The sequence below is a fragment of the Tachypleus tridentatus genome, chromosome 4 (assembly GCF_004210375.1).
Source record: "Tachypleus tridentatus isolate NWPU-2018 chromosome 4, ASM421037v1, whole genome shotgun sequence".
NCBI classification, from domain to species: domain Eukaryota; kingdom Metazoa; phylum Arthropoda; class Merostomata; order Xiphosura; family Limulidae; genus Tachypleus; species Tachypleus tridentatus.
Window position 1 is genome coordinate 12,689,406 of NC_134828.1, and position 137,246 is coordinate 12,826,651.

Here is a 137,246-nt window from a genome sequence, read left to right on the forward strand (position 1 = left end):
AATCAATTCTGTTATTTGGTCACGAATAGCGCTAAAGACAACGAGTGCTACAAGTTGTCAGCAGTTCTTAATTAGATAAAAAAAATATACTTAATTATGGAGTCTCCGACCTGACCGTTCAGCCAACGTTGCAAATACAGAGTAATTGTGAACTTTCAGTTATAAGAGTTTTATTTAAAAAAACAAACTGTGTTAAAAGATCATTCGGTTTTAAAACAGCCGATTGATTTTCTGTCACCCACAGTTTTCTCCCATCATATGACGTAATAATACAAATTCGCCAAAATAATTATATTGGTTGTATAGACATGCGACCAAAATAACAGGGAAACAGTTTGCGGCCATACTGGATGTAACCATTCGTGTAAACATGGCCTTTGCGACATAATTATACAGATCTCTGTTGTTTTTTTCCACGAATTTACTTCCAAATTACACAAAATACTTAAGTCAAAATATGTAACAAAATGTAAAAATGTTGGTCTTGACACGAAATATCGTATCTCGTCAGCAATGACAATAGTGCTAGATGTGACATTAGTCGGCATCGCAAAAGGACTTGAGTTAGGCCTACCAAAAACGTTAAAGTCCCACAGGTTGAGACTATAGACATCGTAAATTATTTAGTCCTGACAACGTCACTTTGTATCGAAATGCATCAGGACCTATAAAAGTCTTTATGGTTACAAGTATTTTGTGGTTGTGTAGGCCACTGGATACATTATGTCAGACTGTGGAAAGTACTATAAGACGTTCAACTACCCAGCTTACTCGAGGGTAAATCGAAGTCGTTTTTATTGACAAGGTCCATTGTTTATGTTCTATCAATGGCAAATTTCAAAATATCGATACACTATTTCACATTATATTACATTTTACGTCCTCCTGTCTTGTAATAACTTTTTTCACTACACATTACAATATATTTTACATAAATAAACCCTTTATTTTAAGACCACCTGTCTCGACAAGCCACATTTTCCATAAAACTATCACCCACTAAGCTTTACCGTTACTTGGATGAGCCTATATCATAGTATTTAGATTTACGGGTAGTATCAAATATTTCAAGCTAGAGATTTTGTCAAAACCTGTCCCAGAAAAATGTGGCAAGGTACGTTGTATATACAAGTTGTACTTACCACATATAAAGTGGGAATATTTAGTCTATAGTACAACAGTACAGGGTAGCCCGTAAGTCCCTACCCATCCATATATCTTTTGTATCCAGTGTATCTGTGTGTTGTCCCTCATTCTCGCTGCAAAATATTATGCGACGCCATGTTCTGTGAGACATGTTTCTCAACATAGAAGGAGTTATTGTTCCAACTGCCGCCTTCAAGTCATCATTAGTATTATAACGTTGTTTAGACACAATGAGAATGGGTAGGGACTTACAGGCAACCCCGTAGTTCCAAAGCTTTATCAATGTTTGGGTCTGCGCGTTCTACTGTCACATTTAACTTCACACACTGGATCATTTGGAAACCTACAAAACGATAACTCCAGATTCTTGTATGGTTATTTGTACAACTAAGTACCACACAATTGATTATAATTTTAAATATTTGATGCCAAATTACAATACAAGCAGTTAGTTACATTGTGACTACTAGATTGTCTCTGCTACGTCCAATATCTCGATGTTTTAGTTTAAGCTTGCCAGTAATATATACACGACGTCACGCGCCTAGAGTCTAAAGTAATAGTAGAAAAAGTTAACCATAATTAATTAAATATTTTATGTTACGTAACTATTACAGTACGTAACACAGGTCACTACAGATAAAGTTACGTTACACCATCCTACACTGCATATAACTTCACAATTAATATTATGTAGGCAAGTTTACCGATCTACTTTCTTCAACAGAACTGTTACAAACGTAGATAGCGCCTTCTACAAAAAAGTTCTCAGCTAATTCAAAAGTGGTAATCAGCAGTGAACGATTATTTATTTAATTCTATCACTAAAATCAGTGGAGTCCTATATATTTAAATTTTCTTGAACATGGTCTAAAAACCTGTATTAGTACCATAAATCTTTTATCCAACAAGTGTATACATTTATCAGTAAACGGCGTCTATAATTTATACGTTAATCTCACTTGTTGGCACTTTGCTGAATATGAAACCAACAGCGAAACTACGTTCTCAACCTATTGTTAGCAAAAGACTATTATAAACAAGGAGCAAACGAAACCGAAACCAAACACGATATGCAAATGATCGAGATTACTGCTGTTAGCAGAAAAGTTAACTTATATTTGTAGCAGTCAAAACTAGTTCGGGTTCTGTGTGATAGTAGTGAGCTACAGCTTGTGTGTTCTGGTTCTTTCATGAAATACGTACTGAAAAGTATTTATACAAAAATGTCGATATGTATATTTTAGGCTCTTTAGTCTCCCACTGGTGAAGACCACACAGAAATTAATTTATTTTGGTTTAAGGTTTGTTTTCCTGCAATCTTTAGTACCAATGTCAAAGTACATATGAAAATGTTTAAATTTCACTTTTGAAGCTCTTTCACAGTTCTACCTTTCTCTAAATAAGTCTGAATTTTTTAGATCAATTTCACAACTTAAAACATAAAAATAGTGAACTGTACCGTAAACTGATGTTTAAATTAAAAACTTGGACGCTCGATTCTGAAGTCTCTGTTAACATAATTAGCTGGGGAGTTTATGTAGTAAGAAACAGGTCTGGCAACACCCCAAGATACCCAACTGATATATACTTTCTCATTGGTCAATACATACTAAATCCTACCACCCTTCTCTGTCGGTTAAAATCAAATCGGAAATCATACGACTAATTACCATGCACTACCGATGCTTTACTGCCCTCTATAGCCAAAATATTACAGATATTTATTATTGAAGAAAAAGCAACGATCTAATGATAACCATCAACTAAATTACTATAATGTCACAATGAAAAATCCCACAGAATACCCATATAGGCACAAATCTATATAGGTCAAGTTTATTAGTTTAACATCCATTCATTAATCAACCAATTAACTAGTTATCTCACATTTTGACTGCTGAATCAGTTACCATATTCAGGGAAGTTCCTAGAACAACAATGTGGTGGTGGTGGGGCAGTCAGGATTCAATTGTATATCATTTTTATACATAATGGCATATTATTCAGTCACCTAGGGTGCACACCACACAAACCTCCATCAAGGAAACTAGAGATCAAACCACTACCATCACAGAAACATTCTTGGGACTTGCCTAAGTGTTACAACTGATTAGCAAGCAGAATGAAGAAAACTAGATGGTAATTAGTGTGTAGTTATATGAAAGTAATTAATAAACTTGTGATCCTTAAATCTAATATCCACAACGACTGAAACCAGTCAGTTCTTTAGTAATTGTGATTGATATGATCTTTTCAAACATAGATTTAGTCAAAATATATCTTAACTATTGTTTGCAACTATTTCTAAACGTTAGTTTCTCATGAGACGTAGTCTAAAAAATAGCTGCATCTTTTTGAAAGTTTCAGGTCATCCCATATGTAATGTTTTTTGGGATACGGTAAGTTTAAATGCATATTTCTTGGCTAAATAAAGTTATTATCAAAGTCATAAGTTATATGTGATAACTGATACATTTTGGTTTGCACTTAATACTATCTCAGGAGGGCTGGTATGGGTATTAAACACTTAATGCAAAAAACGTTTTGAGCTTCTTAGGTCATCTTTAGGTCGATACATTGTTTCCTGTTTCATTAGCAGGTATTAATATCCATACCAGCTATCCTGACATGCACCTTTACTTCAAGTAGGTTTCTCTTCATCACGAACAAGTTTCTTTATTAGTTTTTGTTTTAGAAGCCCCAATTATCATGCAGGTGTCAGAGGAACACATAAAACAATGCTTAAGAGTTCATAAAAGGGAAAAGTGGCACCGAAACTATGCAAAGCATTGAAGTGGTGTACAGCAGTGACATTAGAATGTGAGGAAGTGTCAAAGATGGTTCAATAAGTTTAGAACTGGTGACAGCTCACACTGGACACACTGTTGAGTGCTTGGCTGGGAGAAACTAACCATCTCCCCGATTCTTCAGGTTACCATCTTTTCAGAAGCTTGTAACATCATTTGAATGAAAACAGTTTACTTCCAGCAATTTTGAGAAGCATGGTGTTGAAAATCTAGAGACATTGGCAGACTTATTAAAAGTGATGGAAGATAGACAATTGATTAGAGTTGCTATTTGAGGTATGTTTTCTTTCAATTCTTAGGGTTACAATTGAGATTACTTATGGGATGGCTTGATAATTTAGTAATTTCACATGCTATATCAAAACAGTAAGTGTAGTATTGTTTCCATAATCTAATGATTACTAATTAAAAAAAACAACTATCATGCAGTACATATTTTCATCTCCAACTTTGTGTTGCAAGGGAAAAAATGAAATAATTATAAAAAATTGTCACCCCAGTGTCTTAGAGTCCACTTGAAGATACTTACAAAAGGTACTTAATATTCAGTTGCTATAAAACTATTTTAAATTTTATTCTAGAATGAAAATCAGAAGCACTTTAACTAGAAAGTTTTCATGTGTTCATGGAATAGTTATTTCATGATACAAGATAACATCAATGAATAAACAATTTCTTCCAATTAAATTACAGATAGTCTGTCCATCACAACAGACTGATTTAGAAAACCATGTTATACCTAAAACAAATTAGTATAAATTAATGTTTAAAATTAAGTTATCTTTTTCAGAAAAAAATAAAGATCTTTTAGTCAAAATCTGCAGTTCTACCACAGACTTGTGCTATCATACAAAATTAATAAAGTTGCTGATATTGGTAACTGCGGAGGTTTTCACTCGGACAAAATAACCAAACCACAACTGTTTTGGCTGCTTTTATATACTTTAATTTAACAACTGTATTCATAATTTTTAGTTTTAGAGCTTTTTTTATTATTTTAATAATACATTCTATGATATAAATAAAGTAACTCTGATGCGAACTTAACAGAATGAAAAAAAGCAAGTACCACATCCAATGGCAAACTGAGACACCGGCTAGCTACTGTTAGCATTCAGGAAAAAACAGGATTAACAGGTCACTAAAAAAAATTCAAAAAGCAGAGAGAGAGATAGAGAATATCTGAGGGAACTTGCCCCAATATTATACACAACCATAAGGTTACTATAGACTTTATATAACTTTATATATTCTTGTCAAGTAGTCTTCAGTGTCAAGGGTCTCAACTGATAACCATCTATAAATCTGGAAGAAAAACATACAATGAACTTCAGTGAGGTCACAGTTACACATACACATTTATATTTTTATTAAAATACTAACACTTTGCTGGTTTTCCAGTAAAACTTAACCCTAACCACAGAAAGCCACTACTATATTATACTTCTCAACTGTTTTAATAATCACTGCACACTGACCCAAGAATGAAATTTATAAATCACCTTTGAAACTTAAAAAAAATTCAACATAAAACAGTAAATTACAAAAGAAACAACCACAAACCCTAATAAGATGCAACAGATATAGTTGTTAACATTTATTAAACAAATTTTATTTAAAGCTGTTCCACTAATACCTCAATACAAGTAGGTAACATGCTGTAATTTTATAGCTGATTTAAATAATTTAGCAAATATTTAAAAAACACCCTCAGACTTGTATATAGAAGGGGTGATGGTATGTGTAAGCTTCAGGGTACAAATAAATAACAAAACTACAAAATCAGATAGTATTGAATGTTATAGGGAAACTTGGATACTAAGTAAATCTTTCCAGAAGTCACTAAGTACCCCTAACTACATCATAACAAAAACGTATGGTAAGCAACTATCAAACAACACAAGTTCAAAAGCTTTTGCCCCAATAACAATAATGTTAAACGTCAGTGGATTTCAGTTGTTTTTTTTATGCCATGGTCAAAGTTGCCAGTTTTCCATATTATTAATAGTTGTGCAATACTAAAAGTTACTTAATAGTTAAAATATCATGCAGACAGTCCTTTAAAATAACTACTAATGGACAACATTTAAAGAGAAGCCATTTATATAGGTAACCAATCTATAGGTAACCAAGTAGAAAACAATTTAAGAAACTAACCCCGGAAGATTTACACAAAGCAATAAAAAGAAAATATATCGTTGGTTAAAAGAAATACTAAAAGGTTATTTTGAGAAGCTTACTGATTATCAGAACATTTTATATACAAATTATATACTGATCTTGTCATAGAACTGTCCAAGGGCAAATTGGAACTAATTAGCTTTAAGTTCATTAAATCAGAAATCACCACGTCAACTTTAATACCAGGCTGATCAAATGTGTAAAATTTGTTTAATCATTAATTCTATGAGATTTTTAATATATCCAGATGGTCATGTTACTTATATCCCAGGAGTGTTATCAAAAGTCAAGCCTGAAACTTAACCATCTAGTTTCAATTAGTATGTTACAATGTTCAAACTAAAACTCAATTAAAACAAATGAAAAACGCAAAGTAAAAAATAATAATTTACGAGTTCAACCACAGTGATGCCAAACAGAATTCAAAACGTAGGTAGACTCACGTTCAGCAAGTGTCTGGGGTTCTGTTGATTTCAAAGAGGGCTGAAAGGGTGGACTGAAACCAGGTGGGGGAGACTGGGAATGCCTGGCCACTGTGTTGCTATACAACAGAATAATGTTCTCATGCAGTAACTGTCCTTCATTCTATACTGTCTTACAAATATTAGGTTAAGGTACAGGTTATAAAGATTAGGTCTAGTGAGAATTATTGTTATTGAAGCAAGAAAAAAACATACTACACTTTCAATGAAATATTACCAACAATCAGAGTGGAAGTAAAATCAGTGATCTAATAAACTTAACCAAGGAAGTATCTAATCACATTTTGAATAACCTTTCAAATTACCAAATTGTACAATATATACACCAATTATTAAACGTTTAGAAAATATTAAGCTACCTCTAGTAAAACATTGCTTCTATAGATTACATACCAATAGATGCTATTAAAGAGAAAAACAACAGTAACCACATATAACCAAAACAATTGTTTATACCAATCAGTCCCAAATATTTAGTTGTGAATGCATTGAAAAAAAAGTCGGTTATACTAAGTTGAATGTGTGGCATAGACTAAACTAATAAATAAAGGAACACCTTAAAAACTTCTGTTACAACCAGTTTTGTAATACAGCTCTTTAAAGATTTGTTGGATAAATATACAGATGTGTTACATGGGGCCAACAACAAACTAATTGAAAAAGCAAAGGTTTATTATCAGTACCTACCTCTGTATGCAAAGGGCATAGGGAACTGCATGTGATGGTTATAATTATTCATTGTTCCACCTTCTGTAGTTAGCTGATGAAGTGACTTTGTCCAATGTGAAGGGCTGTCGGAGCGACCTAAGAACAAGAAGGGGTTGACAATTTTTACCTTTCACTCACTGAACTTGCATATCCTAAATTTTTAATTTTGTCACTCTGTTGCTCTATTTACTGTAAAATATACCAACTAGGGGAAACTTGAGTTTAATATCCATTACCAATAATAATGTGTTCATGGTCACTTGGAAAACTTTTAATGGGCTTCCTTTGAAGATTGGCTACTGCAAGCGACATTCACACAGTTGAGTGCAACTTTCCTTTAACCATGATGACGCTGTACTTCAATGTTGACTAAGTTTGTCACAACTTGTGACTTTAAAACTAAAGATGTTTCAGTATATCCCAATTTGATGAAACTCAGTTTCAGTAGAGAAATTCAAAGTTTCTCTAAAGACAGTTTAAATTTATACCCAATCAGTTAAAGTTTGGGAAACAATTCAATTGTCAATATCTTTATTGAATGTCGCACACACACAATATCCCATTGAAGTCAAACTCAACGGGATGCAAGGAGTAGGTACGTGTTATTACAAATAAAATAATAAATGTCAAAAATTAGTAACTGATGAACAGAGCTCTTCCAAAGGGCCGTTACTGTGACACATGAATGAAGTCCAACCCAGAAGTACTACAGTCAATAAACTTGTATAGACCTCACTAATGTGACTCAAGATTAGGGATAACCCTCAAAGTTTATACAGAACCCACTACTGTGATTCAAGATTCATCCCAATAAGGGCTACACAATAACATTATTCATGTCAGTAATGACAGCAGAATGTTGAACAAAGATGTGGCTAAAAGAGTAACATCACAATTACATCATTAATTTTACTACTTCTCTATAACAGCTGTTTATGTTTACAACAAAAACAGAACTGCCAACAGACGCTTCCCCAACTACTAAGTAACAGATCATAAATTAAGCCTTCACTGTTATAACAACATGCAGTGTACAAAATATTAAATATTAAAATTGTCTTAACAGACATTATAACTTGTTAAATATTAAAACAATTTGTTTGACTGAAATCATACAAACCACACACACACACACACACAAACATACAAAAATAGTTGGTACTAAAATAAGCACAGCAGTGAATATCTGAACTTAAATTGGAGATCTTTATATACATTTGAAAAGTAAGCTAAGAACTGTTTTGTACAAGTAAATGAATATTTGATTTGTTTATATATAGACACACACGTTGGACAGTGTAAATCAAATGTCTACAATGCTGCAAGATTAAATATTCGTTTTTAGTTTTGAATAAACTGCCTTTTGGTTTGAACACTTATATCTGAAAAGTCTTATTTTTTCACCATACTTGACTTGTTTTAACATGTGGTTAATATTAACTAGTACATTTTTACAATTTCTGTTTGTTTAGAATTGATAAATCATTAAAAACATTTCATTTGTTCAGAGTCTTTTGAATTTGAGAAATGTAATTAAATTATACTTGTACTAAAAAAACCCCAAAGTTCACCCTTACTCTATCATCTGTGAAAACATTTACTGTTTAAGAAAAACAGTTCTAACTCGATAACAAACTAAATTGTAACTTTCTCACAATCATAAAGCAGTGGTTGTTTATGCAATAGTACTAAACCATTTATTCATATGATACAAACTGATACTTTGGAGCATCTGTAAGACAATTTTGTATTTTATTAACCCTTTCTACAGTGGAAGGTATCAGTAATAACCCCAATCTCTGATAATTTTGTAGTAGTATCAGTTTTAGCTCATTTTTTAATTTTTTTTATTTCTACAATGACTTCAAACTAACAAAACTACATTCATTTATCAAGTAGCTTAACTTCTAACAGTATACATCTATTTATGGTTAAGCCTTGTTTTATTACCCTGTGCCTAGGTGCTATTCATTACATGTCATAAATCAGTTGGGAAACATGCAGGTCACTTTAAGCACTAAAGAACAGACCAATAACATGCAAAAACGTAGTGTCCGTCAACTTTAACAATTTTTCTTGCTTTCCGACTATGTGAAAAGAGCTGTTACAAACTAATCTAAGCTAGTCAGTTTTCCCTGTGGGAACTAAACTTGTACTAACAGTCTAATCAACAATTCTACATTTAGAAAACATTACATAGCAAGTCATTTAATAGATGAAAAAGGTTTCATATTAAGTAAGAGAATTAAAATAAGAATTATTAACAAATTCAGAAAGAAAGAATGTAATATGTAGTTCTGACTTTCTACTTGAAAGCTGTCACCACATAAAATTAAAGGCTATAAAAGTTATGGCTTGTCTGAGCAATAACAATTTTATAGCGTGTAATTTAAGTTTGATTTTGTACTTAATGGAGTGGTGGTGGATAAAGTAGACAAGAAAAAAATATTGCTGTATAAAGTTAATAACTTGAAACTTGTATGCTAATAATATATGGATTATTAACCAAGGTTTTATGCTATACAAACTGATAACACATAAAAAGTATATTAATAAATTTCTGAATGCAAGTCACTAAAACCTTGCAACATGTGCAGTAAAGAATGTCTGTTGTTATAGGATTAAGTGTTATAACTTTTGTATTAGAATCCTCTGTTCACATCTACTAGATCTTAGATAAATATGTAGACAAAACCACATTAATGCCAAAATAGTTTTATTTTATATTCATACAGATTAGTCTCTTATCCAATCATTTTCACCTATTGGCTGTAGCTACTTTCAAGATTGAATTTCTTTAGCAATTATTCAGATCACATATGGCAACAAATGAGCATACTTGTAAGATCACAAACACAGAAGACAAAACACTTCTACGTTTGTTAGTTAATAAGAACACTTACAGTCTGCAATACTTCCTGAGGAAAGAATGGCTGGATCTTGAGTAACCCAGGATGGTCCATAAGGGTTCCACACATGGTGGACTGGATTTAAACATATTTTATATTATTAATACACATTTTCAAAACTAGTATCAATTGGAAATAGTGTTGATTTTAATTATGAAAAGTATATTATCAAATAAATCACTCCAATAAATGCAAAAATAATAAAGTATATTTTCAGTACCAAAATGTATAAGGAGGGGGACCATGTTAGCTACTGGATCTAAAAGACAAATTTTACTGTAAAATAAAAATATACATTAGTTCTATAGGAAGATGTTTATGAAAGAGTTCAAAGACATTTTTTAAGTTGGTTAATAATGGCTTAGTATTAGACAAGTGTATTTTAAACCAAACTGTTTCTGAAATCCTGAATTTTCCTGACAGTACTGTGAAATATCTTTGTATACACTGCCCACACCTCCATATCCAACCTTTGGTGTCCTTACTAGCACAACCTTCATTTGGTCATGTGGTGCGACCAGCACACACCTCCATATCCAACCTTTAGGTGTCCTTACAAGAACCTTCATTTGGTAATGTGGTGCAACCAGCACACACCTCCATATCCAACCTTTGGTGTCCTTACTAGCACAACCTTCATTTGGTCATGTGGTGCGACCAGCACACACCTCCATATCCAACCTTTAGGTGTCCTTACAAGAACCTTCATTTGGTCATGTGGTGCAACCAGCACACACCTCCATATCCAACCTTTGGTGTCCTTACTAACACAACCTTCATTTGGTCATGTGGTGCGACCAGCACACACCTCCATATCCAACCTTTAGGTGTCCTTACAAGAACCTTCATTTGGTCATGTGGTGCGACCAGCACACACCTCCATATCCAACCTTTAGGTGTCCTTACAAGAACCTTCATTTGGTCATGTGGTGCGACCAGCACACACCTCCATATCCAACCTTTAGGTATCCTTACAAGAACCTTCATTTGGTCATGTGGTGCAACCAGCACACACCTCCATATCAAACCTTTAGGTATCCTTACAAGAACCTTCATTTGGTAATGTGGTGCTACCAACATACACCTCCATATCCAACCTTTAGGTGTCCTTACAAGAACCTTCATTTGGTCATGTGGTGCACCAGCACACACCTCCATATCAACCTTTAGGTGTCCTTACAAGAACCTTCATTTGGTCATGTGGTGCGACCAGCACACACCTCCATATCCAACCTTTAGGTGTCCTTACAAGAACCTTCATTTGGTCATGTGGTGCAACCAGCACACACCTCCATATCAAACCTTTAGGTATCCTTACAAGAACCTTCATTTGGTAATGTGGTGCTACCAACATACACCTCTAAGTTTATTGCCACCACATTACTCTGCACTGCTTACAACTTTCTCAATTTGCAGTAAAGTGCTATCCTGACAAAACAAAGAAGCTTGCCACAGCTTCCTTTGCTTAGTGAGCAGTTTGATATTTCTTTAAGAAATTGAGGAAGTTTTAAATCATGGGTTGCCTACATCTAAATTGTATAAGAATTTTAACAAAATATTTTGCACCAGATTGAAAAATCACAATTCAAGTACAAACTATAGCCTTTGTCTTCAAAGTTCAAGATGTCAATTGCACTAGCCAAATGAACTTTATGTAGCGTGAAGAGTGGAGCTACAGCACTGGTAGTCCTGAATGTCTCATACTGCTTACATCTGTTCTATACTAATCAGAGGACAAATTTCCTGCATTCAGTATTTATACACTAAAGAATTTTGCAGTTTCAAAATGTATATTTTGTATATATGGTAAAGAATAAAGTAAAAAAAGATTTGGATTTTGTTTACAGGCAGTATCCCATGGAGCCGTGTAGAAATCAATGTTCTTATATAATTTTTCTGCCCACTCCAGGATATAGGTTTATATTTACTCAGAATATGTCATCTCTGAGAAACAGATTTATCCAGGATTTTTTTCCCCTCAAGACCTTCCTTATCTCCTAATTGTACACCAAAAACTCAATGCTAAGAAGCTTCTATGATGCACCAGTGAGTGGGTTGGACAATCTCTCATAAATCAGATAAAAGTGACCAGACAGAAAAGTGTAAAATAAGAGTGAAGTAGGCAGTAATTATGGTTTCTAAGAAAGCATCCAGCAAATATTCACATAGTAGGGAACATACGATTCTGACAAGTTTTCAAAACTTTAAACAAGATACAAAAATAGCTTTAAGTTTGAGTTATGTTTGAAAATTACAGGAACGTAGTTCACCGAGCAGTCATCATGCAAGAACATTTAGTATTAATAAGAACAGAGTTCCAAGACAAAAATATTCAGATAAGAAAAGCTGTTGTTTGTGCATTAAAATTATTGCTCAACACATACAAGAACACTTTAAAATTTTTTAAATACACAGATTTAGCTTGATCAGAAAAAAAACAAAAGATTTCCTATATCAGTGTAAGCCTACAGTACAAGTGAATGTTTAATAGTTTACTGTTTAGAAGTCTTTTATACTAGAGATGTTAAACTGTTTCAGTGAATAAAGATAAATAATTGATGAAAATAAACTAAGATGTATATATATAAAAAATGGCACTTTAAGTAAGAATGTTTACAAATCAGGTTTTATTTCACATTAACAATACATACAATAAAAATGTGCTTAAGGTGTTTAAAAACATCTTCCATAAAAACATTTCTGAAAATTTCAAAACCTAAAATATTATACAAATACTTAAGAAAATTAAACAAGTGTTTAAAAGTCCAAACTAGCTATTATGTAGAAAGTGTTTACCAAAATTTGTGCAATTAGCTTAAACATTTTAATTACAAGAACAAAACAAACAAGAATACCATACTGATACACAAATTTTGACCAAATTATATGCATATGCCAACAACAAAAAAAAGCAATAATGACCAAAATGTTATTTCTTATACCAATACAAATAATGCTAACTTCCAGAATGGTATCTTGGGTTTTGTAAAGGCAATATGACAACGATTTGAGAAAGTATGTAACCTATCCCTTCAAGTTATATCGAAAACTAATAAAAAGTTAAGTTTTCTTTAAACACAAGTTTTACTTCACAATTTTCCCACTCTTACAATTAATGTCATTAAAAAACTACATAAAATTTACTAAATGCATTTCTTCAATCTAAAGTTTACTGAAGGTTAGAAGCATTTTTCCAACTAAGCTTGTAAAGTGGATTTTTTTCACCACAGTGAGTTTCAAAGACACCACATGGCCAAATTTTTAAAATTTTATATTCTCACAAAGCCACTTAAACAATTTTTCATGGGGTTTTGGGGTCCTTTTTAACTCACTCATATAGTAACCTAAGTTAATACAGATGTATGAATAACAATCATTAATATTACTTATCAGCAACTTCATTGCAAATAAACAAAAACTTCCATAACTTCACCTTACCTTTGGGATTTTGGGGTGCACTGGGTGGAGGTACTGCCTGAGTGGTTGGGGGTCCAAAACTTATGTTGATATTTGGGAACAGGGAACGCAACCTTTCTTGCCACTCATTCATGTTCAAAGCATTACCTATCTGTTAATTTTAAACCTTAAGGTGAAACATCACAAAGAAGTTACTTTACACTTATGTACCACAAGTAATACAACATTAGATTTCCATTATGTACCACAAGTAATACTACATTAGATTTCTAGTAACTCCCATTATGTACCACAAGTAATACAACATTAGATTTCTAGTAACTCCTATTATGTACCACAAGTAATACAACATTAGAATTCTAGTAACTCCTATTATGTACCACAAGTAATACAACATTAGAATTCTAGTAACTCCAAGATTCCCTGTCTCCATTTTAATCAGACAGACAGTAGTACTGTTTGGAGAGATGACCCAGATTGTTCAAAATGTTTTAAATATCTCCTCAACAGGCCATCCAAACTTTAAAATAGCAGTGTTTCCCTTTTATAACAATGTCACAACAGTCAAGTTTTGAGAATGTACACAAGTGTCAGAGGAAGATGTATGAATTGCTTTGTTTTCTGATTTTAGTACATATTTCAACAACCAAAATAATGGTGTCAACCGATTTCACCGATGTGACAATCTCAAAAAATTACAATTCTAGAGTAAACAGTGTTATTTCTTACAGAAATGTGTTCTTTTAAGAACCCTAAGTATAGGGTGAAAAAGGAATTACCAATCAATAACAGAAAAATCAATAAATATTAATTAAGAACTCTTTACATTTAGAACTTTGTTATAAATATAACCTTTCCATGTCTGTTGAAACTGCATTATAGTAATAACAAAAAACAAGTAGCGAAACTTAAAAAAATTAAATAAATGCAGACAAGAATAGGAAAGATTAAACCTAATGTGTTTGAACAGTTTTATAAAACATTGTTATATATTCGTTCTTGTCTGTGTTATTATGTAGGGTTGATACAAAGCTACCCTATCTTATTAGCATTGTTCTTAAAGATTGATGTTAGCCATCTGCACATTGGTTATTTTGATTGAAAAAGTTTTACATGGTTTTAATAAATTCTTTCACTATAATAAACAATTATTATATCTTTTTTAGAGCAAATATTGTATAACATTCAATTTCCTTGCAAGAAAAGTATAAAGAAACAATGATTAAACTATTTATACCTAGACCAATGTCTTGTTTTTAAATACAGATTTTATTTGGTTATTACAAAAGAACAAATTCATAATATTTATCATTAAGTGTACTATAAAAATATTCATTGAAATAAGGTAGAATACATCACAAAATCAAACAGTACATATACAATAACAATTTTTTTTGGTACTGATATGAATAGTACATCCTATAACACTTTTGGCTACTGTATCTCATGTAATAGCACTTACAGAAATTTGTTTACTCTTTTTACCACAGAGGTTAGAATAAACTATACTCTTGTAATCCTGTTCTAATGTTCATGCATTTAAGTATCACTTCTCCATAGCTCTATCACTTTCAGACACATTAATCTCAACAAGTGCTTTAGCCATTAGTTAACAATTGTGCATCCACTTTCACTGACAACCACTAGATATATTATCCCCAAGCCTGTTATGTACCCTTAGGATTTCCCAGGGAATATTAGAGAAGAATCAACATTCAGCTTAGCCTCCATATATCCCTCACTGGTGTTCAAAAGGCACATCAAGTTACTTACTGATATTTGTGAAAGAAGAAATTATTGAACCATGTAGAACACATTTCCCTTTTAACAACCTGAATTAAACATTTCTATGTAATATTTTTACTTCTTGAAGTACGACAAATAAACCTAGAGATATATAAATGCTACTAGACCTACAAAATTAATCAACTAGTAAAAATTACTTACTTTTGGTCTAAGAGATTGCACACTATGTACAGGCACATGTTTGATGTGGTTGTTAAGCCCCTGTAAATGAAGGGGAACTTGCTCCTGAAATGAGTTATACCCATTCATAATATGGTGGTTTGGAGGCATGTTCATCAAGGACGTCATTTTGTTAGAGGGAGATTCTGTAGCAGAGAAACAGAATAATTGTTGTTAAGGTAATTTCAAAGCACATTTCCAAATTATGCTATCACAGTACAACTGTATTTAATCCTGGCTTTAAAGTCTTAAATAGAAGTTATTAAAATAAATGGTTAATTTCTCTGTGTGTAAAAGTGGTGGAAAGAATACCCATTTTAAATAGTGATATACTAATAAAAAAAACTGGTTTAATATACAGAATTAGTATTATTTTTTGTTATTTATCCAGTGTTTTAACTTGAATTTTCTAAAATATAATACAGAACACAGTACACTATATTTACCAACTACTGAAATGAATAAAAACAAAACTAAACATCCAGTGGAAATCATTCTAACACAAGCACAATGACATGCAAGTCTGTCAGAGTCTAAACTTGAACAAGCAAACCAACCAGTAAGGCTACAGAGTTACTACAAGCAAGAAAAGCAATATAAAAAGACTGAGTTACAGAATGATTTTCATAAAAGTTTGGTTAAACACAGCATAAAATATATTTTCAGAAAAAAACAAAAACTTCAAAACACTGAGTGAAAAACGTTTGCTTATGTCCAAGAAATAAATAATTCAAATTTATAAATTGAAAGAAGTTTTTTCTATCCTAACATGCAGATTTTAATTTCTTAATCAAATTATGGAAGGGTTCTTAGACAAAATAATCAACAACAAACATACTAGTATTTCAGACACTAGTCTCTATTAATTAATAACTGCCTAAAATAGTAATTCAAATGAGCATTAAACTGCTAACATTGGTGTAACTAGCAGAGGTTTTCAATATTTAAGTGTCTAGTTAACCAACTTACTTTTACACCTAACAATTTTAATAAATACCTGTTGTGTAGCTCATTCTTACCTGAAGAATATGCTGGTATGGGAATATTTACAAGCTTGTTGATATGGTTAGGACCAAAACCCGGGGGTGGAGGAGTAACCCGTGTTGGGAGTTGCTGGTTCTGTAGAAAATGGTTAGGATAACCCTTAACATTCATCAAATGGGAGTACGGATGTTGTACTGATGTTAGTCTGGGAGTTATTAGCACTGGTGGTTCTTCTGGTTTTTCTATAGCTTCTTTCTCTAGGAGATCAGCTAGTCCTTTGGCCGATTCATCCCAAGGGTCAAAACCTTAAAAAAACGTATATACTGTTCACAATCCTTGCCTATTTTTAATTACACTTAGTTTTAAATTTGTAATCAAAATGATTTTTAAAACATACCTAACTCATCATCGTGAAGTTTGTGATTAGATGGACTGAACCCAAAGGCTGCTTGCCAATCTGTGTTACTAGTTACTGGAATGCTCTCTGAATGAAAGGCCAAATCTGGATGATTTAACCAATCTTCTGAAAAGAGGATTACTATATTAGAAGACTTGATATTTTAGAATATACAGCACACAGAAGCAAATGTTAGTTTTATAATAGAAAACAAAAGCAATAACAACATGGATTCTACTCAATCTACTGCAAGATTTCTATGAACAGACCATGTCAAAAGGTAAAAAACTGGCAATCTACTAGATGCAAACTCCAGAACTTCAGCAATCAAAATTTAAGGTTCATGCTGATCTTAACAGTTTTCTCCAAAAAGGTACAGAAGCACAAACAACCGAGTTAACAATACAGAAAACTGAAGAATGTTGAAGAGAAAAAAATCAAATACAATAACAAACCTTTACTTTTCCTGCAAGTTTTAAAACCAGCAGCAGCTATCTGGCAAAATACCAAGGGATTCTAATCTTTAGCTAGTGACAATAAAGTAAAATTATTTTGTCCAGCTGTAAATGACAGTCAAAATGACAACCCTAAAATCAAGAGGTGATTGCACAGACATTAATGGTTATTTTTGTCATCACAGCATCCAGCAAATGATAAAAGCACCAAATAGCTAATACAAATTCATTGTTCAGAGCTTTTAAGTAAATCCTTTTTTCTCACAAGTCCACCTCTTGGAGAGGAAACCTCATTTAAAAATTACTTCTATCTCCCTTTCCCTTCATGTCCAGATCATGATGAAAGTCCATCTTTTGCAAAGTAATTTACCTCTGAATGATCCATTTTAAGTGTTAAACTATACAATATACATGGAAGTCATGTTCATCATTCTCTTAGCTACAAGTGCAAGGATGGTGTGCACATTTGTATGAAATGTAAATGATATTGATGAAGTTGCAATGGAATTCCTACAGAAGATAAAGCAATCAGAAACATGAATCATCTAAAAAGTGTCATGATTCAATTAAAGTAGAATAACAAAAACTGTAAAGTAGGTTTGTCTATTGTTATACATAAAACTACACTTGAAACCACAAGTATCAAAACCATGTTTTTGCTGGTGCCCAGCTTCCTACCGAGCCACTGGTAGGGATAAAGCAGTAGGAACAGTAAAAATATTTTGTTCTTATTGTAATTACTTTCACTGTCTTATAAAGTTAAAAGACTCAAATACAATTAATCAGACTGCAGCCAACAAAAGCCAAAGTTGAAAAACAATTGTTTCCATAAAGACCAGTGTCCTAAACATCAGAAACATGTTGCAATTCATTCTTATAGCACAAATCAAAGTGAGAACAGCTCCAAGAAAAAGTAGCCTTGCTTTGGAAGACTTTTCATTAACACAATCTTCGAGTTACGTTTTCAAACCAAGAGATCAAACACTTAACTCTTAAGTTCAATATCAGAAACAAGTCTTACCAATTTTGTTTTCCTCAAAGTTGCCACCAAAACATAGTAATTAACACAACTGACTTGCAATTGCAAGTTTAACAAAAAAACTGAAATATTGTCTGAAAGTATAACCTATCATAAAAACTAGTTTTATTGTATATCAGAATGAACAGCATTCAAGGCCTGCAACAGTAAACCATTTAGACACTCAATATTTCTTTTGTTGAATACACTGAGTTTTGTATATCCAAACAAAACTCAAACAAGAAATTATTTAAAAAAAAACTATTACATGTAGACTGATCTCAACCAAAAACACTCTTGCTAAAATAAGCAACGACAGTCAATAATGACACTGACACCATTTTGAATGATGATGTTATTCATCCCAAATAAATCTTTGACAATCTTATAGTTTAAGTACAATTTATAAAAAGAAATCCACCACTTCAAATGGCAAAATAAAAGTATTAAAATTAAAGAGTTAAATTTTGCTGGGTACATAAAATATTTTATAATGATTGTTAGAAAGAGTCCAAGACATTATCATCAAAACAATGTTTCATAAGAAAGCTTCAAAAATATTTATAACCTAAAATGTACACATACTAAGTTTTCACTGGAAAGAGCAGTGTTTGGAACTGGTCTTGAAGGGCATCTTTTTTGGTATACACATTAGATTCTATTGTACCCCTATATAACCTTATAATATACATATCCCCAAGCTAAACTACAGTCAAACATCGATATAAGGCGCTAGTTGGGGTCCAAAAAATTCGACCGCGTTGTATCTGATTGTGCCTTATACCGATTTAATTATATATTTTTTTGACCCTCGGGGTGAGCGATAATGCAAAATTTACGCTGCTTTTGTAGTGAAATAAAGAAAAACAAACAAAACTACTTACACCAATGATATAGCTTTTTTTTTATTATTTATTAAACTCAATTTTAAGACTGAAATTAAATGTAAAAAGCAGAATTCTAAAGAAATTTATCGAATTCATTACTTTGATGAGGGCTGATATTCTAAAAGTAGTTCCGTCAGAGCAATCATGTGATCATTTTTACGATTAGACACTGATTAAAATTAGTTCAATTTTAAAAGTTAATACATATAGTAATTAATTTTGATAATTTATTTACTAATTATTAAAATCTAAGTACAAACTGAAGTCAAATAATTACCAGATAAAAAAATGTCATGGCTAAGTTTAAAATACGAATTCAGTACTGAAACAAAAACGGATTTTTCAAAAAATTTAATAACAATAAAATATAGTTAGCACATAAAACAAGTTGAAATGCACAAATTTATAGTGGATTTGGTTTTTGATCACATTAACCGGCTGATTACATTAAGCAGTGGTAATATTAAGCGGCAGCCTCTGTAGAAACCCCAAAAAATTTGGGGCCTAAGACCCCATCGCGCCCAACTGATTATCGTGCTTTATCGATGCATTTTATATCGATGTTTACCTGTATTAACTTACAGCAAGAAAGCCTTTTTTCCATATGGCAACAAGTGTAATAAAGTTTAAAACCACATGCCACACCCCTCACAAAACATCCTGCTCTCAAAAATACTCAAATTCTGACATTTTGTATTATGTGAAATTATTAGAAAATCAACATTCTAGTTTACTGACAGCTGCAGGGCCTCAACTGTTCCAATATGGTGATTACCATTTGGACACTTTTTCTGTAGTTTTTTTTCACTGTTGGAGCTCTGAATACCAGGTATGCAAGTTAAGCCATTATTAGTTCAAATAGAAAGCCAGATAAATTATATTAGTTTCAGCACATCCTAATGTGAGGCAATATTTCATACTTTAAATTGCCTATCTGAATTTGAAACTTCAAGACCACAATACTGTTACCAAGAATCAAGCCTAGTGTTTGACACTTTAACACTAAAATTCTTGGATTTTATCCAAGTTTGTTATAAATAACTAAAATGTATTAATTAGAAAGTTCTTTAAATATGGAATTTTAAATGAAATAAAATACTCATGACCAGCAATATCACATGCCAAGCATGATCATGTAATGTGACATGTTTTTGCTAGTAAACAGATCTGTTGTTTACACAGAGCTGTCCAGTGTAATATAAAGAGTCTAAATGAAATTTTGGAAAAAATAGTGAAACATGTATTAACTTTGGTTTTCAAAATAACTTGTGTAATTTTCTGTTAAAATGTAAGTCATTCTAGACTAGCAAGAAAAATAAGATAATTTATATTTTGTACTTTTTGTGATGGTTACAAGGTCAGTCAAAACTACAGAGCTTATGTACAAAATCTTTATTTTTTCAGCTATATTTACTTTAGGGTATTTCTGAGAAATTAATAAAGGCTTCTAGTTAAAAGTAAACAATACAACAAATGCCCAGCACCTTGGGCAAACTAGCAAGTCCACAAACAATTTGTTTTTCCCCTTTTGCAGGCTAAGAAAATACCCTGCTATGGCATACATAGAATTGAAGGAAGAGGTGCTCGCTAAGTAACACAAACTGATCTAAAATGACAAAACAGGTTACCTATCAAGGATCCCAAAAGTAAGTAACACAAACACAAACTGATCTAAAATGAAAAAAACAGGTTACCTATCAAGGATCCCAAAAGTAAGTAACACAAACTGATCTAAAATGAAAAAAACAGGTTACCTATCAAGGATCCCAAAAGTAAGTAACACAAACACAAACTGATCTAAAATGAAAAAACAGGTTACCTATCAAGGATCCCAAAAGTAAGTAACACAAACACAAACTGATCTAAAATGAAAAAACAGGTTACCTATCAAGGATCCCAAAAGTAAGTAACACAAACACAAACTGATCTAAAATGACAAAAGGTTACAGGTTACCTAATCAAGGATCCCAAAAGTAACACGAACACAAACTGATCTAATATGACAAAACAGGTTACCTATCAAGGATCCCAAAAGTAACACGAACACAAACTGATCTAATATGACAAAACAGGTTACCTATCAAGGATCCCAAAAGTAAGTAACACAAACACAAACTGATCTAATATGACAAAACAGGTTACCTATCAAGGATCCCAAAAGTAACACAAACACAAACTGATCTAAAATGACAAAACAGGTTACCTATCAAGGATCCCAAAAGTAACACGAACACAAACTGATCTAATATGACAAAACAGGTTACCTATCAAGGATCCCAAAAGTAAGTAACACAACACAAACTGATCTAATATGACAAAACAGGTTACCTATCAAGGATCCCAAAAGATGAGGTGACCAAACCAAGAGTCTTAGAGCAACAAATGTGTTTGAAAAGCATTCTGACTGCTCAATTCACCTCAATTTTCCATAATTATGACTGACACCCAAGCTCTTTCCCAATTTTAGATACACCTTATGTTGGGTATTCAGCATACACTAATAAAACTGTAACAAAATGTTATCCTTTTATCCTGCCCACAACCAAGTATCATATTTAAGATACTTCTAATATTGAATGGATTGTTTATTTACTAGAAAATTAAACAACTGGGGAAAAGTTTTATAAAATTGGAGTTACTTGAACATTGAAATGAAAGCCAATGTTTCATCTGTTTCATAACTGAAGTTATGAAAAAGTTACTTATCCAAGTTTTTAAAACAACTGTTTCTGTTAGTTGAACATGTATAAATTCTACTTTATTAAATAACTGCTATAAAGTAATCTGGTTATGGTACAATATTATAATACACCAATATTTCAGTAAAATAAATCCTTGGTTGTGCATACATAATTTAATACCACATAAGTAGTTCAGTACACAATATTTAGATGTAAACTAGACTGTTCCCACAGCACATTTAACTATGAAAAGTTTTAACCCTCAATAACTTTCAAACGTTCATTCTAACAGATAAATTAATTTTTAGATATTCCAAAACATCTTTATTAATGCTCAATATTATGGGGTGATGAGCTGGTACCTTCTGTATTGTCTAGCTCTTTGTATGTAGACAATGAAGTAGGTTCATTCTGAAGAGGTGGATCAAGCTTTGGTTTTTCAGAAGTAGGAGGGGTCTGGTTCTCAACTCTGTTACAACATGCCTGCAAAGTTGAACTCTCTGCTTTACAATCTGATGGTTCAGGTGTCTGGTCATTTGTCCTTGAGCTGGAATCTGGTTCGTGATTCCACGACTGCTGGGGATAATTTGGTATTGGAGGAGTTGCTTGAGATCTAAAGGTGTGAAGAGACTCTCTACTGCTACTGTTACTATGACTACTGCTTCCCCTGGACAGACTTTCTTCTAGTGATCTCTCTCTCACTTTCCTGTAATTTCAATCATTTAAATGTCAACGTTTTTGTAATAACTATTTTAAATTAATATATTAAAATGAAATACGTTCCTTCCTGATATTAATACCAATTCTTGCTTTTCTAATACTTTACTATTGTAACACATTTACCACAATTAGGACTGTGTTTACAAAATAAAGTACACCAAGGAGTAAACTAAATAAAGTTAACCAGTTACTAATTCACCAGCCCAATTTACCAAGTCCAAGTATTTACTTGTTTTTACATTATATTTAGTTTAAGCTAATAATACAAAAAATAAGGAACATCAGATAACTGTATGCTTAATTAGACATAGGAAAACAATGTCCACTTTATAATTTTTCTAATTTTAAGCATGACAAATTTCTAAATTGTTATAGTTTTACATTCAGACCACTGAAAGTAGGTAACTTTTTAATGTTGTCAATCAAAACAAAGACTAGTAAATTATTTGTTGAACATGAAGTATTCACTAAGTTAAAAGTTAAAACTACAAACAACCCATAAAGTTAACATTATTAACGGACTTTATTCCAGACTACTTACCCCTTTCTTCCTTCTTCCCCCCCTGAGTCATGTTTTTTACCACTCTGACGACCACCTCCTGATGACTTCTGCCCCACTCCTTGGTGGGACAGAACAGCACTCTTTGTTAAACCATTAGCCCTATGATCAGTTTTGTGTTGTAATGTCGGCCAACCCTCTTTGTTGCCTGTTTGTCCACGACTTGTATTGTTTGTAGGAGAAGAAGCAAGCCTCCTATATGATATTTATTTATCAGTAAGAATACTAACATCAATTCTAGTCCTGTAGTACAGAAGTAATTAATATTCCTGTCATAATCATCAGAAGTAGGATTCTTTCTGCTGTTATTTTGTTCTACATTACATTTCAAATTCTTATACTTAGCCATAACCTATTATATAGTACTACAACACAGAAAAACTTGTCTTTAGATTTTAATTTATGAATAAACATCCTCAACAAAATTTTTCAAGTGGGTATTATCAGAATACAACTCCCATCTTACACATGTTGAACATATTCTGAAGATAGAAAACATTCCTTCATAGAAAACTACTTGTACTAGACTTAAAGAAAACAAAATGATCGGTACAAAGGCTGAACACACAATATTTTTAGATATTGGACACTAGTTCTCAGTAGAAGAATGGGGATTTATTACCTTAAAAAGTAGCATATTTCGATAAGTATTTGTTCATAAATACATGTTATTCCCCTATTTGGTGAAGAATATGCCAAAAGCCATTTAAAACATTGGAGAAAGCAAAGTTAAACTGAGTAGAGTTGAAAAAGAGTGCTTGAAAATACAGCATTATATCATGACAGTGCAACAGTTTTAAGCTTTGTTATTATCAAACTGAATGTAACAACAACTCAAGAGGTATTTCTAACTCAACACCAGGAACTGTCTTGTACTCTATATACAAGCACAGTTATTCAAGATGTAAAATTTGATATATTTAATTGCATCTCCAAATATGAAAAGCTCTCTATCTCAGTGTGTGAAAGATTAATGCCATGTTATATAACTGACAAACATTAAATACTTCAAATATTCACTCATAGTGACAGATGGAACTGCAATGTAATGTCAAGAAATGATGTCTTTCCAATACCTTACATCTTACACAAAACTACCCTGTTTTTTTAATCACCTTAAATTAAGAAGCATCTTTCATTTACATAGATTACAAAACTAGGTTATCATTACTCTTATTATAGCTAAGACTAATGGGTCAAGCTTATCAGTTGTACTATAGTCTTGATTTAGTTGTTTGGTTGTTCTAGATTTAAATATATTTTGCAATCTTACTACTGAATTTTATTTACAGAATTGTGCAAGTATTAGGACAAGAGAATATTTTGTCATTCTTTCTATTTTATGGGAGAAGTTCTTCCACACTATTACAGAATGTAAATTTAAATATAATGGTAATGCTTCCCTGATTTCCACTGAGTTAAATGAGCCAGGGTAAGAATGTTCATTCTTTAGAAATCCCACATATTTGTACCAAGGGCACATCATAAGGGTTCTGGTTGAATAAACACACTAATCAAATTTAGGGTCTGAAATAACTGTCATAATACAACATGTAGTGTTTTAACTGTACAGAAAGAAGCTAGCATATGGTACTGGTATTTGCTAGAAGCAAACAGTTTAATAGCGCGCCCCACAAATAAACCTTGATAAAAGTGTTTAACACTACTTAAAAAGTTTTGTTGTCATACCACAGCCACAAATAAGCATAGAGAATTGTTAGTATAGCAGAAGGTTTGCATAAAAGTTTTGTTATGCTGGATGGACTTTCTGACCAATTGTTGTAGGCTAAGCACTCCTCAAACACTGTCCAAGATCAGGAGACTCAAACAGGCAAGTTTGAGAATGGGAAACAGAACACCTAAACTCAATTATACTGATGCTAAACATACACAACCATGTACCAATTTTCAAATATTATAGAGACTGAAATCTATTAATAAAAAGTACAAAGCTGGGCTGTTGATGACTGGAAAAGATTGTTACGGACAGATGAGGCCAAGTTTGAAATATCTGCATAGGTTGCACCTACAGCAGAAGAAAGATACTTGCCTTAATGCCTAGCACCTACCATGAAGTTGGGGGCAGGCAGATGATTTGGAGATGTTTTTTTTCTGTTAAAGCAACAGGTGATAATTATTAAATAGATGGAATAATGGACAAGTAAAAATACCATCAGATATTGAACCATCATGGTATATGCAGTGGTTTGCATATTATTGGTAAAGGATTCTACCACCAAGAAGATAACAGCTCCAAACACTCATTCAACCTATACAGAAATTATTTATCTAAGAAAGATGCTGTTGAGTCATTCAAATGATACAGTGACCCCCAAAAAGCCCTAATCTCAACTGAACTGAGCAGATCTGGGATTTGATAGATCAAAAACTTAACTCAAAAGTTGCTTCCACAGAAACTCTATGCAAGTGTATTAAACACTGAGTAAAATCCCAAAGGACACTAAGTATGTTGCTACAATGCCTGAAAGACTGTTTTCAGTTATTAAAGCAAAAGAAAGACAATATTAACTGTTTGCTGAACCCAAGCATTTCCACCAAGTTTCTGTTGTACTAAGTATTAACAAAATTTTGATGTTTCAATCTGTGATTTACCTTCCACTGTTGTTTGAAAGTAGCCTCAAAACTAATTACACTACATAACAAATTTTGTTTGTGGATAGTATGTGTTATTTCTTAATTGCTTATGTTGTAAAGTACAGAAAATGGCCATTATTCCCTTCAAGCTTTGCTTCTGTTACCTGGATAATGAAATTTAGAAATTAACCTATTTTCTCTGTAAAAACAGACAAATTTGCACATTTTCATTCACATAAGGTCTGAATAAAACATATGAATCAAGATGTACATGTATTTATACTAAAGATATACAAAAATATACAAGTAGTTTTGAGGTTTGCAACTGTAATGTAAATCACTTTCACGTATCAGCCCCCAAATAAAGTCTCCCATTATGTTTTTGTTATATGCTCCCTGGTCACAAAAGCAAAGTTTAAAGAGAAAAATAGGTCTTTTCCATTTGGTCTTTTCCATTTACTTTAGGCATAAGCAATTGGGAAATAACACTTTCTGTCCAGAAACAAGAAAAAGTAAAAATTTTGTTAGTGTTATTGACTTTGTCCCAACACTTTTTTACATAGTGTTGACTTTATCCCAACACTTTTGCACAGTACTTTACGTGTTTATTACATTTCATTTATCCTAACAATTACAAGTGTTTGCTACTTTTATATTTCTGACCTGATCATCTTAAAAGTATAAACTTTGGTCCAATATACTCTTGTTTTATGTCCCTTTGATTTGTGTGTTCTAAAATGTACACTGGAAAGACAAGTTATTAAAAGTACTAAGAAAAACAAGGTTACTAAGGCTTATTTCAAAATGTCTTGAGGGTAAAGCAGGTGGTGAATTAGGGTTTTTATGTAAACATTTTTTATATTTCTTAAAAGGTAACTAAAATGTAAAATTAAACAAATTGTCAGGAAAAACAAATTTGAAAATTTGAGAAAACCACACATGCCGCTGTTATATGATGCAAATAAACAGCTTGTTTATAATAGCTCTCACAAGGTGACCCACTGCTATATTAAACTAGCTAGTTATGGTTCAAAGACAAAGTTAAATGAAAGATACAAGATGTGGTGGTAACCTCAGGTTGTTCAGGTTAAATATAGGTATTCTACAATCTGCAGTCATTTAAAGAAAAATGAATCACTTTTACTACATATTTTCCAACTTTTGCTAGAGATTATTTCATTACACTTACTACCAAGGTAAAGGATATAAAATTAAATATTTTTATCAAAAGAACTTCATTTAAGATCTCAGAAGTACTAAAAATAAAATATGAAAACTGTAGGGTGAAATAAGTATCTTTATTGTTAGCATGAAAATCACCTCTCATACTAACTCAGTGATGGTCTCAAAAAGTTAGTAAAACATGTGTTATATGATGTGTACTTGAAATTTACACGTGTTTTAAGAAGATAACTCAACTTTACTAATTACATGTTGAGTCTTCAAAATGACCAATCACACAAGTGATCACCCAGGTTCCACAGGTGGATGTACATCACTTACATTACAGGTTACCAGTAGTCAGCTTTTATAAAACAAGTGCTATACATTTTATAATCAATGTAATTTGCTTACATGCATATCCAAGATTTAAACAAATAAAAATATCTTTTAAATATACCATGGCAACTAGAATTTTTATAAAAAATACCTATATAAACATATGGTAACTAGAATTTTGTTTTTCAGATCTTTTTTTTTAAATAAAAAGGTACAAAATCACTGAAATACATACACAAAAACAGTTACCCAACCAGATTAGACTGCAAACAAACATACCCACATAGGTGAGAGAGACTCCAAAATAACTTACCTACTTAAATTATTACAACTTCCCAGCACTTGTTCATGTAGTATTCTTTCATACTCTTGGTGTTTTCTGATAAAAATAATTTTTTTAAAGCTCACACACACACTAAAAAAGAACAAATACTATCAATGCAGACTACTACTTCCATAGTTAAAGTTACACACAAGATAAAATGTGATAACACCAGTTAGCAGGAACATAGAAACAGAAGAATTTTAAATTTTCAAAAGTTACATCGCATCACAAGGTAATCGAATTCACTAAAATACAAGAATGACAAAAACATGAAACTCTACTGAGGTAACTAATTTGAGCAACAGTGAATAACAACAAAAACATTTAGTGAAATTAAGGTTAATCTCCTAATGCTCCATGTTGAACATTAAGGTATCTCATCAACAACTACAACTGTTAGTGAACCAAGATTAAATGCAGTGTATAACAAATTTCTTGAATACCCCAAGCTTGATAGTTAACAAATTTCTCATGCACAGTTCTCTGTACATAAGATACTATTGGTTTCTTCTAAAAATCAATGTTGGTAGATTCACACAAACACACCTATATTTTGAAAGTCAAGTTTTAAAATCCAGTTTTCGTATACATACCCTTGTTGCATTTCTTCTTTTGTAAAACTAGCTGCTTCATCTCCCAATTCATGTAAGTACATGCAATCCTGTCAAACAGAAATATACGATAAATTTCAAACCAACCTTTTTATAATTGTTGTCACGACTTATCAGTTAATTACATCCTGTGAAAAGGAGATTCTTACTTCATCAAAACAATATATACCAGCTTCTCAGAGTGCATTAAAAAGTTTAGTAACTACTACATATGTAGCACTGAAGTTGAGATGTAGTAAACTTCAGTAACTAATCTGTCTAAAAATAAATTTACAAGAATCCAGAATACCTGCCATGAACAAAGTCATTTCTGTAAGTGAAATGGCCGTGGAGCTGTTACAAGTTTTACCCCAAACACTAAATACAATGCTAATAAATCACTGAAGAATAAATAATTTTGGATAATTTGTCTGAACAGAATCAGAGATAAACAAGCCACAAAATGACATTTACTTTAACTATTAATTTATACTTGAAGTTAAAAATCTTTAAAATGTACCACTAAATTTTTCACGATTAGTCTAATTTTTACTTTTTCATCATTTATGTTTGAGACTTAAGTCCCAAAGCAGCATAAAAACTGAAATCAATTTTCATTTAACTATCAAACTGTTTGTCAGAGTTTCCCATTTTGATAAGGCTTAATTGTAATTTTGAATGTAGTGTTAGCATGAAACTTATTTCAGCACAAATAATAAGTGATAAACTAGTTAAGAAAGTACAGTAACAATGTAAACAAAATCTTCACTAAATGTTTTAACAAACATAAGATCAGATTCTTCTGTATCTAAATTCAATCTTCAATTTTCAGTGGAACTTCTGCACTTAGTCCTTCAGCAACAAGATTAGTGTAACATATACAAGTACTTATACTTGATGCAGAAGGTGCACCTTCACAAAATATGGTGGATTTCAGTAAGGATTGCAAGTCTTTTACATTATACGTTTTTAATAAAGTATTTTTACTAAAGATTTGTTTATAAAAAGTGTTTTGTTACTGGTCAGAACGCAAAGTGGTTTTCATGTTACAATTAAAAACTTCATCCCAAAAATCTCAAATATTGTGTAACCTCAAACAGAGGTTGGCAAACTCCTTCTACACAGGGGCCAGAAGCCATGTCTGCAAGTGGCTGGAGGGCCACATTAAGTTGCAAACTTGAATTCTTTTTTAGGACCACCCCTGGCCAGATGGATGTGATATTTTGTTTGAGGACTGTTGATGGTTTGTTATATAGTCAGATCCTGCCTGTAGGTGGCCAACCACTGCTCTAAAATTCCTGAATACAGTTCAAACATTTGTTTTCAGTACAACTTTATATTTTGTCCATTATTCCTTCTACTCTAACTATAAGGGAGTGGGGGTGGGTCTGTCATTTTGACTTTTTAACCACCACAAAATAGTATTAAATATAAATTATGCTTTTTTTCTTTTTAGAATGACTAAATTAACATGAAAATATTTGCTCTTAATAGTTTAAATCTCAAAATAAATGTTTATTTTTTTTTTTATATTAACTGTCCAGTCTATCTGGCTAACATCACAGAAATTGCACTGATGGTGCACACACACACACACACACACACACACACGTTACAATATCCAATAACAAAATTTCCCTTTATTCTTTACAAAATGACATCTTTGTTGTGTTTTAGTCATACCACGACATACAAAAATCAATATTTGTGTGTTCTTTTAATTTATTAATTTAAAAGTAATAATTAATTAAAGCAGAAACTTTAAAAACTTCATGCAAAGTTAAATATTTCACCACTTACAGCCTTAGGACATTGCTGGTTTTTCAGGAAGTGGCTACAATACTTGGTTGTCCCTAAAGACACTTTCAATGTTCTACCATCAACATGTATGTTATTTACGGCTTGAATAGCCCTGAGGGCATCTTCTGCTCGATAGTACATGACATATGCACTAGCACTTGGACCCTGCAAATGAAAGAGCACATAATTAAAATCAAAAATTTTTTTCTTTGGTATTACAATAAAATTTTGAACACTAATCTTCTTAAAAACAACACAAAAACCATAATCTTCATTCTATGGGTGAAGGTAAACCCTCATTACAATAGAATTTTGAACACTAATCTTCTTAAAACAACACAAAAACCATAATCTTCATTCTATGGGTGAAGGTAAACCCTCATTACAATAGAATTTTGAACACTAATCTTCTTAAAAACAACATAAAAACCATGATCTTCATTCTATGGGTGAAGGTAAACCCTCATTACAATAGAATTTTGAACACTAATCTTACTCTGAATTCTATGGGTGAAGGTAAACCCTCATTACAATAGAATTTTGAACACTAATCTTCTTAAAACAACATAAAACCATGATCTTCATTCTATGGGTGAAGGTAAACCCTCATTACAATAGAATTTTGAACACTAATCTTCTTAAAAACAACATAAAAACATGATCTTCATTCTATGGGTGAAGGTAAACCCTCATTACAATAGAATTTTGAACACTAATCTTCTTAAAACAACATAAAACCATGATCTTCATTCTATGGGTGAAGGTAAACCCTCATTACAATAGAATTTTGAACACTAATCTTCTTAAAACAACATAAAAGCCATGATCTTCATTCTATGGGTGAAGGTAAACCCTCATTACAATAGAATTTTGAACACTAATCTTCTTAAAAACAACATAAAAACCATGATCTTCATTCTATGGGTGAAGGTAAACCCTCATTACAATAGAATTTTGAACACTAATCTTCTTAAAAACAACATAAAAACCATGATCTTCATTCTATGGGTGAAGGTAAACCCTCATTACAATAGAATTTTGAACACTAATCTTCTTAAAAACAACATAAAAACCATGATCTTCATTCTATGGGTGAAGGTAAACCCTCATTACAATAGAATTTTGAACACTAATCTTCTTAAAACAACATAAAACCATGATCTTCATTCTATGGGTGAAGGTAAACCCTCATTACAATAGAATTTTGAACACTAATCTTCTTAAAATCAACATAAAACCATGATCTTCATTCTATGGGTGAAGGTAAACCCTCATTACAATAGAATTTTGAACACTAATCTTCTTAAAACAACATAAAACCATAAGGTAAACCCTCATTACAATAGAATTTTGAACACTAATCTTCTTAAAAACAACATAAAAACCATGATCTTCATTCTATGGGTGAAGGTAAACCCTCATTACAATAGAATTTTGAACACTAATCTTCTTAAAAACAACATAAAAACCATGATCTTCATTCTATGGGTGAAGGTAAACCCTCATTTCATAAAACTTAAGTTACCAGTAATTAACATTTCAGTAGCTAAATAAAAGTCAAGTGAGTCCACTTATCTTTGACTTACAATATTTTTATTTTCACTAAACTGCCACTGTTCAGCATATCAAAATATAGTCACTCCAACAAAGTACTGTTGTATCAATTAAACTCGGAGAAAACACAAAATTCTGATAGCTTGAGGGTAAGATTTTGTGGGTTCTTGCCAAGTTTCTTTTTAAACCTTTTCCTTAGCTAGTTAAGATGTTTATCATTACCATAACTGCTTTCTTTGGCATAATTACAATAAAGGAAACAAAGAATAATAAAAAATAACTAAGCATTTACCAATTCAGTTAGCCAATGATGTATGTATGACCTCTGTCAAAGAACTTAAAAACAAATGCAAATTAAGCACATACAAAACTAAACAGGTTCCCAGTATCAACAAAAAGATTGTAAATCAAACAAACCTGTGAACCTGCATATGATGTGCTGTGGTTGACAACAACTTTGTGTATCTTCCCAAACTTTCCAAAATAGTCATGTTTCTTTAGCACCTCTGCTTCTGCAAGTCTGGGAGGTAAGCCTACAACAAACACTAGATTTTTCTGTACAACCCTGCCAAAAGTAATTATCATACTTGAGATCCATGGTATTGCATTTTAAGTTAATCAAAACAGCTATAAACAACTCTCTCAGCAATTAATTACATTAAATGCACACATTGTAAATATGTAACAGACTGAAATTACTAAAATAAAATTATGGAACAATCCTTTTCTTAAAAACTATAATATACTGATATTAATATTGAACTGTTAGTTATAATTCTGTTATAACAGAACTAAAACAATTTATTTATCAATATGGTATCAAATTATTTCGTGCCATATTTGTTGGAAAACTGACATTTACAACATCTTTGAACATATGATCTTCATTCTTCAATATCCTAATTACTGACTTGTATCTGTTCCACTGTATACAAGCATAATACAAAATCAAATATCAAAACTGTACAATAACAAAGGATAATCAAAACCAGATATATACATACACACACACACACATGCATGTATAATTTAATTTTTAATGTTTTAAAAATTATTACTTGGATAAATCATTTACATTATAACTACAAGAATAGTCCATACTATAGATGGAAGAATCACGTTTATAATAACCATACTTAAGTGTTAGTGCAACAGAAAATAGGTTATGTTACTATAAAATCAATACTGTAGTCAAACAAGGTAACATTTATGATATTTAAATCACAACTTGCACAACAAAAGGTGTGGGTATAGTGCTGATAACTCAAGTTTTTGTTCATTACAATAAGATAACTATCTCACAGTATATTCTCTGTTGCACAAAAATTAATAAAAACATTTTTTCAAAATAACTGTACTCATTTCTTCAGTTTTCTTTATACAATACCCTTTTACTGCATACCTTAAATTAGCCAAGTGTTTCCTGTTTTCTGATAGTTTCTGCTTTCTTTGCAAATCCTTCTGTTTCTTTTCATTCTTTATTTTCTGCAACCTAAACAGTTAAACAATCTTTACAAAGTTGGTCCTACATGTACCAAACATACTACTTCCACACAAATGTACAGAAACGTATTAGTAGTTTGAATGCACCTACAAGATCAACTCATATCTTCCAGACTCTTTTACTAGGGATCAAACCATTTCTTACTACTGGCTGCAGAACTACATAGAAATGGCTGAACTTTTGACCATCCAAAATAACAATGAAAAAATTTACAGGGGGATTTAACCATGTTGCATTGTTAGTGTATTCCACCAACCTTGTGACAAAGTAACCCAGTTTCCATACACTATATTATATCACACTCAAAATGCATTGCTAAAAAACTTAACACTTAACACACCAGTTTATATACCTCAAATATTGAGTCACTTTTGAATATGTACATAATCATGTGACAACCTACCAATAGTATTGTCACAGATACTGGCAGAGCTAGTTCCCACCTACCAATAGTATTGTCACAGATACTGGCAGAACTAGCTCCCTCTGATGATCCCACTCAATTTGTACTTTCAAGAATTAGCAGTATCTAAAATGAGTGGAGGTAAGTACCTCTCAGAAATGTTAAGAAAATATTAACTTCCAATATGGTGTTAGCTTTAACAAAGCTATAATCCCACACTGAAAAGATAAAGACAGTGTAAGCATCTAACAAGTAAACGAACAGGTGTGATCTTCACCTTACAAAAAGAAAATGAACCTGATATGGACAAGAAAGATGGATGTGCACAATTGTAAACTTCTACTTCATACTTGGGAGGAAAACCTCCTAGGTCCATTACCCTAGTGACTGAAAACCAATAAGAACTCCCATCTTTCATGGTGTCAGAAAAACATAGGGGGAGGAGGTGGAATTTGGTGGGGACCCCAGAGGGACATCACACTGGAGAGTGCAATGAATGCTTGCAATACTCTATTTTAAAAAGCAGAATGTCTCAGATTTATGCAATGAAAGTGTTGGCAGGGATGGATAAAAATTCCTTTTGCTTTACTCAATACTCCATGAGCAACTGTTCACCTTTGAGTTAAAGTTACATGTAATAAACAGCAAATGCTAGTCACATGAAAAAAAAAGTTTAAACACTGCTATGCCAATCAAGAAAGAGGGAATTGAGCAAGAACATAAGAGGAAACTACTTGAACCAGTATCAGTGATACAATATTATAAGTGGAGGGTGAACATATGCAACATACACATTCAAATGAGAAACTAAGGGATATGTAGACTGGTACACCAAGTATTAAACATTTTCTGCAATGCTTTGGAGAGTAAGAAAGGTAAAGTTATGTGACAGAAGGTAATACCATATATCAGATAAATTATAGTTTTCATTAAACTTTAGATCTTTTGTACACAAAAAAAAACCTTACTTTCTAATCAAATATTTTTACTAAAGATCTGTCTTTGAATATATGGAGTGAAAGTTTTGCCTGCTGCACTTACCATATTAGCAGTAAAAAGGTTTCTTTTGAAAAATGCAAGTTTCATTTCTGTAAACTCAATTTCTTTCAGTTAAACTACATAGTATTTTCTCTATCTTAATTGTATGGACTTTGTTATCAACCTCGAAATTAAAAGAAAAATACTATCCTTTTTCCCCTTTCTTAAATGGCTGCAAATTACAATAAGGAAATACAATTATCATTATACATCTTACAGCTCATAACAGCTAATATCCATTTATATTTAATTTTGTGGTTTTATTACCATACAAACTGATGAATAACCCCACCACATAATTTAGAATCACAAACAACAAAGCTTGAATTATTATATTGAATGTACAAGCTGTTTTTGCAAGCATACTTTGTGAAGAATTAGATATTACTACCATTTTTACCTAGTCTAACTTAAGTTTCTAAATTCTCAACTGTAGTTACTAAACAGAGGAATCCTCAATAGCCACGTCACCTGAAATACGTTTTTCACAGAATACCTTTTTTTTTTTTTTTTTTTTTTATTAGCTTATATTTTGTTGCTCCAGTAACACCAAGTACCTGTGATGCACACACCCAATTTGATTACTCATTAGGATTTCTACTACTCTACCACTCAAATTGAAATTCTTTCAGGCAGGGTTAGAGTAAATTAATCTACAAGACCTTGGGCATTGTCAAATACATACTACTATAAGGGTTTGACATCCTGAGCCCAAAACAGTAATTAGATCAAGTCAGTTAAGAGATGGAGCTTTGAACTAAAAGTTTGTACCTAAAAAAAACACCAGCTCATCTATGAGCCTCTAAACCACAACTAACACGGATACACATACAAGACAATAAACAGGTGCTTGTCAGTATAATATTTTGGTATCAACTGTTAGCACATAAAAGTCTAGAACTATATGCTCAATGTCCTATAACTATCATAATTTAGATACGATTGTTGCTCTAAAAAATAAAAATAACTTTCAAACTGAAAATGAAATAGACAATACGGTGTAAAGAAAACAATGTTATTTAATATATTAAACTTTTGGCTTTACTGGTTTTAAAAAACTAGTTTAAAACAACCACTGGGAAACAGTGAAAGAGTGGGATATAGGCAGGTCTGATTTTCTAGTTTATGGCTCCATAAACATAACAAAGCTACAGTCATGATTTTCCTTTTAATAGATGTTAAAAATGTATCTCAAAATGACTGGTATGGGTAATAAAAATTAAGTAGAAAACAACATTTTGACCTTCTTAGGTCATCTTCAGATTATAAACTTCAACATCCATACCAGCAATCTTGAGATACATTTTTACTTCAAGTAACCATTTTCTTTTTTGTGGCACAAACATTACAACTGTTAATAAAAACACTCCATGTAAATACTTCAAATATACTTTGAGAATGATTTTTCTTGCATGATATAACATCTAAAGTTTAATACATCAAGTTGTATAATTTATGAACACGTGTACAAAAAAAACTTACTCTTCTTGTGTTAGAGGTTTGAAGTCTGCAGGGTCTTCTGGATATTGCTAGCAAATATTAGAGAACAAAATTATTGCCTGAATTAATATGTATTATTCCTACAAACATTAAGTTTGGGTTATGACCAAAAGTCATATGAATGTGTGGGTTAGTAAACAAACTTTGAAAATAATGGCTTATTTATCAGCAAGTCAGATGCTTCTGCAATAAAGCTAGTTAATAAGCTATGACCAATGTCCACAGATGGATAAGAAGCAGACAAATGTTGGAAACAACCAAGTTAGTCTTACAGTATCACCACACTTTAGTACATTCTTTAATATTAATATTAAAATACAAAATAATCTACAAAACCTATGATAGAACTACAAAAACAAACTAGATATTGTAATGTCTTGTTTATGCATTTATTAGCATAAATTACATTACTTCTAGATCATAACACTAACTTGAAACAAATAAATATGAAACTAATGAAATGTGATAACTACATACTAAGTTAGACCTCCTCTGGCATTGTAGTTTTATTAACCTTAACAACTACCTTTCGACACGCAGGACATAAACCATTTTCATCTGTTCTAATTCGGTGCCAGCAAAATCGACAAATCTAGAGTGTTAAAAAAAACAAAAAACATCTAAGTGAGAAAAAATATAATCTTTGTTGTTTAAATCTGGAAATAACTAAAAAGTGATGATTTACACTGCAAGTCTTCTTAACAAGGAAAAAAATACTTAAACCTAAGTCTTTAACTTTCAATTCCTTACTAAAAAAAGTGGATGAACAGTGTAGCTACGTGCTTTCAAAACAAATTTGAAGAATTTCTAAGCAAAGTAACATAGGTTTACAACTTGTGTATATTTATTACAATCTTCGTTTGTGCTAACACCACTTCAGTTTGTCATAGTTATAATGGTACTACAGAAAATAATCTTCACATCTTAGTATGTCCTTACCTGATACCCACAAGTGCAAGGAAAAAAATTTATGTCATCCAACTCCAAAGGTTCCATACACAAGGGACACTACAACAAATAAAATGCTAATTTTAATATTTGTACTTTACACACCAATGTATGATAGTAATAAGATCTGAACACTAGGTATGTTTATTTCTTAATGCAATACAAGTATTTTTTTCTAAGCAATCTTTCCAATAAACAGAATGACAAGTTAAAACTAGATAAATTTTATAGACAAAGTACAATGTTAAATACAAATAACTTTAGTTGTATACTTCAAAATAAATATGTAATTTATACTTTTCCCAGACAAGTGGCAAAGCAACTACTATACAATATTTACAAGAATGTATTGAAGATGTACATTCAAACACCAGAGTATGATGCAACCAATATTATATAATAAATTATCATATTCCGGAAAATAAAACTGCAGGTAACCAACTTAGATAATTAAACCCCAGTAATGGCATGAATCAACACACACTTGCTATACTACATAATAAAACTGGCATCAGTACAACATAACACTCACTCTAGCAACAGATTAATTAAAAAACCTAGAATTCTCAGCTTCAGTGTGGTGTTGATCAGATAGTAAAACTCCAAACAAAGTTTATCTTTTCATTCAAAAACTTCCTCAAAGAGCTGCTTGAAATTATATTTTTAAATAAATATTAATTGGTTTTTTCTCCATGTTAAACAAGACTGGGATTAACATAACACTATCTTTTTTCCCTGCATCACTCAATCTGATATCTATTACTTTATCATTTTCCCTAATAAGCAAAGATAAAAGCTGTGCAAAAAGTGAAAAATGGTGCCTTATGAACAAAGTTTTTAACCATGATTAGAATATTATTTGATACCAAAAACACTGAAGCATTTACAGTCAAAGTACTCTCTAATATTAAAGTTTTTAAACAATGAGAAGGAACAACAAACATGAGGAAAGGACAAAGATCTTCACTGTTGGTGTTATAGACACATTTTGGTTCTATGAAAGTGAATTTCATCTTAAAGTTTTTGCTCATGTTGATAGACAATTATTTGTTTATAAAAATGGGTGGAAAAGTTGCTGACTAAAACACCAGGCTGAAACAGATTGTAAGCCACACAGACAAACTGAGTTGACTTACTAAGAAAGTTGCTGATACACTACAATCACATTTGTAAAATTAACACAAGTGTCAAATGTGAAAGTTAGAAAAATAGTTTCACTTCAACAATTTCATCTTTTAAATTGAATAATAAAATCAGAATAATTAACCATCCTTCACCAGAAAACAAAACCTCGAATTCATCAACTCTACATCTAGTAGCACTGACTCAGCTTTCCAAGGTCCTTTGTGAACAAAGGGAGTGAGGACTTAAAATATCTGGAGATTAAGGGTTTGTTCACATAAAAGTGAACAGTTTTGGTATTCCTAGTCAGAATATTTACTGAAGTTTGAACAACTGTAGTAAACGTAGCAATTGCTTAATAAAATGGAATATCTCATGCACCTGAAACATTTACAACTGCAAATTCAGTTTATGCCAAAGACCAAGCACTATATGTATGACCAAATAAAAGCTACCTCGCCAACAAGAGTTTCTTTACAAAATTAAACAATGATTATTTAAAAACTAAAAAGTTACAAAATGTCACTATTTACATAATACCCAAGTAACATAAGAGCACATACCTCAGGATTTTGATCCTCAAATGAAGACATTTTGGCTTGAATTTTTACTTGGCAAAATCAGTACACCTTGATAGCTAAATTACTGGGAAAAGTTAATTGAGAAAAAATTAGTGCAACATTTTAAACAATTATGTAATAGGACCTACTTTGTAATAAAAGATACCAACCCTAAAATTTGTTTGTTTGGGTGGGAATGGAACAACTTTAATATACAGAAGGTTATTACTTACAAATGGCTGAGTTTTTAGTCATAGCTACATATTTTTTAAACATTTACTGTTCATACTCTTGATAAGATAAAGATATTAAAGGTTTGACTTGGATATTTAAATTGTCAAGGGCTTATATAAATCATATTTACAAACTTTCACATACACAGATGGCCTCAGTAACTTTGTGAAATTTTCTTAAGAAAAGCTATTTAACTTATCAAATTATTAGCCTAAATAATTCTACAGATGATGGTACTGATTGTTATAAGCTACTGTCAAGTGTGTGATAATGAAGTCTAGAGATTTCAATTCACAGACAGCCAATCTCCGAGCTCTACTATTGACTGAATATTCCAAGTTCAAAGTAGAAAGTTTCTTGACCACTACATCTGGCTATGTTTTTAAAACTTAAGTCACAACTGATGCACAAAACTTGGTCTCATTAAGCAATAAATTTGTACAGGCTCATGAAACACTTGGTATTCTTCATCTATTCAGTACTGTGGTGAATCAACTGATATTTAAACTATTTGATCATTTCCACAAAAACAGTTGCAGACTAGAAGAGGAAGCATTCCGGTTATCTGTAAATGACACTAGGTCTGATAAGGAAAGGTTAAAGTAGCTGATTTTAGAATTTAACTAAATTTAAAGACAGAAAGGGACTTGTTGATCAATCTAGACTATCTCATTCAAACTTAAAAAAACACTTAAGCCAGTCCTGAAAATTCAGATACTAATCAAGCCTTCCATTAAACTCCTCAATATTAACTGTATCCACATCTGAAGGCAGGCAACCCATTCAAAACACCAAACAACCTCTTAAAAAAAGCAGACTCTTTACAACAAGTATGAAAAAATCATAAAACCATCAACTCCCCTTATCTTAAACACCTCAATCAAATCCTCCCAAATCAGTTTGTAAAGTAGTAACAGCATCCTCAAAAATGCCAACACCCAAATCTTTAATATCACCAAAGCTACTGAACATTCCTTCACCTAGATCCTTGACGTAAACCACAAAATGCAAACTCCTTAATATCAAGCCCTGAGGTACATCACTTAACATTACTCCAGATAAAATTCCATTTATAACAATTCTGTTTCTTCCATTCAGCCACTTTTTATATCAAATGAGCCAATTAATTCTCTACATCTAGGGGTCATTTTACAAAAGCCTTTTATGTAGCATCTTGTAAAATATTTTCTGAAGATATAGATATGCTTAATCGACACTGTGCCCTCTTGTATATAAGCTGTAACCTCTTCAACATTGTCAAAGTATTAGGAAGTATTCCAAAATGTGTACAAAATCACTTTCATCTCACTGTTTTGGAATAGAGTTGTACACATACCCATTAAGTCCTGAAAAATATGCTTTAATAAGTACAATGCTACAAATCCTGGAAAAACAGCTGTTTTAAATAAAGGTCATGGAAAAGTTGTGACACCTTGCAAAATATTTTCTGAAGATCCATCTAGACCGAATCCTCATTCATATTCTAACCTACATAAGCATTAGTCCTTTCAAATAAGGTCAAAAGATTAGTAAATGATTTTTCACTAATGAAACCACAATGACTATCCCATAAACTTCACTGAATGAATTTCCAAAATAACCTTTTGTCACTTTTTAAGATTACCCACAACTGGTGCGAGACTGATAAAAGACTATTAATTACTGGGACAATTATTATCACGTCCATTCAGTTGTTAGAAGCTATTTTTCTAAATAACTGTCTTGTGGAACAAGTTGCCATCAGCAGTTTCAAGATTGGAACTACACAAGGTGTTTATGAACATGTGAGCTCTCACACACATACCACTATCAGCAGTAAAAAATCAATCATTTCACAACAATAGAAAAAAAATGTTTTCTGTAATATAAATTGGTTCAATCTTTCAGGAACAGGTGTCTGAATGCAACCTTGAAGGATCAGGTAGCCTGCTTTTGTCTGTTTGTTACAGTATTCCTTTCTGTGTTTACTATTACAGCATGTATTTAAGATATGCTGACACATTCATAAAGTTATATATAGTTTTAATGTATTAAATGGACAAAGCTCAAACAGTTTAACATGTACATATAAACAAAGCTATATTACCATAACTTTTAAAAGTAGATATTTAAATTTCTATAATGCTAAATTATCTAAATAGGAAGGCAATGTTCAATAGCCTTGAACAACATTTAAAATGTCAAACCAGAAAAAATACAAATAATGCTAAATGGTTTTGACTTAAAATTTAATCCATTAAATCTGATCCAATTCTGAGTAACTGTAAAACTGTCCTAAAACACTCATTAAAAAAAAAAATCACCGTTTCATCCATATACTATAAATGAACTAGTCTTTTCAGTTAGCAATGTTCTCTTTCACATTCACTATTTTTCCGTTACAGTGGAACAAAACAAAAGAAAAACTTAAAATTTCTAATACCCACAGAACTTTAATTTCTAACCCTTCTCAAAATTGGGATTAAGCTGTTAAAAAGTTAATTTAACGTCTAAAGACAAAGCCATGCACTCAAGTACAAATTAAAATAGTTTTACTTTATTACTTAGAATTTAGTAAATTCAAATTTTGTTAATTTCTTTAGCAACAACTGAACAATGGAAATATACCAAGTTTTTAATTTTAATTCTTAAGCCTAGTCTAGAAACTATAGTTAGCTAAATATTACAAATGAGTAATACTATGTATGTGCCAACAGCAGCCTTGTACCAGTAATGCACTATTCTATAAATTTCTTTTCAGAGCGATAACTTTGTGATACACAAAAGGAAGTTCAAACATTTTTTCTCAAAGATAAGTTGTTCTCAAGCATACACCATTTCCCACATTTTATGTCTACAATACTTACACAATACAAAATCAAGTATCAAATAAAAATATTCTACAACTCTTCATTCAATTTATACTCAACAGATTACTTTTGCCTACCTGTCAAGACACATTAAACTGCGCAATAATTTGCGCAACTAACCCGGATGCAAGAAATATTTCAAAGAAAAACAAAATTATATTTAAAATACGAATATGTTCAAAACAACGTAGATACAAGCTGCAAAATCAATGTTTTTATAAAACTTCCGTTAATATCAACCATAAATATTATGATAATTAATGATATAATATGTACGAAAGGGTTACAAAAAACTACCAATCAGTGCTTTGAAAAAATCACGTTTACTGAACATGTACGGGCATACGTACGTGGTGTTATAATAACAAACGTTGTAAAATGATAAAAACAATAACATGTAATTCTCTAAATATTGATATATTGATTACTATAACAAACTAAAAACAAAGTTAGGAATAAGAATAATGTCTTACTACATGATGCCATCCATGAGTTCTTGATATATTTAATCTAACTATAAAAGTTACAGGTAGGTAATTTCACTTTATTTTCATTTGTTTGTTTGTTTGTTTGTTTGTTTTGAATTAAGCACACAGCTACACAATGGGCTATCTGTGCTCTGCCCATCACGGGTATCGAAACCCGATTTTTAGCGCTGTAAGTCCGCAGACATACCGCTGATCCACTGGGGGCGCTTTATTTTAATACCAAACCCTGAAAAGTCTAGAATTAGAAAATTTATAAAGCACAGGAGAATAAAGTTAAGATATATTAACAGTTCCCTTCCTTACTTTCTCACGTTAGTGATATATTATTACTATATTACTTAAAACTAATATTCAGAAAACTATCGTATAAGTTTCATGGTTCAGGAGTAACGGCAACGCATTGCTTTGTTCGCAGTTGGCTGGTTAATAAAGGAGTAATTGTGTCAGTATAAAAATGTTTGTTTGATTTTGGTCTTGAATTTCGCGCAAAGCTGCACGAGGGCTATCTGCGCTATCCGTCCCTAATTTAGCAGTGTAAGACTAGAGGGAAGACAGCTAGTCATCACCACCCACCGCCAACTCTTGGACTATTAACGAATAGTGGGATTAACCGTCACATAATAATGCCCCCACGACCGAAAAGGCGAGCATGTTTGATGTGACGAGGATTCGAACCCGCGACCCTCGGATTACGAGTCGAATCCCTTTACCACCTGGTCATGCCGTGCCCAAAGTGTTTGAAAATAGTAACTTTTGTGATGTATTAGCTCAAAGCTACCTGATGGGTTATGGAAAATCGAACCCCCGAATTTTAGCATTGTAAAATTTCTGTATTCATAACATTGAATTATCAGGAAAAGCTAGTTATATATATCTTTTTTTAATACAGTCAAATACTTTAAAACTTTAAAGTTACTCGAGGACTATCTGTGCTAGCCGTCCCTAATTTAGCAGTGTAAGACTAGAGGAAAGGCAGCTAGTCATCACCACCCACCGCCAACTCTTGGGCTACTCTTTTACCAACGAATAGTGGGATTGACCGTCACATTATAACGCCCCCACGGCTGAAAGGGCGATCATGTTTGGTGCGACGGGGATGCGAACCCACGACCTTCAGATTACGAGTCGCACACTTGGCCACGCCAGGCCTAAAAGTATCTTGAACAATTTCCAAAAACCTATACCTTTTACTATAAGACTCGAAATTTTCCCAGTACTCTTGAAATTAAAATTTTCCATAATAATAACGTCTTTTTCAGCTACCATACTGACCTCGTTATACAGTTTCTTATTAACGTCAACATTCTGACATGGTGGTTTATAACATCCCAATTACAAGACTTTTTCCTTTTATATCCACTAACATTCACCCAAACTGACTCAGTCTCATTGCTATTTTTTAATACGCTCTAACTCAACAGGATACAATTCATTCCCCACATGCAAATTTAATCCATCCCATTTTTAAATACTCCACTTTGAGTAAATAATATGTATCCTGGTATTTCAAACATCTCCCTCGTCAAAATTGTTCAAATCCAACGAAATCTACGTGATGCCAATAATATCAAAATTTTCAGTCTCCAAAGCTGCTTTGAACTCCTCTGAATCACTCAAACTGTGGGTGGATCACTTTTTACAATTAACCATTTCTTCTCATGGACTATTTTGTGTGCAATGATTTATAGAAACACTGTCGGTGCTTCTGCTTGCTGGTTCCAAAACAAGTTCTAGATTTCGATGCTTTATAGTTCTAGTAATAAGTCACTAAGCTTTGATTGATTTGCATTGGCCAATGCACTGGATTTGACTTTCTCGCCTTTGTGAATCTTTTCCTCATGATTGGTTCTATAGTCTGAGTCAATTTCCTTTCCATATTTTTCACACATGGCATGCCAGGTAATGTCGTTTACACAGCTTTTTGGTATTGGACAATGACGACGTTTTGGGAAATTATGGCTTCTAAGGATCTGAAATTAAAAAGCAAGGTCTTTAGTAGACTGGTAATGAATGCTTGCAAAGTGAAATTCCTTGGAACATACAGGCAATATGCATATTTATCATCAATAGGGCATTATAACACTGAATATCGGTAGATCTGTTTTGCGTGTAATTTATGAATATTGCTAACTTTTCTCAACAATCATATATTTCATGACAATGACAGCTTTAAAGCACAATTTCTGTAAAAATATGATATTTAACACCTTTGAAATAGGAATAAATATTAAATTCAAGATAAAATATTTCCACCAGTTACACTATTAAGGACGCCCCCCGCTAGTACAGCTGTATGTCTACGTATTTACAACGCTAAAATCAGGGGTTCGATTCCCCTCGGTGAGCTCAGAAGATAGCCTATGTGGCTTTGCTATAAGAAAAACACACATACACTATTAAGCTTAACTTTCTACCTACACTGGTAAGGAAGTGCAGAGAATTCTTGATCTCAGAAAATAAAATTACTGTTTTCCTTGTTTGCCCAGATCTGAGGAAACAATCTGCCCAAATAATTCTCTTAACCAAGATTTGGGAGGCAATTTCCCCCTGGCCCTAAACCCATACACGTGCATGCTTACCTTTATCCAGGTTTCTTTTTATTTTGTATGCATGTTTTAACTGGTATTTCTGGCCTTCCTCAAAAATTTTGAGTGTTGGAAAAGGCCCACTTTGTTCAGTTTCAGTAAAATTTAGTCTGAGTCTTTATTTGCAATGTAAATACTGTAAAGTTTTTATTGTTTATTTCTGATTTTTGTTTGTTTGTTTCTAATCTCGCAAAAAGCTACTCAAGGGCTATCTGCACTAGCCGTCCCTAATTTAGCAGTGTAAGACAAGAGGGAAGGCAGCTAGTCATCACCATCCATTGCCAACTCTTGGGCTACTCTTTTATCAACAAATAGTGGGATTGACCATAACATTATAAGACCCCCACAGCTAAAGGGGCGAGCATGTTTGGCGTGACGGGGATGCAAACCCGCGACCCTCAGATTATGAGTCGCACGCCTTAACCCACCTGGCCATGCCGGGCCCTTATTTCTAAAATGAAAATATTGTAACAAAATGTAACAGTTGCAATGTGTTCTATCGTTTAGTAGGCTCTTTTGAATTGCTCAGTGAAAGTAATATGAAAACCACTCCACCTAACTATAACAAATTAACTAATTTTTACAATATTTTCTACAGGACATATCCATTTTGTTGCAAACTGTAGGCCAAAGTTCACAAACAATCTATTTTCACATAGACTCTGAAACTGCCGTAGGCTTAATACACTTTTAACTTTTAACAGAAGTTTCCTTTATTAATAGGAAATGATAAAAAATTACAGATTTAAACGATTAACTTACAGAAGCACTAACTCTCATTAAATAACTTTACGTGATCAGTTTTCTCTCATTTAACACTACTCTTCGTTCATGTACTGAATACTTCAATAATTTCTGAATCACTTTTCAATAATTGCTTAATAAATACTTCGATGACTTCTTATTTACTGATAACTCGTGTTTCTAGTCGAAGTTACCAGATCTTGACGTCATTACTACTATAAACTTTCCATGTATTTTAGGACTACTTTCATGAACTTACTTGAACATACCCTCTGGTCGACATCCACGTTAAAACGATGAAAATATAACTTAAAACACAACCAACTGCTTAGGTGAGGACGTAACTTTCAAGCTTCTCATTTACCATAATATCTTAATTACTATTAAGGTCAAGAAATATTATATTTATCATTATATTACGGAATCTTCTTTTTCGATAGCATAAGAATAAATTGCTCATTCTTAACATATATTAAAAAAAATATTAGTGAGACGAATACAGAGTTAAATGTATGACAGATTGCTTGTTTGCATTGAATTTTCGTGCAAAGCTACACAAGAGCTATCTGCGCTAACCATCCTAATTTAGGAATGTAACACCTCCTGGGCTACTCTTTTAACAACGAATAGTGGGACTAACCGTAGCATTATAATGCTTCCACGCCTGTAAGGTCCAGCTTGGCCAGGTGGTTAAGGCACTTGACTCCTAATCTGAGTGTCGCAGGTTCGAATCCCTGTCACACCAAACATGCTCGTTCTTTCAGCCGTGGGAGCGTTAAAATGTGACGGTCAATCCCACTATTTTTTGGTAAACGAGTAGCCCAAGAGTTGGCGATGAGTGGTGATAACTAGTTGCCTTTCCTCTAGTCTTACAATGTTAAATTAGAAACGTCTAGTGCAGATAGCCCTCGTGTAGCTTTGTGCGAAATTCAAAAGAAACCAAACAACGTCTGTAAAGGCGAGGATGTTTGATTTAACTGTATTCGAACCCTTGACCATCATATTAGAAGTCGAGCGACCGAATGACCTGATCGTGCCGGGATCGTGGGATAAATTAAAAGTATGGTATGTTTTAAAACAATTCAGTCGAACATTCGTTGTGAAACTACCACTGCTAAAAAAAAGCAAAGATGTTTTGAAAACACATAAGCATAAAAGGTTTAAATATTGTCATACAATTATGGCAGGTTGAGATACGGAGTTTAATTAAATATATAGTATACATGGATTAAGCCTAAGAAAAGAAACTTTTTCAGCTATTAACTGACAAAAATATCAATATATTTTTTATCGATGTTAAATTGATAACACGCCGACTATGTTTTGAAAACAGAAACCACACAGAAAATACTAGACAAATGAACGTTGGTAAATTTATGAGTAGACGAATTTTTCTTTAACTCTGAATAAGTGACAACTTTGTAGTATTGATGAAATGTTTTTAATAAATTGTCGTAAAGTCAATGTGCGATTTTCTTATAGCAAAAACACATCGGTGTCTCTGGTGAGATGCATTGTACGAGTAAATCCATAAACTTACCGCTTTACTAGCGGGAGACCTGATGTAAGTTACTATACAACACTATTAAACTTTTGCTTATACATTTTAAATTTAGGTTAAATAGTTAGCACATAGAATCACCTCCAAAAGTTGTAATATTTTTAAAACGATACCCAAAATCTGAGCGCTTTCGAATGGTTGACTATTCTTCTTCAGAAGAATAAATTTTAAATTACTGTTATGATTTACATTTTCAGTTAATTTTATTAATGACTAACAGATGGCGCAAGGGTGTAAAGTTTCGATTGATGCAAAATGGCGGCGTATCGTTGGGCATAGTGCGTACTGAACTGATGGGTACAAAATAGGGTGTGAAAATATAAGGATTATGTAGTGTTCTGTGTGATTTCCAAGGTCTTGTGTTAAGGAGAAAACATTATGACATCGGAGAGGTATGATAATATTTATTGTATTTCAATTTATTTTCAACTACTAAAAAAATATAAGTTTTCGGTGTAGGTCTTGAAATTGAAGAAGTCGAGCCTAGAACTAGAAGTTACGCCTGATGGGTGACTTATTATTAGTAAACTATATGGTTCTCTACAGCGTAGTAAAAGGCCCGTGTATTTGTATCCGAAAATTAGTATTTCATACTGAAGATACGTTTATAAGCTGTCGCTGAGTACTTAGTAAAAATATTTTTATTTTAACTAAGTAATCTGATTAATGTATATACTTGCTGAATCTGCAAAATGTATAATGTATAGGTATACTTACATTACCAGACATACAAATTAGTATTTCGACATATGCTTCCGATTTGAGTCACACTCACACTAATTATAGTAGCAGCTACTAATGGTTTTCTTGTCTTTAGTCTGCTGCAACATGCAGTGATTACCTATTGTATTTTTATCTGATGCTACAAAATTTATTGATAACCTAAGTATAAAAAATAGTAAAGCTACAAAACAGGAAATCTAATTTCAATTTTACATTTTTTTTATTTTATAGTGAAATGAAAAAAATTACAAGTAGATGTACAAGCCAGCTTATAGTAATGATGTGAACGTTTTGTGATAAAATACTTTTTTTTTATCATGGAATTTCAGAAACTTGATAAAGACGGAATAAATTCCACTTTATCAGTTCCATTCCAATACACAACAGTAAATTACTATAAGAACACTGATAAATATGGTGGTCTTGTGATTGGTCAGTATCATTTAGCTTGTCATTAAAAGTTAGAAATAGCAAAGTTAATAAAATTGACTTTGTTTCATCTCCTGAATATGTACTGGTTATTAGTTTTTGATGAATTGTGAAAAACTGACAGTTCTCCTCACGGGTTCTTTAATATCTTAGATAATTATGTTTTCTGCAAATATCTCTCTTTCTGAGTGGCAAAGCTTACTAAATCATTAAGTTTTTGGCAATAATTTCATATTATGCTCTTAGTTTTATATCATTATAGATTTATTTTTATTATTCCTTTTTAATTATTAGGGTTTGTGATATTTGTTATTTTGTGGGTGTTTTTTTATTCAGTCTCATTTTGTTTCAGTTTGCAAGGACTTCTTTCAAGTTTCAAGAGATTGAATTGCTGCATTGACCATGATTAAAAAACATTTGAAACTCCCAACTGTTAAATAAGTACTGTGTTTAAACATCTCCCATTGTAGCATAATAAATGGCCAGATTTGTTTGTTTTATTAAAATATACTAGCTGATGTACCTACTCACTGCATATGATGGTGTAGTGGGTGACATACAGGAATCAAAACACCAATATATCTCTGTTATTCCAGGTGGGGATTGGGGAGGTTTGGTGAAAATTGGTCCAGTGGTTTGCCATTTGTAATGGACACACACATATATACACATTTGTCAGTGGTTTAGGTATGTAGCCTAATGTGATCTGCTATAAACACAGATCTAATTATTATTCTTACTTGGTTTGGAGTATTTTGATGTTGTATACACTCTTGTGTTCCATCAGTAAGCTATTTATTAGGATACTCAAGCCCTTTGGCTGATACTTGTTACATCTTAAATGGCCCCCTCCTTTGGAAACTTGTTCAAAATGAAGGTTTAGTTTCAGAGATATTTTACAGACAATATGGCTGTGTATGGTGTTTTGAATAGGCTCTACATGTTTTCACTTGTTTAGCAAGATGGATATATCTTACTTTCCTGTTCATATTTATATCCTAGAAGGATAATAGATGGAATAATTGAAAAATTTATTAGCCACACACGTGCAAACACTGCTCATGGTTAGTGCAATTCATGCACATGCCTTCACATATTTCTTTATTTCCAATTATGAATAGCAAAAGAAGAATTAAAAAAAAACTCAGTAGTGTGGCTCAGAAGATCCCAGAACAATACAGAGGTGTGTGTGCCAAACAAAAACCAGAAAGAACTGATAGCATCATGATATGAGTGGAGTACAAGCAATAAGCCTGAGCAATCTTATTTTGAGTAACAGGTTTAAGTTCAAAGGTCTTACAACGTTATGTTCTAATAAATACTGTTTCTGGAACTTCTTGAATCATGATAATGTATTGTTTGTGACCTGAATTTTAATTCTTTTAAATTTTTTTTTTCATAATTAATTTATATGAAAAGCTATATTTAGCATGGTTTTAATTGATGTCAGGTCACCTAGAGAAAAATATAAGGTAAACAGTTACATAAGTTGACCTTTTAACCTCCAGAATACTCTTGTGTACATATAGATTTTCAACAGTATGAAGGTATATCTCATATAGGCTCATGCAGAGACTAGGCATGACCTAGTGGTCAGTTTGTTCCAGGTTCACATTCCATTACTGTGACAATAGACACTTGATTTGTTGACTTGACCTCTGTGTATTTCAGAAAGTAAACTGCATCCATTGTGGAAAACCATCACAACTGTTATTTCCTGTGACAATTCTTGACACACTATTGTGTTCACATATTATCAGCTTGAGAACTCTTTTTTTTTTTTTTTTTTAAGATTATTGTAAACTGATATATACTGGATGTCCAGTAATTATGTTAACTTTATTAAACCTTCTAATCTATGTTATACATCTTCACACTTATATATGGTGTGTGTTTTGCTACTGTGACATTCCATGTATGTGCCTCCATTGGTGTCCTAAAATTCTAGAAACAAAAAAATAGTAAATAGTTTTGTTGATGATGTTGCTAGACACCCTCTATATCAGTGGTTCCCAACCAAGGGTGCTTGTACCCTTTGGGGGTGTGAGATAACATTTGTTTTGGCCACCTTCACCTTTATTCTAAAATAAGTAATTACTGTGAGGGGTGCAAGAACATGTTAAAAATTTTTTAGGGGTGCAGGGCATAAAAAAGGTTGGGAACCACTGCTCTATATCATGTAAATACCTGCAGCCTAATACGTGTACATGTATGATGTAAATCCTGTAGACAAATATGTGTGTATCATATTAAGTTCTGCAGCCCTATAGTGTGAACTCCTGTTGGAAGATGCACATGTGCCATAAACTCGTGTAAATAGATGCATGTGTATCATTTAAATTCCTAGATGGACATATTTGTATCATGTAAACATCAAGAAACAAGTACACATGTATCATGTAAACAAGTACAGGTAGATAAATTTGAATGAGATAAACTCCTGCATGGGTGTCATGTAAACATCTACAGACTTACATCTATATGATACAAACCCCTACAGACAGGTACTTGTGTGTCATGTAAGCATCTACAGACTTACATCTATATGATATAAACCCCTACAGACAGGTACTTGTGTGTCATGTAAGCATCTACAGACTGTTACATCTATGTGATATAAACCCCTACAGACAGGTACTTGTGTGTCATGTAAACATCTACAGACTGTTACATCTATATGATATAAACCCCTACAGACAGGTACTTGTGTGTCATGTAAACATCTACAGACTGTTACATCTATATGATATAAACTCTTACGTGTGTGTCATGTAAACATCTACAGACTGTTACATCTATATGATATAAACCCCTATAGACAGGTACTTGTGTGTCATGTAAACATCTACAGACTGTTACATCTATATGATATAAACTCCTACGTGTGTGTCATGTAAACATCTACAGACTGTTACATCTATATGATATAAACTCCTACGTGTGTGTCATGTAAACATCTACAGACTGTTACATCTATATGATATAAACTCCTACGTGTGTGTCATGTAAACATCTACAGACTGTTACATCTATATGATATAAACTCCTACGTGTGTGTCATGTAAACATCTACAGACTGTTACATCTATATGATATAAACCCCTACAGACAGGTACTTGTGTCATGTAAACAGCTACAGATTAGTCTGTAGGAATTTATATCATATAGATGTAACAGTGTGTAAATGTGTGTGTGTCATGCAAGATCCTGTTGTAAAATATATATCGTACACCGTATGTAGATGTTAAACTATTAAAATTAACCTATAAACAAAGAAAACCTGGATTAATTTCACTGAAAAACCAGTTACTAGCAAGCTCAACGTTGCTGAAATAGTCAGTTATTAACCAGCTCACAGTTACTGTCTAGCTCAACGTTGCTGAAATAGTCAGTTATTAACTAACTCACAGTTACTGTCTAGCTCAGCGTTGCTGAAATAGTCAGTTTTTAACTAGTTCACAGTTACTGTCTAGCTCAACGTTGCTGAAATAGTCAGTTATTAACTAGCTCACAGTTACTGTCTAGCTCAACGTTGTTGAAATAGTCAGTTACTAACTAGCTCACAGTTACTGTCTAGCTCAACGTTGTTGAAATAGTCAGTTACTGTCTAGCTCAGTGTTGCTGAAATAGTCAGTTACTAACTAGGTCAACGTTGCTAAAATAACCAGTTAATAGCTAGGTCAGCATTACGCCTTCATTGGCTCACTCAAAGCCACATATTGGAGACACATTACAAGCTTTAATGGGGTAATAATATGTAAGTATATATGCTCAGCAGATGAGAACATCTCTAATGCACCTGTTGTTGAATTGACAGAATAGAAACCCTGTTGACTTCAAATTAAATGTGCAGAACTATTTTTAAAAAATTATTTAATATTTTTCTCACTATCACTCGTTTTCAGAGGTCTACGACGTGTAAAATTGGAAACACTTCCACGTCTATAAGAACTGTGGACGTTTTGTTTTCTTTATAAACTTTATTTATAGTGTGATGCATGAGTAGTATTTCGAACTGCGTAAGGGGAAATAAACATCAGTTGGTTTAGTGTTCACAAAAGCAACTTTTTTTGTTGTTTTTAGGCCTAACATTTAAACAGTTTATAAAAATTAAATAGAAACCCTCAACCCGAGCGCTTTCGAGAGGTGGACCTTTCTTCAGGGGGAAACTGGGACAGGTCCACCTTTCGAAAGCCCTCGGGTTGTAGGGTTTGTATTTCGTTTTTATCAGGACTTCTTGGACCTACAGGGTGGCCCGTAAGTCCCTACCCATCCATATATCTTATGGATGTATCCAGTATATCTATGTGCTGTCCCTCATTCTCGCTGCAAAATATTATGTGACGCCACGTTCTGTGAGACATTTTCCTCAACATAGAAAGGGTTATTGTTCCAAATGCCGCGGTAACAGCTGCCTTCAACTCATCATTAGTATTATAACGTTGTTTAGACACAATGTGGATGGGTAGGGACTTACGGGCCACCCTGTACATGTTTTTAGAACATCATGAATTTAAACAGTTATTTCACGACTGTTTGGTACCAAAACTATTCGTCTTATAAAACATATAACACAATAAATAAGGGGCCGGTCTGTGCAGTGGGCATAACACAAATGAAAAGCTTTTCGCTTGGCGACAAACAAACAAAACCAAAACGAGCGTGATTTGTTTTGATTATACACCTGAATCATACTCGTCTGGAACTCAACCATTCCAGCATCAGGAAGAAGATATTATGATGTTGGTCCAGTGTTTTTATAATGTCACGAATATTTCATGTGCCTTGTTCATTGCTAATAACACTTTGATTGTCAAAAGGGTAATAAAATCAGTTACTTTCAATATCTTTGAAACTTTCTAAACACTTGCTGAAAATCAACATTAGTATAATTTTATCATCAGGATGTCTTGTGACGAAACGAAGTAAAAAGATAAAAGATTATATTGTTGTCAGTCGACCATGTTTCTTATTACTTAACAATCCCACACGCCTGTGAGGTGTACATTTCTTCAAGGTAAGTGGGAGAAGGTTTGTTAGCTTACATGGGAAAGCGGAATTGTTAAAATATTGAACCGTGTAGATGGCATTCTCAGATAATACGTTGTAACAAAGGGGCGTTCACAACGGTTTGTGTATTACGTGACAATGTTAGTTGGGAAATAATAATAAGAAAGAAACGCATATTCGTTAATTGGGTGGGTGGTGGTGAGACCTTAAAAGTTACCTTCCGTCGTGGGATATTTTGTATCTACTAATAAAAAAAAAACAAACGCGTTTCGTTTCAGACCTAAAGTTAAGGATGTTAATTGTGCTATTTTGTTAAAAGTTAGGTAAGTATATCAAAGGTGGGGTCAAGTGGTAATAGCAGCAGCTGTGAACCGCTAGGTGGCTCACGTGCGCTTCGAGTCGTCGACGAAGTTGAGTGGCATACACTGTTTGCATAGAAGTAATCGAAAAAAATAAGGCTAAGATAATAAACGTATGTTAAAACAGGAAGTTACAAAACTTTAAACCTAGTAAAGAAACAGTTGTAAAACTTTTAAATATACATTTCTGTCGACTTCTGAACAAATGGTTTTTGTTAGGTAGTAGTACCATGAAAACCACAGGCGGTTTATGTTGTACAAAACTGGCCAGGTGGTTAAGGTACTCGACTAATAATCCGAGGGTCGTGGGTTCGAATCCACATCACACCAAACATGCTCGTCCTCTCAGCCGTGGGGACGTTATAATGTGACGGTGAATCCCACTATTTGTTGGTAAACGAGTAGCCCAAGACCCTGCGGTAAGTGGTGATGACTAGCTGCCTTCCCTAGTCTTACACTGCTAAATTAGGGACGGCGAGCGCAGATAGCCCTCGCGTAGCTTTGCGCGAAATTCAAACCAAACCAAACTACACGTGCGTGTGATGTTTAGGTTACCAGGAAACTAAGAAAACCATCAACCAGTAAATCGTTCTATGTATAAACAATTTAGAAACACAAATTGTTTAAGAACCCACCAGGTATTGGCCCCTTTGTTATTTCTTAGGTTAAACATCCATACAAGGCTAAAACGTATCTTAACTGAACAGATGCGGTTCAGTGTCCTATTCGCAGTCTTAGGGTCGAGGGTTCGAGTTACTATCACACCGAACATGATCGCTTTTTCAACCATAAGGATGTTATAATGTTACGATCAATTTCACTGTTTGTTGGTGAAAGAGTAGCCTGAAAGTTGGCGACTGGTGGTGTTGACCAGCTGCCTTCTCTCTGGTTTGTCATTACTAAAGTCTGGATGCATAATCCTCTGGAAGCTTTGCGCGAAATTCAAGGACCCATCTTTAGTTTAGTCACCCCAGAGAGCAGTGAAATGGGTCTTTTATGTACAACGCTCTCGCAGAAGTCACGTGAAACACAACTGTTCGCGATGTGTGATTTTTACTGAATAACAAACTAGGTGAAAGTGTGTATCGAATATTTTTCTGGGTTACCATACATGGTATTGAAAGGGGTCAGAGTGAATACAACTTTTGATATAAGTAAAAGAATATTCAGCTATAAACTAACAAACGCAGGGGGAGAAAAAAGCCCAAGTGAACCAGACCCTCCCAGGTCTACAAATCACGACACTCAATGCTGTCTAAGTGAACCAGACCCTCCCAGGTCTACAAATCACGACACCCACTGCTGTCCAAGTGAACCAGACTCTCCCAGGTCTACAAATCACGACACCCACTGCTGTCCAAGTGAACCAGACCCTCCCAGGTCTACAAATCACGACACTCACTGCTGTCTAAGTGAACCAGACCCTCCCAGGTCTACAAATCACGACACCCACTGCTGTCCAAGTGAACCAGACCCTCCCAGGTCTACAAATCAGGACACCCACTGCTGTCCAAGTGAACCAGACCCTCTCAGGTCTACAAATCACGACACCCACTGCTGTTCAAGTGAACCAGACTCTCCCAGGTCTACAAATCACGACACCCACTGCTGTACAAGTGAACCAGACCCTCCCAGGTCTACAAATCACGACACTCACTGCTGTCCAAGTGAACCAGACCCTCCCAGGTCTACAAATCACGACACCCACTGCTGTCCAAGTGAACCAGACTCTCCCAGGTCTACAAATCACGACACCCACTGCTGTCCAAGTGAACCAGACCCTCCCAGGTCTACAAATCACGACACCCACTGCTGTCCAAGTGAACCAGACCTTCCCAGGTCTACAAATCACGACACCCACTGCTGTCCAAGTGAACCAGACTCTGCCAGGTCTACAAATCACGACACCCACTGCTGTCCAAGTGAACCAGACTCTCCCAGGTCTACAAATCACGACACCCACTGCTGTCCAAGTGAACCAGACTCTCCCACCTACAAATCACGACACCCACTGCTGTCCAAGTGAACCAGACCCTCCCAGGTCTACAAATCACGACACCCACTGCTGTCCAAGTGAACCAGACCCTCCCAGGTCTACAAATCACGACACCCACTGCTGTCCAAGTGAACCAAACCCTCTCAGGTCTACAAATCACGACACCCACTGCTGTCCAAGTGAATCAGACCCTCTCAGGTCTACAAATCACGACACCCACTGCTGTACAATGAAAATTCAAATGCCCAGGAAAGACTGCCAAAAGCAACCTCTATACGTTCATAAAAAACACTGAGAGACAGTATCATACCGAAAATGGTACCCCCCCAAAAAAAACACTGAGAGACAGTATCATACCGAAAATGGTACCCCCCCAAAAAAAAACACTGAGAGACAGTATCATACCGAAAATGGTACCCCCAAAAAAAACACTGAGAGACAGTATCATACCGAAAATGGTGCCCCCCCAAAAAAACACACTGAGAGACAGTATCATACCGAAAATGGTACCCCCCAAAAAAAAAACACTGAGAGACAGTATCATACCGAAAATGGTACCCCCAAAAAAAAAAACACAACTCTCTCTTAGCTTTGTTAGTCAACAGGGCAATCAGGTGCCCTTCCTCATTCGAGTTGGCGAAACAACTTTTGTGTAAAACAACAGAGGTTAGTAAAATGAAAAACACCTTTATGTTTTAGAAAGGAGAGAAATAAACTTGACAGAATAACCATTGGATGTCCAACCAACAAAACATAGGACACCTGAATCAACAACTAAATATGAGGAGAAAATTAGGGGAAACTAAGCTGTTATGCTAAACATTTAAGACGAGTCAGGCACAAATGAAAATAAATGTTTAGCTAACAGTCGCATACATGTTGAACACGTCACAGTTTTTTCTGTTGTTTCGCAAGTTATAATCAAATACGTGTGACATTGAAGTCTTTTCAGCGTGTTTCTAATTTCCTTTTTTAAGCGATTTAATTAGCGTACAATTACATCACGTAATTACTGACCTTGACATGTTCACAAATGTTTCAGTTTTCGAACCCTTTGTTTTGTGTGTGTGTGTGTGTTTATATATATGTATTCTTCTTTGGAAGTCCCAAAATATTTCATAACGTCGCTCATCATTGATACCTTATATTTGTATGTCAAAGTTGCAGTATGAATATTGTATGAATACTTTTTGCCGGGTGACGTGAACATTGTTTAAACGTTATTGTGTCTGTTGCCATCCTGACGTCAGTAGTGCACCGTACGTTTTCACATCTGCCGCCTTAACAGTGGAGACATCGTGCAAGTGCTTTTGCCTTTATTTAGCGAATATTGTTCGGCAATTGTTGTAATTGCCGGCGTAGAGACACGGATAACGTACAGATTTTTTAATAGGTATATTTGTACCACCTGACATTTTGAGATGAAAAACACAGTTACGTATAAATACAATGTGATCATTAGTGTATTTCAGGATGACGGGTTTGTTTGTTTTTTTTTTTTTGGAATTTCGCACAAAGCTACTCGAGGGCTATCTGTGCTAGCCGTCCCTAATTTAGCAGTATAAGACTAGAGGGAAGGCAGCTAGTCATCACCACCCACCGCCAACTCTTGGGCTACTCTTTTACCAACGAATAGTGGGATTGACCGTCACATTATACGCCCCCACGGATGGGGGCGCGAACCCGCGACCCTCGGATTACGAGTCGCACGCCTTACGCGCTTGGCCATGCCAGGCCCAGGATGACGGGTATGGGTGTTATTAACTCTTTTATTAATAAAGCAGAGAACAACGTTTCGACCTTCTTAGGTCATCTTCAGGTTAATAGAGAGTAATAATATGTAAAAGTCGTGGCAGGTATTCCGATTTAACACTTAGCATCTTAAGAAGATATGCAAAGCAATCGATGGCGCCCTACTCGTGAAGTTGAATTTAACTGGGCTGGTGATTAATGGCTAAACCGACAAGATTTAACGAGATTATGCTGCAATCTGGTGACAAAGGTCCATTGGTGGTCCGCGAGAGGTAGAGTTTGCAACTGACTTTTATACAAATACTTGTTAATAACCTAACATCAAACTGCAACGCCCTCTACGATACCGTACCCGTTTACGCTGTCGTTCCGAAGACATGTGCCCGGCCATGGTCGGCTACAAACTCTCTCTTTGTTAACCCGAAGATGACCTAAGAAGGTCGAAACGTTATTATTTGGTTTATTAGTAAAAGTTTTAATATCCATACCAGCTGTCCCGAGATACCTTTTTACTTCATGTGGGTTTCTCATCATCACAATTATTTGATAATTAATAAGTACTGTATTCGCCAATGATACGTCAATAACGTGTGACAACTTGAAGAAACATGTAATGTGTTCACCAAACAAAGAATCAGTTCGGTCATTCTTCTAAAACATTGTCAACTTACTAACACATGTATACTGTCAACGGTGTGTCATGATAAGTTTACAATGTTTTATGAGAACGATGAAGTCATTCATCATTTGGTGAACACATGTTTCTTCAAGTTGTCATATGTTAATCTTGTTACAAGCTAATTTGTACCATTGTCATACAAGTTAGCTTGTACCGTATCGATGGGTTGGCACATACACTGCTGGCCAAAATTTTAAGGCCAATGAACGTAAAGAAAAAAAAATATGCATTTTGTGTTGTTAGACTGAACAACTTATTTGAGTTGAGCTTCGAAAGATAAAAATAAGAAAAGGGGGAAAAAACAAAAACTTTTTTAGCATTTAATAGGGAAAATGTGAACACTATGAAATTAGTCTAAATACTAGCTGGTCAAAAGTTTAAGACCATACCAAAATGAAGTCCTAAACAGGGTAGAAAATGCCCAACAAGAGGTCTCAGTAGTGAGTTGCACGGCTGTCACTGCAAACATTCGCTTTGGCATGGTCGATATAAGCGTTTGCAGAAGGCTGGCTGGAATGTTATTCCAAGTGGTGAAGATGGGTTCTCGAAGATCATGCACTGTTTGGAATTGACGTCCATTTCTCTATACTTCCCTTGCTATCCACCCCCAAACATTTTCAATGGGGTTTAGTTCAGGTGAACACGCTGGATGGTCCATGAGAATCACGTTATTCTCCATGAAAAAGTCCTTTGTCCTGTGGACATTGTGGATTGCAGCGTTGTCCTGCTGAAAGATCCAGTCATTTCCACACAAGCAAGGGCCTTCAGTCAATAAGGATGCTCTCTCCAACATGCCAATGTAGCCAGCTGCTGTTTGACGTCCCTGTATAACCTGAAGCTCCATTGTTCCATGGAAGGAGAAAACACCCCAGATCATGATGGAACCTCCTCCACTGTGTCGTGTAGAAAATGTCTCCGGTGGGATATCCTTATCGTGCCAGTAACGTTGGAAGTCATCTGGACCATTCAGGTTAATTTTTTTCTCATCAGAGAACAAAACCTTCTTCCATTTTCTATGTCCCATGTTTGGTGCTTCTCAGCAATGTTTAACCGAACTGTTTCTTGGTGTGGAAGGAGGCGTGGCCTTTGAAAACGTTTACGGTTTTTAAAGCCTTTCTCTCGTAAATGCCGTCTTATTGTTCTTGAGCTGCATTCTGCGTCCGTAAGGGCCTTAATCTTGTTCGACGATGGGCTGGTGTCTTGCCAGCTACACTGTAATGTATCAATGGGTTGGCACATGTTAAAGGAGTTGTTACTAGCTATCCCGTAACGTATCGATGTTTTTTTTTTGGATGTAATTATAACCATTATTGAGACCTGTTTATATTGCGAACTTTTCTTCGTGCTTTTAAACGAAATATTACCTGAAATTATTGAGTTTTTTAGTAGACTAATTTGCACAATGCTTTCTGAAAGTTATAAAGAACAGTATTGTAAAAACGGTTAATTTTCGCCTTATCAGGTTTAACTATTTTTCTGTGTATGTGGTTAATCTATATGTATGTACTGTAGTGTTTAGTTGCACATACGTGTGTATTTCAGTGTGATATTCGTTTAATCAATTTTTAAATTTTGTTGTACTTGTGCAGATCCTTACGTCGGTACACCACTTCGTGTTGCGATTGTTCTGTCTACCACCCCTCTTTTGTGATAATGAAACCTATATTAAGCTACTCATTATTGTTAGATTTTCTTCCACTATTCGGTTCCTGTGTTAGTTAACTTTCACGTTACAAAACGTGATAATAATTACAACTTAATCAGCATTTTATGTACAATATTGAGATTTATTATGGCTACCATGAGACCGTCTCCGGGCTTGTATTTTTAATAATTTTAATACAGCTGCGAGAGTCTTGTAATGTGATTATTTGTACCGTTTAATGTCATTTTCACAAACGCAGAAATATTTGCACTTCAGTTGTCTTACGTTTCTTATTTCCGCCTTCTATTCGTAACATTTCTGTTTGTCTGTGTGGTTTTGGACCTGGTAATTATGTATAATCAAAATATCTCGCATGGCCATAAGAAAAACGTACAAATATCTACACATTTTAAAGTTCCAAGAAACATAAAGAAAACTAATAAATAGACTAGAGCATCCTTGCTTATACGAGCAATTAACGTTGGAAGCAAAATAGATCTATGAGCATTGTTGGTACTTTTGAGTAGCACGTGCCTTGTCAAGTGTTTATTGCCTGAAGTGGACGTGATAAAAGCTATCAGACTCGCTGTATAGTGGAAGGAAAAACGAATAAGCTCAAAGTATATAGTCATTTTAAATATATACATACTCACGTGGTCGTAGCTGGGTGTGTATCTTGTACCATTACAAAACATATCCGTTTTAAGGTTTGCCAAATTACATGTTAGTTATTGCTCTGTATAATGCCACATTTTATGTTGTTTTCACCGATGTATTTTTTTTTAATCAGAGTATGACGGAGGGGTTCCTTTTAAGTCGGATATTAGTTAAACGACGCGTGTGTTGATTTGTGTTAGCGGCTCACCACTTTTGTGCATGTTTAAACGGTGATGACGTTTGTTGTGACATGAATCACGAGAGCCAATCATTGTCGGAGGCCACGACCGCTTTCTAGGTGTTGGTGTTTAAATTATTTTGCGGTGTATTATATATGTGAATTTAAGTATCACGTCGGTGTAGGTCAGCATCCTTCACAGATCTTCGCCTTGAAACAGAAGCCGTTTAAAATTACCCCCACCTACAGAAGTCAAGATATGCACACTGCTTTTCACAGATTCAGCCCAGCAAGCCCTATTCAGAGCTCCGAATTTTCCGAGTGGGGGACCATCGAACGCACGCTATTTTCAGCTGATTTTATGTGTCAGTTTCAAAGTCAGTATCTTCCATTAGTAATTATTTCTCCACTTACAGTCTTTTTTTCTAAAATCTCGTGAACAGACGGTTGTAAATGTATTACTTCTCCCAATAAATCTGTTTTTGTTTTTTCTTACCCTCGAAGCCTTTCTTTAGCACTGTGATAAGGTCGCTGGTTGTTAATAGTATGTCACGCCAGCTGTTTTCCGTGCAGGTAGGCTTGGCACGGTAACAATACGATTTCTTCGTGTGTGTGTTTTTTTTGTTTGTTTGTTTCTCCCACGAAATCACGCTGCTTTTAATAAAGAGATATAGACCAACTGATCTGATTGAAGCTAGAAATGACTTTTTTTCTTTGCTCGTATTATGAAAAAGCGAATCTTTCTTTCGCATAGTTTATATGTTTCATTGATGGTAGTAACGACTTGTTTACTCCACGCTGGTTGTGACGTACACGTCTTGGGGCCGCGCGTGACTTACTGGTTATCGTGCTAGGACTGAATCTGAAGGTACGTGGTTTCGCTCCCTTGCGTAAAAAAATTCACTTCGCATTCTGGGGTCGTAGGAGCATTATAAAATGTGAATGTCGAATCTCACTATTCTGCCAGACAAAAGTCGCCCAAGAGTTGGCGGTAGCTGTTGTTGGCGAGTTATTAACTGCAAACATTCAGTTCAAAATTAGGGACAACTATACACAGATAGCTCTTGTCTACTTTCAATTAAAATAAGAAAAAAAAAGTCTGATACAAAGTAACCATTCATAAGAGCGTTCGGTGAAGACGAATGCTTTGGAAGAATTCCAGGCATGCGCTTTCAGCAGTGTTAGGCTTATGTTTCACTGACAAATCAACGTGATGAAAGGGATAGTTACGTTGAAGTATATATATTGTTACGTTGGTAAAATATTGCTTTGTAAGTTGAAACAGAAATCGTGTACTGATAATAATAAATAAAATATCCCGTCTCCTGACGAGTTGTGTCGCAGAATGAGAAATGACAAAAATTGTTCCTAGTAATGGGAACTAGGAAAATTAATATAATGTTTCTTAGCATAAACAAATTTGAAACCTATATGAACAGTGCACAAACGTGTAAGTTGTTTGGCTTAAACAGTTTTTTTTTCTTCTTGTAATTGGTTTGCGACTCAAATTTGGGGCCGTATGTGAGCTAGAAGCGACGTTTAAATATCATTCAGTCGGACAAGGGTCAGAAGGATGATTGATAATGAGCTGACGTTCGACTCGTAATCTGAGGGTCGCGGGTTCGAATCCCCTCGCACCAAACATGCTCGCCCTTTCAGCTGTGTGGGTGTTATAATGTTACGGTCAATCCCACTGTTCGTTATTAAAGAGTAGCCCAAGAGTTGGCAGTGGGTGGTGGTGATTAGCTAGCTGCCTTCCCTCTAGTCTTACACTGCTAAATTAGGGACGGCTAGCGCAGAAAACCCTCGAGTAGCTTTGCGCGAAATTAAAAAAAACAAACAAACAATCTTACAACCTAATGTCAAAAGTTACCCAAAACAAGTCAGGGTGAAACAGTAATTACCAGTCAATAATAGACTAACGTTGGATGACTGTAAAATGTAGAATTCTAAATGCTTTGTATACTATACAGTCGGTGTCTTTTGGGAACCAATCCGTATATTATATATGAAATGGAGTGAAAACATAAATAATCAATGCACGTAATATTGAATTTTATTTCATACATTCGTAGAATACATTCAATTTCAGTTAGGATGAAGAATATCACAAAATACGCAGTAAAAATCCAATAGAATCCAAAGAATGATATAGGTATGATAGAACTGTACGTAGAGCAACTCTACATTATATGTAACACTGTAAAGTGTGTACTTGACTGTAATATGACCGAGTTATATATTCCTGATTATTGGTATGCAGTTTATCATGGTCATGTCAGGATTGGCATCAGTGTAATGTAACTAAGAGATTAGGACTTACGTACAAGAAAGACAAAATCGAATCAAAAACGTCTCGATTATTACAGATCAGTCGAATTGACTGACCTCGTAACCATTTTGTACTCGTGCATTTTAGAGGAAACATTAAATTTTATATTGAAATTCATGAAGAGATAATCCATACACAGCAGTATCATATTTATATTGTTATTTTCATTCTTTTGGCACTGCCACCCCTACATCGTTTTACATTTACAAAATGTTTTTATTATTTATTTTATACTTGTGTCTGTTGGAAACATTCTAAACCGATTCACGTGGTGGTTCTTTCTGGTAATGAAATATCTGTAAGGGCGAAGAAATGACAAAACAAAATACAATAGTGTTTTATAATAGCATTCCTAAAGTATTTTTATTTTTTATTCACTGATAAAAATGGTTAAATATTTTATCGGACAGTGGAAACTACAGGGTGGCCAGTAAGTCCCTACCTATCCATATGTTATTATGTTATATTCAATAACACTAATGATGAGTTGAAGGCAGCTGTTACCGCGGCATTTGGAACAATAACCCCTGCTATGTTGAGGAAAATGTCTCACAGAACATGGCGTCGCATAATATCATGCAGCGAGAATGAGGGACAGCACACAGATACACTGGATACATAAGATATATGGATGGGTAGGGACTTAAGGGCCACCCTGTAAATTCATGAAATTGCATTTATTTTTGTTTGTATTTTCTTAGGGTGGACTGGGTCGAGATTATTGAACCTCGCACCAAAGAACACATCTATGCCAATTTGACGACTGGCGAATGTGTATGGGATCCTCCACCTGGTGTGAAAATGTAAGTTTCATTTTTAGCTTTCGCACAAAACTACAATTTTTATAGGAATTTGTAGTGAATATTTAAACTGTTTAAATTAAGTTTTCTTTATTTGATTAATTCTAATTGTACTTTTTATAAAAGTTTGAGATATCGTGACGAACTAATGTGTCGTATTAACTGGACCTAAGGTTCAGTACGGCTAGTTAAGTTTCGTAGAATAATTTCAACCCACCTACGTGGCTATTTAGGGTATGCATCATGTAGCACGTGCTTTCCGTGTTACTAACTAGACTTCATCAACGGGAGCGTGACATTTAAACTACATGGTTTGTAGAATAAAGAACCGTGTCTATAGGTGTAAAATACTCGTTCTGTGCATCAATAAGAAAGTTAGGTAGAAATGAAAGAAGATATTCCTAGGACTATCTCCGTTTTGTTCAGAAAATGTAGAGTTTCTCTCACCACATTTTAGGGTTTATCTCACTATCTGTATGTCGAATTTCGCCCAGTGTATCGGGTTTCTCTCACTGTGTGTTTGGGTTTGACCCGCCTTGTGTGTGCGTGCGTTTTGTTGTTGTTTTTACTTTCTACATGTCAGTTCACCCACTGTAAGGGTTCCTTTCACTCGTGTTAAGTTTGACCGACTGTGTTGTTTTTACTACTCCTATGTCGAGTTTCATCCAATGTAACGAGTTTCTCTCACTGAATGTTGGGTTTGACCCATTGTGTTGTTTTTACTACCTGTATGTCGAGTTTCACCCACTGTAATGGGTTCCTCTCGCTATATGTTGTGTTTGACCCGCTGTATTCCAAACTTCGCTCACTAGCCATTGTATGTCGAAGTTCACTCACTGTAATGGGTTCCTCTCGCTATATGTTGTGTTTGACCCGCTGTATTCCAAACTTCGCTCACTCGCCATTGTATGTCGAAGTTCACACACTGTAATGGGTTCCTCTCGTTTTATGTTGTGTTTGACCCGCTGTATTCCAAACTTCGCTCACTAGCCATTATATGTCGAAGTTCACTCGATGTAATGGGTTCCTCTCGCTATATGTTGTGTTTGACCCGCTGTATTCCAAACTTCGCTCACTAGCCATTGTATGTCGAGTTTCACCCACTGTAATGGGTTCCTCTCGCTATATGTTGTGTTTGACCCGCTGTATTCCAAACTTCGCTCACTAGCCATTGTATGTCGAAGTTCACACACTGTAATGGGTTCCTCTCGCTATATGTTGTGTTTGACCCGCTGTATTCCAAACTTCGCTCACTAGCCATTGTATGTCGAGTTTCACCCACTGTAATGGGTTCCTCTCGCTATATGTTGTGTTTGACCCGCTGTATTCCAAACTTCGCTCACTAGCCATTATATGTCGAAGTTCACTCGATGTAATGGGTTCCTCTCGCTATATGTTGTGTTTGACCCGCTGTATTCCAAACTTCGCTCACTAGCCATTGTATGTCGAGTTTCACTCACTGTAATGGGTTCCTCTCATATATGTTGTGTTTGACCCGCTGTATTCCAAACTTCGCTCACTAGCCATTGTATGTCGAGTTTCACCCACTGTAATAGGTTCCTCTCGCTATATGTTGTGTTTGACCCGCTGTATTCCAAACTTCGCTCACTAGCCATTGTATGTCGAGTTTCACCCACTGTAATGGGTTCCTCCCGCTATATGTTGTGTTTGACCCTTTGTGTATTCCAAACTTCGCTCACTAGCCATTGTATGTCGAAGTTCACACACTGTAATGGGTTCCTCTCGCTATATGTTGTGTTTGACCCGCTGTATTCCAAACTTCGCTCACTAGCCATTGTATGTCGAAGTTCACACACTGTAATGGGTTCCTCTCGCTATATGTTGTGTTTGACCCGCTGTATTCCAAACTTCGCTCACTAGCCATTATATGTCGAAGTTCACTCGATGTAATGGGTTCCTCTCGCTATATGTTGTGTTTGACCCGCTGTATTCCAAACTTCGCTCACTAGCCATTGTATGTCGAGTTTCACCCACTGTAATGGGTTCCTCTCGCTATATGTTGTGTTTGACCCGCTGTATTCCAAACTTCGCTCACTAGCCATTGTATGTCGAAGTTCACTCACTGTAATGGGTTCCTCTCGCCATATGTTGTGTTTGACCCGCTGTATTCCAAACTTCGCTCACTAGCCATTGTATGTCGAAGTTCACTCACTGTATGCCAACGTTTTGAGTGAAACTAGACGATTTTCAAACAGCTCATATTTCGTACATCTTTCTGTAAAATTGCAGTAAGTTTCGAAACAGTTGTAGTTTACATTAGTTGACAACTAATTACTCTAGAGAGACACTCTTAAAGCTGAGTTGTAGTCCAAGTGGGTCCATATTTGTTATACTGTAGTAAGTTTTGTAACATTCACTGTTTTTCTAGTTTTGATATTAATGTAGATGAATGAAAACTTGTTGGCATGACATGTTTTCTCTCGTCTTTATGAGTCAATACAATATTGATATAATAAACCTTTATATAAGTACAGACACACTCGTCACATGCTGTTTCTGAGGAGAGAAGTTTTAAATGTTGAGAAACAGCCTCTACGGTCCGAGTGGGTTCATTCTACGCCTCCAGGTGTACACTAATACCGATTGCTTATTCATGGCCCAGATTAGAAAGCTATTGTGGATGGTGGGCGTCAGGAAGCGACAACGGACAGCAGCTAAGATGTGAGGCGAGCTTGAATAGTGAAATAACAAAAAGTTACAGTTTGTAGCACAAACCCTTGTTTTGTTAACACTTTAGTTTTTTCATGGATTACTGCTGTGTGAAGTTGGGTAAACTGTAAGGCTGCAGTGAAAAATCGTTTAGCAGTTTGACTACCTGTTGTATGTATTGTGTTTGTCTTTGCCTAACGTCCAAGTTTTCGGCTTTTCATATTGTAATATAAAGTCCAAGCTGTCTGCGTTTTGTGTCGTTGTAGAAAGCCCAAGCCGTCGGCGTTTTTTTTTTTTTTTTTTTTATAAGAGTGACATTTAAATACTACTATCAGATTAGAGTAATTCACGAGTTGGCGGAAGGTGATATTGGGTAGTTTACCTTCCCATTATCCTATCATTTCAAAACTGGACATCTGACGCAGATAGCCTCCGAGTAACTTTGGTTGAAATTCAGGAAACTAGCAGTTTATTTGAGCTGTAGTTTCGTAAATATAATGTAAAAAGATCCTCAGATCGTCTCGGATTTGGTGAGATAGTAGTATCCGCAGATTTCTGACCACGATGTTAGGGTTCCGTGGAATGTACATCTGAACACAGGAATCCCCTCCCCCCTTTGTCACAGTAGTTCGTAAACATGTCGTGCCTCCGGCACTGTTTTTTCTGTCTTGGAGATAAAGAATTAGGTCTGTTTCATACAAAGGCTATTTTTTAGTTTCCATATGGTACCTGCTTCTAGATGTCGTATGCCATCACGGAATCCTGGGTAATTATTCTGTCAAACAGGCACTTAACACAATTGAATAGAACAGCTATTAGGAATAAACAGTGTAGGCGTGTGTTGTTTGCGTCTAAAGAAAGATCACCTAAGACATTTCTTAAAGACCCTGTTAACAGAACAATAGACTGCTTGCTTCCAAAGAAGTCATTCAACTGTTTTAAGGTGGAATGTCCGATGTTGACCTTTCAGCGCCCTCTGGTTTTAATTGTGATACAGTTGAAGAAACTGTTAAACTGCCTTTTCACTAGGTTCTTCTTGTAGTTGATGCACAGGAAATACTATTGTTGTTATTGTTTTGAGTATTTCATGGAGTCAGAAAAACATGTGGGTTCAATAAATCGATTAGTGACAAATAATTGATAATTGATTATTTCAGATGGTATGTCGGAACATTTGCTGTTAGATCTATAACTTAACGCATGTTTGTTTGTTAATAGGAGACTTCCAAATCACTGTTGATCTTGTACATAAAGCACCTATGCTCGTAGATGGAGGTTACCAGAAGCACGCGTTTCCCAAAGTCTCCCTTCGAATGTGAAATAGAGACTCATTCTTTGTAAATGTTTCAGCTTTGAATTCAATGGTCGTAATCAACGTAGCAAATAAGGTTACCCCAATTGTCGGTCCTCCTCACCCCACAAACTAACATTCGTTGCGCCACCTTTACCAACCAATCAGTAATAAGTGTTTCACATGTTATTGTATTACCTGACAACCGTTTAATAAAACAAGTCACTCCACATCTATTTCCAGACAATATTTCATAACTTTTACCAAAGAATTTCAGTGTAAAGCTATGATGGAGAAGATTAATTTACCAAAGTATCTTAATGTAAAGCTATGATGGAGAAGATTGATCTACCAAAGTATCTTAATGTAAAGCTATGATGGAGAAGATTGATTTACCAAAGTATCTTAATGTAAAGCTATGATGGAGAAGATTGATTTACCAAAGTATCTTAATGTAAAGCTATGATGGAGAAGATTGATTTACCAAAGTATCTTAATGTAAAGCTATGACAGAGAAGATTGATTTACCAAAGTATCTTAATGTAAAGCTATGACAGAGAAGATTGATTTACCAAAGTATCTTAATGTAAAGCTATGATGGAGAAGATTGATTTACCAAAGTACCTTAATGTAAAGCTATGATGGAGAAGATTGATTTACCAAAGTATCTTAGTGTAAAGCTATGACGGAGAAGATTGATTTACAAAAGTATCTTAATGTAAAACTATGATGGAGAAGATTGATTTACCAAAGTATCTTAATGTAAAGCTATGACAGAGAAGATTGATTTACCAAAGTATCTTAATGTAAAGCTATGATGGAGAAGATTGATTTACCAAAGTATCTTAATGTAAAGCTATGACAGTAAAGATTGATTTACCAAAGTATCTTAATGTAAAGCTATGATGGAGAAGATTGATTTACCAAAGTATCTTAATGTAAAGCTATGATGGAGAAGATTGATTTACCAAAGTATCTTAATGTAAAGCTATGATGGAGAAGATTGATTTACAAAGTATCTTAATGTAAAGCTATGATGGAAGATTAATTTACTATCTTAATGTAAAGCTATGATGGAGAAGATTAATTTACCAAAGTATCTTAATGTAAAGCTATGATGGAGAAGATTGATTTACCAAAGTATCTTAATGTAAAGCTATGATGGAGAAGATTGATTTACAAAAGTATCTTAATGTAAAGCTATGATGGAGAAGATTGATTTACCAAAGTATCTTAATGTAAAGCTATGATGGAGAAGATTGATTTACCAAAGTATCTTAATGTAAAGCTATGACAGAGAAGATTGATTTACCAAAGTATCTTAATGTAAAGCTATGATGGAGAAGATTGATTTACCAAAGTATCTTAATGTAAAGCTATGATGGAGATTAATTTACCAAAGATTGATTTTGACCAAAGTATCTTAATGTAAAGCTATGATGGAGAAGATTGATTTACCAAAGTATCTTAATGTAAAGCTATGATGGAGAAGATTAATTTACCAAAGTATCTTAATGTAAAGCTATGATGGAGAAGATTGATTTACCAAAGTATCACTGTGTAAAGCTATGACAGAAAAGATTGATTTACCAAAGTATCTTAATGTAAAGCTATGATGGAGAAGATTGATTTACAAAGTATCTTAATGTAAAGCTATGACAGAGAAGATTGATTTACCAAAGTATCTTAATGTAAAGCTATGATGGAGAAGATTGATTTACAAAAGTATCTTAATGTAAAGCTATGATGGAGAAGATTGATTTACCAAAGTATCTTAATGTAAAGCTATGATGGAGAAGATTGATTTACAAAAGTATCTTAATGTAAAGCTATGATGGAGAAGATTGATTTACCAAAGTACCTTAATGTAAAGCTATGATGGAGAAAATTGATTTACCAAAGTATCTTAATGTAAAGCTATGATGGAGAAGATTGATTTACTAAAGTATCTTAATGTAAAGCTACGACAGAGAAGATTGATTTACCAAAGTATCTTAGTGTAAAGCTATGACGGAGAAGATTGATTTACAAAAGTATCTTAATGTGAAACTATGATGGAGAAGATTGATTTACCAAAGTATCACTGTGTAAAGCTATGATGGAGAAGATTGATTTACCAAAGTATCTTAATGTAAAGTTATGATGGAGAAGATTGATTTACCAAAGTATCTCTGTGTAAAGCTATGATGGAGAAGATTGATTTACAAAAGTATCTTAATGTAAAGCTATGATGGAGAAGATTGATTTACCAAAGTATCTTAATGTAAAGTTATGATGGAGAAGATTGATTTACCAAAGTATCACTATGTAAAGCTATGACGGAGAAGATTGATTTACCAAAGTATCACTGTGTAAAGCTGTGATGGAGAAGATTGATTTACCAAAGTATCTTAATGTAAAGTTATGATGGAGAAGATTGATTTACAAAAGTATCTTAATGTAAAGCTATGATGGAGAAGATTGATTTACCAAAGTATCACTGTGTGAAGCTATGATGGAGAAGATTGATTTACCAAAGTATCACTGTGTGAAGCTATGATGGAGAAGATTGATTTACCAAAGTATCTCTGTGTAAAGCTATGATGGAGAAGATTGAGTTATCAAAGTATCTCTGTGTAAAGCTATGATGGAGAAGATTGATTTACCAAAGTATCTTAATGTAAAGTTATGATGGAGAAGATTGATTTACCAAAGTATCTCTGTGTAAAGCTATGATGGAGAAAATTGATTTACAAAAGTATCTTAATGTAAAGCTATGATGGAGAAGATTGATTTACAAAAGTATCTTAATGTAAAGCTATGATAGAGAAGATTGATTTACCAAAGTATCACTGTGTAAAGCTATGACGGAGAAGATTGATTTACCAAAGTATCACTGTGTAAAGCTATGATGGAGAAGATTGATTTACCAAAGTATCTTAATGTAAAGTTATGATGGAGAAGATTGATTTACCAAAGTATCTCTGTGTAAAGCTATGATGGAGAAGATTGATTTACAAAAGTATCTTAATGTAAAGTTATGATGGAGAAGATTGATTTACAAAAGTATCTTAATGTAAAGTTATGATGGAGAAGATTGATTTACCAAAGTATCTCTGTGTAAAGCTATGATGGAGAAGATTGATTTACCAAAGTATCTCTGTGTAAAGTTATGATGGAGAAGATTGATTTACCAAAGTACCTTAATGTAAAGTTATGATGGAGAAGATTGATTTACCAAAGTATCTCTGTGTAAAGCTATGATGGAGAAGATTGATTTACCAAAGTATCTCTGTGTAAAGCTATGATGGAGAAGATTGATTTACCAAAGTATCTCTGTGTAAAGTTATGATGGAGAAGATTGATTTACCAAAGTATCTTAATGTAAAGCTATGATGGAGAAGATTGATTTACCAAAGTATCTCTGTGTAAAGTTATGATGGAGAAGATTGATTTACCAAAGTATCTTAATGTAAATTTATGATGGAGAAGATTGATTTACCAAAGTATCTTAATGTAAAGCTATGATGGAGAAGATTGATTTACCAAAGTATCTTAATGTAAAGTTATGATGGAGAAGATTGATTTACCAAAGTATCTCAGTGTAAAGCTATGACGGAGAAGATTGATTTACCAAAGTATCTTAATGTAAAGTTATGATGGAGAAGATTGATTTACCAAAGTATCTCGGTGTAAAGCTATGACAGAGAAGATTGATTTACCAAAGTATCTTAATGTAAAGCTATGATGGAGAAGATTGATTTACCAAAGAATCTTAATGTAAAGCTATGACGGAGAAGATTGATTTACCAAAGTATCTTAATGTAAAGCTATGATGGAGAAGATTAAACGTTCGATCAGCATTTCAGAACAAAACTATTTTAGCCTTAGAAATACTGACTCCAGTCGGGTTTTTTTTAAAACTATTTATACAGTATTTAACTTGGGGGTTCATTGTTGTGTTGTTTACAACGTCCCGAATAAGGGTTCATTATTGTGTTGTTTACAGCGTCCCGAATAATATACGAATCTCATATAAATATTTTTACAAAAGTATTATAATTCATATAATACTTGGTGAAAACATACACATCTGATATTTCATAGGGATGAAGTAAAATTTACTTGTGTGGGTTTTCTAACAACTTAAAAAGTTGCATATGGTATCCAGTTACTGCTATCCCAAACACATGCACCTTAGTATCTCATGTCACGGCCCGGCATGGCCAAGCGTGTTAAGGCGTGCGACTCGTAATCTGAAGGTCGCGGGTTCGCATTCCCGTCGCGCCAAACATGTTCGCCTTTTCAGCCGTGGGGGCGTTATAAAGTGACGGTCAATTCCACTATTCGTTGGTAAAAGAGTAGCCCAAGAGTTGGCGGTGGGTGGTGATGATTAGCTGCCTTCCCTCTAGTCTTACACTGCTAAATTCGGAACGGCTAGCGCAGACAGCCCTCGAGTAGCTTTGTGCGAAATTCAAAAACAAACAAACAAAACAATCTCATGTCACGCTATTTTATATACATACATGAGTATATCTTTAGAACTTAAACATGTTTATTTTATTACCACGAATAGCACCCTGGTATGTGATTAAAGCGTTCCTTTTTCCCCATGAGGATGGTATGGCAGTTTTTAATCGAGTAGAACAGGAAAGAAAAATTCCCGCTTTTTTTTAGTATCAACATTCCTCTTGCGTCACTTTGTGAGTCAGGCCTAATTTTTCCCATTTTAGCTAACTGGCCAGTTAGAGGTGTAGATTAATATTGACACAGACAACTGTAGCATCGGTAACACTTCTTCACTATTTGCATCACACGTTCTACGCCATGGACTGTAGAACACAGTATGCAAGTCTTCTGATGTGAGGTCACACTATTGTATTGTTAGTGACACCTTGTGTTTGGACTGAGAAACTAACAGGTTTAAAAAAAAAATACAGACCAATCGTATGTCACGCCTGTTTGTTTCTAACGTAAAGAATAATGTTACTGACTTGTGACACAAGCCTTTATTTTCCTTTAATAAAAAAACCGTGACACATTTTTTGGCATATTTATTATTAACAAGTAGAAACTTCATTATTTTTATTTTTACCCCGAAAAATTACGATTTTTTATCTTTAATAAAAAAACCGTGACACATTTTTTGGCATATTTATTATTAACAAATAGAAACTTCATTATTTTTATTTTTACCCCGAAAATTTACGATTTTTTATCAAGCTCGTTTTAAATCGTGAATTTCTTTGATCTTGACTAAAGGAGAAAAAAAGCAGCAAAAAACGGCATTGCGCATGTCTGATGTGGATTCTACTTCTCGTTTGTGGCACAGAATCGCATATCTGCAAAGAAAGCAGTGTTTTTATGAACATGTTTGTCGTATGATCTTTATGCTTTTATATTTTAACGATAATAAACATAATTGATATTTTAAAGGGAAATAATACATTTCCTGTTTATTTTATTGGGAGTTTTAAATAGGCTCACACGAACAGTTTTGGTTTTAACTCAGCGCTACTGTGAATACTATAAGTAGTTCAGTTTATTGTTTTAATAATAGTATTAGAATTAGTAACAATTAAAGCAATATGGTAACACTGGACAACAGTTAAAAAACTTTGAAACAACCGATTTATCTGTGATGTAAATTTTCGTATTTAGGCTACTGACAGTAGATATGATACACACGAGATAATATGATATCCCTCTATTCAGTAAATATTATTCCCCGATAGTACAGTGACACGTGTATGGAATTAGAACGCGGTGAATACAGAAAATAGCCAAATGTGACTTTGATCTGAAACAGCCAATCAACATTAACTTGTATATCCCCCCTCATAGTTTTAAGACTTCGAAACTTTAACGCTAGAAATTGGGTTCAGAAACCCTTTGTGGGTACAGCACAGATAACCCATCGTATAACTTTACGCTTGACTGCCTGCCTATACACTGTTCTTAATTAAAGTCTGATGTGCGCTCTTCGGGCGCCATCTTGTAGTAGTCGTTGCTGTTAGTTACTATATATAGTTGCTATATATGAATGTAACATAAATATAATGCCTGGCAGGGCCAGGTGGTTAGTGCGTTCGACTCCTAATTTGAGGGTCGCGTGTTAGAATTCCCATCATACCAAACATGCTCGTCCTTTCAGCCATGGCAGCGTTATAATGTTACGGTCAATCCCACTATTCGTTGGTAAAAGAGTAGCCCAAGAGTTGGCGGAAGGTGGTGATGACTAGCTGCCTTCCCTCTAGTCTCACACTGCTAAATTAGGGACGGCTAGCACAGATAGCCCTCGAGTAGCTTTGCGTGAAATTAAAAAACAAACAAAAACACCACTGTTTCCAGTTTGATTTAAAGTTAAACATACGTCGGTAATATAATATATTGCATGATAACACAGTGGTGCAGTTATCAAAGACGTCCACTGTTCTAATACCATTCCTTGTATTGCGTGAATGTTCTTGTGGTATCTGAATTTACTAATTTTGTGTAATGTTCTATATGTTACATATCGTATTTCTTTCTTAAGTGAAATCGTGAGCAGGAACCTTTATAAAATATACCAGAATTTTGTAAAATATGTTGTTTGGGATTCAGTAAATATTATAAAAGTAAGTTCAAGATATAACGCGAAAATACAATACCTTGTAACCCGATCGACAGTTTGCCCGTTGCGAAGACAGGTTCACAGCTGGAAAGCGGCTTGTTAGAATACAATATATTGGTCTATTTATTTAGACCAATTATTATTTAGACCTATTATTGGCATGGCCAAGCGTGTTAAGGCGTGCGACTCGTAATCTGAGGGTCGCGGGTTCGCATCCCCTTCGCGCCAAACATGCTCGCCCTTTCAGCCATGGGAGCGTTAGGATATTATAATGTGACAGTCAATCCCACTATTCAGTGTAAAAGAGTAGCCCAAGAGTTGGCGGTGGGTGATGATGACTAACTGCCTTCCCTCTAGTCTTACACTGCTAAATTAGGGACGGCTAGCACAGATAGCCCTCGAGTAGCTTTGTGCGAAATTCAAAAACAAACAAACAATTTATTTAGAGCGAAATAAGTTGCGTACGATAATGACACAAAATAACGTTAGAATAAAGTGAAATTAATTGAGAGGTAATAGAATAGGGTAAATTAGCTCAATAATTTGAAATACTTTTTAATGTGACAGTTAATAACCAAGCATTAAAAAATAAAAATCCAAATCTATATATAGAGAGACAGAATATATGAACTTTATAACCGAATACAAAAACAGAAGCCTACCAGTGGCACAGTGGTATGTATGTGGACTCCCACCGCTGAAAACCGGGTTTCGATACCTCTGGTTGGTAGAGCACAGATAGCCCAATGTGTGGCTTTGTGTTTAATTGTAAACTAACAAACGAAGACAGACGAATGTCCTCCACTGAAACAGCAGTAGATCTACGGATTTACAACGCTAAAATCAGAGGTTTGATTCCCCTCGGTGGACACGGCAGATAAAACACACACACAAAGAAGCGAATACAAGATAAAGCACCATGTCGAGAACAATAGGTTATATAGCATTAATTAGAAATAGTAAATCTATATATAATACAAAGTAAATAGAAATTAATTTCCAAGTTTTCTTGTATTCGAAGTTTTTAAAGAATTTATGTAAACTCCGTTATTAAATGTTGTAACCGAAGTCTTATACCACCTTATTTGCATTTATGAATAATAATATACAGAACATAATAACGTTCACGACACACTAAAGATTTGACCGAAATCAGATGACTAGAAAAAAATTGAAGATCTTTTTTTATGGCCAATCAAAGTCTCAGATGTTAGAAGCAATCTAAGATTGTTTTTGTGGACAGACACATCAACAATTGAGATATACAGTAAGAGAATGCGACCAAAACGTTGTATTTCCTTTTCGGAGACCCACTGACGTATCTGGTCTGTTATTTGTCTTATTTGTGTGTGTGTGTTTTCTTATAGCAAAACCACATCAGGCTATCTGCTGTGTCCACCGAGGAGAATCGAACGCCTGATTTTAGCGTTGTAAATCCGACGATTTACCGCTGTTCCAGCGAGGAACTAGTCTTATCTATGCTATTGATTATTAGAAAGTAAAGAAATTTTAAGGGCAATATTTTTGTTTACCTTATTTTCATATTATTTACACACGTAACTTGCTGTACCAGAATGTTCCAGAATAAGGGTGAATGTTATGTGTTTGTATTTAACCCGTGTTTCACTGCTACTAAAAGCTCTAAAGTTTCAAAATAAATAAGCCTCAACGCATTTCTGCGTGAAACTAAATATAAATATATGGTTTATTTTATCTTTTTTTATTTATTTAAACGGTTTTCCGCCGAATAACTTTTATAATGGTTACGTAAGCTCATAAATACAGATGTAGGTGGGCACGTGTTTTCAGACGTTGGCGTACATACACGGCAAAGGTAAGTAAGTAACTTGTATATGTAGAACATATAACTTTGTTTTTCTTTCTGTACTATAGCGTTTCATTGTCTTGAGATTACATGCTCTTTATCTGCTTACTTCTACCTAAAGGTAAGACGTTACTGCATTCAACGTACACTAATATACCAGATTTGTTAGTCGTAATAGGCCGGGCGTGGCTAAGTGGCTATCGTGCTCAGACTGTGAATCTTAGGGTTCACGGTTCATAGCTCACTGTCTCAAAAATGCACTCTCCACTTTCAGGGCCGTGGGTATGCTGTACGAGTGACGTTCAATCCAACTATTCTTTCGGATAAGGGTAGCCCAAGAGTTAGCGGTGGGTGCTGTTCATTAGCTGCCTTTCTTCAGCTCAGCGAATTCAAAAGTCAAGAATTGCCATTCGCAGTTAGCTCCTCTATGTTGTTTTGCGCGAACATTCTAAATAAAACAACAACAAAATCGTTTTGTGACCGGTTTATATGTAACTTAACATATCTGTAAAAAGTAGATTCCACAATGTGTCGCGGGTGATCTACTGTAGTCCCATCTTGTGACGGTGAAGTTAACCCTGACATCATCAAGTTGTGACGTGGTTTGGCAGTGGTCTTCGTGAAATCACGAATCCAACGAGAAACAGTGGTAACAAATCTTCACAGTCAGTGAGGGATTAGATAGGAGTTCTGACCGACAGAAAGAGGTTACTTATCCCTGCTAAGAAAGGGGCGTTTCCAGCCTTTACTGTCACAAAATACAGACTGATTGATGAATAGTGTTATTGCTACAAAAATAGTTTCGTTTTACATGTAAAAACTGGAGGCTACCTCACCAGGTGGAGTTTTTAATTGATTATCTCAATTTTGACTGTTTTTCGTGAGTATAAAAATTAATCAGAAAATTAGCTTGTGATTTTTTCAACCTTATTAGTGGGGAAAAAAAGGAAAATAACATCTGTTGGTTCTGTGTATTGCCGTTAGTCAAGCAAAGTTGCCTGAAATGTACACTACGTGGCACTGTAGTGAAACTTACCTAAGAAATACTGTTCTGGTATAAAAATAGGGAGATGGATCTTAAACCGTTCCATGTGACCATGGTTGGTCACATGGGGCCCGGCATGACCAGGTGGGTTAAGGCGTTCGACTCGTAATCTGAGGGAACGCGGGTTCGAATCCCCGTCGCATTAAATATGCTCGCCCTTTCAGCTGTGGGGGCATTTTAATGTTACGGTCAATCTCACTATTCATTGGTAAAAAGAGAAGCCCAAGAGTTGGCGGTGGGTGGTGATGACTAGCTGCCTTATTTGCAGTCTTACACTGCTAAATTAGGGACGGCTAGCGCAGATAGCTCTCGTGAAGCTTTACGCGAAATTAAAAACTATTTACATTGTGTTATATTTTTTTTACTTTATCTAATTAATATTAGGAGTTAACATTGTTCCTCCATACGTATGATTGTGCTTCTGTGCTGCAGTGTTTCTTGTGTGGGCAGTATGTTTAAATATTTGTAAATCATTGCATACTATTTTACGATATTATCAGCTGTTTTATATTATAGTGGAACGTTTGTCATTCTTTTATTATTAATTATGGCTGTGGACCTACTTTATATTATCTAATCTGAGAGTGCCATCTGCTGCCCACAGTCTCGTGTTTGGAGAAATATTGGGAATAAAATGCTGTGGTAGTTTTAATTTATTCGTTTTCGATGTATATTGTGCAGCTTGCAATGAATTCCCCGTCTCCCACTTGTCATTAATAACAGGATTCTATGGTAGTTCGCTAAGACAGCTTACAACGAACCCCCCCTTCTCCCACTTGTCTCTAATTATAGTGTTCAGTGGTAGTTCGCTAAGACACTTTGGTTCGGCATCCTGTCCGCTAGAATCAGTATAGGGGCTACAGGTACTAGTGTGGAATCTCTTTACAGTAGGTCCTCCTTGTTAATGACTTCTCCTGGGTGTTCTGTGTAGTAGTTTGGGTGGACCCCTGGTGATGGCGGGATTCGTCAAAGCTCAGCCCTTGATGTTGGCGCCACACCATCGTCTGATTGTGATGTTGAAAGTCGACCGGGTTCCTCTTTGAATTTATTTACATTTAGGTGTAAACCACCTGGCATTTTAAATTTTAAGTAATGCAAATTAATAACTATTTTGTTGTATGACTTAAGCGCCATCTAGTACTAGCTCTAGTAACTGATTATTTTTTTGCTTGTATCAAATTGTTTTTGTGTGCATTTGTAATTAAGCTCGGGATGGTGATAAGTCGGTAGAAACTGTAGTTAGAAACGTTATGAAGATTAAACCGATGACTTTAAATATTCATTTAAACATAGAATAGACGCACACAAAATTGTTTTTCAACTGGTTTTTGTTGTATATTATGCCTGTTCATTGTTTCAGTATTGAAGACAGTGAAACATGAATTAAAATAAGATTTTGTATCACATGTTATACGTTTGTAACAATATAACACTTTTACCTGGTGATAATTAACAATTATATGTACATGGGTGTAACATAAAGTCATCAGAGAAACTAGTTTTTATTCAGTAGTACTTGTTTCCATCTGGAAACACCCTGTAAATAACAAATAATATATGTCTGTTGATTTTGATCTGTAGCTTCTTAATGTTCTCCATTATTATTATTGAACTTTGAGTACTTTTGTGATTGTGAAAATTATAGAATTTTAAACCAAATTAAATGTTATTTTATTTCGAGGTGAAAATTTAAAAAAATGTAAAAAAATAATTAAAAAACCTAATTTGTTGACCGTATTTCGTGACAGCAGAGTTACAATTATTTGCTCATCACCAAAAATATAGTCCACATTGTTTTATTATAACTGTTAGATCTTTGTTATTGTACACCAACTTAAATTGTAGTCTATATTATTTTATTACAATAATGCCATTCAATTGTAATTGTCCTGCAGTAAAAAGACAGATGACAACCAGTGGTGGGAACTTTTTGACCAGAACACTTCCAGGTTTTACTACTACAATGCTACAAGCCAGAAGACAGTGTGGCATAGGCCACAGAACTGTGACATCATTCCCTTGGCAAAACTCCAGGTGACATCCTAGTTTATGTAATATTTATGTACACATTTGTTTGGAGACATCCACCTTCCATTTTCTTTAATAAGAAGAAAATGCTGTTTACTGTTTAGTTAAATACATCTGTTTATCACTGAGTGTTAATATATTTGTTAAAGTTGTAAACTTTTAGTACAATGATGGTCATTAGGTCACAACTGAAGGTCAGAAACACTGGACAAAGGGTAAGTAATGATTTGATACAAAAAATTCACTTTTTCCTTGAATTTCAGAGCCAGGATTAAGACATAAAATGCAGTTTAGTCTATAATATTTCAACACGGAAAAATCTCACTTGGACGTGATATTAGATGGGATGATGTTTTAATATGGTATGATAATAGTTATCTGAACTGTACAATATATTAAAAGAATTCATGAGTTCTTGTATTAATTACAGTACAGTTGTTCTGTGTGCCACAAAAGCAGTTAGTACTAATTTTGTAAAGGCTTTTAAGGATCTTAAAATTATCTTGTTATTATACTAAAATTGACGTGGATTAATATAATGCTAACTTAATTGTTACATTATTACTAGTAGCCTTTTATTTAGGAAGATAAACATGAAGAAAGATATGAGTGATGTTCCCTGCAGAAAACCTAATTTTTTTCTTTGCTCCATCTATCTGGTGATCAGTGTACAGTGCTGGTACTATAAAACTTCTGTTCCTTTTCTAACTAGTTCCTATGTCTGTATCAAATCTCTCAAACATTTTGAAGTACAGTACACCCTTTCATAAAACACTGTAGGTGTAATAAAACCCTGACCCTGGTAGACAATAATAATCAGTAAACACAGTGTAAGACCAGTACATCTTATGGTGACATCCCACTGAAGGTTCACTTTTACATGACATCTGTAACTAAGTTATGAAAAAAAAAACAACCCTCAAATCTTTAGCATCTAATGACTTACATGGCATGGTTATATTTATACAAGGCAGTTAATGTACTCACATTTCTTATTAGTTTCATACATATTATGAATATATCTACACTGCTAGATAATTGGCATATTGAAAGTAACCATGGCAGTTTGATACTATGTTTAATAGTTGTATTTTCCGTTATGGTGTTATTACCGGTAGAGTTGTAAGAATCAACTCCTTTCAGGCCTCTTTCATTACGGCTCAGATCAGTGAGTATTATTTGATATTTGTATGTGTTTCTTTAATTATTTAAAAAAAAATTGTAACCCGTGTTAAGCAGACCTTGGACAAACGTTTAAATGTTTATTGACTTAGTGGTCTTGGATTTCTAAAATAACATTATGACAAAATGTTTATGGAGAATGGAAAGGCTTGATGGATAATATAGTGATTTCTCTTTCTAATTCTAGGAGGTTATAAAATTGGAACTGAATAGAAAGCTGAAGTAGGTTTATATCAGTTTAGAAGAGAAGGAATTTTGTTCTAACAACAGAAACAAAAAATCTAATCTTAACTTATGAATCAACTGTGAAAGATGGCATTGAAATAATAATTGACATATACGTGATGAAAATATAAATATCATTTTTACTTTTTTAATCTGCTTCCTTTCTGTTCCTTGCTTCACAATTTCCTCATGTTTCCAGATTGTGAGTTATGACATTGTACTGATGATGTTGTGTAATGGATGGCATGATAAACATGATTGTTTTGAATTAATTTTAGCCTGATTTGAAACTTGTAAGTCTGACATCTTTTTTACTGAAGATATTGTGCATACACTTGAAAAGCACAATATGAACACTTGTGAATACATTTGTGTCACAGTTTACATTTTTTTAGCCATGAATGTTACCTTTATTTTGAGTCTCTCAAATTCTTAATTTATTGATAGATAACCTGTATTATTGGATGAACTTTATTTTGTAGTTTCATTCAGAAAGAACAAACATTGGGTGTTGTTATTAGCTTCATGTAGTAAAGAACATTGTTTGTTTTATTAAATTGTTATCATTATTATGATTCAGAAGATAACACATTGTATGTTGTTTTCAACTGTTTTAATTATTTAAATAAGACACTGAGCAATTTCCACAGCCAGTGATATTGCAAGTGTGACATAATAGCTAATAAAATTTTATCTAAGGTACTGTGCTCTGTGATGAAATTTCATCTCATTTTTCTTATTTTTTCAGACTCTTAAACAAAATACAGAAGTACTGGACGAAGAAAAAACAGGGGTCAAGAAGGAGTCGGTGGGCACACAGACCTCTACAAAAGGACTTGTAAGTTTTTACTTGAAAGGTAGCACTGCTATGTAAGAAACACTGTTGTCATTTAGTGGTATTAAGTTTTGATGCAGAATATAGGAGCTGGAGTCTTTCATATGTAGAATAAGAAGGCCTAAGAATGTTCTTATTATCTAGAACTAAACTTATTGAATCTCTTAATGAAGATATTTAAAATTGCCTTATCGTGGAAAGTATTAGCTTTAAGACTTGTCAGTGGGTAATAGTGACATATAATATTACCATCTGAAGTATTGTTTAGTTGTTACTAGTAGGTTGTACTGACATATAATATTACCATCTGAAGTATTGTTTAGTTGTTACTAGTAGGTTGTACTGACATATAATATTACCATCTGAAGTATTGTTTAGTTGTTACTAGTAGGATAATACTGACATATAATATTACCATCTGAAGTATTGTTTAGTTGTTACTAGTAGGTAATACTGACATATAATATTACCATCTGAAGTATTGTTTAGTTGTTACTAGTAGGTACTGACATACTGACATATAATATTACCATCTGAAGTATTGTTTAGTTGTTACTAGTAGGTAATACTGACATATAATATTACCATCTGAAGTATTGTTTAGTTGTTACTAGTAGGTAATACTGACATATAATATTACCATCTGAAGTATTGTTTAGTTGTTACTAGTAGGTAATACTGACATATAATATTACCATCTGAAGTATTGTTTAGTTGTTACTAGTAGGTTGTGTACTGACATATAATATTACCATCTGAAGTATTGTTTAGTTGTTACTAGTAGGTTGTACTGACATATAATATTACCATCTGAATTGTTTAGTATTGTTTAGTTGTTACTAGTAGGTTGTACTGACATATAATATTACCATCTGAAGTATTGTTTAGTTGTTACTAGTAGGTAATACTGACATATAATATTACCATCTGAAGTATTGTTTAGTTGTTACTAGTAGGTTGTACTGACATATAATATTACCATCTGAAGTGTTGTTTAGTTGTTACTAGTAGGTAATACTGACATATAATATTACCATCTGAAGTATTGTTTAGTTGTTACTAGTAGGTTGTACTGACATATAATATTACCATCTGAAGTATTGTTTAGTTGTTACTAGTAGGTTGTACTGACATATAATATTACCATCTGAAGTATTGTTTAGTTGTTACGGTTGTAGGCAATACTGACATATAATATTACCATCTGAAGTATTGTTTAGTTGTTACTAGTAGGTTGTACTGACATATAATATTACCATCTGAAGTATTGTTTAGTTGTTACTAGTAGGTTGTACTGACATATAATATTACCATCTGAAGTATTGTTTAGTTGTTACTAGTAGGTAATACTGACATATAATATTACCATCTGAAGTATTGTTTAGTTGTTACTAGTAGGTAATACTGACATATAATATTACCATCTGAAGTATTGTTTAGTTGTTACTAGTAGGTTGTACTGACATATAATATTACCATCTGAAGTATTGTTTAGTTGTTACTAGTAGGTAATACTGACATATAATATTACCATCTGAAGTATTGTTTAGTTGTTACTAGTAGGTTGTACTGACATATAATATTACCATCTGAAGTATTGTTTAGTTGTTACTAGTAGGTTGTACTGACATATAATATTACCATCTGAAGTATTGTTTAGTTGTTACTAGTAGGTTGTACTGACATAATATTACCATCTGAAGTTTTGTTTAGTTGTTACTAGTAGGTAATACTGACATATAATATTACCATCTGAAGTATTGTTTAGTTGTTACTAGTAGGTTGTACTGACATATAATATTACCATCTGAAGTATTGTTTAGTTGTTACTAGTAGGTAATACTGACATATAATATTACCATCTGAAGTATTGTTTAGTTGTTACTAGTAGGTTGTACTGACATATAATATTACCATCTGAAGTATTGTTTAGTTGTTACTAGTAGGTTGTACTGACATATAATATTACCATCTGAAGTATTGTTTAGTTGTTTAGTTGTTACTAGTAGGTAATACTGACATATAATATTACCATCTGAAGTATTGTTTAGTTGTTACTAGTAGGTAATACTGACATATAATATTACCATCTGAAGTATTGTTTAGTTGTTACTAGTAGGTTGTACTGACATATAATATTACCATCTGAAGTATTGTTTAGTTGTTACTAGTAGGTAATACTGACATATAATATTACCATCTGAAGTATTGTTTAGTTGTTACTAGTAGGTTGTACTGACATATAATATTACCATCTGAAGTATTGTTTAGTTGTTACTAGTAGGTTGTACTGACATATAATATTACCATCTGAAGTATTGTTTAGTTGTTACTAGTAGGTTGTACTGACATATAATATTACCATCTGAAGTATTGTTTAGTTGTTACTAGTAGGTTGTACTGACATATAATATTACCATCTGAAGTATTGTTTAGTTGTTACTAGTAGGTTGTACTGACATATAATATTACCATCTGAAGTATTGTTTAGTTGTTACTAGTAGGTAATACTGACATATAATATTACCATCTGAAGTATTGTTTAGTTGTTACTAGTAGTAGGTATGTACTGACATATAATATTACCATCTGAAGTATTGTTTAGTTGTTACGAGTAGGCAATACTGACATATAATATTACCATCTGAAGTATTGTTTAGTTGTTACGAGTAGGTTGTACTGACATATAATATTACCATCTGAAGTATTGTTTAGTTGTTATGAGTAGGTTGTACTGACATATAATATTACCATCTGAAGTATTGTTTAGTTGTTACCAGTAGGTAATACTGACATATAATATTACCATCTGAAGTATTGTTTAGTTGTTACTAGTAGGTAATACTGACATATAATATTACCATCTGAAGTATTGTTTAGTTGTTACTAGTAGGTAATACTGACATATAATATTACCATCTGAAGTATTGTTTAGTTGTTACTAGTAGGCTGTACTGACATATAATATTACCATCTGAAGTATTGTTTAGTTGTTACCAGTAGGTAATACTGACATATAATATTACCATTTAAAGTATTGTTTAGTTATTACTGGTAGGTAATACTGACATATAATATTACCATCTGAAGTATTGTTTAGTTGTTACTAGTAGGTTGTACTGACATAATATTACCATCTGAAGTATTGTTTAGTTGTTACTAGTAGGTTGTACTGACATATAATATTACCATCTGAAGTATTGTTTAGTTGTTACTAGTAGGTTGTACTGACATATAATATTACCATCTGAAGTATTGTTTAGTTGTTACTAGTAGGTTGTACTGACATATAATATTACCATCTGAAGTATTGTTTAGTTGTTACGAGTAGGCAATACTGACATATAATATTACCATCTGAAGTATTGTTTAGTTGTTACTAGTAGGTTGTACTGACATATAATATTACCATCTGAAGTATTGTTTAGTTGTTACTAGTAGGTTGTACTGACATATAATATTACCATCTGAAGTATTGTTTAGTTGTTACTAGTAGGTACTACTGACATATAATATTACCATCTGAAGTATTGTTTAGTTGTTACTAGTAGGTAATACTGACATATAATATTACCATTTGAAGTATTGTTTAGTTATTACTGGTAGGTAATACTGACATATAATATTACCATCTGAAGTATTGTTTAGTTGTTACTAGTAGGTAATACTGACATATAATATTACCATCTGAAGTATTGTTTAGTTGTTACTAGTAGGTAATACTGACATATAATATTACCATCTGAAGTATTGTTTAGTTGTTACTAGTAGGTAATACTGACATATAATATTACCATCTGAAGTATTGTTTAGTTGTTACTAGTAGGTAATACTGACATATAATATTACCATCTGAAGTATTGTTTAGTTGTTACTAGTAGGTTGTACTGACATATAATATTACCATCTGAAGTATTGTTTAGTTGTTACTAGTAGGTTGTACTGACATATAATATTACCATCTGAAGTGTTGTTTAGTTGTTACTAGTAGGTAATACTGACATATAATATTACCATCTGAAGTGTTGTTTAGTTGTTACTAGTAGGTAATACTGACATATAATATTACCATCTGAAGTATTGTTTAGTTGTTACTAGTAGGTAATACTGACATATAATATTACCATCTGAAGTATTGTTTAGTTGTTACTAGTAGGTAATACTGACATATAATATTACCATCTGAAGTATTGTTTAGTTGTTACTAGTAGGTTGTACTGACATATAATATTACCATCTGAAGTATTGTTTAGTTGTTACTAGTAGGTTGTACTGACATATAATATTACCATCTGAAGTATTGTTTAGTTGTTACTAGTAGGTAATACTGACATATAATATTACCATCTGAAGTATTGTTTAGTTGTTACTAGTAGGTAATACTGACATATAATATTACCATCTGAAGTATTGTTTAGTTGTTACTAGCAGGTAGTACTGACAATAATATTACCATCTGAGTATTGTTTAGTTGTTACTAGTAGGTAGTACTGACAAATAATACCATCTGAGTTGTTTAGTTGTTAAACTGACATGTAATAATATTATTATTGCTTAGTTGTTACTAGCAGGTAGTACTGTGCAATAATATTATTAGTTGTTGCTCGTAGGTAGTACAGTAAAATAATATTATTAGTTGTTGCTTGTAGGTAGTACAGTAAAATAATATTAGTTGTTGCTCGTAGGTAGTACTGTAAAATAATACTATTAGTTGTTGCTCGTAGGTAGTACTGTAAAATAATATTAGTTGTTGCTCGTAGGTAGTACTGTAAAATAATATTAGTTAGTTGCTCGTAGGTAGTACTGTATAATAATATTATTAGTTGTTGCTCGTAGGTAGTACTGTAAAATAATATTATTAGTTGTTGCTCGTAGGTAGTACTGTAAAATAATATTATTAGTTGTTGCTTGTAGGTAGTACTGTATGATAATATTATTAGTTGTTGCTCGTAGGTAGTACTGTATGATAATATTATTAGTTGTTGCTCGTAGGTAGTACTGTATGATAATATTATTAGTTGTTGTTCGTAGGTAGTACTGTATGATAATATTATTAGTTGTTGCTTGTAGGTAGTACTGTATGATAATATTATTAGTTGTTGCTCGTAGGTAGTACTGTATGATAATATTATTAGTTGTTGCTCGTAGGTAGTACTGTATGATAATATTATTAGTTGTTGCTCGTAGGTAGTACTGTATGATAATATTATTAGTTGTTGCTCGTAGGTAGTACTGTAAAATAATATTATTAGTTGTTGCTCGTAGGTAGTACTGTAAAATAATATTATTAGTTGTTGCTCGTAGGTAGTACTGTACTATAATATTATTAGTTGTTGCTCGTAGGTAGTACTGTACGATAATATTATTAGTTGTTGCTCGTAGGTAGTACTGTACGATAATATTATTAATTGTTGCTAGTAGATAGTACTGTGCAATAATATTATTATGAATATCCCATGTACCTGATGGTATTGGAAAATCAAAAAATGTTTATCAACAAGGAGAACAAGGACCATCTAGAAATAGGCTTGCAGTAATTCATGCCCCAGTCATGGTATGTAAAGTTTGGTATGATGAAACAGGTAAGGATCCACAATCACAAAGATCAGTGGCAAAAGCTGTCAGGCAACATGAAACATATCATTAGTGGCAATGTGCTTTGTAGTTACCATGAGAAAAACCTGTACACTAAATAGGTGAAGTGAAGAAAAAGTATTATTGGCCACTATTCAGTTCTTCATATTATATAGCCAAACAACAGAAGATACAAAAACTTGGTTTTCCATAAATTGTTAAATCTCAGAGTCTAAGTTCAAGGGAGGTCCAGTTTAATCTACATCTTTGACCAACATGTGTTATTAGGTTATATTAGTTTGGAACACAACCAAGAAAATTCTCTATTCAGAAGTGATGCTAAACGGTTGTGTGTGCACATGGTAAATATACTTTAAGCAGTTGGAAAATACAATCACTGTTCCATATGAAGACATACCGAGTAAGTTGTCAAAGGGAACACATTTGGATTTCTGTGCAATTGAAATAGTAATAAGTACATTGGGAAACTGTTGAATTCTAGACTATTTAGCCCATGGATGGCATGCAGGGAGGACTTTGTGATTTGGGCATGACAGCCTGATGATAAGATCTTTTGAAATGGAAACTATGATGCTGGTCTTTTATCAAGAAACACGCTTGGCAGACGTGGACTATAACGATGCAAAAGTAGGTTGTGTAATTTAACACTGTTTGTGGTGGAGAATAACACTGACGTATGGAGTAACGTCCTAAACTATCAACTGAAGTGAAGTTATATCATCTAACATTACTGGATACTGTGTAGTGTTGTCATATAATACTATCATTCAAGTGAAGTTTTATCATCTAACATTGCTGCATACTGTGTAGTGTTGTCATATAATACTATCATTCAAGTGAAGTTTTGTCATCTAACATTACTGCATACTGTGTAGTGTTGTCATATAATACTATCATTCAAGTGAAGTTTTATCATCTAACATTGCTGTATAATATGTAGTGTTGTCATATAATACTATCATCTGGAGTGAAGTTTTGTCATCTAACATTACTGGATACTGTGTAGTGTTGTCATATAATACTATCATTCAAGTGAAGTTTTATCATCTAACATTACTGTATAATATCTAGTGTTGTCATATAATACTATCAACTGAAGTGAAGTTTTATCATCTAACATTACTGTATAATATGTAGTGTTGTCATATAATACTATCATTCAAGTGAAGTTTTATCATCTAACATTACTGTATAATATCTAGTGTTGTCATATAATACTATCAACTGAAGTGAAGTTTTATCATCTAACATTACTGTATAATATGTAGTGTTGTCATATAATACTATCATTCAAGTGAAGTTTTATCATCTAACATTGCTGCATACTGTGTATTGTTGTCATATAATACTATCATTCAAGTGAAGTTATATCATCTAACATTGCTGCATACTGTGTTGTGTTGTCATATAATACTATCATTCAAGTGAAGTTTTGTCATCTAACATTGCTGCATACTGTGTAGTGTTGTCATATAATACTATCATTCAAGTGAAGTTATATCATCTAACATTGCTGTATAATATGTAGTGTTGTCATATAATACTATCATTCAAGTGAAGTTATATCATCTAACATTGCTGTATAATATGTAGTGTTGTCATATAATACTATCATTCAAGTGAAGTTTTATCATCTAACATTGCTGCATACTGTGTAGTGTTGTCATATAATACTATCATTCAAGTGAAGTTTTATCATCTAACATTGCTGTATAATATCTAGTGTTGTCATATAATACTATCATTCAATTGAAGTTTTATCATCTAACATTTCTGCATACTGTGTAGTGTTGTCATATAATACTATCATTCAAGTGAAGTTTTATCATCTAACATTGCTGTATAATGTGTAGTGTTGTCATATAATACTATCATTCAAGTGAAGTTTTATCATCTAACATTGCTGCATACTGTGTAGTGTTGTCATATAATACTATCATCTCAAGTGAAGTTATATCATCTAACATTGCTGCATACTGTGTAGTGTTGTCATATAATACTATCATTCAAGTGAAGTTTTGTCATCTAACATTGCTGCATACTGTGTAGTGTTGTCATATAATACTATCATCAAGTGAAGTTTTGTCATCTAACATTGCTGCATACTGTGTAGTGTTGTCATATAATACTATCATCTGGAGTGGAGTTTTGTCATCTAACATTGCTGCATACTGTGTAGTGTTGTCATATAATACTATCATCTGGAGGGAAGTTTTGTCATCTAACATTGCTGCATACTGTGTAGTGTTGTCATATAATACTATCATCTGAAGTGAAGTTTTGTCATCTAACATTACTGGATACTGTGTAGTGTTGTCATATACTACTATCATCTGGAGTGAAGTTTTGTCAAGTTTTGTCATCTATCATCTGCATCTAACATTGCTGCATACTGTGTAGTGTTGTCATATAATACTATCATCTGGAGTGAAGTTTATTCATCTTTAGTGCTGTATAGTTTGTACCATTGTCATATAAAGCTAAAACTGATGTGATGTTTTAGCATTATCTTTTTCAGTATGTATGTATGTATGTTTTCTTATAACAAAGCCACGTCAGTAAATAATTTTCAGTGCAGTGTTGTTAGAAGTCTTGCCTTTCTGCAGTAAGATATTGTGACAATTAAGAGAAGTGTCTTGTTTATATTTTTTTCCTTTTACTTCCATAATTTGTTGTATTACTTCATCAAAACTGTATATGTAAATGATTTATTTGTATTTTTAGTTCTTAATGATTTAATCCCAAGTTATTCCACTGACTAATAGTTATTGATTAAACGTGTATTTACTTCCAGTTTGTTGCACACCTCAAGCTCAGTGCTTAGAGGTTATTTATAGGATATTTAATTTAAATAAGGAAATCCAGAAATCTATTTCTATTATTTCTGTGAAAAGTAGGATTAACTCTTACTGCTTCCTTTATCACACTTCAAATCCCAAGGAAGAGATAATCAGGAAGATATGTTTATTTAAATTTTACGCAGCATACATTAAGATGGATTTAATAACAAAGAAAACGTTATCCATGAAGGTATGTGGTAATTGGCACATCATTAGTTTCCAATATTCTGTATAGATCAGTTTTGTATACTGGGTGAGTTATTCATGCCCCTTATAAAGTTAGAAATTTTAGCTTTACGAAGAGAGGAACTGTATATTTAATGTAAACTTCTGAATGCAGATGCGTGAAGACCTTCCTTGCTTCATCAGATCGTCAGCTGTATGTGTGTCAACACAAACTAGCCCTGTGTCTTCACCCCAACTACGACGTAAAGTAAGTACTTCAGCAAATGAAGTTGCTGTAGTGGACACTGGAGTATCGTTGTTGTGTCCATACCAAACATTACCTATTACTGGTGAGAAAATGTGAGATGCTATAATGTTTTTCTCACTGGTATGTTGTCACTTTCATTGCACGTAACTGGTTCAGAAACGGACAGATACTCAATCCCCTGTTCATTTGTTCTGCTAGCTTTCAGGAAGAACACTTGTTTACTCATTGTAGCAGTGGCTTTTGTACAAAAAAAACAAACTTGCATGAGCCTCACCTACTTTCCTTTTTGCTTGTAATAAGACTTGCATAATACTGCTCTATTTTATTATACATCTGTAACTAATGAGTCTTTAACTAAGACATCTGTTTTAATGACAGCTTAACTTCCATTTGAATTTGTAACTGTGTGCAGAATGCTGAAAAGTTTGATCTAGTTTTATTTTAGAAATGTTTAGATCATTCTTGCTTGTAGTTCAGTATTAGAAAGTGTTTTTGTTCTATAGTGTTTATTATTCATAAGTACTAGAGTGTATGATATCGGTTACATAACTAACTTTAACCTTTGCCTCTATTTCTGCTGCTTGTTGCCACATCCTTTGATTTAAACAACTTCAGACCATTTTCCTTCTGAAACATTGTTGCTTTTGCTAAGCTTGAATGGGCCTTTCAACCCTCTTTCTTTATCCAGTAGCAGTTTTGTAGGTTCAACTGCTATCCAATCATACTTTTCTTTCTACTTCTTTGGGAAAGTTTAAAACATTAACTATACTTAAAAAGACAACTCTGAGTAAATATTGTATCAGTGTACTTGAAACACATCAGTATCAGTGTACCTGAAACACATCAAAAAGACTCTAATGTAAAGAGAAATGAGAAGATTGCTCTAACTTCTAGTACACTTTTATTATGAGCACTTGATAAGTTATTAAGTAATTGTACTGACAACATACTGAACTGTGAAAACTGCATAACACTTTTGTATTCACTCATAGTGTTTAAATGTTCAAATGTACTCAGTGAGATCACTTGTTTTTCAAGTACATATATATATTTCTATATGGTGGTTTCTGTTTAAAACCAAAAGCAAGAAGTCAAACATTATTGTTCAGTCTTCAGGGTATTTGGTATATTTCTGGTTATATATATATAGGATGTTTTCTGTATAAAAGAAGCAAAAAAATTATTACATGTACCTAATTATTCTTCAGGGTATTTGCATTATGAATTTTTTTTCCCAACTATTTCTTTTGCTATATTTTAAGTAATTGGAGATCTGGTTTTAAAATAAAATGAGAATAAACCCATTTTCCATGTTTCATAAATATAATGTAGTTCATCTATTAGTTGTTGGGTTTTCATAAATATAATGTAGTTAATCTATTAGTTGGTTTTCCATAAATGTAATGTTCATCTATTAGTCCTTGGGTTTTCATAAATATAATGTAGTTCATCTATTAGTTGTTGGGTTTTTTGTTGCTGCTGTTATCCTACTTGAATATGTGATATTTGAAAATGATTAAATTGGAAGTGTTCCTTTTGGTACTAGTTAAAAATATAATTGTGATGAACAAAATTGAGAAAAGGTACAACAGGGTTTTGTAGTTTTGGGTTTTCAGTCTCTGTATCTGTTTAACTGTGTTTATGTGAAGATGAGAGAGAAACGAACTTTCCATACGATGTAAAACTGATGTGTAATAGTATAAAAAAAAGTTTTAGTACAAGCAACTGTATAAAGACTGTTAGATTCAACATGCAGGAATGTATTAGTTATTTTAGGATTTATATTCATTTTGCCATCAGTACAAGAATAATGATGAATATTAAATGTAACAGTAGTAGAAAATTCATCATTGTATAATTTAAAGATTGCTTCATTGTAGTTTCGTATAATTGATGCATTAAAAACAGTGACTTCATTATTTTTTATAGCACCATCATCGACATCATCACCACCACAAGCACACCCCAAGCCCTTCCTCACCTCTTCATCCTCCTACGTCAGGTCAACTTTTCAATGGAGACACACAGGAAGAAGAGAGGCCAAATGGTGACCAGTCGTGTCAGACTTCTTGGCACTACCAACCTTCCCGCTCCCAAGATTCTGGACGCTCTAGTGATTCTAGTTCTGTTTCCCAGAGTCGAAACTCTCTAGAAAGTAGCAGGTATACAAGAGATATTTGTGTGTATTAAGTTCATGGCTAATAAGTTACTACTGTAACATTATGTTTCATGTTAAGTATGTAAGGTTTCTTTGTGTGTTAAATGTTACTAATTAACCCATTTACGTTACTTCTTCAACAGACAGCTAGAATTCTCGTCTCAGCTAAAACCATCTATCTTAGAAGACTCTACCCAGCAAGTTCTCAGATATCAATCAGGAGCAGACTTCACTCGACAGACATCACTAGATTTAGAATGTTCACAGTCTCTTGGCTCATGGAAACACCACAGTATAGATTCACCATACCTGGGTGAATGGGGTGCAACCCTCGGACAGTATTCTAAGGATCGGGAAGTTGGCAGTCGGGCAGATCACGTCATTTGGAATATCCTCATCGGCGACACAGAAGCGAAGTAGTGTCTCCTAGTCAGAGAGAAGATGCTGTTCTTCCTAAGTATTCAGAGAAGTTTAGTGCCGACAGAAGACAGAGTTCAGGTATCAGCCCATCTCTGACTGATCCGAGTAGACTGAAGAGCAGAGAGGTGAGTATTGAGTCTTTCAGAAGAAAACAGAGCTCTCCTGATAGTTCCACGTTGTCTGCGGACTCTCCCGTTCTTGGATGTGACTCCAGTCATGCAGACCATGGACGGAACGTGACGCCTACAAAGTGGTTGACTCGAACTAATCTGGAATCCCAATACCCTTCCTCTAAAAAGGGTGAAGAAGATGATGTCTGTCTGGAATCTTACTTTAATAGCTCCTTCCCAAGCAAGTCTCAGCAAGCTAAGGAAAGAACTTCCCACAATGATGAGCCAACTCCACTGTACAGTAACCTGGATTATCCTGGTTTGTGGGATGGTGACACAGAAAAAGGTTCATATCTGTTACCATTACAGCACTATTTACTGGAACAAGCCAAACTTTCAGGTTAGCTTCTTCTTTTATTATGAGACATAATAAACCTTTTAAAGTGTTTTTTTTGTGAACAGTCAAAAATAACTTTTACTTTTAACCCAAAACACAGGATTTAGTAATATTATACCTTATTTATATTACAGACCAAACAATTGAAAATCTCTTCTTTGCTGTAGGGTACAAGTTTGGGGATCTTTTTGCTGATGACAAAGACTCTTTGTCTCTGAGTGATGAGTCAGAGTGTAGACGTGATGAAGATGATGACTTTGCTGATGATGAGGGAATGAGTCATCAAGATTCATCTTCTCAAGAATACCTGGACGAGACCAGATTTTTGGACGATGATGACGACAGTGACACCTTTTGTGGTCCTCTCACATCACCATCTCAACTGAGAAACAAAGTTAGTCATAAATTATTAGGTAGGGAAAACTGCTTTCTGCTTAATAATACATCTTGTACTCTTTGTTTTTGTTACTTATATCATTTATTAAATTCTTAAATACATTTCTGTAAGTTAATTTGAGTAAATGAAAACAGCATAAACACTGAATGAAGTGTCTTTTATTTTTGTATTAACCTTTAAATTGTTTAGTTTCACTTTTTTTCACTATTTTTTATTCTACATAAACCTAGAGTGCTTAATTTGTTTTTATTCTACATAAACCTAGAGTGCTTAATTTGTTTTTATTCTACATAAACCTAGAGTGTTTAATTTGTTTTTATTCTACATAAACCTAGAGTGCTTAATTTGTTTTTCTGTATTATGCGAGTGAATGTCTGCAACTTTGATGCTTAGATCCAAGGCTAGAAATGGACTTTGGTGAAAGTGACAATAGTAGTATCTTCTCCACATCCTCACCAGTGTTACAACACCGTGGTGGTCCTGTTCCTCCGTCGTCCTTAGCGTTAAACACGCAGCATGCTTCTCTTCGTCGTAAGCGCACAGAGTCTCCTCCGTTATACTCTCCAGTTCTCGAGAAATCTCAGGTGGCTTGTTTTCTCAAGTTATATGTCTTACTGTGTATTTGGTTTAAGACAAATTGTTTTTTTTTCTGTTAAATTGATAAGTTTTGTCAGTCTTGTGTAGGCTTGAAATTATCACAAGTGTGTTAAATATAAGAGTGTTTAGTTCTGTCAGTCTTGAATAGAGTTGAAACTGTCACAAGTCTATTCTGTTAGTTAATTAGATACTAAAAGGATCTAGTAGGGTTTTGGACAGTTTTTATTTTATTTGTTTTAATCTTTTATTTCTTTTTCCTTCTTTTTGAGAAACTTTGTTAAAATTAATTCTGTACTTCAAGTAGATAACCTCAAGTGGAGAATTTTGTATCTATCACTGCCATTATCTAAATGGTATATCTACAATGAACTTGTTTGGATAGTGTTTTGTTGTTGTTGTTTAAATAGAAGCAAGTATTTCTATGGTTGAGTTTTTTGTACCATTTATTACTGTCATTGTTTATTATGTTTGACTGTTCTAACATTTAACATCTTACTTTCATCTGTTTCATTCAGTCATTTCAGCCAGACATGGGTCAAGAAAATAACCAACGTCCATCATCCATGATGGCATCTAGCATGACAGAAGGGACTGTTCCAGGACATGTAATATCAGGTTCTCTTCACAGACAGGTAGACATTTACTCTACAGATTCTCTTTCTTTTTTTTCATGAATTTCACTTATTCTGTATTCATGTTAGAAGATGTTGTAAATTGTTTATAAGAAATTTCCAAACTTAAAACAGTTTTAATTTTTTTTTTTGTGGCTTCTATGATTTAGTAAACTTTTATAAGTGTTTTTGAATGAAAGTGAAGAAGAATATATAAAACAAATAGGTGAGACATGGTATATCTACTGTATCCAATACCAACAAGGCCTTTTGCCTAATACCAGAGCTTTCCAGGCTAACTGAGATATGGCAGACATAACAGTAATTGAACAGTTATTTACATTACAAGACATTGATTGTCATTCTGTTGCTGGAAACAGATTTTAATTACAGTTTGGTGTTACAACATATTGTTCATAATTTGAACTTTAGAAATAATATTTAATAACATTTTATAAACAAGATGATTGTTTCTCTTTCTTTGTAAACAGCAATGTTACAACTTGCTTAACATCATTTTGACTTTAGAAGTGTTAAATACGGTGTTACAATGTGGTGGTTAATTCTGACTTTAAAAATAGTATTTAATAACAAAATATTATAAAATGTTGGTCATAATTATTGCTGTGGAAACAGTGATTGATAACATTAATTTATAACTTGTTAATTATAATTATTTTGCTTTCTCAAACAGTGGTGTTGGAAAGTTGTATGACAATATTTTAGTTATCTTTCAGGCCATTAGAACAGTGTTTGAATAATATGGGTGGTGTTACTTTCATATTTCACGCAACTTGAACTGTTTTTGAAAAAAATTAGTTATATAACAATACTTCATATTTCAAACTACCATAACAGTGTTCTTATAACATGGGTGACATTACACGACATTCATGTTTCAAGCCACTAAAATGTTTTTGGTATGAGAATATTTATGTCCTGTACAGGATGCTGCATCCTATTTTATCCAGTTAATATTATTTTATTGATTGTTTTTTGTATTTTTGTAGAAGGTAGTGTTGCTAGTACAAAATTAGTTGTCTTCAGGAGTTTTATTTCTTATAGCAAGCTTATTAAGAGCCTGACATATATTTCAATCTACTGGAATCTTCTGTTAACAACAGTAACAACAATGTGCCAGTATCTTAATTTTCTTTGTCTCTTACGTTATTTGTGTGAGTGCTATGTTTCATGCTGTTAAGGAGATACATTCACATTGCTTGTGGGTTTTATTTTTCTTTTAGGCTGGTGGTAAAATGACAACTGGTTTCTATAAGGACAAGAAACCACCTTCAGAAAGTGACATAGAAAAGTATGCCCAAGATAATTTAAACAGACATAAGAAAGGAATTTTTAGGAAGAAATTTACTATACAGGATATGTTGACCTGGTCAAAGGTTAGTGACCTTTAGTACAAACTAATGTAGAGCTAGTAAACATTTTTCCAGTAAACTTGGAAGAAAAAAAAATTGGTAGAGATTCATTGAGCTTATGCTGTTCTATGTTTAGGATTTAATCAGGAAACCTATGATAATGACCACGGACAAGGCACTCAAAAGAGATGCTTGTGAAGTTTTTAAACTGATTCAGACCTACATGGGTGATCGCAAAGCCAAGAGTGGACAGTCAGTGGATGCTGTGGCTCTAGACATAGCCACCAGGGGTTGGAGTAAACAAGCTCTGCGAGATGAGCTTTATATCCAAATATGTCGTCAGACAAATGACAATCCGAAGAGGTAACTTTTCCTGAGTTGTCCTGAAGAATGTATTTTCACTTTTTTAATTTCCACTAAGAATGTTTTAATTTCAAGTGAAAGTATTATTTTAAAAAGTTAAATAAAACATTAAGTGTAAAACTTCAGTCTTACTTATGTAACTGAATCTTTTATTTTTCTATTTCTCCTAATTTTGGAAATTTGTAAAGGAATTTTATTACATCGAAAGGTGTGGCTTTGTGGTTTTATAATTTTCAAATGAAATGTAACACACCGAAAGCAGAGATGGAAATAAAATTGTACCTTCTTTCACTTTGCATGTTTTGTTACTATTGGCACCACAACCTTATTTGTTTATCATGTATTTGAGTAGTCGTTTTTTATTGGTATCTTGAGAAAAAATGAAATTTGTTCAAGGTTTTAACTAGTTAAAAAATCAAATTTGTTCAAGGTTTTAACTAGTTAAAAAATCAAATTTGAAGATAATGATTCTTATATGACATTATTATCATTACTTGAATAAACAAATATTTAACAACAAAGTTCACGTATATACGTTTTTGTAGAATAATTTCTCCAGGAAAGTTTCTTGATTTGAGAATAAGATTAAACTATATTCTCTCACAAGGAAAAAATAATCATGTCACAAGGTAAATACTTTCTCATTAAATTATAAAACAACCAAGTAATATCTTCATGTCACAAGGTAACTAGTTTATCTATAATTCCTGAAGTCTAGTAATCTCTTCATGTCACAAGGTAACTAGTTTATCTATAATTCCTGAAGTCTAGTAATCTCTTCATGTCACAAGGTAACTAGTTTATCTATAATTCCTGAAGTCTAGTAATCTTTTCATCTCACCAGGTAACTAGTTTATCTGTAATTCCTGAAGTCTAGTAATCTCTTCATCTCACCAGGTAACTAGTTTATCTGTAATTCCAGAAGTCTAGTAATCTCTTCATCTCACCAGGTAACTAGTTTATCTATAATTCCTGAAGTCTAGTAATCTCTTCATCTCACCAGGTAACTAGTTTATCTATAATTCCTGAAGTCTAGTAATCTCTTCATTTCACCAGGTAACTAGTTTATCTATAGTTCCTGAAGTCTAGTAATCTCTTCATCTCACCAGGTAACTAGTTTATCTATAATTCCTGACGTCTAGTAATCTCTTCATTTCATCAGGTAACTAGTTTATAATTCCTGAAGTCTAGTAATCTCTTCATCTCACCAGGTAACTAGTATATTATTCCTGAAGTCTAGTAATCTCTTCATCTCATCAGGAAACTAGTTTATCTATAATTCCTGAAGTCTAGTAATCTCTTCATCTCACCAGGAAACTAGTTTATCTATAATTCCTGAAGTCTAGTAATCTCTTCATCTCACCAGGTAACTAGTTTATCTATAATTCCTGAAGTCTAGTAATCTCTTCATCTCACCAGGAAACTAGTTTATCTATAATTCCTGAAATCTAGTAATCTCTTCATCTTACCAGGTAACTAGTTTATAATTCCTGAAGTCTAGTAATCTCTTCATCTCACCAGGAAACTAGTTTATCTATAATTCCTGAAGTCTAGTAATCTTTTCATCTCACCAGGTAACTAGTTTATCTATAATTCCTGAAGTCTAGTAATCTCTTCATCTCACCAGGAAACTAGTTTATCTATAATTCCTGAAATCTAGTAATCTCTTCATCTTACCAGGGAACTAGTTTATCTATAATTCCTGAAGTCTAGTAATCTCTTCATCTCATCAGGGAACTAGTTTATCTATAATTCCTGAAGTCTAGTAATCTCTTCATCTCACCAGGAAACTAGTTTATCTATAATTCCTGAAATCTAGTAATCTCTTCATCTTACCAGGGAACTAGTTTATCTATAATTCCTGAAGTCTAGTAATCTCTTCATCTCATCAGGGAACTAGTTTATCTATAATTCCTGAAGTCTAGTAATCTCTTCATCTCACCAGGTAACTAGTTTATCTATAATTCCTGAAGTCTAGTAATCTCTTCATCTCACCAGGGAACTAATTTATCTATAATTCCAGGAGTCTAGTAGTCTCTTCATCTCACCAGGTAACTAGTATATTATTCCTGAAGTCTAGTAATCTCTTCATCTCATCAGGGAACTAGTTTATATATAATTCCTGAAGTCTAGTAATCTCTTCATCTCACCAGGTAACTAGTTTATCTATAGTTCCTGAAGTCTAGTAATCTCTTCATCTCACCAGGGAACTAGTTTATCTGTAATTCCTGAAGTCTAGTAATCTCTTCATCTCACCAGGTAACTTATTTATCTATAATTCCAGAAGTCTAGTAATATCTTCATGTCACAAGGTAACTAGTTTATCTATAATTCCTGAAGTCTAGTAATCTCTTCATCTCACCATGTAACTAGTTTATCTATAATTCCTGAAGTCTAGTAATCTCTTCATCTCACCAGGGAACTAATTTATCTATAATTCCAGAAGTCTAGTAGTCTCTTCATCTCACCAGGTAACTAGTATATTATTCCTGAAGTCTAGTAATCTCTTCATCTCATCAGGGAACTAGTTTATCTATAATTCCTGAAGTCTAGTAATCTCTTCATCTCACCAGGGAACTAGTTTATCTATAATTCCTGAAGTCTAGTAATCTCTTCATCTCACCAGGTAACTAGTTTATCTATAATTCCTGAAGTCTAGTAATCTCTTCATCTCACCAGGGAACTAATTTATCTATAATTCCAGAAGTCTAGTAGTCTCTTCATCTCACCAGGTAACTAGTATATCTATTTTCTGAAGTCTAGTAATCTCTTCATTTCACCAGGGAACTAGTTTATCTATAATTCCAGAAGTCTAGTAATCTCTTCATCTCACCAGGGAACTAGTTTATCTATAATTCCTGAAGTCTAGTAATCTCTTCATCTCACCAGGTAACTAGTATATTATTCCTGAAGTCTAGTAATCTCTTCATCTCATCAGGGAACTAGTTTATCTATAATTCCTGAAGTCTAGTAATCTCTTCATCTCACCATGTAACTAGTTTATCTATAATTCCTGATGTCTAGTAATCTCTTCATCTCACCAGGTAACTAGTTTATCTATAATTCCTGAAGTCTAGTAATCTCTTCATCTCACCAGGTAACTAGTTTATCTATAATTCCTGAATTCCAGTAATCTCTTCATAACAAGGTAGCTAATTGTAATTATGGACATTGTGTACTTGAACTTTGTAATCACTTAAAACCACTTTCATAATATTGTAATTTTCAGTCATCTTTATATCTAAGCCATAATTTAATTATAAATTTGTGGACTTGAATGTTATGTCATCTTTAATGTTAGATATTTTGGTATTGACATCTTAAATATCCTTTGAATGTTTTGTTACACATAGTAGTGGTATTTTTTGTAATTTATTGTTATGTAATTTAATGTTTTATCATAGGGAAAGTTTGAAGTTGGGCTGGGAATTGATGGCCATTTGTTTGTCTTTCTTTCCACCATCTATAAAGTTTCAACCTTACTTAGACAGCTATATCAGCCGGCATAAAGATGAAACAGCCCTCGATACACCTGAGGTAGGAGTCTTAAGAACCAGTGAAAAATTATATCTGTGGTCTCTCTATATACAAGCTTTCAGATATTGTTAACTAGGCATTTAATACTCTCTTACATAATAAATGTAGCAGAAGTTCTTTATTGAGGGGAATCTAACTTTTGTATGCCCCAAAATTGAACATGGTTACTGTCATGTGCCAATTAGGTGCTCTACCATCTGAATAAAAGGATTAGTTTGGTTGTTATTGAAAAGTTAGTTCCTATAAATAGTTAGAAGTTATCTCTTTATTTCAAATGGTAAAATGCATCCAAGGTGTATAGATGACATCCTGGATATATACAAAAGTTTGGTTATCATAGAATATGTGATGCCCATGGATACAATGGTATTCTGCAAATGTGTGTGTAAGAGAGGGGAAAAATGTGGCATTTAGGTATCATAAGTTATTATAAAGATTCTTATTAGGTTAAGTGCTTTACTAGCAATAGCTAGAGGTAGACATTGTATTTCAGATTGTAGAGTTTTCACATGGCATACAAGAGGTACCCCGATTGATTCGAAGATTTGCAGAAGTTAGACTGCCACACTTTAACACAGTTGACTTGATTTGTTCTGCTAAACAGCAGGACAGTGAAAAATTTAATTTTTTTAAATTAAAATATTGAGAAAGAAACTTCATTCTTTATATGAAATATAGCATTAATATTTCTTAGTTATTTTCCTTATCTTTATTCAGATAGATCACATTAACACATGAACCTGGAGAAAATTGATCACAGAACTGTTTTTATACTAGTAGACATAAGTATTTTTGTTAAAGGACATAAAGGTCAGGATGCTGTATATCAGGTTAGTTAATTGATTTAATAAATTTTATAAAAAGCCACATTTTTTTTCTTCTTCACAAAGCTTAAAATCAGTCATTATGCTGCTGTAAACAGCAAGAGATTGGAGCGAATTGGGCAGAGTGGAGCTAAGAAAGGACTGAGGAAACCAACACTGGAAGAGATAGAACAGTCTAGAGTGAGTTGCTTGATAACATTCTGTACTATACAAGATATAAATACCCCTAACTGTTATACATTAACTCTGTAGTCACGGGTCAAAGGTCATGCCATCGTGTTCGTTGACTTGGATTCATAATTTTATTCAACTACTGTTTTATGAATTTATCAGTAAGTTTGGTATCAAAATGTAAAAACGATTCAAATTTAAGCATTATACACCAGTTAATTTCTCAGTATAAAAGTAAATTTAAAAAAAGGACAACAACGAATGTGGATTTTTGTGTGTCACGTGGTACACTGAACACAACATTGGTTCATATCAGGTACTTGTGGTGTTCAAGTACAAAATCTGTAGATTCTTATGATTGGGAACTCAAATTACCAATATTGACAAGCTAGGATATAAAATAAGAACCTCTTGTCCTTTTCTATTTGATGAGGTGTCAATACATTTACTGAATCATATATGGTAACTCTGTCCAGCTCTTTCCGTGTTTACAAACTTGTTCACATACACTTACTTCTGTGTATGACACGTGAATAACTAATCAAAAGCTAAGAATATCCCTTTCATGACTTTCTTAGTCTTTTGTAAATATTCTCTTTTTGGGACTCTTTCCTTTCATAGATTTCAGCACTAAGTTAAGATTGTAGTGAGCTCTAAAATTCATATTTGTTTTAGATATAAATACAACTTCATTACCAAGCTTGATAAATTATAGTGGAAATCTGTGATATTGATGTAATACTTTATGATTCTTGGTTATTTTAAAATGTGTGTATATGTGTATACACACACACACATAAAACCTAAAAAAATTAGTTCATTTCATATCCTCTACATGTGAAATTTCATAAGGCTTAGCAACCTATGACAAGCAGAAAAAGAGAACAAGTTTCATAACTAAAAGAGATAATTGTATGCTTCTTTATTTATTGCTCTATGTTTTAATAACAATAAGCTTTAAGAACTTATTTGAAAATAGTAATAACATATTATAACTGAAATGTGACTAAAACACAGCCAAGAACCTTTGTTTGTTGAGTTGTTTTTCTTGGTTGTTTTTTTTCAATTTTAATTCTTTGGTTTAAGATGAATTCCAAAGTTTGTATTTCACAGCTTCTGATACTATTACCACTACTTCAAGTGCTAATACTGGCTTCAGGTCTGAGAGTCTCAACTGATGATTTTTTGGCTATCATTCTTTTGGAGATTGACTGTTATTTAAGGTCTCCTTTTCCTTGTGACACTCTTTGAATTCCTTGCACATTGTCCCATCCTGTCCATGCTGAGAAAGAGTTTGATAGGTTTTTTCCTCCTGCTAACTGTTGCATACCTTTTTATGCATGCCCCATATGATCTACCGGGACTAACTCTGCCTTTTGTGGATATGCTTTCTTGTGTGTGTTACATTTGCATATGATACTGATTCTTCCCCCCCTTGATACCCAGTGTTCCTTGTTTTGCTTCCTTCCTTTGACATCAGGGTTTATGGTTTCACTTCTCTGCAAGCTAATCAATCTTTTCTCAACTTAAATCATAATGAATGTTGTTAAGGAACCATGTACATCTCATAATGAATGTTGTTAAGGAACCGTGTACAAATCATAATGGATGTTGTTAAGGAACCATGTACACCTCGTAATGAATGTTGTTAAGGAACCGTGTACAAATCATAATGGATGTTGTTAAGGAACCATGTACACCTCATAATGAATGTTGTTAAGGAACCGTGTATAAATCATAATGGATGTTGTTAAGGAACCATGTACAAATCATAATGGATGTTGTTAAGGAACCATGTACAAATCATAATGGATGTTGTTAAGGAACCGTGTACAAATCATAATGGATGTTGTTAAGGAACCATGTACAAATCATAATGGATGTTGTTAAGGAACCGTGTACAAATCATAATGGATGTTGTTAAGGAACCATGTACACCTCGTAATGAATGTTGTTAACAAACCGTGTACAAATCATAATGGATGTTGTTAAGGAACCATATACACCTCGTAATGAATGTTGTTAACAAACCGTGTACAAATCATAATGGATGTTGTTAAGGAACCATGTACACCTCATAATGGATGTTGTTAAGGAACCGTGTACAAATAATAATGGATGTTGTTAAGGAACCATGTACACCTCGTAATGAATGTTCTTAACAAACCGTGTACAAATCATAATGGATGTTGTTAAGGAACCGTGTACAAAACATAATGGATGTTGTTAAGGAACCATATACACCTCATAATGAATGTTGTTAAGGAATCATGTACACCTCATAATGAATGTTGTTAAGGAACCATGTACACCTCATAATGAATGTTGTTAAGGAACCGTGTACAAATCAAAATGGATGTTGTTAAGGAACCGTGTACAAATCAAAATGGATGTTGTTAAGGAACCGTGTACAAATCATAATGGATGTTGTTAAAAAACCGTGTACAAATCATAATGGATGTTGTTAAGGAACCATGTACAAATCATAATGGATGTTGTTAAGGAACCATATACACCTCATAATGAATGTTGTTAAGGAATCATGTACACCTCATAATGAATGTTGTTAAGGAACCATGTACACCTCATAATGAATGTTGTTAAGGAACCATGTACAAATCATAATGAATGTTGTTAAGGAACCATGTACACCTCATAATGAATGTTGTTAAGGAACCGTGTACAAATCATAATGAATGTTGTTAAGGAACCGTGTACAAATCATAATGAATGTTGTTAAGGAACCGTGTAAAATCATAATGAATGTTGTTAAGGAACCGTGTAAAAATCATAATGAATGTTGTTAAGGAACCGTGTAAAAATCATAATGAATGTTGTTAAGGAACCGTGTACAAAACATAATGGATGTTGTTAAGGAACCATATACACCTCATAATGAATGTTGTTGAGGAATCATGTAAACCTCATAATGAATGTTGTTTAGGAATCATGTACACCTCATAATGAATGTTGTTAAGGAACCATGTACACCTCATAATGAATGTTGTTAAGGAACCATGTACAAATCATAATGAATGTTGTTAAGGAACCGTGTACAAATCATAATGAATGTTGTTAAGGAACCGTGTAAAAATCATAATGAATGTTGTTAAGGAACCGTGTAAAAATCATAATGAATGTTGTTAAGGAACCGTGTAAAAATCATAATGAATGTTGTTAAGGAACCGTGTACAAAACATAATGGATGTTGTTAAGGAACCATATACACCTCATAATGAATGTTGTTAAGGAATCATGTACACCTCATAATGAATGTTGTTAAGGAACCATGTACACCTCATAATGAATGTTGTTAAGGAACCATGTACACCTCATAATGAATGTTGTTAAGGAATCGTGTACAAATCATAATGAATGTTGTTAAGGAACCATGTACACCTCATAATGAATGTTGTTAAGGAACCATGTACACCTCATAATGAATGTTGTTAAGGAATCGTGTACAAATCATAATGAATGTTGTTAAGGAACCGTGTACAAAACATAATGAATGTTGTTAAGGAACCGTGTACAAAACATAATGGATGTTGTTAAGGAACCATATACACCTCATAATGGATGTTGTTAAGGAACCATGTACACCTCATAATGAATGTGTTAAGGAACCATGTACACCTCATAATGAATGTTGTTAAGGAACCGTGTACAAATCATAATGAATGTTGTTAAGGAACCATGTACACCTCATAATGAATGTTTTTAAGGAACCGTGTAAAAATCATAATGAATGTTGTTAAGGAACCATGTACACCTCATAATGAATGTTGTTAAGGAACCATGTACAAATCATAATGAATGTTGTTAAGGAACCATGTACACCTCATAATGAATGTTGTTAAGGAACCGTGTACAAATCATAATGAATGTTGTTAAGGAACCGTGTAAAAATCATAATGAATGTTTTTAAGGAACCGTGTAAAAATCATAATGAATGTTGTTAAGGAACCGTGTGCAAATCATAATGGATGTTGTTAAGGAACTCTGTACAAATTATAATGGATGTTAAGGAACTTGTCAAGAAACAACATGCTTTTTAACTTTTACTATCATATTTATAACAAAAAGAAGTCTTTTAATGCTAGATTTGCTTATAAATTTACAATAGCTAAGAAACAAATACATTTTAATGTATACAATAACTAAGAAACAAATACGTTTTAACATATACTATGACTAAGAAACAAATACGTTTTAACATATACAATGACTAAGAAACAAAGACATTTTAATGTATACAATAACTAAAAAACAAATACATTTTAACATATACAATGACTAAGAAACAAATACGTTTTAACATATACTATGACTAAGAAACAAATACGTTTTAACATATACAATGACTAAGAAACAAATACATTTTAATGTATACAATAACTAAGAAACAATACATTTTAATGTATACAATAACTAAGAAACAATACATTTTAATGTATACAATAGCTAAGAAACAAATACATTTTAATGTATACAATAACTAAGAAACAAATGCATTTTGACATATACTATGACTAAGAAACAAATACGTTTTAATGTATACAATAGCTAAGAAACAAAACGTTTTAACATATACAATGACTAAGAAACAAATACGTTTTAACATATACTATGACTAAGAAACAAATACGTTTTAACATATACAATGACTAAGAAACAAATACATTTTAACATATACTATGACTAAGAAACAAATACGTTTTAATGTATACAATAACTAAGAAACAAATACATTTTAATGTATACAATAACTAAGAAACAATACAGTTTAATATATACAATAACTAAGAAACAAATACATTTTAATGTATACAATAGCTAAGAAACAATACAGTTTAATATATACAATAACTAAGAAACAAATACATTTTAATGTATACAATAACTAAGAAACAATACATTTTAATGTATACAATAACTAAGAAACAAATGCATTTTAATGTATACAATAACTAAGAAACAATACATTTTAATGTATACAATAACTAAGAAACAAATACATTTTAATGTATACAATAACTAAGAAACAATACATTTTAATGTATACAATAACTAAGAAACAATACATTTTAATGTATACAATAACTAAGAAACAAACACATTTTAATGTATACAATAACTAAGAAACAATACATTTTAATGTTTACAATAACTAAGAAACAAACACATTTTAATGTATACAATAACTAAGAAACAAATACATTTTAATGTATACAATAACTAAGAAACAAACACATTTTAATGTATACAATAACTAAGAAACGATACATTTTAATGTATACAATAACTAAGAAACGATACATTTTAATGTATACAATAACTAAGAAACAATACATTTTAATGTATACAATAACTAAGAAACAAATACATTTTAATGTATACAATAACTAAGAAACAAATACATTTTAATGTATACAATAACTAAGAAACAAATACTTTTTAGTGTATACCTTAACTAAGAAACAATACATTTTAATGTATGCAATAACTAAGAAACAATACATTTTAATGTATACAATAACTAAGAAACAAAGACATTTTAATGTATACAATAACTAAGAAACAATACATTTTAATGTATACAATAACTAAGAAACAAATACATTTTAATGTATACAATAACTAAGAAACAAATACACATTTACAATAACTAAGTATAATGTATACAATAACTAAGAAACAAATACATTTTAATGTATACAATAACTAAGAAACAAATACATTTTAATGTATACAATAACTAAGAAACAATACATTTTAATGTATACAATAACTAAGAAACAAATACATTTTAATGTATACAATAACTAAGAAACAATACAGTTTAATATATACAATAACTAAGAAACAAATACATTTTGATGTATACAATAACTAAGAAACAAATACATTTTAATGTATGTAACTACAATAACTAAGAAACAAGAAACAAATACATTTTAATGTATACAATAACTAAGAAACAAATACATTTTAATGTATACAATAACTAAGAAACAATACATTTTAATGTATACAATAACTAAGAAACAAATACATTTTAATGTATACAATAACTAAGAAACAATACATTTTAATGTATACAATAACTAAGAAACAAATACATTTTAATGTATACAATAACTAAGAAACAAACACATTTTAATGTATACAATAACTAAGAAACAAATACATTTTAATGTATACAATAACTAAGAAACAAATACATTTTAATGTATACAATAACTAAGAAACAAATACATTTTAATGTATACAATAACTAAGAAACAAATACATTTTAATGTATACAATAACTAAGAAACAAATACAAATATACAATAACTAAGAAACAAATTTTTAATGTATACAATAACTAAGAAACAATACATTTTAATGTATACAATAACTAAGAAACAAATACATTTTAATGTATACAATAACTAAGAAACAAATACATTTTAATGTATACAATAACTAAGAAACAAATACATTTTAATGTATACAATAACTAAGAAACAAATACATTTTTAATGTATACAATAACTAAGAAACAAATACATTTTAATGTATACAATAACTAACTAACTAAGAAACAAATACATTTTAATGTATACAATAACTAAGAAACAAATACATTTTAATGTATACAATAACTAAGAAACAAATACATTTTAATGTAAAATAACAAATACATTTTAATGTATACAATAACTAAGAAACAAATACATTTTAATGTATACAATAACTAAGAAACAAATACATTTTAATGTATACAATAACTAAGAAACAAATACATTTTAATGTATACAATAACTAAGAAACAAATACATTTTAATGTATACAATAACTAAGAAACAAATACATTTTAATGTATACAATAACTAAGAAACAATAACTTTAAGAAACAATAAATGTATACATTTTAAAATACATTTTAATGTATACAATAACTAAGAAACAAATACATTTTAATGTATACAATAACTAAGAAACAAATACATTTTAATGTATACAATAACTAAGAAACAAATACATTTTAATGTATACAATAACTAAGAAACAAATACATTTTAATGTATACAATAACTAAGAAACAAATACATTTTAATGTATACAATAACTAAGAAACAAATACATTTTAATGTATACAATAACTAAGAAACAAATACATTTTAATGTATACAATAACTAAGAAACAAATACATTTTAATGTATACAATAACTAAGAAACAAATACATTTTAATGTATACAATAACTAAGAAACAATACATTTTAATGTATACAATAACTAAGAAACAAATACATTTTAATGTATACAATAACTAAGAAACAAATACATTTTAATGTATACAATAACTAAGAAACAAATACATTTTAATGTATACAATAACTAAGAAACAAATACATTTTAATGTAAAACAATACATTTTAATGTATACAATAACTAAGAAACAAATACATTTTAATGTATACAATAACTAAGAAACAAATACATTTTAATGTATACAATAACTAAGAAACAAATACATTTTAATGTATACAATAACTAAGAAACAAATACATTTTAATGTATACAATAACTAAGAAACAAATACATTTTAATGTATACAATAACTAAGAAACAAATACATTTTAATGTATACAATAACTAAGAAACAAATACATTTTAATGTATACAATAACTAAGAAACAAATACATTTTAATGTATACAATAACTAAGAAACAAATACATTTTAATGTATACAATAACTAAGAAACAAATACATTTTAATGTATACAATAACTAAGAAACAAATACATTTTAATGTATACAATAACTAAGAAACAAATACATTTTAATGTATACAATAACTAAGAAACAAATACATTTTAATGTATACAATAACTAAGAAACAAATACATTTTAATGTATACAATAACTAAGAAACAAATACATTTTAATGTATACAATAACTAAGAAACAAATACATTTTAATGTATACAATAACTAAGAAACAAATACATTTTAATGTATACAATAACTAAGAAACAAATACATTTTGACATATACTATGACTAAGAAACAATACATTTTAATGTATACAATAACTAAGAAACAATACATTTTAATGTATACAATAACTAAGAAACAATACATTTTAATGTATACAATAACTAAGAAACTACAGTTTAATGTATACAATAACTAAGAAACAATACATTTTAATGTATACAATAACTAAGAAACAATACATTTTAATGTATACAATAACTAAGAAACAATACATTTTAATGTATACAATAACTAAGAAACAAATACATTTTAATGTATACAATAACTAAGAAACAATACAGTTTAATGTATACAACAACTAAGAAACAATACATTTTAATGTATTGCTACTTATCTGAAATTTCAAGCTGTTAAACATTAAGAAGATTTAATACTCCTTTTTCCCATTAGTACTCGATTCCTTACTCATATATTGTTAATATAAAACTCTTTTAGGTCAGAGAAGGGGGCATATATGTTCCCATAGTAGAGAAAGTCTTTGAATGAATCTGTATGATTTCAGAAGGCACGGCTAGGCAGTGTTCAGTGAATGAACTTTCAGAAACTTTATGAGCCAGTAAGATTGGTGTAACTCCAATGTTGTTAATGTGCTTTGTTATAACTTTGTTTGTGATCATAATTGTATTAGACCAGATCATATGACTTTATATGATGGTTATATAATGGTTAAGAAGTGTAACTTCACCCATTATTTGGTAATTGTATAAAGTCCAGTGTAATGTAGCTTAATTCTTTTGCTTCATGGGAAATTTCATATATATGCCTGCAGAAGTCATGAAAATTATTGGGTTTTTGACAAAAATATTTATAGACTTTCGAGAATGATTGTATAAAGTGTGCAGCTGTCTATTTCAGTTATATATATATATATATATATGTGTGTGTGTGTGTGTGTGTGCGTGCAGTACAACTTATTCGTCAAATTCTCTTATATCTGATGGCCAAACTAGCTTAACTTCCTTTCCTTCCATTTTTTTTTTTTTGAGTAGTTACTTGAGAGAATTAAATTTCTGCTTCTATGCAATGTGATCTGGAGTTGATACTTTTACAGTGGTTGTATAGCATTGCAGAGGTGAATGTGAACAAACATAAATTGATTATATATGTAAAAATGGCTGGTATGGGTAGAGAAGGCTCTATGTTGAGGAGCGAACAACATTTTGACCTTCATCAGAAGAAGGTCGAAAAATTGTTCGCTCCTCTACATAATGCTTTCTCTGCCTATACCAGCTGTTTTTACATATGTAATTTTCTCTACAAATGGGTTTTCTTGTCATTGCGGATTAAACATAAATTGATGTTCTGATGTGTATACAACTGAAATTGACTTGTGCAAACATAAGGATGCATAATTTTACAGAGGTGAAGGTCAACAAACTTGTGTTGACAGTGTTACTTTACAAGGATCAAGGTCAAACATAAATTGGTGTTTTTGCCTGGTTACAAGTGGGTTGGGCAATTTTCTTGGTATTTCATGACATTGCAATGATTATGGTCAATGATCCAAAACTTGTTTTAAGTATTAACTAGATAATAATGAAATGATTGAGAAAAACCTTTCTTGAGCTAAAGTCCATCCAGAAAATGATTAATTTGTTAAAGTTAATTTCAAAGATAAATTTTGTTTTTAACTGCTAGATCCAAATTTTTCGGCCTTCAATGTTTGGCAACACGCTAGAAGAGGTGATGGCGTTACAGAAAGACAGATACCCAAACCGTTGGTTACCATGGATCCAGACAACTCTGTCTGAAAGTGTACTTCAGTGGAATGGAGCACAGACTGAAGGTATCTTCAGGTAAGCAAGCAACCTTTAACTCTACATTAATTTCATAACATTAAACAAAAAAGCCAAAACACAAATGATGCAAAATTTTTCACCTAATATTGATGACGTGTTTGTATTTACTTGATACAACTTGTAATATTTAATTATCATTTAGGAAAAAAGCAAGATATCTCCCAAAATGAAGATTTTAAAACAGTAGATAAAAGATATTCAGTAAGTGTGTTATACTCTCTGATGTATGTGGCTGTAAGGTATCAAAAAGTTTTAATCAAATGAATTTGAGGGTGTAGGAAATCATCAGCTAGTTGCATTGAAGTCATGATTTCTTTAATAATAATTTATGAAATAGATTGTTGTTTAGTAAACGTAGATAGATCATTTTACTTTATTGCAAATTGGTGCTGTTATTGAATACTGATGAAATTTTAATCATTTAGAAACATAAATAATTATTGAATTATTTGTTTGGTCTGTGCTTTCATGTCTATTTCTTGTAGAGAGATATTTTCAAAAATAAGTCTTTTACAGTTTGGTCTGTGAATAAATTGAACAGTTCTGTAACTATGGGGGTGTCAAGAAGCATTGATGTAATGAGTTAGTTCTTCAACTATGGGGTACCAGAGAACATTGATGAAGAGAGTTAACTCTGTATCTATAAGGTGTCAGAATATATTAACAGAGTGAAATAGCCATGTGGCTGTAAAGTACTGAAGAGTTTTAATCAAATGAATTAATCTTGTAACTGTAGGGTGCCAGGGGACATTGATGAAGTGAATGCCATGAAGGTACGGATGGATCAGTGGGAAATAGCTGAGTGTAATGACCCACATGTTCCTGCATCCCTTCTAAAGCTATGGTACAGAGAGCTTTATGAACCTCTTATACCAGACAAATTCTATGATGAGTGTGTGGAACACTGCAACGATCCACAGACTGCAATAAACATAGTAGAAAGGTTACCGGAAATCAACCGTCTCGTGTTGTCATACTTGATACGATTTCTTCAAGTAGGTTCTTTAAAATATACACATATTAATTAATTAAATCTGTGATTATTAACACAGTGTCCAGAGAACCAGCCTAATGTGGAATATCCAAAACAACACAGTCCATTAAAAGAAGTATATTAGCCCTTTCTGTATGGGTAGGGGTCAGAGTGTGTATCGTCACATTTGGTTAATTTACATTCAAAATTTTATTAAACAACTATTTTAGAAATGTATTTAAATACATTTAGCAACAGAATGTAACTTTCAATTCAAATGTTAGTATTATACATTATTTAATTTCTTACTTTAAGAAAACAAATTGTTTTTCTGAGTCACATGGTATATTGTCACCTGCTTTTCCACAGATTACATATTATGATGCCTGGAATACAAGGTCTATAATTTTGACAAATTAAAAACTCAAATTACGAATATTGATGCTACAATCTAAAAGAAGAATCTTCTATTTTTTTTCTTTACTAAGATAACATGATATTTTGTGAATCTACCATAGTGTCTCTTCTCACCAAGATATCATGATATTTAGTGAATCTATCATAGTGTCTCTTCTCACCAAGATATCATGATATTTTGTGAATCTGCTGTAGTATCTCTTCTCACTTCATGTTTTTGAAAATACTGTTACCTATGCCAATTTCTTTTAAGTACATGTTTATAACCAATTGAAATCATTCATTTTGAACTCTGTTTCAATTTCTAAAGTATTTTTGCGGACAAAACTGTTAAAATTGTTTGATAGGTAGAAGTGTGATAGTCAAGGCAATATTCTGATCAGAAGTGATACTTGTTTAGACTCAGATACACCTAAGGTGGGAAGTCTGATAAATTTCAGTGGATTTTTATGTTGTCGTTGTAATAACTTATAATTTTTGTGAGTATTTCAAAATTACATAAAATCTGATTTGTTTTAGAAAAGGGTTTTAATGTTTACTAATAGTGTGCAAAATTTTGTGAGGATGTGCATACATTGTCAAAGTTATAGTACATCTAATTCAGTGGTTCTTAACCTGTGTTCAATGGAACCCCAGGGGTTTGGTGAGTCAGTTCAGCAGAGGTCAAGACACACACACTGTGTGTGTGTCCGTTCTGTTCATCCCACTCGTATGATTTGTGACGTCATGCTCCACTTGGCTATCATTGGCTGCAGCTGATCACGTCACATCACTTGGCCCTAATATTTGTGCTGCAGGGAACTTCGTGCACTTAGCAGTCGACTTGTGACTGTAGTAATTGTGTGTCATTTGTGATTTTATTTTTCCTATTCTTTCAATCCCTTCATACTAACTATGTTGAGCAAAAACAGAAAGTGGTCAGACGAATACGTACAATACTGATTTATGTGTATAACGGAACGTGATGGGAGTCAGCGTTCTCAATGCATGATTTGCAATGCCAAGTTGAGCAATTCTAGTCTAGCACTGGAAAAACTAAGAGAACACTCCCTAAAGCTGCATGGAGATGGGAAATACAAGAACACAATGCTTGCTGAATTCAAGGTAAAGAGAGCCAGGTTTGATGAAAAGGTTACTTTGCCTCTTTTTGGCTTTGTACCCATTGACAAACCGATCCTCAAAGCATCGTATGATGTTGCGTACTTGATTGCAAAGCAGGGCAAACCACACACCATTGGTGAAGCACTCTTAAAACAGCTGTGTTGAAGATGGTGAATATCATGCCGGGAAAAGCTGCTGAAAATAAGTTATCCCAAATTCCTCTTTCAAATGACACCATCAGCAGCAGAATAGATGACATGAGCGATGACATCTTGGCTCAAGAAGTTGCAGATCTGATTTCAAGCCCAGCAAAATTCAGCCTTCAACTCGACGAGACCACTGACGTTTCTAATCTAAGCCAGCTTGTTGTATTCGTGCTCTATTTGAGGAAGGACGAGATAAAAGAAGATTTTTTTTGTAAGGCTCTTACAACAACAACTAAGGCAGCTGATGTGAAGAAACTTGTTTATGACTTCTTCAGAGACAACGATCTTTCGTGGGATATGGTTTCTGCAGTTTGTTCGGATAGAGCTCCAGTCATGCTGAGACGAAACTCTGATTTTGGTGCGTTGGTGAAAGCTGATGCACCACACATCATTGTAACGCACTGTGTTCTGCACAGGCATGCATTGGCAACAAAACCTTGCCTTCAAAACTGGCAGAAGTATTAAAAATTGTAGTGGAATGTGTGAACTTTGTGCGAAATAGTGCCCTGAAGCACCGCATCTTCAAAGAGCTGTGTAATGAAATGTGCTCTGAATTCAAGGTACTTCTGTACCATTCTAACGATCAGTGGTTGTCCCAGGGAAAGGTGCTGAATCGTGTTTTTACCATGCATGTTGAATTAGCCCTGTTTTTGCAAGAGCACCAACATTGTCATGCAGATTGCTTCAAAAAAGTTCATTTTTATTTTGGCATACATGGCTGATATATTCAATGCTCTCAATCATCTCAATCAACAGATGTGGGGTGGTGGAATCAACATCATCGAAGCAGAAGAAAACCTGATGGCTTTTCAAAAAAAGCTACTGTGATGGAAACGATGAACAGAGAATGGTAACTTGGCAAGCTTTCCCCTGCTGGACGACTGTGTAAGTAAGATCGAAGATGTGTCTGAAATCAGAGACATTTCTGTACCCGGGGAACTGAAGCTAGCAAGTGCCATGCACTTAGATGAGCTCGTAAAGTCTCTTGACAGATACTTCCCCACCAGAAAGTCACATCCAACATGGATGAGACAGCCGTTCATGTTTAATGTTGCGACAGCAGATGTCAATGATGAATACCTCGACAAAATCATTGAACTTCAGCAGATCTAGGTTCAACAGCAACTTTTCAGAACAATAACGCTCTCAACGTCTTGGTATCACCAAATCGTAGGGTACCCTCTTATTGCTAAGAAAGCCCTTGAGATACTCATACCATTTGTTACAATGTATCTCTTGCGAGCAATTCTTTTTGAGGATGGTAGACATAAAAACGAAGAAAAGGAACAGACTTTGTTGCGAAAATGATATGAGAGTGGCATTTGCCAAGGTGAAGCTGCGCATTTCTGAACTTGTCTTTGAAAGGCAACAGCAAAAGTCACGTTGATTTGCAGTAAATATTCATTTAGTTATGTTTTTGTGTGATATTCATGTTTTGTTGGTTTTGTTCTTTGAACACAGTGATATTGTGTGCAACTGATGCGTGGTTTATTTTGTGCAGTAATAAAATATCTACTTATGTTTTGAATTTGAAAATAATCATATTTTATTTTTTTAATTACGAAGGGTTCAGTGAATACAAGTACGAAACTTCCGGGGTTCAGTACCTCCAACAAAGTTAAGAACCACTGGTCTAATTTCATGGTTGCTGTAGTGGGAACTTAGTAGGTGCAATGCACCTACCTCATGTCAAAAGGTTTATTTATATCATGAATTTCAGAAGCTACAAGTTATCTATTTTAACAAGCAGTATCTGAATTTTTACATTTTATTTGGGCTGTGGATGTAACGTACATGATGTGTTACTGCTAATAAATTTTAACCTTTTTGTTTTTTTCTGTCTCAAAGGCTTTAAAATATTGTACAGATCTGAAAAATTAACAGAGTCTGAATAACTGTCAACATTGGATGATTTGGGTAGATTTTGTCAGGACTAGGAGTGCTCGGTTGATATCAACTAGAAGTTCTCTGAGAATTATTTTCTTTTGTTTGGCAACTTAAACTATGTAGGATTCACAGTTGGTGACCATCTTCTTGATTAAAAAAAACAACAAAACGTTATAGTCATTAGAGAATAGATATAATAATGCTCAACCACCTTTTCCATGTTGCTGCATTGAAGTAAAATCTGTTAATTTTATTATCTTGTGTGAAATTTTAGAATGAAATAATGGTAACACAATTTCTAATAAGAAGCTGTTGCTAAATCATTAAAGTGTTGCCCTAAATCATTAAAGTTTAAGCCCATTCTCCTTAATGGAAAACAAGAGTTCCTCAATTATGTTTAGCCAAATGTAAAGGAAGCAATTTTTTTTTTCATATATAAACTTTAGAAATTGTAATTCTTTTTATTATTTTTTGATTTGCCTTGCATGCAGCAAGAAATCCTTGGAAAGAAGTTAGGATATTCATAAAATTAGGGTTAATGTGAAGAAGTAGGAAATCAAACCTTGGGGGAAGTCATAAAGATTGGGTTTTAGTTCTTTTAAAGTTATTAATTCATATATTTTTGCATTGTTTTAAAAGTTTTGTAATGTTCTATTTTGTAAGCATACAGAGTTCAGTCTGACTTGAGACAAAATTCTTTCATCATTCCTTGTGTTTCTAAACCATTAACCATAGGTACTCACATGTTTGTAATAGGATGGTGAGAATTGTGTGGATTTTTTTTCATTTAGGTATTTGCAGCTGAACAGAATGCTGCTGTAACTAAAATGGATGCCAGTAACCTAGCAATGGTCATGGCTCCAAACTGCTTACGATTCATGTCTGATGATCCGAGGGTCATTTTTGAGAATACGAGGAAAGAGATGGCTTTTGTAAGGACATTGATTCAGAATCTCGACACTAGCTACATGGAAGGAGTTATCTGATGTTCGAGAGGGAAATGCTGAGGACACAATGGCCCGTGTGTTTAATAACTGGCTGGAAGTGTAACTTAAAAATATGTATTGTGTGTGGTTATAAATGAGGTAAAAAATTGAAGAAAGACCTCTTTTTTTCCAATCTCAGAACAATTGTACTGCTGTAACTTTTGTAGGACTCAGATTTCTCTGGTGTGTGAGTAATTAAAAGTGAGAGCATTTGAATGCACTTAAACTAGTACCACTTTCATGATCTCTAGTTATACAGACAAATAATTAAAAAATAATCATTTTACGTGGATAGAACTGCTGGTTGATGCTTGTATGTATACAGTTCTGTAAATTTTCAAATACTAATCATTGAACTAGTCCAGCTGTGTAAAGCCAATAATGTTCATAAAATTTATTAATGTCATGTAAGGCATTAATTAACACATGATTAAATCTCTTAAGCTGCATTAAAAATGAAACTGCTCATAACATTATTACAAATATGCTACAAAACTATTTTATTTCATTAATAAGATGCAATACTTAGGGATGTTACAGTAAAATCCTGAGATATGGTAAATACCAGAATTTACTGGCAGGTAATGCATTGTTCAATGAACAATATTTGACGGATGATATTTTTCTAAAACTTTTGAAATTTCTTCCCTTCAAATGTCTCACTCTACTGGAGATTCTCCCCTCCAAATTTATGTAAATACGACTAAACAGAATTAAAAAAAAAGAAGAAGCATTAGCTTTGATTGGTGAAGGTTACTATTTACTTGTTTCAAATATTTAGGATAATATGGAGTAGTATTGTCGATTGATTAAGTTTTTCTCCTTTGTTAGGCTTTATTCTCATAAAAAAATAAGGTGTGAGTGGAAACTGGAAATTGTGTTTGTATTGTTCATCTTTAGCCTTTGCAAAGTATAATTCATTGGTTAGATTACAATAAAATGTATGTAGAAATACTCCATCTCTAATCTTTTTTTCCTATGTAGAAATACTCTATCTCTAATCTTTTCTTCCATCAGTTTTTTTTCTTTCTTCTCTCTTTTCAGCCATGAATTTTATCGCTACATATCGTAAGAGATATAAAAACTGCAAATACATTAATAGGAAATCCTACAGTATTCACTTCCAAGATAACAAACTAGGCTTAGAGGTATATTATTTGATACAGCTGTCAGTTATACTTCAGAGCAGTTGTAGTTTGCTTTTTTCATCTTTATATTTTAACCTGTGTAAAGTTCAAAACCGTGAACATTTTTTCGTTATAACTAGTGTAATTATGCATTAATTTTGTTGACTTTATCTAAAGGACTTGTGCTGTAGTTGTAATTCTTCTGGTTTTGAGATGTTTCAACTGATTTTCTATGGCAGAAACTCAGCCACATGTAATTAAAGTAACTCAAATGGTCTGGGATTAACATTTGTTGAATGTTTCTTGTTTCATTTGGTAGAATAACAGAGATGGACATTATTTATATAAATATAATAAAGTTTGCAAGGAATTAATAGGTTAAAGTGAAGTCAAAAACTGTTAATGAAATTGCTTCTCTAAAGTTTGTTCCACAAACCCTATTCTTATTCATTTCATTTAGTAATTTGAACTAGGTACACATATATGCCTTTAATAATCAACATTAACTTTCATTTTGTAATATTCAAGCTATTGATGCAATGAATAACAAAAAAACAATATCGTTATGGTAAATGTTTGTATTTCTGGTTTCATATTTTATTTTGGAAAAAAAAAAAAAATTTAAGCCTAATATTAATGGCAATTATTCTGCATTATTTGTCATGACATTAATCTCCTTTTAAATGTTCTATTAATTAATTTCTCTTACGTACTCAAAGAATTTAAAATTTACAATGCTCGCTAGATGGTATAAACATTTTACTCTATACTCACAAACACGTCACAGTGTATGTTTGTTTTGGGATTGGCTTTCGAAATACTTGGTGTGTTTGATTATTATTCAGTATAGAGTTTTTCACCACAGTTTAAATATATATGATTTTAATCAAATTAAAAATAAAGTTAAGATTATGTATTGGTTAATTTGGGCTTAGTGTTGAAGGTTTGTGAACCAGTGGTACTACTTCACTTATCCACCATAATCTTATGTGATCTACTGTAAAACAAAAGTATACACTAAGCCTAACAATGTGTCCATGTTGAACCATGTAACTCACATAATTGACACAAGGTCACTGGTACAGGATAAATCAAATGGCTTTAAATCAAAATTTATTACTTATTACAGAACTGAGGAAACACAAGACAGTTCTACATTTCACTGATACATCTTTTATTACAGTCATGGTTTTACTACTAAGGGCATCACCATGGTCATAATGAAAGACATATTTCGGAAATGTACAGCCCCTCAGTGGCACAGTGGTATCTGCAGACTCAAAACACTGTTAGAAACTGGGTTTCAATACCTGTGGTGGCCAGACCACAGACAGTCCATGGTGTAGCTTTGTGCTCAACTTCAAACAAACAAATTGAAATGTACAGTTATCTTTTGTTTCTTCAGTTCTCTGATTATGGAGTTCCAAGTATCAATTTATCACTTATGATAATTGGAGAAAGTTGTACCAAAAGAGCGTAATAAGAATGTTGCTTCTTCATTATTTATTTTTCTTACTCATAACTATTTTTAGGGGGAGGCTTTGCATCATGTTTTAAAAACTGAAACATTTTTCTTAAAGAGAAATAACTTAAGGGTTTATTTTGTTGATACTTTATTAGAAGGAACTAATTATTAGGTTGTTTTTTTTCAGATATACAAGGTTTAGTAAATCAAGAAGTGTTATTTTTGTTTTAAATCACGTATAGTGTATTTCTCTCTACGAATCTGAAATTTCAATAATAAAGTAAGAATAATTGTTATTAAGTGTGCATTAGATTATTTTTTTGTGAATATTAATAATAAACCCATTGATGTCTGTTATTAGTATATTTTTAAAATTATCAGTTTTTGGTTTTGACTTTACAGAATATATTGAATAAATTGAAAATGTTCAAAATTGTTTACTGAATAAATCAACAGAAATAAAAAAGCATGTTATTTTAAAGTAACTTCACAGAGAAGAAATCAAGTTTAGTGCTGATATTTTAGCTCAAATCTCGGCAAGTGTATGTGCCAATGTTTTGAAGAATATACTTAGTTTTCAATGTTTTTCTTATGAAATATGTAACAGATGTGTTTAGAAAGAAAGTGGATTTTGTTAATTATGTTAGATTGAATTTCTAGATATACAAGATCAAACAAAACATGAAAATGTGAAACATGAATTTTATGAATATTGTATTCAGTTTTCCTTGTGAAATGTGAACCTTATGAATATGGTACTCAATTTTCCTTGTGGCATGCTAATTTTAGGAATATAGTATTCAGTTCTCTGTGTGGCTTGTGAATCTCATGAACATGGTACTCATTTTTCTCTATGGCATGTGAACCTTATGGTAGTAAATCAAGAAGTGTTATTTTTGTTTTAAATCACTCAGTTTCCCATGACATGTGAAACATATGAATGTAGTACTCAATTCTTTCTATGGCATGTGAAACATGAATATTGTATTCAGTTTTCCTTGTGAAATGTGAACCTTATGAATATGGTACTCGATTTTCCCTGTGGCATGCTAATTTTATGAATATAGTATTCAGTTCTCTGTGTGGCTTGTGAATCTCATGAATATGGTACTCATTTTTCTCTATGGCATGTGAACTTTATGTATATGGTACTCAGTTTCCCATGACATGTGAAACATATGAATGTAGTACTCAATTCTTTCTATGGCATGTGAAACATGAATATGGTACTCGATTCTCCCTCTGGCACATGAAACATATGAATATGGTACTCAATTCTCCCTATGGCATGTGAAACATATGAATATGGTACTCAATTCTCCCTATGGCATGTGAAACATATGAATATTGTACTCAATTTTCCCTATGGCATGTGAAACATATGAATATGGTACTCAATTCTCTCTATGGCACGTGAATGTTATGAAAATGGTATTCAATTGTCTGTGTGGCATGTGAATCTTAGTGTTATGAAAGATTAGAAAGTATGTGATTGTTTTGGTATTTTATAAGCTTTATATAGAAAACAAATAAGGTTATGATTTCCAGTATAATTAACTATTCTGTCTAGTGTATCTTTCCTCTTTTGTAACTATATATATATATATTTTTACTTGATTTAATGTAGGTATAATTTGACAAACATCTAAAGTAGATATGCAATCTGTTGTCATCATGGTTCTAGGCCTTCTTAACCACATAAAAAAAAAGTGGGTCTTTTAGGTAAAACTGATGAAAATTGTCATTGTATTATTTGTTATCTGTAAATGAAACAGACTTTCCCTATGTGTCAAAGCATTATATAGGCACTTTTGATTTTAACAATATATTTATCAGAAACTAATTTCTGACATTGTACAGAAGGCTGTTTTTGTTTGTACAAGAACACTCCCATGAAATATTTCAGTGTTTTTAACATGTTAATATAATAATCCAGAACTGTATTAAATATTTTTAGTGTAAAATATTCGTTTTACCTAATACAGTTATTGTGGGCTTTTTTATTAGATAATAAACTTTAGTGAAGTGTTTAGATTGATTTTTAGCTGTATGTCTTACAGTTGATAGAAAACTTTGTGTTTGAGACTTCATCCCTGGATGCACTGAATATCTTATTAACTATGAAAGGGCTAGTTGAATTTTGTTAAAAGTGAAGGGACATATGAAAGAAGTAAAAATATTTTAGATTTCTTTGCATATTAATATCAAGCCTGGTAAAAATATTAAAATATTTTTACACTGTGTGTGTGAAAATTATGTATCATCTTTTGTAATGGTTAAACTTCTGACCTATTTAAATTTTATTTTAGAATAATTTTGAACTACTTTTTTTTTTAAATAAAGACATCTTTCCTTTCTATCAGTTCATAATCTCATGAAATTTCTGTGATTTTGACACAGTATTTTTATAAAGTTACGTGTATTATTATTTTATATTAACTCTTCACATACATCTGTTTTATTTTTTAATTGTCACTTAAATATCACACATTTGTATAATTGTTCTGTGTTAACTTCTAACTGTTCTGAATTATTTTTTGACATATTTTATGTACTATTAATAATAGCTTTCCAGTATCACTGGATTTCTTCATGTTAAGATACATTTTTTACTTGTTCAAACAGGTGATTTTCAAGTTAAACTTTTTTAATTTTGTACTTTTAATACGTTTTAAAAATTATTTTTTGACATATTTTATGCCAACACCTGTTCTGTTTTATTTTTTAATTGTCACTTAAATATCACACATTTGTATAATTGTTCTGTGTTAACTTCTAACTGTTCTGAATTGTCTTTCCAGTATCAATTTCTTCATGTTAAGATACATTTTTTACTTGCAAACAGGTGTACTTTTAATACGTTTTAAAAAGCCAACACCTTCTGTTTTCTTGTTTAAATAGTCTGCTTGTTTAGCAGCTGATAAGATCTGCAAATATTATTACAAGTTTTCTACAGCCAGTTTCCGACCACTAGTGATAATTGTTTATATTAAGCTTATGCCAGTAACATTCATTTTGTCTCCTCACAGATGATATTGATGTTTATGGATTATGATGCTATTTGGCATAATAATGATAGTGAAGTTTGTGGTTTGTGTTACTGGCTTACTAACAATAGCAAAGTCTGTGTTACTGTCTTATTGACAGTAGTGAAGCTTGTAGTTTATGTTACTGTCTTACAATAGTTAAGTTTGTGGTTTAAGTTACTGTCTTACTAACGATAGTGAAGTTTGTGTTACTGTCTTATTGACAGTAGTGGAGCTTGTAGTTTATGTTACTGTCTTACAATAGTTAAGTTTGTGGTTTAAGTTACTGTCTTACTAATGATAGTGAAGTTTGTGGTTTGTGTTACTGGCTTACTAACAATAGCAAAGTCTGTGTTACTGTCTTATTGACAGTAGTGAAGCTTGTAGTTTATGTTACTGTCTTACAATAGTTAAGTTTGTGGTTTAAGTTACTGTCTTACTAATGATAGTGAAATTTGTGGTTTATGTTACCATCTTACTAACAATAGTGAAGTTTGTGGTTTGTGTTACTGTCTTACTAATGATAGTGAAGTTTGTGGTTTACGTTACTGTCTTACTAATGATAGTGAAGTTTGTGGTTTACGTTACTGTCTTACTAACGATAGTGAAGTTTGTGGTTTACGTTACTGTCTTACTAACAATAGTGAAGTTTGTGGTTTACGTTACTGTCTTACTAACGATAGTGAAGTTTGTGGTTTACGTTACTGTCTTACTAACGATAGTGAAGTTTGTGCTTTACGTTACTGTCTTACTAACAATAGTGAAGTTTGTGGTTTGTGTTACTGTCTTACTAATGATAGTGAAGTTTGTGGTTTATGTTACTGTCTTACTAACAATAGTGAAGTGTGTGGTTTATGCTACTGTCTTATTCATGACAGTAAAGTTTCTAGTTTATGTTACTGTTGTACTGACAATAGCGATGTTTGAAGTTTATGTTATTGTCTTGATTACAAAAGATATTAATATTTGTGGTTTTCCGTGTTACGTCTTTATCTTTCAATTATTTAAACATTATCAAAAGATAACATTTTGTTTTATCAATCTCAGTAATTGTACAATTCTTAATTTTGTTTTTATTAAATTCCCTCAGAAGGCCAAGCTACAAATCAGTTTTGTTTTTGTCATTGAAGAAAATGTTAATTGGAGAACAATACGTTTTTTTGGTGAAGTGTGAACGAAATTTCTGAAATGAAATTAGTTGTTTGTATATATTGTTGGGTAAAAAAAACCTGACTGTTACAGTATCTCATACTTAGCAGTGTGAATAGAGCCAGATTGAAACTTATATTGTTGCTTATTGTATTAATGTACAGTTTGAGCTGAGCGTTCCTTAAAGGAAATATTTATTTATCTTATTTTATTTTTCAGTTGTTTTTTTTTTTTTGCAAAGCAGTCAGATGCTTTTGTTGACTAAACAGTTTATTGCCAAGTGTTCTGTGAGAGTAATTTACTTATGGAAGTACAACAGAAGCTATTATAATAAATGAAATTATTCACAACTATATATTGTATTTTCTGTTATTTGTGTTTTACAACAAATCTACATATGCATACACGTCCAAAAATTGTAGGGATATCTTAATTACACAAAGTTAGTTATTTGGAATTGCCTGGAAAGTTTTTAAGATATTGATTCATAAAATAACAACTGTAATGGTGTGAAGTATGATTATAATCAATTGTATTTGCCGTAAGATCTTAGGCCTATTATATTGTTGAACACTATGTTCGTAATCTAGCCCCTTCAAGTTCAAGTAACTAGATTACGAACATAGTGTTCAAAAATATAATAGGCCTAACATAATGTTTTATGACAAATATAATTAAACATTTATACCATTAAAATATTGTAATATTTGTAAACATAAGAAGTACCATTATTAAGTTCCCAGTTTTTTAGATAAGGGCATTAAACTCTGGCTTAAATTGAGTCTCCAAAAGTAACTCTGTGTGCAGGAATATTTAATATGAAAAGATAAATGTATATCACTCCCACTACTAATGTGTACCAGAAAATTGTGGTTAATAAGTATTATATATTCAGTTTTAATGTAGATTTTTTGCTAAAGGTAGCTAATCATTAAAATGATGTCAAGAGTCTAGTAATTTTGGGCAGTTTCACGAGAAAAGGGTACATTTTACATGCATATAAATAGAGATAAATATAAAGTGTCTATAATGGCAACTTTTAAAGTGTGATAATCGCAGATTGTATTGTAATAACTGAGTAGAGAAGAATAGTTAGTATTGTCAATTAGGTTCTAAAATAGAAGAACTTGCCAGTATGGACTTTTGATGAAAGAGACACGTGAATAATCAATGCATGAAGATTAAGACTTCAGTAGAATAATTAGTGGATGATTCAATTCAATATTTGTATTGATAATTATCGAACCTATTAAATTATTCGATTGATTACCAAAGAAATTCTTTAAGTAAATTTAATTGTAACTTATATTAACTTCCAGTCACTTCCAAGAACCTATAAACTTAGTATGAAACTGAAAGTCAATTTGATAATCAGTATAACTAAATTAAGCTTACAATTAGCCTTTGAATTTCTGATTAAACATTATTTTTTAACTTAGGCCTATTTCTTGTGTCAAAGTGAATGTAGCTTGTTGAACCGTAATATTTACAAAAGAAATGAAATAATTCATTTTTGTTACATCTACTAAATCTGATATTATTTTTATCAAATAATCAAAGGCCTGACATGGCCAGGCGGTTAGAGTGCTCGACTTGTAATGTGAGGGCCTTGGGCTAGAATCCCTGTCACACTAAATATGCTCACCCTTTCAGCCATTGGGATATTATAATGTTACGACCAATCCCACTCTTCATTGGTAAAGGAGTAACCCAAGAGTTGGTGGTGTGTGATGATGACTACCATCCTTCCTTCTTGTATTTCACTTCTAACTTAGGGATGGCTAGCACATAATAACCTCCTGTAGTTTTGCATGAACTTCAAAACAAATAATCAAAAAGAACTTGTTGAAAGAAAGAACGTGATAACAATATGCTATTATAATTTGGTTGCTTTAACACAGAGTTAATTGATATGATGATAACTTACATGCTAGAAAACAGTCAGAGTTTGTGTCTTTTAATAATAAACTTTTTAATACATAAGGACTTTGTAACAAAATAAAAAGAAACATTTCAGTTTTGTCTGCAAGACACCCTAGAATAAATACTTGAAAAATACTGTTAATGTTGAGAGATTTTCAGTAATTATGATATAAATGTGTGATAGTAACACCTGAATAATAACTGAAGTGTTACAATTACTTGCCTGTAAAAAGTTGTAAATAAAACCAAATTGAAACTTGTACAAGAATATATACAGTATTCTCTAATGTATAGAGCTAAGTAAAAGTTAATAGACATTTTTGCTGGATAACAATTTTGCTAAAGAACAAAGGTAGATGAAAACCTCTAAGGCTTAGACTTATTACTCTTAACAAGCAATAATATTGTTTGTTTTTTTCAATCTTGAAACATTCTCTAAGCTCTAGTAATAGTGTATCCATTATATGTAGACAACGACTGAACAAGAGAACATTCATCTTCATTATCAAAGCTGTCTTTAAACACTCTTTGTTTTTTCAAAAAATATCTTTGATTCCTCTCTTTTTTATAAAGAAACTCATTATAAAGGGTTGGCTTCCACAATTCAACCACCCTGTCAGTGTTGGTGTTGCTCACAGTAACAGTTCTGGAAAACTTGAAGGAATATTTACATCATTCTAAACCAGAGAAAAATGTTCAGAATGTTAAACTTGATATTGATACCTTATTATCACTATCAGATTTCAATAATTTAACAAATTGATATTAATAATAAAACAAAAGCCTTAAGAAATATATTTTCTGGGGTGTCTCACTAGTGATATTATTGAAAGACTGAATTTTAATAACATCGTAACACCATAAGTTAATTTCTAACTTATTTTAATTTTTTTCACTTACACTATAAATAAATATCTATTTAATTTTATGTAAAACATTAGCAAAAGCTTTTTCTGAAATTAATGTACAAATTGTCATCCAGACTTTGTAAAGAAAGCTGGATGGTTTGTTTTGCATTTTGCGCACAGCTACTCGAGGGCTATCTGTGCTAGCTGTCCCTAATTTAGCAGTGTAAGACTAGAGGGAAGGCAGCTAGTCATCACCACCCACAGCCAACTCTTGGGCTACTCTTTTTACCAACGAATAGTGGGATTGACCACAACATTATAACACCCCCACGGCTAAAAGTGCGAGCATCTTTGGTGCAACAGGGATTCAAACCTGCGACCCTCAGATTACGAGTCGATTGCCTTAATGCATCTGGCCATGCTGGGCCATAAAACAAAAAAGGAAGAAACATAAGTAATGTAATTGGCTAATAAAAACAAAAAACATTTCCTGAAACTATTTTGAAAACTATTAGTTGCTTGTTTTTGTGTAACTGTGAAAATTGTTTGTTTGAGCAATAATTTGCAAAAATAATTCTTAGTTAACACACTGTTGATGTGTAACAGTAGAAATATTGCACTATTATTTAATTTATGCAAAATGTGAATTAGTTTACTTTCCTGGACAGTACTCATCAACAAAATTTTTATCCTTTCTCTGCTCTTTTAAATGTTTGTATTTATTTAATAACTGTAACACTATTTTGTGATATTTCTCAGATTTTACCTATTTGAAAATTTAAGTTTCAATTACAAAGGACTTGATCCAACATAGTGGGATATTCATGGATGTGTATATCTGAGGTATTTATAATTTTTCTTAGTTTGTTAATATATTAGCTGGAATCAATAATATATTTTCATGTCTAAATCAAATATAATTTGTGATTTTAAAATAAAATTTGTTTTTGTAAAAGTTGAAAACAACAATCTTTGTTTTTTCTTTTTTTAGAAAATAAAATATTTTGTTAAGACATGCAGAAGTAAAATCCTGGAGGAAGGACAGTAGAATTGTTAAATCATACTTTTACATAGCAGTGATTATTTCTATAATTGTAAACAGGAAATGAAACGTCTTACGAAGAGGTTTGTGAAAACTAAAGATTTTTCTTATGTACACAGCATCTTAAAATATTACATAAAACAAAAGATTGGAAAGTATTTTATACATAAACATCAAAGTAAATGTTTTTAGCAATGTATCATTTTCATCACAAAATTCTACTGGAGTGTGTTACTGGTACTATAATATTAGTAATACAGAATTTTGTGTATCATTTGCAAACAAAGAACTCGCTTTGGCTTCAGAAAGTTTGTGTTTAGCAGCTAATTTTTTTTAAAACCAAAGTCACAGCATAGCTCTTTGGTAGGACTCTGGACTGTACAGCTGATATATCAGGTTCAAAGGCTTTTGGATACCACCAAAAATTCCTTGTGCTTTAAGCTCTGGATGAATTTTTGGAGTAACAATCAGTTCATTAGCATTAATTAACTTGCCAGAATAATACTAATGGACACAATCTCAATCCTTTTTCTGCTGTTTTTAAATGTTCACAGTAAAGTTATTGGTAGAGATCGCTGCAGAAGAGTAATGCTGAAAAGTTTTTATAGACTTCTAAAAATTTTCTAATATTAATATATTTTGTAGTGATTTGGAATAATTAGATATAGTGAAATTAGTAAATAAAAGTAAGATGGTCAAAATTTTAAGAGTTTATTGGTGTAAATTTTACTACAACATTAAAATAGGCATAATATGAGTATTGGTACTTTAGGCCGAGGTATATTTCAACTTCTGGTAAATTGTAAAACAGGTTAAATACATTGTTTTTATTAAAAAATACAATCTAAAACAAGTTTATTATCTCCTTGTTTTAAGTATTAACATGTTTACTTGAACTTAGGTCCATTAGTTTAAATTCAACCTATATTTATGGATAGGTTATAATGAAAATCAGACTTATTACACTGTATTATTAACACTACTTATGCATCAAAGACCAGTTATATTCAGTGCTAGGAAAGTTCTATTTTTAAGTTTTGTGTAATTAAAGATAAACTTTAGTATGAAGACAAAGTAGTGATGCTGTTAAAAAAAAGTGATTTGTTCCTAAATGTTAAGCGTAACAGTACCAGTGTTGACAATAGGCTACTGGTATTTGGTATGGAGTATTTATTTTCAGGCTATAAGTACAAATACAATGGTCAAGACTAGTATAGGAATTAAGCATTCACAGTTTGGTAGGTGTGATGAGTGCAATAAGTGGGTTTTACTTGGGAACTCAGAACAGGAATGTACTTTTAAAGAAGCCAGTGATAAAGATGTGCAATTTGTATGTAGTGGAAGTGGGAGGTTATCCTAATTAAAGTAGAGGCGATAAATAAAGGGAAGTGTTTACTGTTGGAAATGGCAGCAGTATTTTAGGATAAGATTAAGCTTTTGCATGCAAGGAATACCTTAGCTAACAATGACTTTCAAGAAGTTAGAGTACTATTAGGGTTAAAAGTAGTGAATTTAGTTATAATGACCCAATTCTGTTGAGCAACAAATTGAAGCCCTTGGTTTCTGCAGATGACGAACTATTAAAAAGGGAAGGAAAACAAAAGGGTCAGAGAAAGTTGTGGTCCATGAGGTTGTAGATGATTCCTTGACATGGCATGTGAATAGAATTAGTGTGTGGTGTACATACAGTGAAAAGAATCAGAATAGGCTACCCAGGGGTAGAACTGGGAGCAGGAGATATAATCAAGGGGACTAGCAGAGATGCAGTTTTTGTGGTGGATGTTGGGTCTAATAATGTAGCGAAAGGTAGGTCAGAGGAGCTAATTAATAAGTATAAGAGTTGATAAAGGCTTTTAAAGGAAAAGGCCATAACACAATTTTTATTAGGATCACAACCCAAAATTTATTGTGGGAATGAATGTATAAGTAGGTCACTAGGACTAAATTCTAGGCTTAAGTTAGTGTGTAGAGATGAGCAGTTTGGTTGTTTTGGCTTGTGGGATCAGTTCAATGGAAGAAGAGAGGTTTTTGGAACAGGTGGTTTTATGTATTTAAATAAGAGAGGAGCTGGCTTGTTTCTTAAGACTATTAACTTAACTGTAAGGGAAGTTTTAAGTTAGAAGTAGACAATGGTGGAGGCCAGGAAAACTAAATTTAAAAAAAAAATGTTTAGCATAGGAAATGAGTACAGAAGTAGTTATAAGAGTAAGCTTAATTGTTGCTATTGTAAAGTTAGAAAATATGGATTACTTTATAGCACTTGTAGGAATAAAGGGTTTTGATGTATTTGGAAAAAATGAAACATGGTTAAACATTAATGGATTTGATGGCAGAAGTTTCTTTAAAATACAGGGTTACAGGCTATTTGATAGAGTACTGAAGAGGATAGAGTGGCTTTTTATGTAAAATATGAGTTACACCCTGTTGAAGTTGAGGATATCAAAGATAACAGCAAGGAGATTGAACATTTGGGTTTCTATTTGTGGATATATAGGGGAAAAGTTTTTAGTAGGAAGTTGTTACAGACAACCAAATGATACTGATGAAATTAGTAAGAAACGTTACAATTAGATTAAGATTTCAGCTGTTAATTAAGTCATAATTACACTATGTAACAAAATTTTTACTTTTTCTTGTTCCTGAGCAGAAAGTGTTATTCCCTGATTTCTTATGCCTAAAGTGAATGGAAAAGTCCTATTTTGTGACCTGGGTAATGAAATTTTCAAATTTACCCATTTTCCAGAACAATCCAGGTAGATTCAATGCTGAGTAGCTGAATTTCAAGAACTTTCTAGAATGTTGTAGAAATTATGAGAATTTTCAAGAACCTTTTAGAATTTTCTAGAACTTTACATAGTAATATATATATATACAGGAGTTCACCAGTTTAGTTTAGTTCTAGCTGCCTAAGTGGACACATAGACACATTCTGATTTTATCAGAAATGGTATCAAGAAGCTGCAAGCATTCTCCAGATGCATTCTGCTATGTATGTAGCCAATTTATCAAGACAAGAGCAAAAACGTACTCTGTGACAGCATCTGTTAAAATGTGTGACATCTACAAGGCATATTTCAGAATGCCTGTCAGGGATCAAGATAAACCCTGAGCACCTCATTTTATCTACAAGCACTACAAAAAAATTCTAGAAGGTCAGACAGACAATTTTAGCTTGATTGAATCATAAGATTTTTTATTATATAAATTTTAGACCTTTTAAAATTTAAATATCTTTTTTAAATTTCTAGTAGTATAGAAAAAATATCACAAAAAATATTTTGCATGAACCTCTTACACATTAGTTTTGGATGAAATAAATTTATTCTTCATAATAATTATATTTTATAGGATGGTACAAAGGGGAAAAGAGAGCCATGAAATTTGCTATTCCGAGAAGTTGGTGTGAACCAACTGACCACTCAAGCAATTGATACTTCTTCATGATGGTCTCATGTTGGACTGGCAAAAATGCATCTGCTATCATGTATCCGGACCTTCCATCATCCATCGCCCCAGTGCCATATTGCTTTGAGCTCCCTGTACCCACTCCACCAGAGAGAAAGCAGCCATCCTCAGAAGAGATAGATGTTGAAAATCCATATTACAATTTCAGAGGGGCAGCTGGTGAGAGAAAACCATACTATCCCAACCAGAGAGACCTCAATGAGTTGATCAGAGATTATATTTAGGGGCTGATACGTGAAAGTGATTTACATTACAGTCACAAATATCGAAAAACTACTCACTTCTAAACATTTTTGTTCACTTTTGTATAACTTTAGTACAAATACATGTAAATCTTGATTCATATGTTGTTTTATTCAGACCTTATGTAAATGAAAATGTGCAAATTTGCCTGTTTTCACATAGAAAATAGGTTAATTTCTAAATTTGAAGGGAATAATGGCCATTTTCTGTACTTTTACAATGTAAGCAATTAAGAAATAACACATACTATCCAGTAAAGATATTTGTTATGTAGTGTTATGGGTGATTTTAATTTCAGACATATAGATTAGGAAATGCTAAAGTCAAACCAAGAGGTTGAAAGGTTTTTGGAAACTGTTCAAGGTGGTTTTTTTCATCAGTTAGTCAAGGAACCTACTAGAAATAATGTCATTTTAAATTTATTGTCAACTTCTAATATAGAAATAATTAATCGGGTAGAAATTTGAGAACACATGGGTACAAGTGATCATTGCTGCATGTGGATATAAGGAATAATGACATTTTGGTTACAAATTTCAAAAAAGCAAATTTTGAAGAGATACTACAAGAATTATCTGTTGTGAACTAGACATCTGAGTTATTTGGAGATACTAGTTTGATGTGGAAATTTTAAAATATCCAAGGTAAAGTTATACCTTATGGAAAGAATAATGGTAGCTGCAAGTAGAAAACCAGGTTGGCTTACAAAGAGTATAAGACATAAAGCTAAAGAAAAGTATAATAAATTTAAATTGACTGGTAATAAATTTAAATTGACTGGTAATAAATTTAAATTGACTGGTATGACATGATTTGAAAAACTGGAAAAGATCAAACAAAAGTTGACAGAACAGGAAATTAAGATGTTCGGAAATAATGTATGAGAAAAGGTTGGCTGAAAATGTAAACATTAACAGTGAGGATTTCATTAAATACATTAAGGGTAAACAAAACGTTAGAACGGGGGTAGGACACTTGAAGGATAACAAAGGAAAGCTGTTATCCAATGATTATGAGATAGCTGGATTATTAAATTTTGGTTTTAGATTTAAGCAATATTCCGTATCTGGAATAGTTGATAAATGCAAACATCATCAGATAAGATGACAACATTAATTCTGAGCTGGTTTAGGAAAAATTGAGAAGTTTAAAGAATTATAAGACTCCTGAGCCAGGTAATGTTTCCCCAAGAGTTTTAAAGGTGGTTAAAGTTTGGATATGTTAGTCCTTGAATGGTTGGCAGATACCAGAGGATTTGAGATTAGCTAATGTAACTCCTCTTTTCCAAGGGAAGTGATGAGAATTGTGTGAGTAATTGTAAACCCATTAATCTTGCATCAGTTGCAATAAAAATTTTGAAAAGTCATTTAACAAAGTTTAGAATTTATTGGATAGTCAACATGGTTTCACTGAGGGAAAATCATTCAACTTTGAAAAGGTAGCTGCTTATGTTGATGAAGATAAAGCTATAGATTTGGTGTGTGTAGATTTTCGGAAAGCTGTTGACAAAGTACTATGTAAGGCTTCTAAAAAGTATTTCTAAAAGTATGAAGAATAAGTGTGCAAATTGAATAGAACAGTGACTGTATGGAAGAAAACAGAAGTTTGTTACAAATGGAGTTCAGTTGAACTGGAGTAATGTCACAAATGAGGTACCTCAGGGTTCTGTCTTAAGACCTTTGTTCTTTTTAATTTACATCAATAACATAGATAAAGAAGAAAAGTCAATAAATTACTTACATTTGTAGATCATGTTAAGGTCTTGATCAAATGTTGCTAGTTGAAAAAAGGCTGATGCTGCTTTACAAAAAGATTTATATCATTCAGTGAGTTGAGTAAATAAATAGCAAAGATAATGCATATGGGTTATCATCATATGAATTATAGGAGAACAACTGTAACAGTGTAATGAAAGAAATGGATCTTGGCATAATAGTCGATCAGTCTTTAAAGCCATTCAAGCAGTGGGTTATTGCTAGTGGTGGGGAAAATAAGATTTTATGCTGTATCTACAGAAATGCTGAATACAAGTCTAAAGAGGTTATAATGTTATTGTACAGGTCACTGTCACTGGTTAGACCACATTTGTAATATTGTGTTCAGTCTTGGGCTCCTTATATTGGGAGGGACATTGAATTGCTAGAATGGTGCCTGGGATGGAGGGATTGTCAAATATGGAGAAGATGAAATCTGTGAAACTGTTGTCCTGAAAAGAGATCAATCAGAGGGGATCTGGGGATCTGATTGAGGTGTTTAATATTGTAAAGGAAATTAAAAGTGCTGATGCATCATTTTGTTTTTTTATACTTATGTTACAGATGCTGGATGAGTGGCTTAGCCATGCAGAATGGTTGGTTCATCTTAACTGTTGGAGCTTCTACTAACACTATCTACTGTTACAAGACGTATTTGTGTTGAGGTGATGATGCAGTGGGCAAATTGAGTGAGCAGGCACTAAGTCGAGGCTTTACAGTTAAAATAAAGTTTGAGATCAAGATTTCAGTAACATATAGTTAATGGTTATATACATTTTCTAATGACATTTCTTCACTTAGGTTAATATTTTTACTAGCTATACATTTAGTTGTATACTACTAAATATGATACCCGATGCTTAGGAAGGAAGGTATTGAATATTTACAAAGAGTTCAGGTGAGAAATAGTTTGTTGTTCCCTTACAGCAATAGATATTTCAAAGTATTGTTGAGACGTGTATGAATCTGGAGGAGAGCAGCTATTGCTGATGTGGGAGATCTTACTTTTTAGCAGTTATATGGGTTTTTATTTGAATTTTTCTTGGTATCCTCACAATCCATCAAATAGTAAGCAACACTATCTGCAAGTGGTTCCAATATTTAATTGGTTAATTCTGTCCTGGTCATGTGCAATGACTAACGACAGAAACAACTTCCATCAACCGTTGGTCTCAATGGGAGAAGGTGAATCATCAGACACTTCTCTTATATCTGTCCCCACCTTCTTGTTATCAATAGTGAATCAAAGAACCAACTGGCTTCCTTTTTGGGAAGTTTTAATCTGGATAGTCATCAATCAATCACAACTTTAACTCATGCTTACAGCATCTTCAAATTGTCAACTTACTTCCTAGTTTACTACAATAATGCAGCATTCATCATTCTTTCCATTGAAATTGATAGTGTCAATTCATTATAGACTTTATTTATACAGTATCTATGACTTAATCATTCTTTTCACAGACTTTGATAGTGTCAGTTCTGTATAGTCTAAACGTGCAGCAGTTAGTTTCTTAATATATACTCTGGAGTTCATATTGCTAACTGTTTTTTCAAATATCTTTTGCCTATACTTTTTAGTATTGCTGTGGTGCAACTCTCCTTGTTACATATAATCATCTGAGGCACTAAAATATCCAGCAATGCCTCACTTAACAATGGGAATAAGTAGGACTAAGGGACACAAAAATTTTGGTAGGGTAGGAGTTATCTTTAGCTAAGGCAGTTTTAGTTTTCTAACAGAGTGGAATGGATTGTCTTAGATGTTGTAGAGGCAGTAAATTTACGTGAGACTAAGAGAAAGCTTGATAAGTACGTGAATCATAGGAACTGGTTTTAATTTTTTTTTTAATGTATTTATTAGTACTTTTAGTTTAGTTTGGAGGATGGACCAGTAGGTCCCATTTTGTACCATAATCTTATCTGCTTCTATCTGGTATTTCAATATTGAAGTGATGGTAGATTCTATAGTGTTTTTTCTATAAACACAAAATAATTTTCAAGCATGTCATGAATACACTTTTTTAGATAACCACAATGTAATAGTTATCTTTTGGAATCCACCTAATGAGTTAAATAAACTGTAAAAGGCATTGCAGTTTTACGTATGTTCAGCAGTAAGTGACAGTAAAAATGTAATATTTTGATGAATTAAGATGTCAAGTTTATAACACAAGAAACATATATAGTTTTGTTTCTCTCCACTATCTTTGGTAAAGTATACAAAGTAAAATATGTATCACAGTAAAATTGTGTTATAAATTAGTAGTTATACAATCAACTTTCAAAGAATATGTCACCATTAGAGGTTTGTGTATGTTTCATTTTTTTTCTCTTATTGTAGTTTGTGGATTATTGTTAACAGTGAACAGCCTATCACTGTTCCAGATGTGATTTATTAACATTAAGACTGTATAATATATTTAGAACATTGTATTATATTGTTTCTTTGAAATGCATCATATTTGTAGTATATTTAATTTTGGTTTAAATTACTTTTATATTAGTTGAAAAATGGTACATTTTCAAAAGTTCACTTTAGTAAAACGCTTTTTGTATAAATGCTGATCATTTTGTTTTAACCATTGTATTCTTTATGTTGTAATTTTTGTACACTATTTAACTAGTTACTATTTTATATTTAAACAGCAGCTGTTTTTTGACTGATTTCTTTATAACTGTTAAAATATAATTCACATATATTTAACTTCCAGCCATTAAACTGATTAACATAAAAAATAATTCCACAAATGTTTTTCTATTTGTTATTTTAACTATCCATAATCATAACTATGGTTAAATTGATTAATGCCACAGATATAATTTACTAGTGTTTACAGTTATTTCAACTATTCATTAATCAAAATTAATTATAGTAATTAGTGTTACAAAAACAATCGACTAAGTGGAAGTAGTTTCCAATATTTTTTATTATTTCAACAGTCCAGTACTCAAAGTATTACAGTATAGTTTTCCATTATTATATTTAGTTAAGTTTGTTCAGATTAGTTGGTTTGTCATAACTCATAAAAACAATCAAATAATCAAAACTGGAGTTGCCAGTTATTACTCTTTTTTTTATTATTATTCCAACTATTTAAGTAATTACTATTATACTATTTTGTTGTTAAGCGTATAGCTACAGAATAAATTACCTATAAATAAATTACAAAATAAATCAGAGAACATCTGATTACTGTGAGCATCGAAACCTAATATCTAGTTTTGTAAACTGTTTTCTCAGTCCATTAATTAGTACTGTTAACTGAATACAATCAATATATAAACCAATTAATGTATTAATAACAAATTCCAATAAATTTTCAGCTTTATCTGGCATGTTTTTTTTGCTGTTGTGTTTTTAAATAATAGGTTATTTAAGCTGTTGTAGTGCTATTTTTATTTAGAGTGAACTACTTACGAAGAAAGGAAGAACAACTAAAGATATTTTGTCATTTTGTGAATTTATTTTGTGTATGAGAGTTATGAGACCTTAAAATAATATGTAACATGTAATATGTAACATATGTAACATGTGTAACATGTAATATGTAACATTTAAGTATTGTGTATTATTATAGAAAATATATTCTGTGTCATGTGGATAATTTAACTGTAATTGTTAGCTTCTCATTTATAATCTGAACTTGATCTAATTAGTTTAATTAAATCATTAAAAGTGCTGAATGTTTAGAAATGAAATAAACTTGACTCTTGGTGGCTACAGAAGTAATTGAATTTTTAGAATTATGAAACCAACGTTTCAGTTTTGAGTTGGACATCTGTTGTGAAATAATGTTGAATAAATTCACTTTTACACTTTTCCAAATTTTCCTTTATAGTCCTTATAAATGTATGATACATTTAGCTTAGAATGAAGTATATTTTTGTTTTAGTGAAAACCATACACTTACATATTGAAATATAAAACATGACGTTCTTCAAAGGTTAAATATAAAATAAAAATATTTATATTTTTTAGAGTTCTAAAATATTCCCACTTATTGTCAACATTAAAAGAAAATTACATGAAATGTCAAACAGAGAAATTTTCAACTTTATTTGCTTACAAAAAACAACATGAGACACTTTTCTTTAGTGGCAACCTCTTACCAACTCTAAATCCAACAGTTTTAGGTCACACTTCATTCAGCCTTTGTTTGAACTTAACAACATTTTCCACCTAGTTCTAAGTTCACCTAATTTGTATCAGAACATACCTGTTAGATTATTTGTCTGGGTTTAATGATATTTCTCGTGCAGTTGTAAATCCACCTGACTTGCATTAGGCCATATTACTGCCTAGGGTGAAACTCAAATTCTATTCATTACATTATTCACTGAATGGGCTTGAACCACATAAGTCAGTACTTAAGCTATAATGCTAATAAGAAGTTCAGATTTCTAAACAAATTTTTACTTTCAACTTGAAAACTGTAACTGTGCTATTAACTATATATTTCCAATTGTAAAGCCATCAACTCC

At 32.7% G+C, this 137,246-nt stretch overlaps 1 protein-coding gene and 1 pseudogene across 6 annotated transcripts; one reads left to right on the forward strand and one right to left on the reverse strand.

The window, feature by feature from the left end:
• Nucleotides 1-4,879: 4,879 nt before the first annotated feature.
• LOC143248578 (CCR4-NOT transcription complex subunit 4-like) lies at nt 4,880-41,958 on the reverse strand. Of its 5 annotated transcripts, none has more exons than XR_013027052.1 (20): nt 41,839-41,945; nt 38,762-38,843; nt 37,068-37,136; nt 36,655-36,720; nt 36,111-36,157; nt 33,086-33,175; nt 32,101-32,248; nt 30,130-30,294; nt 28,333-28,400; nt 27,728-27,793; nt 23,302-23,514; nt 22,403-22,746; nt 17,000-17,125; nt 16,638-16,907; nt 15,601-15,764; nt 13,675-13,819; nt 10,231-10,311; nt 7,307-7,423; nt 6,581-6,678; nt 4,880-5,261 (listed from the first exon to the last, which is right to left on the reverse strand). XR_013027052.1 is itself a non-coding variant. In XM_076497043.1 (20 exons), exons 2-19 carry the CDS (start codon nt 38,789-38,791, stop codon nt 6,611-6,613), a joined length of 2,262 nt encoding a protein of 753 aa, XP_076353158.1. In that variant the 5' UTR covers nt 38,792-38,843; nt 41,919-41,958; the 3' UTR covers nt 4,880-5,261; nt 6,581-6,610. The 5 variants fall into 5 exon arrangements, 4 of the variants coding, with proteins under 4 accessions (XP_076353158.1, XP_076353157.1, XP_076353160.1 ...); XM_076497043.1 differs by having other exon boundaries at nt 13,675-13,804; nt 41,919-41,958; XM_076497042.1 differs by having other exon boundaries at nt 13,675-13,804.
• Nucleotides 41,959-47,456: 5,498 nt separating this feature from the next.
• On the forward strand, nt 47,457-117,671 carry LOC143248579 (rho GTPase-activating protein 39-like; annotated as a pseudogene). The gene is made up of 17 exons (XR_013027053.1): nt 47,457-47,611; nt 63,681-63,782; nt 79,098-79,236; nt 81,386-81,475; nt 90,248-90,340; nt 92,270-92,502; nt 92,642-93,428; nt 93,593-93,838; nt 94,216-94,406; nt 94,935-95,051; nt 96,275-96,427; nt 96,540-96,766; nt 100,171-100,303; nt 101,194-101,307; nt 110,989-111,146; nt 111,886-112,144; nt 116,525-117,671. The product of XR_013027053.1 is annotated as a rho GTPase-activating protein 39-like (transcript).
• The last annotated feature ends 19,575 nt before the right edge of the window (nt 117,672-137,246 follow it).

What these genes read in the sequence shown, in the direction of transcription:
- LOC143248578 (XM_076497043.1), bottom strand. Translation starts at nt 38,791, where the DNA reads ATGTCTTCATTTGAGGATCAAAATCCTGAG. An exon ending in AAACACTTGGCTAATTTAAG is followed by an intron (nt 32,249 to 33,085) that starts GTATGCAGTAAA and finishes TACTTTTGGCAG; the next exon opens with GGTTGTACAGAAAAATCTAG. An exon ending in CATACCAGCATATTCTTCAG is followed by an intron (nt 15,765 to 16,637) that starts GTAAGAATGAGC and finishes TCTCTGCTACAG; the next exon opens with AATCTCCCTCTAACAAAATG.